The sequence below is a fragment of the Toxorhynchites rutilus genome, chromosome 2, assembly GCF_029784135.1.
Source record: "Toxorhynchites rutilus septentrionalis strain SRP chromosome 2, ASM2978413v1, whole genome shotgun sequence".
In the NCBI taxonomy this organism is placed as follows: domain Eukaryota; kingdom Metazoa; phylum Arthropoda; class Insecta; order Diptera; family Culicidae; genus Toxorhynchites; species Toxorhynchites rutilus.
The window spans coordinates 275,050,047-275,171,942 of NC_073745.1; the positions used below are offsets into that span (position 1 = coordinate 275,050,047).

The window sequence follows — 121,896 nt, forward strand, 5'->3', positions numbered from 1 at the left end:
TGCAAAAACAAAAGTAAATGGTTTTTTTTCCCTGTTGGGTGTGAACCACTGCGTCCATTATTTTGAACTATTGTGGTATACCCCTTTTTTATACTTCACTTCAAGCTTATCTACTACTTATTGATGAAGGAGTAGACTGAAAGCTATAGCGTGATAGGTGCCAATCAGGAATACTCTGTTTGATAAAATTTATAATCCTGATCGGCGACGCAGACCAAATTTCCTTGTGCTCCAGAATAGCTTTATCAAGGTATAGAGGTCTGCGTCTAGTTAGAGCTCCGCAGTTACAGAGCAAATGTTCCGAGGATTCGCTTTCGGCATTACAAAAGCGACATATATCATCTTGTGCTAAACCTATGTTCTTAAGATGGTATTTACTCGGTGTCCTGTTACAAGACCAGTGAATGTGCTTAAGTCTTTCTTATTAAGGCTTAGCAGCTGTTGAGTAATTTTAATGCTCGGCGTAATAAATTTTTTCGCCTGTTTAAGGTTTGCAGCTATCCAATTGGCTGTCACTTCCCGGTCTTCCCATTTTTTCAGCTCGCTTTTCAACACACAGTCGGAGAGTCTACAGAATGGTTCTGGACCAGTGAATGGTGAGTTTGAGCCGTTCCTGGCAAGTTCATCTGCTCGCTCGTTGCCCTCTATACCGCAATGGCCAGGAATCCAGTACAATTGTACCGAACTTATCTGACTTAATTGCCGTAAAAGGGAAATGCATTCCCAGACATTTTTTGAAGAGCACTTGAAGGCATTTAGAGCTTTAAGTGCCGCTTGACCGCTTGACTTTCTTTTGAAGCAGACATTTAGACATTCTATTATTGCAGCTATTTCTGCCTGAAAAACTGTTGGCCAGTTTCCCATAGCCACAGAGATTTTTGTTCCGGGACCATACACTCCAGCACCTGTTCTGATTCCCATTTTCGACCCATCAGTGTAGAACATGATTGAACCATTACGAACGTTGGGGCCACCTTCATTCCATACTGAGCGAGAATGTTCGATCACTCTGTATTGTATTCTAGGTTCCATCCAATTATTGTTCATCTCTGAGGCTGGTCCAATGGGTAAAAGATTCAAGATGCTCAAGTGACCAGTTTTGTCCCCGTCTAGTATTTTTTTCCATCTTTCAAGCTTTAGAGCGCTTTTTTTTTAGCCTCTAGCTGAACATATTGGTTCAAAGGTACCAGGTGAAGGATAGCCTCCAATGCCTTTGAGGGTGTACTTCGCATTGCTCCAGTAATTGCAACGCATGCTAGTCGTTGGAGTTTGTTTAACTTTTTTGTAGCTACAGTCTCCTTAGTCTTTGGCCACCATACAAGTGAGGCATAGGTTATCCTAGGCCGCTCAATTGCAGTGTAAACCCACATAACCATTTTTGGTTTAAGGCCCCATGTTCTTCCTATCATTTTAGAGCTTCCCCATACAGTTGGCCTTGCTTATTATTGAATCTAAGTGTGCGTTCCAGTTTAATTTAGCATCTAAGATTACACCTAGATATCCTTCTTCGAATCCTTTAACCTCTAAACTTATCAGAAGGTCGTCAACTACAAGCGACCAGAGGAGGGGTGATAAAACCCCTTCTTGTGGGCAACCTTTCGTTGCAATCACATATGTTGACGAACCACCCAACTCCGAGGTGATTCGTCTATGTGCGAGCATGCCCTGGATCCATTTGACGAAGCGTCTTTTTCTCATCGCTTGTGCCATTGATAGATAAGAAGCATTATCGAAGCCACCTTCGATGCCAAGAAACGCGCATAGAGCGGTTTCTTTTGACAAGAGAGATTTTTCAATTTTTGTTATAAGCGTGTGAAGCGCTGTTACTGTGGATTTTCCTGATTGGTAGGCAAACTGGTATTTAGATAATGGGCATAGTTTTCAGCACTATTGATGATAAACTAATTGGTCTGAAAGCCTTTGGGAGTGATTTGTCACGATTCCCCGCTTTTGGAATGAAAACTACTTTAACAAGTCTCCATATCGAAGGAATGTGCTCTAGTATCAGGCTTGCCTTAAAAATCTCGATTAGAGGTGGAATTAGTTTTGATTCTCCATTTTGAATCAGGGCTGGAAAACTTCTAGCTGCACCTGGTTATCCTGGTAATGGTAAAAGTAAATGGTTCTGAAGTACCCCACTGCACTATATATTAGGCTGTCAAAAAAGTCCTGCGGTATTTCCGCGAGGTGTCGTTGTAAGCGCGTAGTTCTAGTTGTATTCATTGTATCGAGTCATACTATAGCTTGTTGGAAAGGTATTTTTGCGCGCTATAATATAGTCCATGACAGTGTTTCGTTTGGTTAATTCGTTCGTGAGTTATAGTGTCGCAAATATGGAGCAAAATAAAGAGAAAATCCGACATATTTTACAGTACTACTAAGACAAAGGCAAAAATGCATCTCAAGTTGCCAATAAAATTTGTGCAGTTTATGGACCCGATACAGTTTCCATTTCCACCGCACAACGATGGTTTCAACGTTTTCGTTCTGGTGTAGAGGACGTCAAAGATGCGCCACGCTCCGGAAGGCCTGTCGTCGAAAATTGCGACCAAATCGCTGAATTAGCCGAGAAAGACCGGCATAGTAGCAGCCGTAGCATCGGCCAAGAGCTGGGGATAAGTCATCAAACCGTTATTAACCATTTGAAGAAGCTTGGATTCACAAAGAAGCTGGATGTATGGGTGCCACACACGTTGACACAAAAAAAACATCTTTGACCGTATCGACGCATGTGAATCGCTGCTGAATCGCAACAAAATCGACCCGTTTCTGAAGCGGATGGTGACTGGCGATGAAAAGTGGATCACTTACGACAACGTGAAGCGCAAACGGTCGTGGTCGAAGCCCGCTGAAGCGGCTCAGACGGTGGCCAAGCCCTCATTAACGGCCAGGAAGGTTCTGCTGTGTGTTTGGTGGGATTGTCAAGGAATAATCTATTATGAGCTGCTTCCCTATGGCCAAACGCTCAATTCGGACCTGTACTGCCAACAACTGGACCGCTTGAAGGTAGCACTCATGAAGAAGAGGCCATCTTTGATAAACAGAGGCCGCATTGTCTTCCATCAGGACAACGCCAGGCCACACACTTCTTTGGTGACGCGCCAGAAGCTCCGGGAGGTCGGATGAGAGCAGGACTTTTTTGACAGCCTAATATTACGTGTACGGGTAAGTTTCTTCAGTTCTTCAGTCTTAAGGTTTTAGTAGTATTCCAGTGAGTCAAATTTCCGGGCATTCGTTGGAAAGTCATTGCGCGTCTTTTTTAGTATATGTCAAAAAGTTGAAGCGTAAACAACATAGTTTTTTGCCACTTCGAATATGTCGAATTTATGGTGTTTATGGTGACCATGCTCCAACTGAGCGAACGTGTCAGACGTGGTTTGCACGGTTTAAAAGGGGTAATTTTGACTTGGAAGATGAAAACGTTCCGGACCGCCAAAAAAGTTTGAAGATGAAGAATTTCTAGGCTTTACTCGATCAAGATCCGCTACAAACGCAACAAGAACTTGTAGATACACTTGGAGTAGCTCAGCAAACCATATCCGATCGTTTAAATGCAATGAAAATGATCCGAAAGATAGGACGTTGGGTGCCGTATGAATTGAAGTCACGAGACGTCGAACGCCGTTTTTTCACGTGAAAACAACTGCCTCAATGGCATAAAAGAAAGGGCTTTTTTGCATCGAACCGTTACTGGCGATAAAAAGTAGGTTCATTACGACAATCCCAAACGTCGGCAACGCGGCGCGGAATATTCATGGCCAGAAGGTTATGCTGTCTATTTGGTGGGACCAATTGATGCGTTTGAGCCGTGCACTGAAGGAAAATCGGCCACAATACGAGCAGACACGATAAAGTTATTTTGCAGCACGACAATGCTCGACTACATGTCGCGAAACTGGTCAAAACATACTTGGAAACGCTGAAATGGGAGGTCCTATCTCACCTGCCGTATTCTCAAGACATTGCTCCATCCGATTACTACCTTTTTTGATCGATGCAGCATGGTTGACCAGCACTTCTCCAATTTTGATGTAGTCGAAAATTGGATCGATTCATGGTTAGCCGACAAACCGGCCGATTATTCCCACAAAGGGATCCGTGAGTTGTCAGAAAGATGGCAAAAAATTGTGACTAGCGATGGGCAATACTTTGAATATTAAGTTTGTAACCATTTTTGCAGAATAAAGCATTAATCTTTGAAAAAAAAACAAAGAAACTTACCGGTACTCCTATTATTTCAGTTCAACCGACTTCTTACATATCTCTGGAAACTGAAAAATGGAGTGGTTTTATAGTTATGAAACGCAATGTATATAGGCTAACCGACGCACACTGTGTCAACATGCTGTCATTTGTTGTTTGTTAACCGCGCACGATGAAGGAGTACCGCGACCTCGTAGTAAAGTTGTTTGAAGTTCCACGAGGTGAAGCGGAATTTCATCTATATCACCATCCGTCGGTACCGGGAGACGGGCTCGGCCAAGGACCGTGAGAGATCCAGGCAGCCGCGTTCGGCGACGACGCCAGTAGCCATCAAGGGAGCGGGTTCGTCGAGAAATGAACCGCTCGATCCGGAAGGCCGCAGCTGATCTGGATGTGTCGATCAGGATAGCCCACAACATCATGGCGAAGGACCAGGGATACAAACCGTACAAGAAACGCAAAGTTCACGGGGTAAAGAAGACTACAACGAAGAAGAGGCTGGACAGAGTCAAACTCACGGCACGCAGGTTAGGAATTCGTGTTTTCTGATGAGACACTCTTTGTCTTGCAACAGTCGCACAATGTCCAAAATGATCGGCTGGGTTCGCCGACGTTGGCCAGCATCTCCCCATGCCACATAAACATCCCGTGGTTTTAGAGCGCCGCATTGGCGATTGATACCAGCTCTCACTGGTATTTATCGAGAAAAACGTGAAAATCAACGCCGCGTGCTCTAAGACCGAGATCCAGGAGTAGGTTGTGGCCCTGGTACTTCGGGATCTCTACGGGAAGGATCATTGCGTCTTTCCCACACGGCGAATGTCGTCCAAGCGTGGCCTCGGGAGAATTTGACTGATTCTCTCGATAAGACTTTGTGCCCTCCCAGCTCCTCGGGCCTTAATCCCCTGGACTTTTATGTATGGTCATTAGAGTGCCAATGAAAATGGGCATCTCGAATTTTCAAAGCGAACTTGATTAAAAATGTTGATTCCCACGAAAAACTACCCTATGTAAAATATAAGCTCAATCGGACTTCATTTACTAGTGTCGCACAGCGGTCAAAGTTTGAGTTTTTTGAAAACCGAAAAATCACCCAAGGAGTAAAGGAAATCGGGGTTTTCGAAAAAAAAATTGTTGATGCCAAATGTCTTCAAATTGCATGAAACGTCGTGATCTAGTGTCATCTCGAAAAAAATTTTTTGTCAAAAATCGACACTTTGGGATTTTTTTTCGGAATACGAGACGAAACGTATGGTTTTAAGCAGTCTTCAGAAAACAAACGCAGTGCTGCGCTTGAGTTTAATTTTCATCTGCGCGCGCTCAAAGAAAACACGTGTTCTATCTTGGTGCGAAGAGCACAAAATTCATAAGCACGACAGCGCAAAATGTACCCGGCTCAGAACTCAGATACTAAACATTTCTTCTCACTTGTGTGATGTGCGTCTCATTCTATACACACACACACACACATACACATCAAATTCTAGCGCCCGCTTTGTCTTCGTTCGTTCTAAGCAAAGCATAAAAACAACAGCGCGCCCCCATTTGAACCGTATACGCTTATGTGAAGAAAAATATCTCAACAGTGAGAGCAATCCAGTCTCAAGCGTGCAGTATAGAAATACGGTGCAAGCACGGCGTAAAACTCAGCTTAACACTGGGCGCAAATATCTGCGTAAGAACGGCGCTGACAACCAAACATTTCATCTGTGTTTCGGAGCGTGCTCATTCGCCAGAGCGCATATTCACAAGGGATGGGAGCTCAACTGGGTAACAAAAATCTTGTTACGCATCAGCACCGAGTTGCATTCTGAAGATTAGTTTCAAGTGCTAATAAAAATAATTATCTCGATTTTTCATTCGGAACTTGCTGCGAAATGTTGATTTGCACGATAAAATACCCTCTGCAAAATATTTACTATTGTCGCAGATCTCAAAATTTTAGTTCTCTGAAAATCGAAAAATCACCCAAGAATAAAGTGACCAGATGGTCAGAGGTCTAACGCGGGACACAAGAAACAAAACGTTATGTATATAGGTTATGTGAACATAAACCTTGTGTCCTTGCAATTAAACCTGATCTGTATTATTTCTTTATAAGTATCGGCACTCAGTTGTGATTTTTCGGTGGTTTAGATTTTGTTTACGCCTGAAAATCACTCACTCAGTCAGAGCATTGAGGTCTGGCAAGCACGATTCAGATTCTACTATTTTCTTCCAATTATCGAATGGAATGCTCGAAAATTCCAATCCATTTTTCATCGATTTTAGTGTTAACGTATGCATTAAAAAAATGGACTAATTTCGGATGGCGATGAAAAAAAAACTACAAGAGATAATTCAACGGAACAAACTTTCCTTAAATCTTAAGTTTACTAAGACTACAACAAAAATGATTCAAGGCTGTTGATTCGCAGTAGCAGCACTGTCAAGCAACTTGATGATTTTTTCAAACTGCCAGCTCCACCCCACAGCGAAGTAGTTGGACATCCTGTGTCCTTGTGTCCTCCAGATATAGCCAATCTAGTTTTTACAACATCCTCTCCCTGTGGCTCCTTAAGCCGGGAGATCGAAGCAATCGACCAAATGGAGCTGGAGAATCTGGCCAAAATGGACATTTCATCCAGAAAGAGTATCTTCAGGTGCTGGTGGAAAACTTCTTTCCGGCGAAAGAAGTGAAAAACTTCTTTTTCACTGGTGAAAAATTTCTTTTCGTGCTCATAATGAAATACAAGACATACTTGATCCTAGAACTCAACGAATGGCAGGGGACCGGATACTTTACGTTCCCCAGGTAAGCGATGGCCACGAATATATCACCCACGTCAAGTTCTCGAGGAAGGTCATTTTCTGACAAACGAGAAGGGAATGCCCAAGCCGCTCTTCTTTCGAGTCATATGGTGAACAGGTATATATATATAGTACGAAGTGCCTGCCGGAAGTTGCGAAGGTGATGTGGTCTTTATACTGAACCTGTGATCAGTCCATTATGCCAAAAGATCACTGAAGGATGGATCGGCTGGAGATAAACATTGTCGCGAAGACCGTCAACCTTCCCAACATCCCCCAGATGCGATCGATAGAAAACTTTTGGGCGAATGGCCAAAATGGAGAGACAGTCGACCACCAAAGCCAGGAAAAGGTAAAAGAACACGCCAACATGCAACTTTTCATCGGCCATAGCTGAGGTTCCGGCCAACTTCCATAAGGCTGCCAAGTGCTTCATTTACGATACTTCATCAAACAACCTTGTCTCTTCCTGTCCCGTATACACTAGTTCTTCCGGCTTATTTAACACGTTAGCCCTGACCGAGCTAGGGGACCAAAGATTAACTTTGACTCACGTTGGTCCCTACGGATCAGTAGGGGACTTTAAAAATTTTTATTTTCTAATTTTGTTGCTGTCGTTTCCATTTGACACTCTCTTAACAAAAAGTTCACTGTCGGTGCGATGACACCAGCTCAACGTATTAATCTTTGGAAGCACTGGAAGCTCTTCTGAACAGTCTGCCAAATAAAAGTTTTTTTTTGAGGTTCATCCATTTAATAAAATCAATATGATCAAATTGTAATATTGAAATATATTGATATCGCGGGACATTTTCGTTTCTTTTGCCAAATGCGGGACGTTTCGCGGGACGGAATCTTGCGCGGGACATTTTGTTGAAATGCGGGACTGTCCCGCGTAACGCGGGATGTCTGGTCAGTTTACCCAAGGAGGGAGTAAAGGAAATCGGGATTTTCAAAAAAAGTTTGTTGATGCCAAATGTCTTAGAATTGCATGAAACGTCGAGATTTACTGCTATCACGAAAAAAAAATTTCATCAAAAATCGACCCCTTGGGTGATTTTTCGGTTTTCAAAAAAACTCAAACCTTGACCGCTGTGCGACACTAGTAAATGAAGTCCGATTGAGCTGATATTTTACATAGGGTAGTTTTTCGTAGGAATCAACATTTTTAATCAAGTTCACTTTGAAAATTCGAGGGGCACTTTTTTCCCATACAACAATTGGCACTCTAATGGTCATACATGCTGGCCAAGTAGAGCGAACATAAAGTGAGCAACATATGGACCAATTTAAGAAGCTAATCGCCAAGACCTGGGTCGAGATGCCGATGGACTAAGTGCGTGCCGCGTGCGATTCATTTTTCGTTTCTTTAACACATTTTTAAAGTGTATTCGATTTTTTTGAACATCCTGTATTTTCTTCCCTATCTGGCTCTGTCCGGCCAAATCCTTGATGACGTGGTGCTATTGGATCACACTAGTAGGCGCATCTCTCAAGTTGTGCGCTCCATGCGATCTGGCCTACCATAAACGTCTGATAAAGGGCCTTTGCAGTTCACAAGACTTCTTCCAGTGCACGAGTTCTCAGCGTAAATTGAAAACCGAATTCAGACACATCCATATCACAAGGATTGTTTCGCGACGAAATGATGCCGTTGATGCTGAAATTCCGAACAACCTCAAAGCTCTAAGGATCGTCCTGAGCATGTTCGACCTCTTTGAATCGGTAGTTGTTTTCGTAGTTCTAGTAAAAATGCAGATCCAGAACATCTGGGATCCGATGAGCGTGTGATTCAGTAGAAGCGGCGATTGAACCTGTTGCAACAACTTGGGTAAATTCAAATACTCCCTATCAGTAGCGTAGTGTGCGGGCGGCAAACCAGGCATTTGCTGGGGTCGCTGGCCTTTTGGGGCGCCAAGATTCAAGAATTTTCAATTGCAATTTTCCCCGTATTATATTTTATCTTTCAAATGAGTAAAATAACATCCATCATGAGTAGTTGCTTCCGTCCGTACATGAAAACAATAACCTCTCATAGATTTTCGCAAAATTAAAAAAAACACATTATATCAATATCCCTTCAAATACCCTAAGTATAGCTGGGCGCCCCTCCTTGCAATGCGTTGTTTTACAATTAGGCTATGTTCTTATTGCAGCGGGGCGTTTGACGCTTACGATTAAAGTGCGATTCACATACAACATCCACGTTAGTGCTCCCATGGTCGAGTGTTAGCGTCACACATTATCATGCCGGGGGTACGGGTTCGATTTCCGTTCTGGTAGGGGGAATTTTTCGTCAAAGAAATTTCCTCCGACTTGCACTGTGATCACGCATATTCTAGGGCTTGCCACTCCAGAATACATTCAAGGCGTATTATTCGGCATAGAAATCTCAACTAAGTACTACTAATAAAATTGACGCAAGTAATACCTACGTTGAGAATGCAAAAGTTCCACTGGGAACGTTAGTACCATCCAAGAAGAAGATCCACGTCACGTTCACGTTCCGTCACGTTACGTTGCGTCAATTATTCTTCCATGGAATTCCTATTGAAGCATTTACATACACCAGCAACGGCAAGTCGAAGTTCCCGTTGCCGGTGTATGTGGATGTTTGTATAAGAACTGCTTGGAAAAATAATTGACGCAACGTGACGGGACGGAACGTGAACGTGACGTGGATGTTGTATGTGAATCGCACTTAATCGTGTGTTTTCTTACCGATGTGTTCACACCAGGCTGATATGTCGTGTGCGAGGTTTTGGCGTGTTGCTGGCGAGCAAACGAAAACACTTCACGCCGGCGATATTTGTACTTCTCCGCTTCTCTCTTACATAAGTTTGTATGTCTTCTTCTTCTTCTTCAATGGCACTAACGTTCCTAGAGGAATTTCGCCGTCTCAACGTAGTATTACTTGCGTCATTTTTATTAGTACTTAGTTGAGATTTCTATGCCAAATAACACGCCTTGAATGCATTCTGAGTGGCAAGCTCTAGAATACGCGTGATCACAGTGCAAGTCGGAGGAAATTTCTTTGACGAAAAATTCCCCCGACCAGAACGGGAATCGAACCCGAACACCAGGCATGTTAGTTATGACGCTAACCACTCGGCCAAGGGAGCACAAGTTTGTATGTAGTAGTGACATAATTTATAACTGCGCGCATGTGAGAGGAGGGTTGCTAAATGTATATACATGCCTTAATTTTGATTTTATTTTATTTCCATTTTATTCATTATGAAGATATTTAATTTTGTGAAGACATTTCAAAATAAAGAACTAAGAAAAAAAGCAGTATCATGAAAGCTAATGCGAACAGTTTGCAGGAGTGTGGTAACTCTCATTTTGGTAGAAATTGGGGCTTGAAAAATCGAGGAAACATACATATTATATTCGGTCAATTGTTTATTCGTTTTGCTCTCTTCACTGTTTGTCTTTTGAGCGAATAAATTTCCCGTCAAATGATATCTATATAATAACATATATCGCAATTACGATTTTGCGTAATATACTATGAAATCTTCCCTATTTTTGTTACATATCTCACTTTATGTTCTGTAAACTTACCTAAACCCCAGTTTTTTAAATCAAAGTCTTGATATTACGGCAATAAATCAGAATAAATATTGTATGAAAGTTGTTGAAAAATTAAATTATGATTTTCTTATTTTTATTCACATTTTTCATATTGTGTGAAAAAAATCACTTGGCACCCCTGTGATTTTATTTTTGTCAAATTGTCAAATTAGTTTGTTATTGTTTTGATTCATTCTGATGTGGCATATGCACAATACATGAATTAATAATTCATATTTCAAGTTGCAATTATGTAATTATGTAATCATGTTTGACAACATGATGCGAGGACGCCTAATGCATGTCCTGACACCTTTTTTTCTTGGCCCAGACACTAATAGTGAATTCGTTTTTAAAACTGAGTTAGTTCCAAACTGACTCTGTAATGAAAAAGAACGTTTTCAGGTTCACGAATGCGGCGGTTTGTTGGTATAGTCTGATTAGTTTATATTTGCGATGGCAAATGTACAATTTCGAAATAAAACCTACTATTTCATCACATAAAATAAATATTCGATACGTTAAAGAAAATTTTCATTCATAATTTTGATTTTGAAAGCATGTTTATTCCACCTGAATATTCATCATTATTTTCGCCTCCCAATGAAAGCAAACGAAGCTTGATGCCGTCTACGCGAATATACTCTTCAAAACCAGAATCCGAATTTGATTACGATTCAAATAATACAATTGTAAAAGCAGGTTTTCCATTTTCATAGTCTTTATTTTTAGATTTTCCAAAACAATGCTCGGAACTTGACAGTTCAGTATAGTTGTATTGGTGAACCCGAGTGCGAACCCGTGAAACATCTCAGTGCGAACCCAACAGCTTTAGGGTTGAACCTAGTGCGCAACGAGGTTGAAACCAGGGGTTAGACATCAACTGAATATAGGCCACCCAAAATCAAAATCAAGATGGTGTCATTTGTTTACCAACATATCATTTGCGAGGATTGAAATCGTTGAAATCACAGAGATAGTAAAAATAAAGAAAAATGCACTGCTTTATTTCTAAATGCATGAGCGATTTTCATAGTTCGGTTTCACATGGAGGTGTTCACATTTAACATGGAGTTTAAAGTTAGCCACTATTCGACTATATAACCGGACCGAGTTGTAAACAACAGTATATGACAGAACGAAAATGTCAGTGAACCGCAGCAATATTGGGTACATTGGCAATATGAGGGATTTGACGTTTTAGTCAAATCCCTCATATTGAATAAAAGAACGTTTTGACAGCAGTTAGTTTGGCACTAGGGTTGAAACTGAACAAAAACGAATTCGCTATAATTGAAAATACTTTTCTCGTTGTCGAGGTTACGTTTGTGGGGCAGGAATATTTCAAAAGAAAACTAAATTTCGTTTTGTCATACACGCATACATCTACAATTTTCATAAAACACGCCGAAGACACGCTGCTGGCACGGTGCAATGGGAGTGAATTGAAATATCGTGGCGAGACACGCCCACGCTCCGCTCAAGCCATGTTGACGCTCCGCTGCAGTGAGAACATGACCTTACAGGATAACTTCGACATAACGTACATTTCACTTCAAAAATTGTACGTTGTACGAATTGTACGTTCTATCGAAGCATAATAAAGGAAGTAGCTTATATTACTTTATTGTTATTTTTCATGAAAAATGGGTGTTTGAAAGCTCATAAAAAACTCTAAAAAAATGAAATATCATAAAATGGCTATGTAACGCTTCAGATAATCCATTTTTACATGCTCAAAACAAATTTCAGTTAAATCGGTCGAGTAAATCCTGAGGCATCGGTACACCCTGAAAAAAACATGGTTTTCAGAAAAAGACGCGTTTAAAAACTCGTACAGCAATACTATATCCCTTGAAGTGACCTCATCTTTTTGGCTGTAACTTTCCAACGAAATCAAATATCTAAAAATCATTTCAGTGCAACATTTGTGAGGGCATAAGCTTCCAAAAAATCGTTTTTTCGACCTTCCAGACCGGATACTCCCCTTAACCGTTTGAGTGCCGAGCAAAATTCGAATGAGTTTGGGTATTTTTATAAACGCTTTAGCTTTTCAAGTGCCATTTTTTAAATCAATCGAAAAATTGATGAACGAAAAGCGATAGAATCTAGACTTCATCAATCTGTACCTCCAATATGTTCTCGAAAGACAAAATCCTGTATTAAAAGGTGCTCCCCGCAGTAACAGTAGAAGCGCTATCGCGCTCCTCCGCACTCAAAGGGTTAAGCTGCATTATAAGAACACATACTGTACATACAGTTGGAACAGCGTGGAGAAGCTATAGCGCAGGAGTGGCCAAAGCGTAGACCGCGGGCGATCGGCGGTCCGTGTAGCTTTTCCTAGTCGTCCGCCTGTCTGATATTTACACGTTACTAAAATCCGTCATGCACATGTTGAAATAAAAATAAACTATCGTTGGCTCCAAATGAATGTTTTGCCGAGTTTGTTTTCTCGAGTTTTCTCGAGATCGAATTCGAAGTCGAAAATAGCCACAATTGCATCATTTGAAATAAATGAAATTTTTTTAAAGCAAAAGAAGCCTTTTGAAGACGGCGAAAGGAGTTTTATTGCATCAGAAGAATCATTGTTTGATAATTTTAACAATGAATCTGAAATAATTGCTTTGATTAATAAAAAGGCGCTGTCAAGAAACACAGTTAAGTGCGATTCACATACAACACCCACGTCACGTTCACGTTCCGTCCAGTCACGTTGCGTCAATTATTCTTCCATGCAGTTTTTATGCAAACATTCACATTCACCGGCAACTTCGACTTGCCGTTGCTGGTGTATGTGAATGCTTCTATAGGAATTGCATGGAAGAATAATTGACGCAACGTGACGTGACGGTACGTGAACGTGACGTGGATGTTGTATGTGAATCGCACTTTATACGTAGAACAGAAGCTAAAAGTTAAAATTTAGATGAGATGCTGATAGAAAGTATTGATGATTTCCGGTTCTTACAACTTGACGAATCAACTGATACCATTATCCAAAAGGATGTGTTTGCAGGATATAAAAATGTATTTTTAACAAATTTTTATCAATGAAGGAACAAACGACATATACAACTCGTTCAAATCCTTCATCAAGCATGATTTACAATACAAAAATTGGTATCGATAACGACTCATGGAGTCATAATTTTTGAATCATGGCAATATTGATGATAATATTCCAAATTCCATTAAAAACCATTGTATCCATCAGCAAATACTGTGCGCAAAAATATAGAAATCCGATGATATGAGGAACTTGGCACTCAAAATAGTCAATATAGTTAGCTAAAATAGTTAACTACGTATAAAAAGCAGTTTGCGGAACACAAATTCAGGGCAAGAGAATTGTGGATCAGATATCGGAGAATTATTATTACACCCCGAGGTGCCAGGTTTATTTTTCAAAAAGAATTAATGGCAACTGCCAATAAATCATATCCTCAATAAGTGGGTGCATGATCTCATTTTTCATTGTGTCATCATAGCGAATTAAAATAAATTAAATTTGAAACATCGAGGGAAATGAAACATTGTTACGAAATGAGTTCGACAGAAGATTTGAAGATATTTCAAAAATAATATAATTCATGTCATTTCCATTCAATGATGGAATCAACATAGAAGAAATGTCAATGAAATCAAAAAGCATTGATTGAAAATGAAATCTTCAATTTTCATGGCGATATATTTTTAAAATCAAGAGAGATGAAGCTCTTGATTTCAAAAGTATTTCAATTTCAAAGATATATTTACTGTACTTATTGGAATTTACTTTGCGAGGGAATGTGTTATTGATAACTTTTCTCGGATATACAGGGTTTTCCATTTCGGGCTTCCGAAAGTATACAGCCCTACGCTGACAACCGTTTGACATAGCTGTCAACCAAAGCGTCATATCGTTAGTTGAATGTCTGCCATTTTACAATATGGATCGGTTTAGCATCGCACAACGTGTTAATTTTGTTAAATTATACTATAAAAACCGGCAAATGTTTTTCGATCATTACGGACGGATTTTGGTAGTCATGGACGGCCTATAGAGCACACAATCGCTAATGTAGTGCGTAAATTCGAACAAACTGGATCCGTAGCGGATATTGTAAAACCTTAGCATCATCGTAATGTGCGTTCGGCCGAAAATATTGCTGCTGTTGCTGCCAGTGTGGAGGATGACCCGAATGTTTCGATTCCACGGTGTGCTCAGCAATTGGGCTTGTCAAACACATCATTGTGGCGAATTTTGCATTTGGACTTGCACCAATATCCAAGTAAAGTCCAACTGGTACAAAAATTAGAGCGTGGTGACCATGGAATGCGTCGGGCATACGTCGATTGGGTGAACGAACAACAGCAGCAAAATGCTGAATTTTCGCATCAAATTTTCTTCAGCGATGAGGAACATTTCGAGCTCGGTGGCTGTGTGAACACCCAAAATTTCCGTATATGGGGCTCAGAAAATCCACACGTGATTGTTGAGAGGCCTTTGCATCCGCCAAAAGTCACTGTTTGGTGCGCATTATGGTCTGGTGGAGTCATCGGGCCGTATTTCTTTGAAAATAAGGACGGCGAGACGGTAACTGTGAATGGTGAGCGCTATGGCCGCATGTTAACCGATTTTGACGTGGGACTACGTCTAACCGGAATATATGGAGGGTAAAATGAAAACCTAAACACAGAACATGCAGGAAAAAATGAAAGATTTCGAATGCTTATAGCTCGAACATTTCGTACTGGATAGGAGAGATGTTTGCATCAATTGATAGGGAATATTTCTACACATCTATCGCAACTAACAAAATGTTGTTTTTCATTAGATAAACAATTGAATAACTGTAAAATATTAGGCGTTATCTAAACGCCCTAACTGCATCGTTTTGATTGGCCCGATTTACGGTTTCCCTAACACAGCCATCAAAACCAAGCAGCCTTGGGGAAATCGGCATTGCAAATACATGAAAGTAGGGGGACTTTTGTTCTCATCGAAAAATGTTCCCTAACACAGACTTTAAAACCAAGCAGCGAAATCGGCATTGCAAACACACGAAAGTAGGGGGAGTTTTTGTTCCCACTGAAATGTGTTCCCTAATAGAGATTTCTAAACCAAGGTGCCTGGAGAAATCGGTATTTCAAATTCATGCAAGTCGGGGGTATTTTTGTTCCAACTGGAATGTGTTTCCCTAACACAGACTTCAAATCCATGGAGCGTGGGGAAATCGGCATTGCGAATTCATACAAATCGGGGGTATTTTTGTTCCGATTGAAATGTGTTTCCCTAACACAGACTTCAAAGCCGAGGTTTCTGGGGAAATCGGCTCTGCAAATAAATGCAAACTGCGAGTACTTTTGTCCTCGCTTGCCTTTGTGCAGAGTGGAATATGTCTGTCCTAACATGATCTTCTAAACTTAGGAACCTGGGAAAATCGTGCATCGACACTAGAAGCGAATGAACTTCCCAGTTTCAAGCAAATTCGAGATTCGAGAAGTATGTACACTTTTGGGATGTAAACTTCAGAGGGAAATGTAAAATAAAATAATCGTTTGATAATTATTTTTTTTGTCTTTATTGGAAAGATTTTCAGCCTTAGGCTGGTTCATCAAACGTTTGATAATTCTTCCGTACATATATTTTGTTCTAGTCATCATACCAAACGTAAAAGGTCCGTCATTAAATTTACTTGTAACGAAGAACAATCAATCACAATAAATGAATTGACTTTACATGGCATTTGTTCATTTTTTTCACTCACAGAGCAAATATATTGAACTCAATTGAATTTGGAAACTGTTTCATTCAATCAAGAATTTAGTCAATACAAACGAATGATTGCTAAGCTAAGGTAGTTTCACGTCAACCTTGCGGTTATATCATAGATATAACCCACCCATTTTTTTTGCCACAAATTGAAGATATGGATACGGATGACATGTGGTTTCAGCAGGACGGCGCCACGTGCCACACAACACGACCGAACATGGCCATATTGCGAACGAAATTTGAGGGACGCATAATTTCGCGTTTTGGTGATGCCAATTGGCCGTCCAGATCATGAGATTTGATCCCGCTAGACTTTTTTTTGTGGGGTTATGCGAAAGACCGTGTCTATGCCAACTCTCCGCAAACTCTTGAACATTTGAAAGACAACATTCGTGAAGTTATGACCGAGACACCGCCCCATATGTGTCGAAAAGTAATCGAAAATTACCTGTTCCGTATCAAGGTGTACGAGGAAGCCCTAGGTGGACATTTGAATGTTGTTGTATTTCACACATAATGGCATAAACCAAACTTTAATTTGAAATAAAAGTTTCATCGAAATTCGAATTCTAAGTGTGTTTTATTTCAATTTACTTTCGGAATTTAAAGTTGGAAAACCCTGTACTTCTATCCGAAAACAATATTTTCTACTATAAATACAATCGAAATAAAACATCGCTCTCCTTTGACTGATTACTATTTGGCAGCCTGTTTGCAAAAAAATTTGAGTACATTTGAACAAAAATATGAAAAACATGTAGAAAATATACAACGTTTTCAGTATACAATGCTTCCAGCGCTTTATCAGATACAAAACAAAGATTCAGGAAAAATGTGTTTAAAATAAAATTGTTCGCAATAAAAATAAAACCATGAAAAATAAAGCCTATTGTTATTATAACTAACTAGTTTTTGAGATGAAATCATTATTATTATTATCATTATTATCATTATCACTACCTAAAACAACATTTTACAATCAAAGTACTACTTGTAAACGATGACTTAAAAATATATTGTATTGATAGGAAGAGGTGGTGAGAAGTTTGGCGGATATATATATATATATATATATATATATATATATATATATATATATATATATATATATATATATATATATATATAAGTTAACTACGAGACCAACCTTAACCCCCGAAGTGTCAACCCTGGGATGAACACGACTCCAAATTTACCTGAAGATAAGCAGTGCCCGCTCGAACAACTCAGAGCCCTACAACAGATACAACAACAACAAGCAGTTGCTCTCGAACTTTTAGAAAATAAGGAAACGATCCTAAATAAACAATGACAATGTTTGCCACACCGTAGTTAGACAGTAAAGATAAGCAACGAACAATAAGGACCGAAATAGCAATAAACGATTTAGATCATTAGCAGTATCTCACATTCAGGGAAAACACAACACAATGCCGATAATAGCAGCAATAAAAAGGATCGAAGGATCGATAGGGAAATATAGAACAAACAGGTAGAAATAGGAAGTTAGGAGTAAAATGTAATGATGAATAAAAATCAGTTGGTATTTTAGCTTCAAGAGAACAACATCTCTTTTATTTCAAATATATCACCTCCCGAACGTAAGTTATGTAACTGGCGCAGTCGAAAGCCCGGGGAGAGCGATAAATCGGTAAAAGTGTTAGTGCATCGGAAAATCGAAGTGTGTGGTTCGCGACTCAGTGCAAATCGGAAGAATTTCGCCGCGAGTGAAGTGAACAAACGCAGCGATCAGGACGGAGCAACGTCGGACGAGAGATTTATTGCCACACCCGGAGCGAGCAACCTACCTGGACGCACCCGCTCGTAAGCACCACTGGCGGAACACCAGTTGGTTCGAGGTGAGTCACCCAAAGGGTTTTCTTACAAATCTTTCGCTTCCCTCTTTTCTATCCAGCTACCTGGCAAAGGTACGCCATCCGCTATAGATAATAATTTCATTCCAACTAACACTAGGATAAGAAACAAAAAGTTGAATTCCGACCATAAATAAGAGTAACAAGAGAAGAAAGAGTGATTCTCTCTAGCTAAATTGAATACCGGTCGTGAATAAGTGCGTAAAAACGTAATTAGTGCCAACCAATTAGTTTATGATTACAAGAAAAATGGCCGACGAAATCCAGAAAAGGATTGACGAGCTTCTAGCTCAACTGGAACTTCAGAGAACAAAAATCGCCGGGTTGGAGGCAATCACTGCTTCAACTAGCGGAAATAATGGCCAATCGCCCCCTACTAGCTCATTAGGGATGATTATGGCAACAAAATTTGATGGATCCCGAGTACCGGACGCGATCAAGATGATCCCCTCCTACAACGGCGATCCTAAAACCCTTTCATCCTGGCTCAATTCAGTAGATAGCAAACTCGAATTTGCTAAAAAACTGTGTCCCACGCCAGAAGAGCAGAATAAAGCTTTACCCTTATGGTACAGCATTATTCGAGATAAAGTCGTTGATAAAGCCAATGACGTGTTGGTGCAGAACCACACATCCACCGATTGGCTTGAAATAAAACAAACACTCGAAGAATACTTTGGAGATAAAAGGGACTTAAGCACCTTAATCACCAAAATAAATTATTTGCAACAAAACTCAAAAACTATAGAGGAATTTTATAATGAATGTCGAGAGCTACTAGCCGACATCACTGCAAAAATATTGTTGCATCAAGAAATGCGCATTTGCGCTAGAACCCTGACAGAAAATTACGAATGTATGATAACTAATGCATTCATGGACGGGTTAAGAGAACCGTATTCGACACTCGTTAGAGTGTCGCGTCCAGGAAATTTGAACGAGGCACGTCAAAGTGCTACCGAACAATTTAACGCGGCTCAACGAAAAAAGGAAAGGAACAATAAAACAGTAGTAGCACCACAAAAAACAGCTTTTAGACCATCAATGCCGCAGTATAACACTTGGCAAAATAATAAATACCCAGCTCCACTCCACTTTTCCCAACCATCATTCAAAAGGCAACCCTCTCAGAATCTACAATACCAGAAACCTTCTTTTCAAAACACACAATTCCAAAGGCCATTCTATCCAAATCCCCAGCTTCAAAAACAAACAATTCCATATATTAAATCTGATCCATCAGGACAGCCCAAACAACAAGTACCTTTTCAAAAGTGGGGAGCTCAATTAAACAATTGCGAAACTACGCAATATAAAAATTACGAACAGCGTCATGAGCACTCGCAAGAGCACTGTGCTTCAGAACAAAATTACGAAACAATTGTGATGCCAATCAATACAAATGAATACGAGAACACTCCAGAAAACATAGAACCAGATATGACGGAAGAATTAAATTTTCATTCAGCCTTCGACCACCAGACAGGAAACTAGCAAACAATTTTCTTCCTTTTCTTGAGATAAGTCTTAAGAATCGGAAACCGCTCCGATTACTGATTGATACGGGAGCAAATCAAAACTATATCACCCCAAATATTGTCCCAAAACCAGCAATAGATCGAGGCCCTAGACATAAAATTAAAAATATCAACGGAACTCATGACGTCGAGGAATTTACGCTTTTCAATCCATTTGCTAAATTTTCAGAGGATATTCCGTCTCAAAAGTTTTTTCTATTCAAATTTCATAACTATTTCGATGGATTGATCGGTTTTGAAACCCTTCGGTCATTAAATGCAATTATTGATACCGCGTCAAATTCATTACAGATAGGAAGCTTTACTATACCCTTACACAAAAAATTTCCTGACACAATCACACTTAACGCTAATGAAACACAAGTAGTTACCATTCCTACCAAAACCAAACGGCGATTTCTTGATTGAACATGAAGTAGCAATAGCCCCTATGATTGGTATACTAGCTGGACTATACCACTATCATGATCAGAAGGCTTATGTCATGATACACAACTACGATTCAGACAATAAACAAATAAATATTTGTGACCTAATAGAAGTTGAAATTAATAACTTCGAAACGCAGTCATCCTTCTATCCACTCGTGCCCCAAAACGAGCACAAGAACCTTTTTAACAAAATACGACACGAAAATTTGAATAATGAAGAAAGGCAAAGGCTTTTCAAACTTCTCCACCAATTTCAAGACGTATTTTATAATGATGGAGAAAAACTAACATTAACAAACGCTACTCGACATCACATTAACACTGTGGATGAACTTCCCGTCTATTCGAAAACATATCGCTACCCATTTTGCCAGAAGGAGGAGGTTCAGCAGCAGGTAAATCAAATGCTAGAACAAGGTATTATTCGAGCTTCAGATAGCCCTTATAATTCGCCCGTCTGGATTGTACCTAAGAAGCTTGATGCTTCCGGACAACGGAAATGGAGATTGGTGATCGATTATCGCAAGCTTAATAGCAAAACGGTAGACGATCGATACCCGATCCCAAATATCACCGATATACTAGATAAACTGGGAAAATGTCAGTATTTTTCCACCCTTGATTTAACATCAGGATTCCACCAAATCGAAGTCGACTCAAAAGACATTCGTAAAACAGCATTTAGTGTTGATGGAGGACACTACGAGTTTATTCGGATGCCTTTCGGCTTGAAGAATGCACCCGCTACCTTTCAAAGGGTAATGGATAACATTCTTAGAAAGCACATTGGAACACGATGCTTAGTTTACATGGATGATATAATCATCTTCGCAACTAGCCTACAAGAGCACTTGTTAAACCTGAAATTAATTCTATAAACCCTCAGAGAGTTCAATATGAAGATACAAGTTGATAAGTGCGAGTTTCTTCAGAAAGAAGTTGCGTTTCTAGGACATGTAATAACCTCTGAAGGAGTGAAACCCAATCCCGGAAAAATCAACGTAATTAAACAATGGCCAATACCAAAAAACGAGAAGGAACTAAAAGGGTTCCTTGGAGTAATCGGATACTATAGAAAATTTATCAGAGATTTTGCGAAAATTGCAAAACCTCTTACGCAACGGCTTCGTAAGGGCGAGAAGATCAAACACACAAGTGAGTTCATCTCAGCCTTCAACCGTTGTAAGGACATTTTAACAAGTAGCCATGTCCTCCAATACCCTGACTTTTCCAAACGCTTTATACTTACCACTGATGCATCGAATTATGCATTAGGTGCAGTTTTATCCCAAGGCCCTATCGGTAAAGACAAACCCATTGCCTTCGGATCCTGGTATACAACACAGACAGGGGACAGATAGTGAAGAATATCTCGGCGGGAGTTCCACAAGGCTCCATCCTAGGTCCTACGCTTTGGAACACGATGTACGACGGTGTTCTAAGGCTGAAGCTACCCAGAGGTGTGGAGATCGTGGGCTTCGCGGACGACATCGTAACAACGGTAATCGGCGAGACGCTTCAGGAGGTGGAAATGTTGGCGACTGAGGCTGTAGACATGATCGGTAGTTGGATGGACAGCGTAAAGCTCCAGATGGCACATCACAAAACCGAGGTGCTGTTAGTGAGCAATTGTAAGGCAGTGCTGCGGGCAGAGGTATCGGTCGGAGGACATACCATCGTTTCGAAGCGGGCGGTGAAGTACCTCGGAGTCATGATCGACGACCGGCTGAACTTCAACCAGCACGTCGACTATGCATGTGGGAAGGCGTCAAAGGCCATCAACGTGGTGGCGAGGATCATGCCAAATAGCTTTGGCCCAAGCAGCAGCAAGAGGCGTCTCTTGGCAAGTGTATCTTCGTCGATACTGAGGTATGGTGGCCCTGCCTGGTTGGCGGCTCTGGAAACCCACCGAAATCGGAGGAAGCTGAACAGCACATTCCGACTCATGGCCATGCGAGTCGTAAGTGCTTATAGGACCATTTCGACAGAAGCTGTGTGTGTAATCGCCGGAATGATTCCCATCTGCATCACTCTGGCGGAAGATAGCGAGTGCTACAAGCGACGGGAAAGCAGAGGTATCCGGAAATTGATGAGAGCGGAGTCGTTGGACAAATGGCAGTATGAATGGGATACGGCAGAAAATGGTAGATGGACGTACAGGCTGATACCGGTACTTTCGACCTGGTTGAACAGGAAACACGGTGAAGTTAACTTTTACTTGACGCAGTTTCTGTCTGGGCATGGCTGTTTCAGGCAATATCTACACCGGTTCGGGCACGCAGTTTCACCCCTCTGTCCGGAGTGTGGAGATATGGAGGAAACACCGGAGCACGTCGTTTTTGTCTGTCCCAGGTTCATCGAAAGGCGCGAGGGGCTGCCTGCACTTCATGTCGAGAATATTGTGGAGGAGATGTGTCGCGACGAGATGATCTGGAATGCCGTGAGCAGTGCAATCACACAAATCATGTCGGAGCTGCAGCGAAGGTGGAGGGCTGACCAAAGTGCTGACAACGTCCGACGGTGAAAGGTGAACAACGGCGACGGCTGTTGCAAGAGATGGTACCTCACGAGAGTAGCTGTGACGGGGTGCGCGTTGTGTTGGAGGGCACCACCTAATCGGCTCTCCGCTGGGAAGAGAAATCCTGCGAGGGTGACTGTGACGGGGCGCGCGTCAAGTTGGAGGGCGCTTCCTAATCGGTGCACGTCTCGACAGGTAAACGGATACTGCCGCGGAGAACAGCAAAAGGCCTACCTGACAACGCCTGATCGTGGCCTGGATGGAGGAACACCGCGAACATTTCGAAGGAACGAGCATCAAGGATGAAGCCACGATCAAAATGGTGAATACCCCACGAGAGTAGCTGTGACGGAGTGCGCGTCAGGTTGGAGGGCACTGCCTAATCGGCGCTCCGTTGGGAAGAGAAATCCTGCGAGGGTGACTGTGACGGGGCGCGCGTCAAGTTGGAGGGCGCTTCCTAATCGGTTCACGTCTCGACAGGTGAGAAACCCCGCGAGGGTGGCTGTGACGGGTTGCGCGTCAAGTTGGAGGGCAATTCCTAATCGGTTCACGTCTCGACGGGTAAATTCAAAATGCCTGCGAAGAGGACATCAGCGCAGTGGAATTAATAACGAATGGAAAGAAAAAAATATTGAGAAAAAGGGAAGGACAACGCTAGTTTGCGTTGAAAACTCGAGAAGTGCATGAGCACAGCCGCCCCCTGAAGTAGTCGCCTAGATGTGGTCCCAGGGGGAATAAGGCAACGAGTAGAGGGCTTGGTTTTTGTGGGTGCGATCCCCACTCGACGTCTGGGTTAACCCTTCCCAGGTAAGGCTGGTAGAGCGTTCCTCACCTCTTTAAAAAAAAAAAAAAAAAAAAAAAAAACCCATTGCCTTCGCATCACGCACCCTAAGCAAAACCGAAGAAAAATATTCAGCCATTGAAAAAGAACTCCTCGCCATTGATTGGGCATGTAAATATTTCAGGCCATACTTATACGGTCGGAAGTTCACGTTATATACCGACCACAAACCATTGACATACGCACTCAATTTAAAAACTCCAAACGACAGACTCATACGCATGAAACTGCGTCTGGAAGAATTCGACTACGAGATTCAATACCGTTCCGGCAAACAAAATGTAGTAGCCGACGGGTTATCGCGAGTCACTCAAGAGTTAAATTCAAATGAAACAGAATCGTTACCGGATGCATCAACCGCACGTTCCACAGATTCTGACAATGACATCCCTATAAGAATGACCGAATCTCCACTTAACTTTTTCAAACATAAAATTCTTATCAAGAAGGGAGATAGAAATACTGAAACATTAGAACAAATTTTCCCAGGAGTCCAAAGACGCACTTTGATGAGAGCAACATTTGGTGTCTCTATAGCTATAAAGATATTTCGGGACTATATGCATTCTTCAAGAGTTAACTGCATTCTTTGCCCGGAAGAATGGGTAAATACCCTACAGGCAACATATAGGAACCACTTCTCTCGTGCAAAATCATTTAAAATTGTATTAACACAATCCATATTGCAGGACCTTACCACTATAGAAGAACAAGATAGAGTTATAGAAGCCACACACGGCAGAGCCCACCGAGGAATAGAAGAAAACCAATCAGCAATTGCGAGAAATTTCTACTTCCCTCGAATGAGAGACAGGATACAGAAATTTATCAACTTTTGTGTCACCTGTCTTGAATGTAAGTACGAAAGAAATCCCTACAAAATAACCTTTTCAGATACCCCAATTCCACAAAAACCTTTAGACATCCTTCATGTTAATATCTACATTTCCTCTCCGAATCTTTTTATAACAGCCATTGACAAATTGTCAAGATACGCTATCCTTATACCTCTAAAATCCCGCTCTATACCCGATGTTAAAAAAGGCATTACCAAACTTCTCACTACTTACGGAACCCCTAAAATGATAGTCTATGATAATGAGGTTGCTTTCAAATCCCCAGAAATTCAAGGACTTCTCCAAAGACTGAATGTTGAATCATATTTTACACCTTCTGGACATAGTGAGGTGAATGGTATCGTAGAACGATTTCATTCAACTCTTACCGAAATCTTTTTATGCATGAAACAAAAATATACCGATATGTCAGCAAAAGATTTGTACAAAATAGCAACTGCATTATACAATAGCACGATTCATTCAGCAACAAAGTTGAAACCAATCGAGATCTTTTTTGGTATCAAAGATGGCGATGAACGCCCATTGAACATAGATAGAATCTTAGAAAACAGAAATCAAATTTTCGACGAAGTCATAAATAAAATTAAACAATATCAAGAAAAAACAAGAGAAAGACACAATTTAAAAAGAGAGGAAGAACCTGTCCTAAACGAAAATGAAATAGTTTACCAAAAAGCACAAGGCATAAAATCTAAACGAAAACCAAAATATAGAAAACAAAAGGTCAAGCGAAATTATAGAAAAACATTCACAGACTATAGAAACATTAAAATTCATAAAAGTAAAATTAAAAGAAGAAGAAAACCCTTTCCAGAAAATGTGGTACTACATTTTGATGTTTCTTGTAACAGTCAACGCACATCATCTGGCGATCGAAAACTTGCGAGACAACCCCCTGTTATTAATAAAAGAGAGAGAATGTAAGGTCCAAGTAGGAATAATCAAGATCATCCATCCAATTAATTTAACTACAATCGAAAATACGATTGATACATTAAGTAGTACTTCATATCAAAGATTAACCAATACAAATCCACTTGCAAACATCATCAAGTACAAAGTTCAGCAACTGTACACAACGTTCTACGGATTGAAATCCAGAAAACCTCGAAACAGACGTTGGGACATCATTGGCACAGTATTCAAATTCATCGCAGGAACACCTGATGCAGAGGATCTGAGAATAATTAATTGTACAATGAACGAACTGATCAACCAAAACAATGAACAGCTCAAGATTAATTTTCAAATAAGCGAAAGAGTTTCACAAATTACCAACACTATCAATAAAATCGTGGAGAATTCTTTCACAAACAAACTTATATTGGACGAAATTGAAACGATAACAACAATATTAAACATCGATAACATCAGACATCATTAGAATTTACCCATTGGTAAACAACAACCGTATCTTACACCAGAATCCAACCTACATAATTAAAAGGAACAACAATCTTTACACAACAACAAAACCCGAAGATTTTGTCCAGAAATCATCATTCCTGAACGAGTTACGCGATGAATGCGTAGCTTCGTTGATTCACGGAAGACAGGCTACATGTAGCTATGTAATGCAAAACAAGACGACCCAGAAACTTATCACGGAAAATTCGATCCTGATTTCTAACGCAAAAAAACAAATCCTACAAACGACATGTAGACCAGATAATAGAACCCTGAATGGAAACTTCCTCATTTCATTTGGAAACTGCACGATATTGTTTAACAATCAACGTTTCAAGAATGCCGAGATAATAAGCGAAGCAAACGTCATCCAAAGAGCGTTTCACAATCTCAAAATCAACTGGAAACACCATAAAAACTACGAATTAGAAAAAATCAACAATGAAACTATCAACAACAGAAATAAACTGGAGCATGTTTACCTCAAGCAAGTTCACATTAATTTTAAACTCTGGAGTCTTTTCGGCGGATTTTCTCTCATGCAAATTACATGCCTCATTGTAATCAGTTTCATTCTTTACAACAAGTTGTCGCCCACAAGAACTTATTCAAAAGCATCAGATATCGAAACGGGACGTTCCTCACTCGAAGGGGGAGTAGTTAACTACGAGACCAACCTTAACCCCCGAAGTGTCAACCCTGGGATGAACACGACTCCAAATTTACCTGAAGATAAGCAGTGCCCGCTCGAACAACTCAGAGCCCTACAACAGATACAACAACAAGCAGTTGCTCTCGAACTTTTAGAAAATAAGGAAACGATCCTAAATAAACAATGACAATGTTTGCCACACCGTAGTTAGACAGTAAAGATAAGCAACGAACAATAAGGACCGAAATAGCAATAAACGATTTAGATCATTAGCAGTATCTCACATTCAGGGAAAACACAACACAATGCCGATAATAGCAGCAATAAAAAGGATCGAAGGATCGATAGGGAAATATAGAACAAACAGGTAGAAATAGGAAGTTGGGAGTAAAATGTAATGATGAATAAAAATCAGTTGGTATTTTAGCTTCAAGAGAACAACATCTCTTTTATTTCAAATATATCACCTCCCGAACGTAAGTTATGTAACTTATATATATATATATATATATATATATATATATATATATATATATATATATATATATATAGCGGATACAGCATCAGATTGTTCATTTATTACGAGAGACTGACAATTGGATCTGGATCATGGATCAGATGTTCAAACAGAGGAATTTGTATCAGAGGTGAAAGTATTTAAGACGCAGATGAAGGATCAATTCTCTGACCTAATCTCTTCGATGCCTTTAGGCAGCTTGAACATTATTCTTAGATATTCTCTCGATGCATTTTATCCTAGCATCGAAACGGTGCTACGAATTTCACTGACGCTTCCAGTTACAGTGGCATCGTGCGAACGCAGTTTCAGCAAGCTTCAATTGATTGAAAATTATCTGCATTCTACAGTAAGCCAAGGCCGATTCGGCATGGCAATTTATTCGAAAAATTCGCTAAGACTTTGACTTTGATGCAATTTTGAACCATATTCTCTCCAGCTAAAGCACGCAAGGTAAATATTTGGCTAGAGAATAAGAGAAGCTGGAAATGATATTTCCAGCCTTCTAAATCGAATAAACTGCTCAAAGTGAACACTAGTATAAGTGAGTAGTTTTCCTCATATTTATACAAAATATCACCATCTCAAAACTCACTATGCTGCTGCTCCCTGTTACTTACCAGGAAGTTCAAGTTAAGCTTATCCTATGCTTGAGCTGCATATTCTCGTGGATTCCAGTGAAGAGGCTTTAGCGGTTGTACAATGTTTCTGTTTCAATCATGCAAAATAGTCTTCCCTAGTTGCATATGGGAGAGATTCAGGTTATTGATTAATGGTTTCAAGTTACTGAACAAACTCACAACTAACTAAATAGTGAATATTAAATCGAGTCATGCATCAAACATTTTATTCACTTACCGTATGGAGATTTAAAATTACACTATTACTATGTCGGACGGAATTGATTTTAGTGTCAAATCAGTTGCATTTCTACATTTATTGATCAACTTCAAGCAGATATGGTTACATAACATACACAGCGACCGATCATAGTGCATTGTGGAAAAAATTTAATAATCTCCAATTTAGCCAACGTTCGCAGGTGACATTTCATGTTGAACTGTAACATCACTCCATTGAACGTATCGGCTACACCAGTATCATATATTTTTTCATATATTTATATTTCTACATCATGGACATTTAATATGTATGGTGATTACCTCAACGTGATTCAATAAAAATCTTGTAAATATATGCTTGCACAACATGTTTGTTTGAAAATTTCAAAATACACTTCGAGAACACCGTTCGATAGATACGAATTGAACTGATATCGATATAACCATAGTTTTTATTTCGTGAAGATGGACATGGGTTTAACGCCAGCAGGGAAGTCTTGCCTTCTTGTTTCTATTCTTGTTGCCATCTGTTTACGAATAATGTTTCCCAAGTTTTTTTTTGCAAACTTTTCCGATAACTCCTAATCACCTAATTTCGCAAATGTTACATTCTAGTTATTGTCAATACACATAAACGATTCAGCAGTTACTGTGAGTATAGAGTTTTTTTTTCTTGTAAACTAAGTTCTCCTTAATATATTTCTCTAATTGACAGCTCGCTCGGTACCTATTAAAAATTCACTTTGGAGTGCGAGTTCAGGACATATCCGGTGGTTATTCCGAGAGGAATGGTATATGGAGTGCAGAGATTGATATTGTGGTCGAGGTTTTGTGTGATGGATTCATTTTGTATGTACGAGGAATACGATAAAAAAGGGGGAAAGGAGAATCAAAAAGCAAAAGAACACAAAAAAGTGATACTGTATTTCAAACAGAAAGAATAGCGACTAATCAACATGATTAAAGATTTTATTTTTAGTGTCATTAACATGACAATAAATATACCTTCATGTAGCGCGTTGCAGTTTTTTTTGCTTAGCAACATGGTATTAATAATTATAAATGTCCCTAATCCAAAAATGAGAAGTGCTGATTGTACGTAAATAACGACTACAATCATTGTAGTTTGTAACAGTAAAATATGAAATGGAATTTTATTCATCATTACTATGCATTTGTTTAGCGTCTAATGATAATACAATTCTGTTCTTAAGTAACCATAAAACTATGTTATAGAATATGAGGATTTCAACTGAATAATAGTATCATGCACGGAACATACAACGGGTACTGATTGAATGTGATTTTTTGTAAATAAAAACAAGAGAAAATCAACAAAGGAATATCAATAGATCTGTTTCTTTTTCATCTATCTTGAGTTCATTATGAACCGACTGGACGTATCGATTTGATTTGCTGTTACTGCAGACCTGCTACTTTTTTTTATCTTCTGTTGGATCTGTCTCTGAGGGTAGCGAAACTACTCATATTTTCTCATATTTTCAACGAAACTTTGCTTACAGCCTACAAGATATTTATATCACTTTAGAAAGATCTTGTTGGATCAATAACACCTCCCGGACCGGGCAGTTGACTTAGGGTATTCATCAGATAGGTGTCAATTTGGCGAGCAGCCTGTCTTCCCTCGGAAATAGCCCATACAACGAGCGATTGTCCACGTCGACAATCACCTGCAGCAAATACTTTCGGATTAGCGGTACCATAAGTTCCGACGGTAGTCTTGATGTTGCCTCTGCCATCCAGCTCAAGTTCTGAAAACAGATTGAGAATGGTTTAGCAAACTCGTTCACTCACTTTGCGCCATAATCATACTCATTTCTGTGGGCGCTGCTTTTTCGGGTCCCAAAAAGCCCATTGCCAGCAGAATAAGATCGGCAGGGAAATACTTTTCGGATCCAGCAACTTCTTTCATACTCCACTGTCCCGTTGGACTTTGGGTCCACTCAACCTGGATTGTATTGACACCTTGAATGTTTCCGTTGCCGTCGCTAACAAATTCTTTCGTGGTCGTAGAGTACTGACGTGGATCGTTGCCCCATTTTACGCGAACCTCCTCGTGTCCGTAATCAACACTGAAAGTAAAATCATTCATTTATGGTCTTCGCGTCTATATAGTACAATTCCAAATGAAATCGAACTAATAGTGTCTTGCAGATTTTAAAAACTTGTATTTTTGATTCAAACGAAAGTTTGTATTCCGTTTGGGTTGGAGAAAATATGAGTTTTCCACAGCATTTGGGGATTTCTGACTCAAATGTAACTTTTGAAAAGGGCCTATCGATTTTAGTAAGAGAAATCTTTGACAATTTTTATCTCAAAAATTATGAGTCCTACCGAAATAGTGTCTTATAAAGAGTTATAGAGTATTGATGTTGAAACGTGAAAAAAATATACACTGAGAAAAAAATTAGTACTGTTTTTCCTATTTACAAAAAAAAACTTTAATTTGCAATATCTAAAATATATATTTTTATTTTTTTTAAATGTTTCCATATAAAAGAGAAGTTATGTAGAAAATTAAAAAAATGAGTCCGAGATGATCAAACTATTTTTGACGAACTTTGTGAAACATCGAATTTTTATGAATTTTCGAATTTTTGTATATTAACAATCATTTTTGGTCACAAATTATGAATCCTGATGTGATTTAAAACAAAAAGAAGCTATTTCTCAATCTCCTTCTAAACGCAGCCATTCTCGAGATATTTGAAAAAACATTTCTTATTTAATGTCTTTTTCAATTTTTTTTTGAATTTATATATATATATATATATATATTTTTTTAATTCATACAATGGGAAGCCATTGTTTGAAGTGGTCGCGTTTTATACATCTGGAGTGTTTGCCATTTCTAAGTTTATTTTCTTTAATTAAGATATTCAACTTAGCGGACGAAAGGGAAAAGAAGTGCTGAGAAAGCGTTTTGCGGTTAATTGAAGTAAAGCTTGAAGTCAAAACAAGAAATTTCTAGCTTGAAGTCAAAACAAGAATACGAGGACGCCGTATAGGGAAGGAGAGAAGGAAACATAACCTAAAAATGAGCGGAGCGAAAAACCACCGAACAAGTTCAAGTCAAATTTTCCTTCGGATGATGACATGGATCTGAATTACGATTGTGCTGGAGCAGCCAGCTTAGAGGCTCAGCAGGAAACTCTGTCCCAGCAGAACAAAACATTTACAAATGTGTTGTATTCGGATGTGGACTATACATGGAGCTACGGAATAATGATGATGGACAAAAAGTAAACAAATTTGCGGTTGGATCAACACTAAGAAAAATGGATCAGTTCAAGCAGTATATAACGGATATGAAACAGGTAGGACGAAACCGTATTTTCGTCTTCATCAGCAGCTACACGAAAGCGTCAATTCTTTAGTAGAGTTGATAAACAAAAGATCGACATGCTGCTATAGAGCATATGTACCCCAACACCTGGTCTGTATGACGGGTATACTGCCGTTCTATGCATAGTTGTCCCATGTTCCAAAATCAGCAACTGAGAAAAACGCAATCAATGTTTTCAATCATATTTGTCTACCAGAAGCTTTGAGCATTTCAGTTCAGCAATACACCGGGTTTTCAACTATTTTCTAATAAAATGTGAAACGTTACCCTCACTTGAATCAATCAAGCTTGATTAAGATTCAGAGCGAAAACACTACCGGATCGAATACGTCTTTTTTTGCTGCTGCAGCAGAGTGTGGTCGGACAGAAACTAATAGCTTGCGACAAATGCCTCAGACTTAACCATAGTGAGGAACGATGCAAAGGAGCACGTAGGTGCAAGAAGTGTGCCGGTCAACACGACACGAAAAAGGAGTTTAAACTGTGTAAAAATAGGCCATAGTGTGCGCACTGCAGATCACTCTATGCAAGACGAAAATTGTCCGGAGAAGCTTAGGCCAAGACGCCTAGAAGTATAACCTAAAGTGAGGCCGTTTCGTCACAAAGTTGGTTAGGGGAGCGGTATATGAAAACAGTACGGAAGAAAGCAGAAGAGGAATTATTTGCTTGAGGCGTGAAAAAGACAGACTGATCACGAGCGAGCTTGGGCACAAGCGTATTGTGTTTTGTGTACAAACAAAACACAGTAGACTTCCAAGATGGCTGAAGAGTGGTTTTAGCCAAGACGGGTCTATGGTACTAGGTGAGGCCGTTTCGTCACTAAGTTGGTTAGGGGAGCGGTATATGAAAACAGCAGGAAGAAAGCAGAAGGGGAATTGTTTGCTTGAAGCGTGAAAGAGACAGACTGATCAGGAACGAGCTTCGGCACTAGCGTATTGTGTTTTGTTTACAAACAAAACACAGTAGACTTCCAAGATGGCTGAAGATTGGTTTTAGCAAGTTGGCCCACCATAGGATATACTTCTACGCGCCTTGTTTTTAGCAAGTTGGCCCACCTGAGGATATACTTTTAGGCGCCTTGGCTTAGACAAAAGAACACCAAATTTCTAAAGGCGAAAACAGCAAGTACTTTTGCTGAAGACAGAGAATGTTTTACTCTACGGACGCAAAACGCGTATGCACCTCTAGAGAACCTTAACGATTCTCCAGTATTGGGTGAGTTGTACGCATCGACACAATACGGTGGAACTTTGAGAGACAATTATGCTAAAAAAGGAACACAGCATAATTGATGTTGCAAAATTGTAAATAATAATATTTGATGTGAAAAATCCGATACAGCTGATAAACGGCTTGCCGTCATGTAAACACCGCGGAGATAACTGTTTGACTGGCCATATAGTCTGTGATACTGGGCCAAAACACAGGAGGTGACCTCTGTCAGTTTTTACCAGAAGAAAAGAAAGAAAGATTTTTTTAAAATTTTTCATATAAAATAGAAGTTATGTATAAAATTAAAAAAATTAGTCCAAGATGGCAAAACTGTTTTTGATAAATATTGAGTAACATAAAATTTTTATGAATTGTCGAAACATAGAATTTTTGTATGTTTGTATTTTTAGCCACAAATTATGAATCCTGGTGTGATTTCAAATAAAAAAGCACTTCATCAATCTCCTTCTAAACGCAGCCATTCTCGAGATATTTTAAAAAAATATTTCTAATTTATTGACTTTTTTATGGTAAATAAGCTCTTTTAATGGGCATGATCACGAACGTCACTTCACGATGAAAACGAAATGATTTGTATGCAAGGTTATATGCACTTCATATCGTTTTCACCGTGAAGTGACGTTCGTGATTAGGCTCAATATGTTTGTCGTGTTATACTGCCATGTTCATGAAATTTTTTGGATTTGCTTATAATTTTCAACAACTTTTCCAAGCACATCATTATAGTGAAACTATATGTTTAGGAATTACGTTGAAAAACATTATCGCTACGCTTTGTATTAACCCACATGTCTTCAAATGTTTCCCAACTTAACTCCTAAACATATATTATTACCAATGAGGTACATATAGAGGTGGAGCAGTAGGCGAAGTGTATCTGTATTAGCGAGCCAAATATCGTGTCGTAATTATTTGCATTCAATATGGAATGTATATGGAAGAAACAAAACAATGTTGAAAGTACTCACGGTTGCATGATAATTTGAGCTTGAGCTTGAGCTTGGGTAGACTGTACAATTCGTAGTTGCTCTCCGTGATTGACCTGAACTAACCAAATAGCACAAAGAACACGCAGAATGACGCTTGGGACTAACAAATCATTCTCGTTGTGCAATTTTCGGCGATTCAAGCTTTAAATGGTCAATAACGACGCCGGCCTCGTCCTTACAGTCACCAGGGGAAGGGAAGGAATGTTAGTATGAAATTCGCCGCCCGAAGGCCAGAATGGTCGCCTCTATAGCGTGGTTCCCTAGCGTTTATCAAGGAAGGGATAATTGTTAGTGGGAATGGTTAAGAAAAATCAGGATTCACTGCGGTAAGTGATATGATTTTAAAAACGTTAACTCTCAACTATTCGGCGAAATGAGATTTGAAGAAAATATACATTCTTATCGAATCGGTCATGCATTTCATTGTTCATCGTGCGTAGTACATAGATATTTTTCCTGACCTGAGAAGGTCATAAAAAACTCCTTTAATAACTCTCGATCTGTATATTTTCATTTAATCTATAATCTAAAATCCTAATCCTCAATTTGAAATCTGGAATGAAATTCTGATGTTTGAAATTTACATTATAAAATCAGGAATTAAATTCAGAATCTGCAGCCTCACTCGGAATTTAATATTATGGGAAGGATAGTACCAAACAAATTCCCCAAATTGTAGAAATTGTAGTACCTAAAATTTTATCTGATCGGTCCAGGACCACCTTCTCATAAATATTGCACAACTTTTAAAGATACGCACACATAGGGCCTGATTACGAACGTCATCTCACGATGAAAATGAAATTAAGTACATATAAACTTGCATACAATTCCTTTCGTCCCCACCGCGAAGCGACGTTCGTGATCAGACCAATAAACACATGAAAAGCAATTAACCTTTTGGCCATCTAGTCTCTACTATACCGATTACAAAACAAGAAAAAACAGGTATCACTAGATGTCATCAAATATTTACATACACATAAATATTGAGTAAAATAAAACTACTAAAGACAAAAAATAAATCGCTAGTTGCGGCTCTTCATCCATTCAGTGCAACATGGCAAAACATAGCAGAAAACTTTCAGTTTATGTACAGCTAAAAACAATCATTAGAATAAACTTCTCAACACCCCAACACCATAGAAAGTAAAGGTCAAACCTATTTTTCCACATTTTCTGGCCATATTACACAACAGCTGCTGGTACGCCATAGTGGTACAGTTAGAGCCTCAATGAATTCAACTTCTCAGTATTTCCCTAGAATCCCTTCATTTTAAAGCACCGCGAGCGCAAAACCCCATGTGATATCCGAAATGGAAAACGAAATACCATTGTGTATTTTGGCTAGCTTTTCATATTTTTGTTCAAATGTACTGAATTGTTAAAATAGAACTACAAACTTATTGCCGACGAGAACAAACCTTAAAGAAAATAATAAAACTTTTTGAAACAAATATTTGATACCAATGGCAACGGTCGTGAATGAATGATTTCACTGAGCGTAAAATATGTAAAATCAATTGGATCAGTTATATACTCTTTTATTTATTGAATGTACTCTTCTTGAAATCAAATCCTGACGGCGGAGAGTTAACTGTGGGAAACCTGAGAAGGTAACCAATAAACTTCTCTAAAATCAATTAAACCGGTGATTTATTTTGTTATTCAACTACGCGCGTTTATTCAACTCCAATCGCCAACAGACAATTATCTTTGGGAAACCTGAGAAGGTAACCAAGGGAACTCATCTAAAACTAATCAAACCAGCAATACATTACATTATTCATCGCGCATACTCTGAACATTAATCCTGACGTGATTATTCGTCCCAGAGATATATTCTGCTGTTCTTATGCGTAAAGAAAACAACCCGGTCATATAATTCATTTCCTTACACGCCTACACAAGTACTCACACAAAAGCACACATAGCTACGAACGATAAACAAACACTATAATAAAATAATCTGTTACTGAAAATAATCAGTTACTGAAAAGTGATGAAAAACATTTTCTCAATAAAAACCATAGACATCCATTTATGTGCACTCGAGCCCATAGTCCGTAAAAGTTCCAGCATCACGCGACGCGAATTTAGTAGCGTTGAATCCAAAAATAACCGTCAACTTTAAACGCTTACTATATTGGCTCATTCGTTCTTCACATTGTACACGCACACAATTACAGAGCGGCTTCTCTAGTATTGCATTTCAGTTCCTCCACAAGAATGAAATTCATTATCTTCGTTCATCTTTTTCACACCATAGACCCTCTCCTGTCCTGCACACTATTTTAGCATGTTGTCACTGTTTCAATACAACACACACATCTATTCGGTGCATCATTTTTGAAAAAAAACGCCTTTCTCGATCAAACATCACTAAATTGCATCGTAGCGATCCAAATTCCCATTTCTCATTATCACTTTTATTTCCCATTTGTTGCGCCTTCAAAAAAATACACACGAAAACAGCCAAAAATAGACCCATAGCGTAGGAAATCAAACGGGCAACAGATTAACACAGTAAGGCAACATAGTAACCGGAAAATTCCCAGGAGCCTACAAAATATTGCTCAACACTGCGACTGAAAGCCAAAAACAAATTTTCATTTTCACACTTCCCGTACTATTCGCGATCACAATTCAAAAATTGCACATAAAAATAACGATCGAGAACGGAACGTAACATGTTTGTTCGACGCACACAAACAAGCAAACTCAAATCAAATCACGCGCGGAGTAGCAGAGAATGCGTCCGCACCCGATGACTGCTCGATTGAAACTCTACTCACGGTTGCATGATAATTTGAGCCAAAATTCTCATGAAATCATTCTACTGGTTGTTTTTTAACAGATGAAAATTATATCGTGGCTTATTTCGATTAGTCATGTGGTAAAAAGGTCCAGAAAGCAGTCGTATGCTTAGTTCTCGAAAGCAGTAACATTTTCGGTGAAATTTTGATTAATTGGCTATTGTTATCTCACAACATACACACCGACATTGAAAGCCTTCGAAACATCAACTTCATAACGGTAAAATAATGAAACTTCGTTTGTTTCTATGAACGTGGGGGTGTGAAAATGGCACATGGAAATATCACTTTTATCCGTCTTTTTCGACGTCATTTCACAAATATTCACTTCACGCTATCACATTAGCCTCATATTCAGCGGGAGCTCTACAAAAATGTACGTTTTAATTGATAAATTATTTCCTGAAAATAGCATTTTTACATGGATGCGGTGGGCAATAAAAGATAAACACAACGACTGACGTCACAATTTGCGAAATAGTTATGGCAGCGCATGCTATATCGCTCGAAACTCGACCATCTTCATTACCTTTTTTCCAGGACATTGTATTATTACAATAAAGATATTTATTTTATTACAACATAAGTATTTAGAGAAGTTGTTGAAAATTATAAGCAAATTCATAAAATTCCATGAAAATGGCGATATAACACGACAAATATTTTAAAAGAGCCTATTTACTATAAAAAAGACAACGTATTATTTTAAATATCTCGAGAATGGCTGCATTTAGAAGGAGATTGATGGAAAGCTTTTTTATTTCAAATCACATCAGAATTCAAAATTCGTGGCTAAAAATGATTGTTAACATACAAAAAATCCAAGTTTAGAAAATTCATAAAAATATGATGTTCCACAAAATTCGTCAAAAATAGTTTTACCACTTATTTTACTAAATTTCTACATGACTTCTTTTTTATATGAAAAAAAAAATTAAAAATACATACATAAATTAAAAAAAAAATCGGTACGCCCTTTTCAAAAGTTACATTTCAGTCAAAAAATTACCAAATGCTGTGGAAAACTCATATTCCTCAAACCCAAACGGTATACAAACTTTCATTCGAATCAAAACTACTCATGTTTTGCATTTATCGATTTCATTTGGAATTGCTCGATAGTATTACTTACCGGAAAATCTTGGGCCACTGTGGCCAAGGATTATCGTGTGCACGTTTTTCCGGGGGTGTTGGAAGAATTTCGAAGGTGGTTATCGTTTTGGCACCCTGGCGCAAGGAAGTTGCAATACAATCGCATCCGGTATCTCCGCCTCCAATCACAATCACATGTTTTCCTTCGGCCGAAATCCATTTTTCACGAGTTCCGAGCAGTTTCTTTTGACTTGCTTCCAAAAATTCCATAGCAAAATGAATACCATTCAGATCTCGGTTTGGTAGGTTCAGATCACGTGGCCATGTGGCACCCGTTGTGAACAGGACAGCATCGTATTCCTGTTCCAGTTGGGAAGCCATTAAATCTTTTCCAATATGTACATTACATTTGAATTCAATGCCTTCGGCAACCATTAGATCCAGACGACGTTTGACAACTTCTTTGGACAGTTTCATGGTAGGAATACCGTACTGCAACAGTCCTCCTGGACGATCGTTCCGTTCGTACACAGTAACCGAATGACCAGCTTTATTCAATTGCTGCGCTGCGGCCAGACCAGCTGGACCAGATCCAATGATGGCAACACGTTTACCGGTACGGTTCTCAGGAATTTCAGGAGTAATCCAGCCTTGCTCGAAAGCATGGTCAATGATAGCGCATTCGATATTTTTTATTGTCACTGCTGGTTCAGAAATTCCCAAAACACAAGCACCCTCACACGGGGCCGGACATACTCGTCCGGTGAACTCAGGGAAATTGTTCGTTTGCAAAAGTTGATTAATGGCTTCCTTCCAACTACCATGGAACACCAGATCGTTCCATTTAGGAATGATATTTCCTAACGGACAACCATGGGAATTGGATTGACAGAATGGAACGCCACATTCCATACACCGGGCTGCCTGCATCTTAAGATTTTTGCGAACATGGGGGAAGTTGAACACTTCTTTCCAATCCTTCTGACGTTCCTCTGCATTACGGTAAACCGAAGTTTCGCGTTTGTACTTGATGAAGCCACGGGTTTTATCCAAAATCTGATCAAGTTTTTTCTTGGCAAGAGCAGCATCTTGGATGGACTCCTCAATGTCTTTTATCTTTGGTTCGTTCTTCTGTACCCCATTAGTAATTGTTTTTATACTATCCTGAATCGCTTGTTCCTCCTTCAGTGCTTTGAGGGCTCGCTGATATTCATAGGGGAATACTTTCACAAACTGCTGACATGGTTCGGGCCATGTGGACAACAATTCTTTCGCAATAGCCGAATCAGTTTTCTCCACAAACTCGGTCAATAAATCCTTGACAGTTAGACGATCTTCATCCAATTCTAATCCTAAAAGTTCAACCATACCAGGATTGACTTTCGAACGGAATGTACCGTCAACATCCAACACGTAGGCGATACCTCCGGACATACCGGCGGCGAAGTTACGGCCGGTGAGCCCTAGAATCAGAACCAATCCACCTGTCATATACTCACAGCCGTGATCACCGACACCTTCCACCACTGCCGTAACTCCAGAATTACGCACACAGAAACGTTCGGCAGCGATGCCCCGGAAGTAGGCTCTTCCAGAAGTGGCACCATAAAGACAAACGTTACCAACAATCACGTTCAAATGCGACTCAAATGGTGATTCCTTGGGCGGACAAATGGTGATGGTGCCACCAGACAAGCTCTTACCAACATAATCGTTGGCGTCACCGACCAGATTCAGATTGACACCTTTCGCCAAAAAGGCACCGAAACTCTGTCCAGCAGAACCGGTCAAATTGATGTTGATCGATCGACCTTCTGGTAGTCCATCGTCCCCGTATTTACGGGCTATCTTGTAGCTCAAAGTGCTAGTGAACGCACGCTCTTCATTGCGAATGTTCATGTCCAGTGTGATCGATTGCTGTGTTCCGTCGATAACGGCTTGGGTTTTCTCAATCAACAGATTGTCGGCACGTTTTTCCAGATTGAAGTCCTGCTTCAACGAACCGCCGATTATGTTAGTGCCGGGTCTTAGATCCAGGGCATTCTTCAGAAGCATCTGAAGATCCAGAAGAGACGCCTTGTTGGGAAGGTTTTCGCGTAACTGTAGCAGGTCAGTGCGACCGATTAAATCCTGGAATTTCCGCAAACCCAAGCTCGCCATAATTTCACGAATCTGAAGACATAAAAAATATAAAAAACAAGTCAATATGAAGTTTCAGAATAGAGGAATTCTCCACCAATCAGTACGAACTTCCGAAGAATTTTTCAAATTCATATTAAGGTATTAGATTTTGAATACGATCGCGATTAGTAGGGTTCTAGAAAAACTACACATTGAAGAAAACATTTTTTTTACCGAAAAAAATTGAAAATAAAGTTTAAAAACGGGATATTTTTTTATAGATGATGATGGTCCCACCTCATTCCCCTACAAAGGTTTGAGCAGGACGAGTTATCTTATTGATAATAATTGAGTTACTGTATTTCTTTATTACATCATACTAACCAGTGAGCACATCAAATTGAAAAGAAAACGGACTGGTTATCCCGCAGACATATATTATTAATCGAAAGAACAATTCAAGCCTTTATCTAAAGTATTCATTCCATGGCATGTCGAGAGAATTTCCGACCCGGAAGACCCCAGACCGATCGGGAATTGAACCCAATGCCTATGTCAGTATTAGCCATGAATTTACAAGGGAAATCCCGCTTTATCGGATCCCCGGACACGGCCTGCAATTGCGATCGTTTCCGAGTTCTAGTAGCTGAGCAAACTCAAGCCTAATTCTAGCCGATACTTCAGGCCCATTACTTCACATATCCCAAGGAATGTCAAGAAAATTTCCAACCCGAAAAACCCTTGACCGATCACGAATTGAACCCAATACCTATGTTAGAATTAGCCTTGAATTTACAAAGGCTACACTGAATTTACACTGGATACCCGACAACGGTCTGTTAATTGTTTTCGAGGCCAGACAGCAGAGCAAACCTAAGCCTAATTCCAGCCGATACTTCAGGCCCTACATTCAACTTGGGGTGCAAACGTGTCAACCTGAATATGCAATGAGATCCGCCACAACACAGAAAAGGCTTGATATAATTATCTGTTGAGAAGATGAATTTACAAGTATTCCGATTGAGCTATCCCTAGCTTACCTCAGGCAAACATAGTGGTTCTCTCTCATTTGTGGTTCTTTCCACAGTTTGCCCATCGGTAGTTATACTGAGACTATCACTGTCAAGATTGCGTGTCGATACTACCATATACTTTGTTTTGCTAATGTTTAACTTAAGTTTTTTCCATCTCAACCATTCGTCTAGGTTTTGCAGTTCACGGTTCATCTTGACGAAGCAATCTTGCAATGTCTCAGCAACAATGAATATCACTGTGTCGTCAGCAAACAAGTTTACGTCACTGTCATTTAACACCTGTTTGATGTCATTAATATGAAGCAAGAAAAGTAGCGGCCCCAGAACACTTCCTTGAGGTACACCCCGATTCACTGGTCCCGCCGATGATTCACTGTCCCTGTAAATAGTGATTTGTGTTCGCTCGTTCAGGTAACTTTCAAACCAGTTCAATACCTCAAGAACTGCATTTTCAAAAATCTATTTTTTTTTACGAAATAAAAACCATATTGTCTTCAACATCTGTTAGAAACTTAATCCTGGGCAAATAAAAATGAAATTTTTTAACTCAAAAACTATAATACAGGTAAACTTCGATATAACGTACATTTTACTTTCAAAATTGTGCGTTGTATCGAATTGTACGTTATATCGAAGCATAATAAAGTACTCACAAACGTAGTCTATAATACATTATTGTGTTGCTGTTTTAGTAAAGTTAATGAATAACTTCAATCAGAAGACGAAGCCAGCCGTTCTCATGATGTTTCCCTTCGTACTGTTGATTAAAGCTTGATTCATTTAGAATCCGGAATCACAAAACCAGTTGTATTTCGGAATTGATTGAAGGCACAAAACTTGTTTTAGCATCACAATATGGATAATTCATTATTCTATCAGAAAAAAAGTATTGAAAAAAATTTTCCTTCACACTTTGAAAATGTGTACGTTATATCGAGGTAAAATGTACGTTATATCGAGTGACGTTATATCGAGGGTACGTTATATCGAAGTTTCCCTGTACCTACAAAATTTTCGTCAAAGGATAAAATCCATAAATTCAATAATGAAATTATTTTTTTTCATAAAAAATTCAATTAAAAAAATGTTCTTAGAAATACACTAAAAATTTTTTAACACTGACATTTAACATTTTTTAAACATTGAAATTAATTTTTGTCAAAAACTTATTTTTTTTAATCATGAAAAACATATATGAATAGCCCTCACAATTTCCAACATGTCATCCATACATCGGAAGATGGGCACTTTTACAGAGAAAAAGTTTTCTAACAATAAATTTTACTAATTTTATTTTGTTTAAAGTTGAGATAGCAATTCAGTTTATTCTGCAAAGTTTTAGATCTTATTAAAATGTGAACTTTTGTTGAATACTTCAACCTTTTCTCTTTTATAATTTCTGAAATATATGGCATTTTTGTATGGAGACTCCTGAAAACTGTTCGTAACCTCGATCTCGATCTGGCGTAGTGGTAACATCCATGCCTCTCACGCTAAAGGTCACGAGTTCAATTCTCACTCCCGACATTCTTCCAAAAATGGAAGTAAAAAGTGACGAACCAGCCAAATGAGTTGAAAATCACTGTAAAACAGATAAAAAAAAACTGTTCGTAACATTTTTGTATGTAAATTCTCGCGTTTGACATGTTCTTGACGTTATTATAAATAGAAAAAAAAATGCAGAATATGTCAATCGCTATAACACTAAAATGTTACCTTTTAAATATTAATGGTGATTTTTCAAAGAAAACATAAAAAGTTGTTGTTAGGAAAACTTTTTTCCTGTAGTGCCTTTCTTCCGATGTATGGATGACTTGATGGTAATTGTATAGACAATTCATATAATTTTTGTTCAGAATTTTTAAAATACACGTTTTTGAGAAAAATAATTATAATTTTTAAAATAACTTTGTTTCGATAGAAATTTCTTTTTTTATAATTTGTTTGATATTTTTGAGTGAAAAATAATTTGCTAAATTTCATTCTTAAATCAACATTTCGTCTATAGTTTTTGAGTTAAGATTCTTCGAAAAAAAAGTTGAAAAATACTCAAAATTTCGAAAAATTTATAGGAGGTTGTGTCCATGATACGACCGCATTGTTGACGTAGAACTACGCTGTTATTTTATATAAGTCGCTTGTTTATACCTTCGGATATTATTCTATAATGCTGTGAAACTTTAGTAACAACTGCTTAGTAGAATAATCTCTGAAATGGTTTTTTCATTGTAGAATCAGTTGACGATAATTGATTGATGATTCATTCTTACCCTCGCAAAACAATACAATAGCTGATCGAATGTTACAATTTATTTCATGTCAATGCATTGAAAGTTTACCTCGAACTCTATTCCGCAGGCCTTTTTCGAAATTGACATAGACTCGGCTACAGTCGATTATATACATGTTGCACCAGCACCATTATTACACATCTTATAACTACATCAATATATCTTTGGCACCGCATGGAAACAACAACAATGACAACACTTGCAAGTATGAAATATCATGTTACATGTTATTTAGTATTGCCTCAAAGGAATCGCACCTCTAGACATCGTTCGTACAATGTAAACCAAGCGCTAAACAAGCGTTCACCATAGCATGCATACAGAGCCATACATTGGTGGCTTGAAACTACTAGGAATATAAACACATCTCATCATTTTGCGCTATTCTCAAAAGAAACGCTTCTGTTAATATTACTGACCTCGAAAAGAGTGGCATTGCTTTCTCAAACTCGAGAGAAGCGCAGCTGTCACCCTTAGTGGAGGAAGTTTTGCTACTGGCAAGCGAAATCTAATCACATACAAAGTTCCAGAAAATTTACTTTCTTGGTGACTAAACAAGCGAAATAAACTCTTTTTGTCAATAACAACCTCGAAAACAGTAGCAATGCCTCATTATGATCAATATTAGCACAAATGCAATCCTAGTTGAAGGCAGTTTTACGACTGGCACGCGAACCCAAATAACCTATAACATTCCAGTAAGACATTCAAAATGTTTGGTATTCCCCAAATATTTTTTGGCGCACAACCTTAACGTCTGCTTCGCCATAACGTCAGTTTAATGCATTCTCAGAGGCACCAACAAAGCCCTTATGATGACTGAAAACAAACAATGTTAACTGCTTGGAAAAAGACTGAATTATGCCACACAGCTTGTACTCTGCTGTAACACTCATCGATGCGAATTCGCTGATGAGTTTGTCAAGAGCGACCGCCTTCACCACCAGCAGGGGAGCTTGATTTTGGTTGTTGCCTGGGTAACGGCGTTTACATTTTCGACGCGCCGAAATCGCCTACTTCGCTGTTGTTCGATGCGGTGTCACACTCGCGAAGGCTCGGTTCAGTGCAAGCGCTTTTTGCTGCACTAACATCGCGTGCATCATTAGATGACGCTTGCCTCGAAATTTTATTGCCCCTGGCAATGCGTTGCACGTATACGAATAACGCGAAAAACGAACAGAAAAATCAAACGACGATATCCAAGTTGGATTACCACTGGCGGGGTCCAATCTTAGATCGAAGCGCTGCGAAAGTAAAGTGAACTGGATTGCTCAACAGTCCGATGCCAAATGAAAGTTTGCCTCAGCGAGATCCACTGTTTATACTCTAGGCAAGTATTCCCCTTCATTCTTCTACTTTTCCTTTGTTCATGGACTTTTAATCCAACGATTTGCCCTCCGTTGATCGTCGGTAAGTTGCTCGTTATTGACAGCTCTGTTAGGGAAAGCACACAAATGGAAAGAACAAATGTATGGGAAAATGGAAACGCTTAAAGTTTTCATGAATTTTAACCATTTACAAACCAGGGGGTTCTAATGTATAGCATATAAAACAAATCTTACGGAATTTCCGATTCGTTTAGTATGTGAATCGTCAAAATCCGTTCGCGGCAAAAATAGATATTAACGTTTACTTTATTTCATAAAAACGTGACCTGTTTTCTGATTTGACACCCTTAATGAAAGACGTAGTTCTACGTCAAAAAAATTTACTTAAAACTACAATACCTGCAAAACGTTGGTTAAAAAATCTAATGTAGGAAATATTTTTTATATTTTCATTATTAAATATCAAACGATTTTAGAAAAATAATTGAAATAAAATATTTTGCAAATTAAAATTAATTTTTTTCAAAAATATGTTGTTTCTAAATTCGGAAAAAATATGTTTGAATTGGTCATACAATTTATTTTATACATTTATTTTAGATTTTACTAGTAAAACATTATTTTTTCTGGAGTCTTCATACAAAAACATATATTCCTGAAACTATAAAAGATAGAAAATTGACGTCTTCGACAAAAGTTCATATTTTAATAAGATCTAAAATATTTTCGAATTTATTATATCGCTATCTTGACGATAAAAAAAATAGGATACGTTGTATTTTTTTCAAAGAAAACATTAAAAAATTGTTTGTCGTTATAAAAACTTTTACTCTGTAAAAGTGTCCATCTTCCGATGTAACTTGTGGGAAATTGTAAGGACTAATATTTTTTGAGAATGTAAAAAAAATACGTTTTTGAAATAAATGAATTTCAATTTTAAAAAAAAAATTTTTTGAGTGTAATTTTGAAAGGTAATTTTTATGGAAATTTAATCAGTTTCCCAGATTACATTACTTTAGGGAGGGTATGGGGTAAAAAAATGTCGTGGACACGAAGAACACTTTTTTTTTTAAATACAATCACACATACACTCAACAAAAAATTAGAGGAACAGAGTGCGAAGTCGGAAATTTTAAGTGATTCAGGTATTAGAATGTCAGCAGCAAATCAAATTGACCGTATCCACCAGCTTTCATTTGGTTCCTAGAACGTTTCTGTAGGACCTTCCCATACAGACATATTTCAGTTTGAATGAAAAATTATCCCATAATCTAGTAATAAGTTTTTGAAAAAAGATATTTTTGTGAAAAAAGGGAAAAATGATTTTTTGGACCATCGGGTAACTTTGAAAAATCGTAACTCAAAAACGAAAAAAACTCCTTCCTGCTTTCGAGATATGTTATGTGAAAAATCTTCAACTTTCCATAAAAAATATAAAAAAATATAGCGCCCTTGGTCCATGAAAACTATAAAAAACAAATACAATCAATAATGACAAAATCAAAACCTGGAATTTTTGCAAGCGCATTTTTCCAAGAATAACTAGCTAGTTAGCTTTAATTTAATATGTCGACCGTCTAAATCGGTTCTGTAGTTTACAAGTTATTTTTGAAAAACGTCATTTTTGGAAAAAAGGGGAAAAATTCGATATTTCGGATCACCCTAAAATGAAAGTGGGCACCATAACAAAAAAATTAAAAAAAATATGGGTCTAATGGTTTGCCATAAAGAACGAAAATACCACTTTTTACGAAAATTTTAGAACTACTATATCGGTTTGACATGGAATGGCTGTATATTTTTATCTCATATCATTGAACATCTTCACTGAAATCTGTATTTCAAAAATAACTCACGTAAACTGTGAACGACCGAACTGTTTCCTATAATCGAACATTTAACTCTATGTGGTCGTTTGTCTGCTCTCAGCCACCATACCTTTTTTACCGTTTTGGTCGTTTGTCTGCTCTCAGCCACCATAGCAAGAAATCATGCTAATCTAATATTTTACTCAATTAAGTATCAGTTTATGCTTTTCCTAAACGAAGCTTGATGTCTAGTGAACCTGTTCACGAATCAACACGGTGCTTCTATGAGTATTTAATAGATAACCCACACAAGACAACACACAGTGTGTTGGATGCATAGGAATGTGGGACAAAAATTATAACAGCAGAAATTAGCCATTGTAACACTTTGGTGTGATGAAATAGATTGTTCATAAGTATCAGAACTACTGTTTACATAAATGTCTCATATTATTTAAATAATCGCATGAATGTCTCAAGCGATAATCTTTGTTCATCTAAAGTGAAAAGTTCTGATCATTTTGGACACACAGAAATCATTATTTGAGAAACTACTGGTTAAAATTATGTTGAAGTAGTTATTTTCAAAGAACAGAATAATTGTTTGCATAAATTCAACGGATGATTAAATTGAAATTATGTATCGATTATACATTATATGATTTACTCTTGGAGATTTCACAGGGAGACGAATTATATAATTTATTTTTTTATATAGAAACATCACATTAAAATATATTGTTAAGTTAATACATAAAAAATAGTTCACAAAAAAATGTTTATTTTTCATAATCTTGCATGTATCACTGCTTTTCCAAAGAAAAATAATTCCGACCAGTACGATTCCCATGCCCAAAGGGCCTGGCCGGGTAAGGAAGTAAAAAGTGCCCCCAAACCAAATCACTAGCCGTATGGCAAATATTGTAAAGGATATTAAATAAGAAATTTTGGCGGTTTATTTGAACCCCTATCTGGTTTGACGTAGGATCTATAGTGAAAAACGTACTTTTCGTTAATTTCACGCCATCCTCAAAAGATCCGAGATAAAAATTTGAAAAAAATACTGAATGTGCATCTTACTACGATGTATCAAAAAAAATTATCAAAAAAAAATTTCATCAAAAATTTTAGTACTAAAAAAAATAATGAAATCTTGAAAATTTTTTTTTTGGGATTTAGAGATTCAGTACTACTCTAATTCATATTTTAATGTGTTTCTACGGCTTTTCTAGATATGTGTGATTTTTTTCAGATTTTTTTCAGTGTTGCGCGGTATCAAAAAATTTTTTTTTTATGTTTCCAAAGAGTGGTTAGGTAAGGGAGTAAAAAGTGCCCCCAAACCAAATCACTAGCTGTATGGCAAATATTGTAAAGGATATTAAATAAGAAATTTTGGCGGTTTATTTGAACCCCTATGTGGTTTGACGTAGGATCTATAGTGACAAACGTACTTTTTCGTGCATTTCACGCCATCCTCAATAGATCCGAGATAAAAATTTGAAAAAAATACTGAATGTGCATCTTACCACGGTGTATCAAGAAAAATTATCAAAAAAATAATTCATCAAAAATTTTAGTATTAAAAAAAAATTATGAAAATTTGAAAATTTTTTTTTGGGATTTAGAGATTCAATACTACTCTAATTCATATTTAAATGTGCTCTTACGGCTTTTCTAGATTGATAAATATCGTCAAGCTGTTTTTTTTTAAATATCTAATAATAAAAATAAAATAATAAAAAAGAAAAATACACAGTACAAAAAAATGTTATAGATTTTCTGGCATTTCGAAATTTTGAAAAAAAATATAACTTTGAGACCACAAATTCGATTTGTTTTTTTATTTTAATCTTTCAATTGAAAACCACGAATACAATAAAATAATCGATTTCAAAAAAATAAAAATAATAATGCAGACGATGAAGAAAATTATTTTGTGTCACACAATGCTCTTAAAAATTCAGGAAAAATTACGCCACATGTAGAAAAAAGACACATACGAACGCATTTAAATAAAAATTTGAGCAGGAGTGGGTCTCAAAGTTATATTTTTTTTTTCAAAATTTCGAAATGCCAGAAAATCTATAACATTTTTTTGTACTGTGTATTTTTTTTCATTTTATTTTTAGTATTAGATATTTGAAAAAAAAAACAGTTTGAAGATATTTATAAATCTAGAAAAGCCGTAAGAGTACATTTGAATATGAATTAGAGTAGTACTGAATCTCTAAATCCAAAAAAAAAATTTTCAAAATTTTAATATTTTTTTAGTACAAAAATTTTTGATGAAATTTTTTTTGATAATTTTTCTTGATACACCATGGTAGGATGTACATTCAGTATTTTTTTCAAATTTTTATCTCAGATCTATTGAGGATGGCGTGAAATAAACGAAAAAGTACGTTTTTCACTATAGATCCTACGTCAAACCACATAGGGGTTCAAATAAACCACCAAAATTTCTTATTTAACATCCTTTACAATATTTGCCATACAGCTAGTGATTTGGTTTGGGGGCACTTTTTACTCCCTTACCTAACCACTCTTTGGAAACATAAAAAAAAAATTTTTTGATACCGCGCAACACTGAAAAAAATCTGAAAAAAATCACACATATCTAGAAAAGCCGTAGAAACACATTAAAATATGAATTAGAGTAGTACTGAATCTCTAAATCCCAAAAAAAAAATTTTCAAGATTTCATTATTTTTTTTAGTACTAAAATTTTTGATGAAATTTTTTTTTGATAATTTTTTTTGATACATCGTAGTAAGATGCACATTCAGTATTTTTTTCAAATTTTTATCTCGGATCTTTTGAGGATGGCGTGAAATTAACGAAAAGTACGTTTTTCACTATAGATCCTACGTCAAACCACATAGGGGTTCAAATAAACCACCAAAATTTCTTATTTAATATCCTTTACTATATTTGCCATACAGCTAGTGATTTGGTTTGGGGGCACTTTTTACTCCCTTACCCGGCCAGGCCCTTTAATACGACCGCAAAGGGTTAATAGTTACAGGGTATGCATGGACGCTCATAGTCCAAAACTATAAAAATTAAAGGATTCCATAATGGTTCAGATTCCATGAAATGCGTAAATTGTCTTTTTTATCAAATATAATTTTCTAAAGATTTTGTTATATCTAGAAAACATTGAGTAATATCAGTATAGTTTGTCATACAGAATTGCGTGTAAATTCAATTTGTTTAGCTTTTATCGAAAAACTACAAGTTTTCAACTACAAGTGGTCTCAAGAAACGAATTCTTTCATAAGAAATAATTCTTTCATAATTAAGAATTTCTCATAACCGTGGAAGATTTTTTGAAACAATGAAACAAAAAAATGAAAAAAAAATTGAAAAAATGAAACACAAATTTCTGCATTACTCGAGAATCAATCAAGAAAATGAAACCAGATTAGGCATATAGAGTTTTAAGGGTGCAATAAATGTTTTTATGGAGGTGAGACTCTCCACCCCCCTCTCTTAGAGGGGGCTGCCATACAAATAAAAAACAAATTTCTGCATCACGCGAGAAATCATGAAGCAAATGAAACCAAATTTGGCATGTGAAGGTTTTTTGTGTGCAATAAATGTTTCTATGGTGGTTAAATACTCCTCCCCTTTCTCTTGGGGGGGAGGGACTTTCATACAAATGAAACACAAATTTCTGCATTACTCGAGAATTAATTAAGCTAATGAAACCAAATTTTGCAGGTGGAGGTTTTAGGGTGCTATCAATATATTTACAGTGGATAGACACTCCATCCCTTCTCTAAGGGGGAGCTGCCATACAAAATTAAACGGGGTCGAGTAGAAGATCAATTAATGAACAGTTCTGCGATTGGACCCATGAACTTGCTCATAGTAAGAAAACGTGAATGTTTGAAGGTATTGATAACAAAAAACAAATTTTGGGCGGGACGAAGTTTGCCGGGTCAGCTAGTATACATATAAAATTGTTCTGTTCATTTGTGTGCTCGAAAAGTTCGAAACCGATGGAGCTCATACTATGACACAATACACAATCCACTTCAAGAATCGTTGTTGCTACTGTCAACACCTCAGATAGCTCAAGATTTCCAGATGGAATAAGCACACTTCTGAAATGAAGCTGTGAACATAAAATAACTTTCTTGTATTCAATATGTATTCTACGTGATAGCAACCCTTTTTTGAAATCTTAAAAATCGTGAACTAAAATTGTATCTGATAATGATTTCAAGTCCAATTATGTTTATTCGATTAACGTTTGCAATCACAATCAGTCAAAAAATGTTGCATACCCACAAGTATTTCAAAATAAATTTATATGAAACATATGCTTTGTTTTGCTACTCGTTTCTCTACCATACAACTTCGATGTGCCTCAGTGGCACGATACAGCTAGTAAAATTTAAAATAAAATAAACTTAAACGGAATTAAGATTTAACGCATTTCAGTTATTTCCTTAACCATTCTAATAAAACAAGGAAAATGTCCACGTGGACCATGGGGGGGGGGGGGGTGGTACGAAAATGTCCACGCTTGTCCACGAAGGGGGAGGGGAGATTCTAAAATCGTGCTTTTCCTGTCCACGTGGTATGTGGACAACCCCTTTTGACGGAAATTTTGTTGGTAATATAGCTTTTGAATTACCATTACCATTGAGTTACCTAAGATACCATTTCGATCAAATAACCCGTTTTGGCGTTATAGTGCATTTTTTGAAATGATACTATTTTTGCATAAGCCCTTTTCAAAAATTAGTCGTGATCGTATTTGAAAAACTAAAACCGTAAAATAGTATCATATCTAATGCCGAACAAGTTGGTAAAACTTGCAGCTAAATCAAAGACATGAAATTAAAATAGTTTCGTGTGGACTGGTGGAATGTCTCAATACTATACCTCTTCGGCTAACATGAAGAAATAATTGATGACGTGTTCAGGTTTTCCGGCAAACTTTGCACGAAGTACCGGATCTTGAGTGGCTATCCCGACTGGGCACGTATTCAAGTGACATTTGCGCATCATAGTGCAACCCATCACTATCAATGGTGCAGTACTGAATCCAAACTCATCAGCACCAAGAATAGCAGCCACCGCAACGTCAAATCCTGTACGTAGCTGACCGTCAGCTTGGACTACAACTCTGAAATTTTATAGTTAACATTAACGCACTATAATGGCGATACCTCGTGCGGAATACTCACCTAGATCTCAAATCGTTGAGAACCAACACCTGATGAGTTTCAGCGATGCCCAACTCCCATGGCAGTCCAGCTGATTTAATACCGGTCCATGAGCTGGCACCAGTACCACCGTCATGACCAGAAATGACAACATGTTCGGCCTTTCCCTTTGCAACTCCGGACGCAACGACGCCGACTCCCACTTCTGACACAAGTTTAACGCTTATACGAGCCATCGGGTTGGCACATTTCAAATCATATATCAATTCCGCCAAATCTTCGATGGAATAGATATCGTGATGTGGAGGAGGAGAAATGAGACCTACCCCAGCGACGGAATGACGCGTCTTGGCAATGTCGTGCGTAACTTTGTAACCAGGTAGCTCGCCACCCTCGCCTGGTTTGGCACCTTGAGCCATTTTAATTTGCAGATCATCTGCATTGGCAATGTAAGCCGCTGTGACGCCGAAGCGACCCGAAGCTACTTGCTTGATGGCTGATCGTCTGTTGTGATGCGGATCTTGATTCAGATATCGATCGGCATCTTCACCACCCTCGCCTGTGTTACTTTTTCCGCCAATACGGTTCATAGTAATAGCAAGAGTAGAATGAGCTTCCAAGGAAATACTTCCAAAACTCATCGCACCAGTGGCAAAGCGTTTCACGATCTCACTAGCTGGTTCAACTTCGGATATATTGACCTTTGGGCGACCTTTCACAAACTCCAGCTGACCCCTCAGAGTGCATTGCTGCACGCTCCTGTGGGTTGTATCTCGAAAACGGGCATAGGCGTCTTTGTTTTCATTCATCGAGGCCTCTTGAAGAGCTGCTATAGCCGCAGGTTCATTGATATGACTTTCGCCGCCAGCTCTCCAATGATACTGTCCAGGGTTGCGGAGAATCTTCGCGTCTGCGTTGTGATGTCCATAAACCAGATCATGTCGCTCCAGACCCTCTAAGGCAAGCACCTCCAAATTTACACCACCAATGCGGGATTGCGTTCCCCGGAAACAAAAATCAATCACATCCGCACCCACACCAACGGCTTCGAATATCTGAGCACCCTTGTAAGACTGCAGAGTTGAGATACCCATCTTTGCCATAACTTTCAGAATACCGGTTTCAACAGCGTCCGCATATGCCTTGTAGATCGCATCGTTACTCATAGATGGATCAATAACGGTTTCATCACGTAGTGCTTCCGCCAGCTCGAACACAAGATACGGACAAATAGCATCGGCACCGTATCCCAACAGTACACAAATGTGGTGTACCTCTCGTGCTTCAGCCGTTTCGACGATCAATCCCACCTTCATACGTAGACGGGTTTCGATGAGATAATGATGTACGGCCCCCAGAGCAAGCAGTGCCGATATCGGAGCCCGATCCTTGTTGGCAGTGCGATCGGACAGTACCAGCAACTGATATCCACCATTGGCCGCATTTTGGGCCTCGGTGCAAGCGCGTCGCAACCCAGTGAGAAAACCTTCCGCTCCATCCTTCATTGGGAACGTAATGTCGATAACCTTGGTCTTCCATCCGCGGTGTTGATTTTGTTTGAGAATCTCCGTGTCGGGAATACTCAAGATAGGATTGTCCAACCAAATACGATGCACCTGGGCAGGAGAGGCGTACAGCAGATTTGCCTGCGGTCCGATCGGGCATTGCAAGGACATGATATTTTTTTCACTGTTACGAATACATAAAAAGATTGAGAATACTCCGTTTTAAGAACACTGTTTTCAATTACTCTAATTAAAAAAACATTACAAACATATAAATTCGACATTCATTAAAACATTTTTTTCTAATATTCAACGGATTTTTGGTGATACCCATAAGTGATGTACATAATACACTGGAAACGCAGAATGGACTTTACATTTTCGGGGTGGTCAAAACTATTCGTAACGCAGATTGAACTGTTGTTAACTGTTGCGATTACATAAGCTGTGTATCATCTAATCATTCATATTTGCACTAAAATGTAATTGAACCCTACTCTTATACACTTTTATGTACTTTCTACAATATATATTTCTGTTTCAAAAAGGACTAGCGTTTCCTTACTACATATTTTCGCTCCAACTTGCATTAAAAAAGCACAAGTTTTACCAATTTTTAATACGTTCATCTTAACACCTGGTGATGAGAACACTTGTACATAGTCAATCATAGTAACCCATGAGTCTTCAAACAAAATTTTTTTGACAGCGCTATCAGTTGAACTGCGGATGTTTTGACGAAAACAGTAAAGGAAATGCGCTTCATGGCTTGTGCACACTGGAAGCTCTATTTCGTTGTGAAGAAAGTGGACATCGTTAAGTACTTTGAATCCGCCGGATACGCCCGTTCCGGTATCTATAGTATCGTTACACTTCTGGAGAAGAATGAGAACATTAAACGGAAGCCAGATCCAGATTCTCCGACGGTGTTACACGATCATAAACTGCAGCTGAAGCTAAAGCAGATTATAAAACTTAATGTTCCCAATGATGAAGTACCTACATTTGGGTGGCAATGGATGTATGGAAAAAATTTCATCGTCGACCAAAATTTTTTTCTCGAGATGACCTCAGATCTCGACGTTTTATACATTTTTAAGCCATTTGGCATCGAAAAAAAATTTCGTTTTTTCAAATTTCTATTTTTATGATAGAGAATTTTTTCGTAGGAATCAATATTTTGCAAGAAATCCCGTTTGAAAATTCAAAGATTACTTTTTCCCCATACATTCCGTCGCACTCTAGTATAAACCAAGGTTGAGAAACTTTTTTCCGTAGATTTTCAAAATAATGCGGATTTTAAAAATAAAGCGGATTTTCGAACTAACACGGTCTCCAAAAAAAAAAAATCCAAAACAATACTAAATCTCTCCCTCAAAGTTTTTCGAACATTTCAACATTTCGAAAAAAATTTAGTGTTTTTGACGCCGCACCCTATCACGATACTCACGTTTTTTACGAGGTATGTACTGCCGTTCTACGCATAGTTGTCCCATGTTCCAAAATCAGCAACTAATAAAAACGCAATCAAAGTTTTCTCGCATATTTGTCTACCAAAAGTTTTAAGCATTTCAATTTAGCAGTACACCGGGTTTTTTATAAGCACTATACTATTGTTCAATGAAATGTGATGAGATCCCCTCACTGAATCAATTAAGCTTGATTACGGGATTAAAAAATCATGGTGGGACTGTTATGCCTAGAATATCAACATGGGACAATTGAACTTGATGTTGTTTTTTGGTATACTGGGAACAAATAATAATTTTTTTGGTGTTTTTTCGAAAGATTATGCTTAGAAACATCGTTTTATGAATAAATGAGTGAACTGCAACACCTTCGCAGAATATAAATCTCATTGTTATTAGGCATTCGCTAGCTACACGTGTTCTGTTAAACTTTTTCTTATTCGTTTGAGAATTAATTCGTTCTTCCAACCCAAAAAATTAAGCCTACTGAAAGCGTGACATGAAATTCTTGTACTTGAACCGACTTATTCGATATGGATCTACAAAAAATACATGGTGGGACAGTTATGAATAGATTATCAACATGGGACAATTGAACTTGATGTTGTTTTTTGAAAAGTTGGGAATAAACTATATGTTTTTTTTGTATTTTTCCGTAAGATTATGCATAAAAACAACGTTTTATGAAGAAAAGTGAAAATCGTCATAAAGTAACATGGGACAACTATGCGTAGAACGGCAGTGTATCTCTCGCGTAAAAAACTAAAAAAAAAAAAATATATGCGCAAAATAAACACATCGCAAAATTCACATACTAAAAATGGCTTCTCACTTGTGTGATGCCCACCTCATTTTATACACATACATCAAATTCTAGCTCCTCTTTTGTCTTCGCTCGTTCAAAGCTAAGCATAAAAACAACAACGCGCATCCATACCAACCGTATACGCTTGTGTGATGAAAAATAACCCAACAGAGAAAGCAAAGCAGACAAACCAGATTGAAGCGCGGTTTAAAACTGGGTGTATAAACCGGTGTAAAGATATGGTCCAGTAAGGAAGATCGAACCTTAAAGCGAACGGCGTTGACAACAAAACATTTCTACTTTGTTGAAGACTGCTTTTTTGAGCGGTTGTTTTCTTGGCGTTTTTTCCGGTCACGGTTTCATTGAACTATTTTTTGTAGTTTCCTTCCATTACAATTCGAAACAGTCCATTAGTCATTTTTTAATACATACGTTATGTTGAACCACTTGCGTAGCTGGTATTTTCACGGGAATCAGGGGTGGTCCACTTTTGTAATCTCTCATTATTTAATCTTACTAGTTCAACTAGTTTTGCAGCCATTTATCTTCGCTATTTACTTTTTTTTTAGAACTAAAGTAACTATTTTCAGTTCTACTCACCGAAATGGATCGATTGGTGGATTGGTAACTTGGGCGAACAACTGCTTGAAGTAATCGTACGGTAACGGTTGGAATGCAGACAGGCAGGCAAGTGGGGCATCATTGCCCATCGAGCCGAGCGCTTCCTTCTTGGTCTTGATCATTGGCAGTAGCAGCATGTGGATCGTTTCAGTGGTATATCCATACAGCTGCAAGCGTGGATCCATCATGCCACGGCTATTTTCGCTCGGCAAAACACCGCTCAGATCAATACTGAAGTTCTTTTCGGCAGCTTCACGTCGGATGTCATCCATGGTTATCTATAATCAGGACGGACACCGGTTTTAGATTATGATCATAACACGAGAAAGCAGGAACACGATAAAAATGTAGTGGTACAAAAGAATGGGGGAATCATGCACAAAAATTTTAACATCAATAGCTACACAAAATGTACATATGAATGTACGGGATGATGCCATGAATAAGCCAACTCATCTCGTTAGAAAAACCAAAAGAAGCCACGCTAATAGAAAAATTTGGTCTTATTTTGAAACTTACCATCTTCATAGTTTAGATTGAATCAAATAGATTTCGATATTTAGAATAGTTTTGATTTTGATGAACATGAGGATTGAAACAGAGAGAATACAGAAATGATTAATAAATTTAAAGTCACTGTGTACAAAATGTAGTGTGATGATATTGTCGTGCAATGTCTGGTTGATGATGTGAACGCCTCCGAGTGTGTCATGGGTTGTTGGTGAAGAGTTTTGTTAGTTGTGGCCTCAACGTATAGCACTCACATAAGGGTAACGGATCGCTGAAATATGATACTACTTTCGGTTATTTGAATACAAATTCGAACCTTACCTGTTGCTGCAGCCATTCGGAGTGCGGACGTGACTTAGCAATATGGGACTTTAGTTCGATGTCCTGGATCAACGACTTTTGCTCGGTGTCAACCAACAGCATACGGCCTGGCTTGAGACGGCTCTATTTTTTTATAATTCGCAATCAAACCAAAACGATTCGATTCCAAAAGAGAATTGAAATGTACAAATTAGAATCGTTTTTGAGTTTGTTTTGTGATGAACAGTTCGGAACAGCATTTGTGTTTTAGGAAGAGCCTTAACAAAAAAAGAGCAAACATGAAAATTCACTTAACTCTACCAGAGCTAAAAATTACCGCTTAACCTTTGACGCCGGTTGCGCCTTTCGGGCCTATCAAATGTGATGATACGATTTGTGTGAATGAGTTTTAAGAATCTACAAAAAATAAAATCATATAAGTCAAATTCCTATTATTCTACCTTTAGCGTAACGTCTTTAGGATCAACGTCATATACACCAACTTCCGATGCCATTATCAGCAGGTTGTCACGCGTCACGTAGAACCGAGAGGGTCGCAGTCCGTTCCGGTCGAGAATTGCTCCAATGTATCGTCCATCGGTGAATGAAATCAATGCTGGTCCGTCCCAGGGCTCCATGACGCACGCTGACCAGTGATAGAAATCGCGCTTCTCCTGCGACATGGTACGATCGTTCTGCCATGCTTCCGGTACCATGGTCATAACGGCCTTTGAAGATTGAGGATAATTATGTTCTCTTGATCTATTTAAACTCGTCAATAGTTTACCTCTGGAAGCGATCGGTTGCCAACTTCAGCCAAAAACTCAAGCACGCAATCAGCCGAGCCCGAGTCGGACAAATTCGGCTCGACAACGGGATACAACTTCTTCAGTTCATCCCCAAATAGTTCGCTCTTCATAACACCTTCACGAGCCTTCATCAGGTTAACATTTCCACGGAGTGTATTGATTTCTCCATTGTGGGCCAGCACTCGCAGTGGATGAGCACGTTCCCACGAGGGGAAGGTGTTTGTACTGAAGCGAGTGTGCACCAGTGCCAAGTATGTCAAAAACTCCGGATTCTGTAGGTCCAGATAATATTCCCATAGTTGGTCCGAGGTGAAGAGACCCTTGTACACGATTGTTTTCGTCGAAAGTGAACAGATGTAGAAACGACGTCCAGGACGTTGCAGTTCATGGGTCGCACGTTTGCGCAGCACAAATATTTGCCGCTTGAACGTATCGTAATCGACATCGGCCTTAATGAAGACCTGCCGGGAAAGCGGCTCACTCTTACGGGCGACCGCGCCGACGGCGTCCTGATTGGTAGGAACATCTCGCCAGCAGATAACCTGTATTCCGAGACTTTCAGCCAATGAATTGAAGTCGTTCTCGGCCTCTTCGTGGGTATTTTTATCCAAATAGAAAATACCGGTCGCATAGCGACCTAGCTCCGGTAACTTTATGCCGAGTGATGCCCTGAAACGAAACATAAGTGTAGCGAGATAAGCAACTTTGTCCAAAAAGACATTGTCGAATCACGTGCTGTCCCAAAATAGACGTTGTTTTATTTATGATATGCAACAGTAAAACATGAAAAGATGATAACAAATATTTTCTATTCGAAAGCATTTGCGTGGTATGTGTGCTATCTATGACGTTATTCAGTGATCTTTGGAACAGTTATTTGCAGAACAACATCCATAGAAGACTTGTTTACTAAACATATGTCACGTCCCAGTTGCATTTGCACTGATTTTCTAATATGATACTATTACAAATGTTGTTACCGTAACGTGAAGATTTTTTCTTTGGGATCCGGCTTAATAATCTCAAATATTTTGTACACTGAATGATTCACTCCAGACAGCTCCGTATTCTTTTTACGCATTCCGCGATAAGGACTGTGGAACTTTCCTCTCGAGTGGAACGGTTTTTGCACTGTCCAAATAAAAGGTATTTTCGTAGTGCAAAACAATCAGACCGGTCTGCCTTATCATCTCGCGCTTACGGGCAATGAATGATTTACTCCAGTTGAATGGAAATGTTTGGGTTGATCTTTGTTGTTCTCGCATTAACCCGATGACATTCAATCAACAGGTACCAGCAGACTTTTGGAAGCCGCCATTTAGCTTGCAAAATCCGGTTACGAAAATGACCCATTTTTGGCCAATTGGATTGGATTGCAGCGTACAGCAGCGTTATCGAGAATGGCAAATCATGATATGCAAGCGTGCAATACGAGTGATTGTTGAATGACTGTCGCGTGTTTTGGTGCTACACGGCGAGCGAGTTGTAAAAAGTCGGATTGCTGATAAAATTATATCTAGCAATCAACTTTTTTTTCGGGTGAAATTTAGGGTTCGCCCTCAAGGTCTTAAAAGTATGTGAGGAATCAATGATTTGCTTAAATGAGTTCTTCAAATTGATTTTTTTCGAACTGTCATGCTAATTAACGGCAATAACAGCTAAAAGGGCAGTGATGTTATCTTACAAAACAACATTCCTTGTCCTTTATCTCATTAACATGTTAAAGGTAAATTAGTTCAATTATCACCTAATATATAATCATTTCTCGTATAATGGAAAAAAACATTGACTTACATCGTAGACTAGTTTATCACCTGCGCATTGCCATAGTCTAATTCTTGCAACCCTTATTAGTTACATAGAGATTCAGCTTCCTGGGAGGCTTACTTTCCGCTAAAGCAGCCGTGGATGTCAGACCTAAAATAATCCTCCAGAATCATTGGAAACTGGCAGAGAAATCCGACAGCTCTACAAATTATAGCCCTTCCGAATTCTACATCAAACATGAACATATAAGTCGTAATCAAAATCACAACAGGAATCCAATGGAAGAAACATGACACTCTAGAAAAACAGGAGCAGAAGCGATATAATAATTCTATATACAGTGCTATATCCTAGAATTCAGCATACGATGAAGTATTTCATAACGAATTGCATCGCGTCAACAAATTCACATTTGTGCTTATGTTTTCGTTTATGCTGATTAACACCAGAGCATGTCGCCACCGTGTTTTTTGTTTCGTCTGTTTCGGAACACTGATTAACGTCTGTTTCGTCAGAAAGCTGATGTTTAATGAAGCTCTTCCGAGTAAAGATAGTTATCTATATTTTGTTATGTCTTACGACACATACCAGTGTCGGTACCAATGAGTATAGGAAAAGAGCTTAGATTTTTCGAACGGAACTCGCTGCAAAATGTTGATTACCGCGAAAAAAAATCCATATGCAAAATTTCAGCTCAACCGGACTTCATATACTAGTGTCACAAAAACGACACTAGTAAATACGGTTTTCGAAAACCATAAAATCACCCAAGGGGGGAGTACATGAAATAGGGGGTTAAAAACAATTATACCAAATCGGATCGAACCTCATTTACTAGTGTCGCAAAGCCGTTTGAGTTTTCTGAAAACCGTAAAATTACCCACGAATGAAGTACATGAAATCGGAGTTTTAAAAAAAAAGGGATATCAAATCGTTTTTAAGATTTTTTTCCAGAATTTCTCATTCGCTATTTTCAAGGTCTTAGCAGCCCATAGTGAATCACACCCTTTTGATCCCACCAAATACAGATAATTATTTTGGCATAGTGGATCTTCGGTTCCGGCGTTGATATTGCGTTTTGGATCCATTTTTCGTTTCCGGTAACGGCTCGATGCAAAAAACACTTCCTTCTGTGCCGTTCAAACAAAATTAGGACATGTAGGGAGTTATTCCGGGAGTCGCTTTACGACGTGACCGTCATTTCACACATTCTGAAAATGTAAGTGAAAAAAATTCAGGAGCAATGAACTCTATTTATTATACCCCCGAGTCGTAAGACTCTTAGTATTGGGAGAATTGTCATATAACCTCGAAGGGAAAAATCTCACTTATACCAACTTGAATAACCCCCAGTATTCTAAAGGAGGAATGTCTGGAAAGAATGGCGGGTTAGGTAGAGCCTCCCAGTTTACTCTTTCCAGATGATTCCTGACAAGTTCTGGAACATGTGGTATAGTGTTGTCATGTTGTAAAAGGATCTTGTCGCGTTTATTCTACCATTCTTGTCGTTTTCCTTCAGAGCTCTCTTCAAAAGTATCAATTGTAGTCGGTACCGTTTCCTTGCAAATCAACTCTTTCGCCTTCACTCGACGCCACTGATTATATAATAGCGAATTGGTTTTTGGACCTGGTTTACTTCCTAACTGATTCTGTAATAAAAAAGACGGGTGGGTAATGTCGGGGACATAACCGGAGTGACGTAGGACTATACAAAGGGGACAGCTTTTGTTAAATATATATTTTAAATATATTGCTTTATTTTCTTCTCCTACGTGAATACCTACCTATCTACCTGAAAAATTGATTAGTTTACTGTTTACTCTTTATGAATATGTTGATGGTTCTGAAAAGAACCTTTGGTGTTGTGTTTTTGTTATCACTCGATATTCCCATCTTGTTCGGTTAAACCTTCCTGTTTAGCTATTGCGTTTGCCACTCGCCACAGCTTTCACAGTTGGAAAATTTCTTCCCATCCAGCTTGTGACATGTTGTTCAGTAAATTACATTTCATGCGACGTGCCGGAGAAACACTTTGCCACTCACTGAAACTAATTGTTGCCTTGATGAGCGCCGAACCGAAGCTGCTCTGTTCTTGATGCGGGTTTTCTGATTGTCGTGAGCAGCTTTGCAAGCCAACTCGAGCACTCCGACGGCCGAAACTCTATAATCGCTGTTAGGTATACTGGTGCTCCGGCACCAATCCGTTCGGCCTAGTTACCCTTGCGGAGCAATCAGTGAATGCGACCAACAGGGAACTGGAGACCTGCACGGTTTGAGTGGGACTTTGCCTTTCCCTTAACTTGTCCTCCTTTGTTACGTCCACGATGCCGATGCCGTACAACCACACGGGTTTACGGTTTGAAAGAAAATAAGATATTTTTTTGGGGTCCGCGTGTTTTATACTCTAGCGGTACACACTCACAGGATAGAGACAAATCGGCAGATTCAGCCAGAGGGGCGAGTCCAACGAGACGAACGAATGAGCGTTAAAAGGGAGCGATGGCAAAAAAATACATTCATTACGATTTGTTCGCTCGTTGGATTCACAGGCAGGCTAAAAAGGGTCCTTTTCAGGATCACAAAATTATCTTCAATCTAAAGAGTTTATTGTTTTGTTATCACTCGACTAAACCTTTCTGTTTAGCGATTGCATTTGCCACTCGCCACAGTTGGAAAATTTCTTCCCATCCAGCTTGTGACATATTTTACAGTAAATTACAGTAAATTACAATCAATGGCACATCGCATTACCACCACTCAGTATCGGATTGGAGGTAATTTTAACCTGTAATTGAACATTTGCGATGACAGTGGTACAGTGTCGACTTTCAATGTGGGGTCATAATTTGGATCTCTATGTTTACAAAAATGTCCAACTAAATATGTCGCATTGCAGGTCCGTCCAATTAGCTAAATGTCGAGCTAAGTGTAAATTACTGTACTTTCAATCTAGAAGCAATTTAAGAATTGGTGAAAATCAATAAGCTCAGAACAACTGCCAAATTCACATACTCATCATATCCTGGCAAACAAATTATGAAAAAATCAATTTGTGTTTTATTATTATTTTGGATATTGTTTTAGAAAGCATTGAACTGTATTTCCTAAACTATTTTTTGGAAGGTTTAATGGCCCTGAAAAGCGCCTTGTTTTATGGAATGGTTCCAATTTAGAAAACTTAGTACTCGTGGTTTTGAAAAAAACCATTTCGAACGCCCTCGATGCCGACTTGTTCTGGATTTGCCACCAAAGCAGTTTGTATAAAGAACAAACTTTTTTCTTCTGCTACCTGATGCCGTTTTGCGATTGCGTTTGCCACTCGCCACTCGCTGCAACTGCCTGTTGTCTTGATGTCCACAGAACCGAATGTGTTCTGTTCTGAATGCGGGTTTTCTTATCGTCGCGAGCAGCTTTGCCAGCTAACTCGATCACTTCGGCGGCCGAAACTATATAACGCCGGCTAGGTGGACTGGTACTAACGCGCTCGGCCTAGCTACCCTTGCGGGGAACTCCAGATCAACACGGTTCGAGCGGGATTTTGCCTTTCCCTTCACTTTTCCTCCTTTACCATGTCCAGACATGGCTGCTTGTGTTGGTTTGTTGATGTGTTGTGATGCGAACCGATGTGGTGTACGGTTTGAATGAGAATGATCGTTACGGCAGCGGAGCGGGGAGTTTTAAGCTGACTGGCTGGCTCGAGAATTACGCATGTGTGAGACTGCGACCAATGTTTCGTTCATTTTTTTCTTTTTCCTTTCCAATCGTGCTTCATTCTATTTTTTTTTTTTTTTTTTTTTTTTAACTGTATTATAGTGACTTTCAACTCATTTGGCTGGTTCGTCACTTTTACTTCCATTTTTGGAAGAATGTCGGGAGTGAGAATTGAACTCGTGACCTTTAGCGTGAGAGGCATGGATGTTACCACTACGCCAGATCGCCTCCTTCATTCTATTTCACTGCTGCTCTGGTTGCCCGTTTTGGTCGGTACGATTTGAGGAGCACAAAATGGACCAATCAAAAATGGGCACATAGTGCATTTTGACAATGCTTGATATTTCACAATTATTCAATTATTTATCTCAAGAAAAATGAAATGTTATTCGTTATGATAGATGCGTAGATATATTTCCTATCAATTGATGGAAAAACCTTTGCGATCTATTGAGAAATGCTCGAGTTTTAAGCGTTCCAAATCTTGCATTTTTGCCTACTTGTTCAGTGCCTAGATTTCCATTTCACCCCCTATATCTTCCGGTTAGACGTAGTCCTACGTCAAAATTAAAAATCATAGGAGGTTGTGTTCAAGACACGACCGCATTGTTGACGTAGAACTACTCTGTAGTTTAATTCAAGTCGCTTGTTTATAACTGCAGATATTATTTTATAATGCTACGAAAATTTTGAAATAACCATTCTAGAATCATTTGACGATAATTGTTTGATGATTTATTCTTGTGCTCGCAGAACAATACATGCTCGAGATAAGCGCGATAAGCGATAATCCTTAGTGGAGAAAGTTTTGCTACTGGCAAGCGAAACCAAATCACATACAACATTTCAGAACGACATTTACTTTCTTGGTGACTAAATAAACGAAATAAACTCTATCTGTTAATCTCAACAACCTCGAAAAGAGTAGCACTGCTTCATTATGATCAAGATTAGCGCAAATGCAATACTAGTTGAATGCAGTTTTGCGACTGGCACGCGACCCCAAATAAATTAATCTATATATATAAAAATGGAGTGATGTCTGTCTGTCTGTCTGATTCTTATAGACCCGGAAACTACTGAACCGATCGACATGAAAATTGGTATGTAGGGTTTTTGGGGCCGGGGAAGGTTTTCGTGATATTTTGAGACCCCTCCCCCCTCTCTAAGGGGGGGCTGCCATACAAATGAAACACAAATTTCTGCATTACTCGGAAATTAACCAAGCAAACGAAACCAAAGTTGGCATGTGAAAGTTTTAGGGTGCAATAAATGTTTCTATGATGGTTAGACAATCCTTCCCCCGCTCAAAGGGGGGGCTGCCATACAAATGAAACACAAATTTCTGCATTACTCGAGAATTAATCAAGCAAATGAAACCAAATTTGGCATGTGGAGGTTTGAGGATGCAATAAATGTTTCTATGGTGATAAGATACTCCTTCCCTCTCTCTTAGAGGGGGCTGCCATACAAATGAAACACAATTTTTTGCATTACTCGGAAATTAATCAATCAAACGAAACCAAAGTTGGCATGTGAAAGTTTTAGGGTGCAATAAATGTTTCTATGATGGTTAGACAATCCTTCCCCCACTCAAAGGGGGGGCTGTCATACAAATGAAACACAAATTTCTGCATTACTCGAGAATTAATCAAGCAAATGAAACCAAATTTGGCATGTGGAGGTTTGAGGATGCAATAAATGTTTCTATGGTGATAAGATACTCCTTCCCTCTCTCTTAGAGGGGGCTGCCATACAAATGAAACACAAATTTCTGCATTACTCGGAAATTAACCAAGCAAACGAAACCAAAGTTGGCATGTGAAAGTTTTAGGGTGCAATAAATGTTTCTATGATGGTTAGACAATCCTTCCCACACTCAAAGGGGGGGCTGCCGTACAAATGAAACACAAATTTCTGCATTACTCGAGAATTAATCAAGCAAATGAAACCAAATTTGGCATGTGGAGGTTTGAGGATGCAATAAATGTTTCTATGGTGATAAGATACTCCTTCCCTCTCTCTTAGAGGGGGCTGCCATACAAATGAAACACAAATTTCTGCATTACTCGGAAATTAACCAAGCAAACGAAACCAAAGTTGGCATGTGAAAGTTTTAGGGTGCAATAAATGTTTCTATGATGGTTAGACAATCCTTCCCACACTCAAAGGGGGGGCTGCCATACAAATGAAACACAAATTTCTGCATTACTCGAGAATTAATCAAGCAAATGAAACCAAATTTGGCATGTGGAGGTTTGAGGATGCAATAAATGTTTCTATGGTGATAAGATACTCCTTCCCTCTCTCTTAGAGGGGGCTGCCATACAAATGAAACACAATTTTTTGCATTACTCGGAAATTAATCAATCAAACGAAACCAAAGTTGGCATGTGAAAGTTTTAGGGTGCAATAAATGTTTCTATGATGGTTAGACAGTCCTTCCCCCACTCAAAGGGGGGGCTACCATACAAATGAAACACAAATTTCTGCATTACTCGAGAATTAATCAAGCAAATGAAACTAAATTTGGCATGTGGAGGTTTTAGGATGCAATAAATGTTTCTATGGTGTTAAGATGCTCCTTCCCCCTCTCTTAGAGGGGGCTGCCGTACAAATGAAACACAAATTTTTGCATTACCCGAGAATTATCAAGCAAATTAAACCAAATTAGGCATATGGAAACTCTAGGGTGCAATGAATGTTTCTATGGTGGTTAGATACCCCTCCCCCCTCTCTTAGGGGTGGCTGCCATACAAATAAAACACAAATTTCTGCATTACTCGAGAATTAATCAAGTAAATGGGCGGGACGAAGTTTGCCGGGTTAGCTAGTAACTTAATATAACTTATTGAATAACTTGGTTTCCCCAAAAAAAAATTTAACGCAGCCTTAACACCTGCTTCACCATAGCGTCAGTTCAATGCATTGATGACAGAAAACAAACAATGTTAACTGCTTGTAAAAAGGCTGAATATTTGTCTCAGCAAAGATTCCTTACCAATACCCTAGCGTAAATATTTCCCTCCCGCTATCTCCTCTCCTTGTTTATATTTATCATTACGACTGCATAATTTGCAACACCAAACAATCATCAATCATAGCATAAAAAAATTAGGCGATTGTTGCATCGTTACAGGCCGTTATCGTTACGGGAGCAGATGCAAATGGGGTTTCAGCGTAGCGAAGAAGCACTATTTTTACGTACGGGCTATGAAGCACGCACGTACGCATACAAATGTCCATATACGATGGCTTGAAGCAACTAAATATACACACACTTATCTCCGTTTTGCGCTCTACTCAACACAAGCCGTTTCTGTTAATATTGCCAGTCTAGATTAGCTTAGCTGTCATCCTTCGTGGAGAGAGTTTTCCTACCGTCATGCGGAACCAAATCACTGACAAAATTCCAGAACATTTATTTTCTTGGTGAGCTGACGATAGCCTAGCTTGATGATTCTCCATACAATTATGTAGCTCAGAACCTTAATGCAATGGCGTCAGTTTGATGCAATGATTGCAATGCCAGAGACATCAGCGAGTGAAAAATTTAGTCGCGTCCACAGCTCAATCCGAAACGAAGACATGTGATGACGCAAAACAAGGAAGAACAAGCGATAATCATTGCTTTGAATACAGAGCGATACTGAAAGTTTGCCTCTCCTTCCTTTGCTTGTTGAATTAAAGAGACTTTAAACTTTTTCTTTAAGTCCATCATATTACTCCTCCCCCCTGTGAGTTTCCAGAATATAGCTTCTTTAGGGAATCACCCAGCGTAGCTGTTTTAACGGAGAAACGTCTTACCTCGTGCTCGTTTATGATGGAAGTGATGTCAAGGATCAATGATTACTAAGCAACGGTTTATGCGGTGTCGGTTACTTTCACACTGACGTTATGACGTTACAGCTAAGAGTACGCCTGTTGGGATTGTATGTTTGTGAGAACACATGTTCAAATCGGTCGTACTACTATTGTGTACCACACACCCCCCATTGCCTTGAGAAAGGCTTCGATCCCTCGCCGTCCAGCTCGCCCAACGATGTTGTTCAGTCGATTTCCTTACGAAGAATGAAAGTTTGCATCAGCGAGATCCACTGTTTATACTCTAAGCAAATATTCCCCTTAGTTTTTCTTCTTTTACTTTGTTCATGGAGACTTTACATCTTACGATTTCCCCTTCGTTGCTCGTCGATAAGTTGCTCGTTATTGACAGCTGTTCGGGAAAGCACACAAACGGACATAATAAATGTATGAGGAAATGGGAATGCTTCCAATTTTCATTAATTTAAACCATATACAGACTATGGGTTTATAATGTATGGCATATCTTAGGGAATTTCCGATTCGTTTGGTATGTAAATCGCCAAAATCCGTTCGCGGCAAAAATAGTTATTAACGTTAACTTTATTTCATAAAAACGTGGCCTGTTTTCTGATTTGACACTCCCTTAACCATTTTTCGATGCATTTCCTGTTTGTTCGACAAATAATTACTATTATAATATAAAATCATCATCAGACATTGCTTCAGTTTAAAATGTTTTCGCAATTTCGAAAAAGAAACCTCTTACTTCATCATATAGAATAAATATACGTAAAAGCAAATTTTCATACATAATTTTTATTTTGATAGCATGTTTATTCCACCTGAAAACCCATAAGTGCAATTCCAAATGAGATCTAACTAAAAATGCAGATTTCAAAAACTTGTATTTTTGATTCGAACGAAAGTTTGTATTCCGTTTGGGTTGGAGGAAATATGAGTTTTTCACACCTTTTGGAAATTTTTTGACTCAAGTGTGTGTTTTGAAAAGGGCGTATCGATTTTAGTAAGAGAAATATTTGAGAATTTATATCTCAAAAACTATGAGTCGTACCGAAATATGTTATGTTATGTTATGTTATGTTATGTTATGTTATGTTATGTTATGTTATGTTATGTTATGTTATGTTATGTTATGTTATGTTATGTTATGTTATGTTATGTTTTGTTATGTTATTACTATTACAGTGCACTGTAATAGTAATAACATATTTTTAACAGGATAACGTAGATGGAGGCCTTCCTTTAAATTAAGTGTAACTTTTGAGGATACAGGTGGATAAAGACACTTGAAGTGTGGTTTTGCAGCATTTTGCTTGTACTTTAATTTGTAATCGGTTTGGTCTGCCCCAAAAAGCCCCTAGTTCAAAAATAGGTCAATTTTAACATAAAAACTCCAACGTGCGTAAAAAATGTGCGTTTTAACTAGGCACAAAAGTTCTCTAAACATTGTAAAATTGTAAAAAATCAAGAGGAAAAGTTAGGACGAAAATATGATTTTTTGGTGCTTTTCGCCAAAAATGTCCCATAACTTTTTTACCTGAATAGATAGAAAGTTGATGTTTTCAGCAAAATTGTTTGTTTTGATAAGAGCTATAATTTTTATGAAGACACCAACTTCCTATCTCTTAAGCTGAAAAAAATTGATTTTGGATCTCACTTTTAGGGGGATTCATTTCAAAATGGCAGCCCTCAAAAGGTGGCCCTCGTATTACTTTAAAACTTCTCCGAAGACATCATATACGTAAAATTAACCGTTTTGGAGAAATTCCTCACGATCACGTTTTTGCACTTTTGGACCACTGTGCGTTGCTTTTTTTTTTTTTTATCCCTTTTGTTTATTCTAGGCTCATTAGCATTTCAGCTGTAACAGAGCCGATTTTTTTAATTGTGTACATGTCACATGTTTATCATATCTATAATAATTAGCACCATGCCATTTTCGGCGTTAGAGTATTCCCTTCTATACCATTGCATATGGTACACATTCACACAGTAGCCATTTAGGCGTAAGAGTTTTCTATCTGTTCTTCCATTATCCAGTTAGACCCGGACAGCGGAGACACTTGTTGATCATTGTTGAGTTATTTATAGAACAGCAGCCCGATGTTTCTTGCAGAGCAGAGCAGTTGTATGGATGAATCGATCTTATTTCGACCGTGGATCGATCTCCATCGCTGATGATTGTTGCGTGGACATAGTTATTCTGTAACAACACAAAGATGGTCAATGAGGGCCCTGAGTTTTGAACTCACGATCGATCGCTTACTAAGCGAACGCGCAACCAATGTGGCTACGGAGACCCCCCATGTGCGTTGCTTTGATTTAATAGTTTTTTTTTACATATTTTCATTGCAAATTTGATCGGCTATCATAAATATGGCTAGAACAAGGACATCCACTTGTTTTTTAATCCTCTCAACAGATTTCATTTGCTATATTGCGATGAGTAAAGCAAATGCCGGTCAGAAACGTATACGATATGATAAGTCGAAAATAGTAAACGCTGTGGAAATGATGAGAACCGGATGTCCCGTTCAAAATGCGGTCATGGAATTTAGTATTCAACACTGCGCGAGAAGGTATTAGGAAAGTATTCCAGACCATGTCCTGGAAAAGCAACCGTTCTCAATGCCACTGAAGAAGGACGAATAGTTGATTTGCTGCCACCCAAAGCAAAGGTGGATTTTCCGTGGACACAAACATATTAGTGTCAGGCAAAGTATCATGTGCAAAAATCAGCTCACACCAATCCATTCAAAAACGTTAAATACCCGGTCGTAAATGGGTCAATATATTCCACGCGGCCGTTTGTGAGCCACAAATCAGAAACTGGGCAAAAGCTAAAGAAACATTGGTTGAAAAATCTATTCCATAAGCTGATCACTTCAGTCACTATTCTACGGATTCGATGACATATCTCAGGAGGTAATTGTAAAATTTATGTAAGTATTAAAGTGTTTCATTCTTAAATTTATATAACGTTTGTTGTCGCCGGCAATAATTCCGTAGTCCTACGTTAACAATGCGGTCGTGTCTTGGACACCACCCTTCTTCTTTTCCTTGAGAATGTAACGCCTGAAGTGATGCTTTTGCCTGTTTTGTGTATTTTAATTTTTCTTCATCCATTAGTCATGCAAATAAGCCGACAAACTCAAATGCGACTCAAATGTTAATAAGTTTGTGCAAAATATACCAAGCTGTTAACCTTCCTATACTCGCGTATAGGTCTGACAGACCGACCATCAGTGAGGCGGCTGAATCAAATGACTATTAAGACTTAATGAAGTTATAGAAAAAGTATTTTCTGAAGTTTTTTTTCACTCAATTAGAACTTGTTCTTTGAATAAATACCAATAACGCCTAAAAATATACAATAGCTATATCACAGAGACGTGTACAGTCCAGAATACACAAATTACGATTTTTTGCGCGAGTATAGGAGTGTTAAACGATCATCTCTTTGGGAAACTCAAACCACTTTTCGATCACCCCAATAGTTTATGAGTATGCATTCCATATCAGTCAATAATTTGCATATTCTGCACAGTTAAAAAAAATTAAAACGAACTAACTAGAAATTCAGCGTTACTTTTATAATATGAGATAACATTTTCATCATTTCCGATCGTGATCGTCTCCATTCATCATATATTTTTAAACAAGCATTTCATCCTACTGATTCTAATTTAATTAACAATTTATCTCAATCAAGTGAATATATATTTATTCAGTAATCGATACCCGCTCATCCTTCAATATCACATTGCGGAAACAATATACATAGCATAATACGTCGCAATCGCTTGCGCGGTAGCGCGGTATTTCCGTTGCGCTTACAAGAGAAGGTGGCGGTATCGATGACCACCAACAGTGAGGGTTTATTTATTCTGCCATGAATATGACAGCTAGAGCTCTTTCGGATTGAATGTGCGATATACTCTAGTGCAACTCAGAACTGTAGCGCAAGATTTTCGTAATCTGAGCATGAATAAGTGTATATTCCGGTAGAAGAAAAGACTTGGATGAAGGTAATGTATGTTGCTCTACAGAGAATCTATCAGTGAACTGATTTGACGAAACGTATCCCGGTGATTTTTGATGAATAGATTGAAGCAATACAAGGGACAGCTGATAACCAGAGATACTTTTCGTTATTATGTTTTCTACGGGTCATCAGCTAAGCGACATCTACCCACCATAATAGCGATATTTCCCATCGTTGGTGTCATTATGGCTTGAGTAATAGACAAATGAACATCAACATATTGAACAATTCAAAAGGATTCTACTGACTTACAGGAACGAGTATCCGAAGATGACAAAAAGATGCATCAACCGTAGATGTTCACTTTTAAGTCAAAGAGGCTTTTTCAGGGGTCACAAATGAGCGAATTTTAATACTCAATGCTCAGGTGATATCGGGTGCCTACCCAGCTGCATCGTAAGTTATTTACAACTCTGTTCGACAGATTAAACTGATCTAATGATAACCCGTATTGGACCAACACAGTGAAGAAAATATAATATATATTATTATAAACAATCGAGCAGTCTTTTTCTGTTTATATTCCCAATAAAAATAATAACAAGAATAAGTGCAGAGGATTGCGTATCAGTTTTCATTGAGTTTAGACGCGTATGAGTTACGATCTAAGGTTTTTGTTTTGACTACTGAAAGAAAGGCATAATTGCAAATGAAAGTTTCACGGTAACGTCAGCAGTTGCTTTTAAATGTCGCTCTATTTATGTTCTAAGAATCCGTCAATCTGTTTGACAGCTGTGAAAACAGTGTTTTTCCTAATTCAATATATTCTCTCACATCCTGAATTTTGAAGGTAATACAACTACGAGTATTTGAGCGTGTAATTGATTTCATGCAGAAAAAAAACCGCTAGGGTAATAATTTATTTATATCATTCAACACGGTACCGACCATGGGTTTTTACATTCTTAGTCACGGGATAACGAAAATGAAAGAAAAATTACAACGTAAGCGAGAGTCAATGTCACTTGGTGGGTTATTTTCGAACACGTGCTCCGTGGGTGATTATCTCGTTTTCGACGATGAAGATGATTTTTTTTTTGTCCTCCGCATTCGTTCATAATTCATCTTTGTGAAGCTGTTCATTAACTAGCTTCTTATCCGTCTTCACTTCTTGACAGAGTTGTCCAAACCTGTAGTATTTTTCATTATATGCATCGATACATGACCGGGTGGCGCAGCGAAATCAACAAATTGAACGACTATCCCCTGAGAGTTGCTATTTCAGATGGCATTTGGAAGATATTGGAAAAATAGAAGCAAACGAATATTGTAGCTCATTTATCACAGAACAACAGGAATTAGAAATTTTCAACTATACGACGTTTTTTAAAATCAGAGTATAATTATATCAAAACTAGTGGTGCTATTTACACTTCAGGCTGTTGAATAACATTCATATGTCATCGAAATATAAATAATCCAATGAAATTTTTGCGCATCTTCCTCATAGTAAGCAGCAGTTATTTGAAAGATTTTCTTTATTTGGCTGTTTTCCATAATTCTTAGTTTTAAGCCTCATAGTTCAACAGAGCCGAATTTTAATTCATACATTAATATTTTATGAATCGATGAATCGATGAGGTTACCTCTTATTTCTGAGACTGCAGAAACATCTGTATGTTGTAATGTCGTAAAATACAACAAATTGTAATTTTCATTCCTCCGCATCTCAGAGAAAATTGTAGAATAATGCGTTCATAAAGCTCATTTTATCACGCCCTAATAAGATCTTCTCAGTTTCATGGCTGTCATGAAACATTCCTCATAATATCAATCAATCTTGTTCAATAGTGCGGATCTAACTGAGCCTGTAAAAATAAACGAATTAATAAAAAAAAAAAATAGTGCGGAATAATTTGTGACCTAGAACCAGGGTCCAACTATTTCGAAAACGGAACATGAAAATCGGCTCTCCTCTCAGTCGCTTCGCTTCGAGCAGGACTACTTCCATAAACGTTTTTCTCTCTGTAACTACTGAGTCACAACGAACGCATCCGCCATCAAACATGCTTCGTTGATCACTTATCTTCACTCTTAACGCTCGGCAATTCATTTCTAATTAAGGCGAAAGGGCATGGCGGATGAATACAAATGTGCCTCTCCATCCAACTTGTCTTCATTCTATCGCTACTACTCCACCCCGCGTTGCCCACTTTCACAATCCTATTTTAACGTCCATATAAAGTGAAACGAAAGCTTGATTTTTAATGCAAAAAAGGAGTTACACCTTTAATGGATGGCTCCATGGATATCTACCGTGAATTCATCCACAGTTTGCAAATGAGAAAGAGAGAGAGAAACGAATTCAGTCTGGGGGGTCATTCCAATATGCTGTGAAGATCATTTGACGGTGAAAAACGGAATGAACACAGACCATCGTAGAGCAGATAGCAATAGATAGCAATCCTGCAGCCGTATGCCTCGTGCTTAATGCTGTTATGCTTCCTAAGTTATAGATAATAGTAATATTTTCTGTAACATAGAAAGCAGTTTATAAAATTAGAATGGAGGTATCCAAAACACGACCGCATTTTTAACGTAGGACAACGAAATTATTATCGGCGGATATGAACATAGAAATTTATGAATGAACTCTTTAGTACTAATTACTCGGCGGTCAGCAGAATTACATCGCTCCCAAAACACAATTTCCCCGGAAAATAATCTACAAATTCTGCCATGCAGCTCCTTTCGCATAACGGCAGCAGAAAATCCGAACCAATCCGCTTGTGTGTTGGCGACAGCAAATGCTGCGGAACTATTTTTCACCTACAGTTTTCCACCGAAGAATATAGCACTCACCGCTGGGAAATACCTTTCATACATCTAGTTTGGAATGCGCATCTAGTTTGAAATGTCAAAGCTATTGCGGTGGTATTTGTCGCAGCTGACACACATTCGGTCACAGGTGATTATATTTAATCCCACCTGCACAATGTGTGCGTGTGATGCAAAAATACAGCATTCTTCACCAGATGGCATGGAAATCGTTGCTTTCACCGAAAAAAAATACACTGTTTTGTGAAAGACCGTTGCAATTTATGTGGAGATCCATCACAAAAATAAATGTATGGAAGAAAACAAATGCACAATGCAATCATTGCGGCGAATGTCACACCAATGTCCTAAGATTCTGCTAGCATAAGAACCACAACTAACACGGATAACTGTACCAGTCTTCGCGTCTATTTAGCTTACCACTGCGGCTAAATCAGAATAGTAAAACTATCAACCCGCATAGAAAACAATTCAATCTAATTTTGGATACGTATAGAAACAACAAGTTAAGTATGATTGCAAAAACACAGACATACTCTTCATCAGATAGTATGAAAATCGATGTGCGGTTCCACTGAACAAAATTCCACTGCTGTTGTTTGTGACACCTTCCATTCTGTTGACGTAGGACTACGTCTTTGATTTCTATCTAGGGGGTCACCCTACGAAGAATGTAACGTTTATTAAATGTTTTCAAATGCATATTACGCCGAATCGTTCTTAGTATATATGTTATAATATATACCAATTGACGGCAAATTTATCCAGCCAGCAAATTTTTTCGCCTGAGACATCAACAGTGGAAATAATAAAACAAGTGAGCAACTTAACAAATTAAAGATGTATGTTTTGCGAGCGGTGCGCAGGTAAATAATGTATTATGCCTTCTTTCTTTCAACTTCCACCCTGTTATGTGTCACACTGATATTCATCAATCATTTTTAGTTAGACAGTAGAAGCTTCCTGCCAGAAGCTTATTTTCTTTTTTTGTTCGTTGCAAACCGATTGACGGTTATGAGTACATATAACAAACGGTCCTTCTGAGGGCTACTATTTGGAGTTTCAAAAGAGTTAAACTGATAGATTTCTGAACAATGAAAATAATTTCATTTCAAGACAAATTTTCTGAACAATCACGTCAAACTTCCGTCCTACTTTTTTGTATCGAACAAAACCTCTGTGTGTTTCATCAGCATCAAGAAAGAATGATGTCTGCTCGCTAGCTGGATTGAGAATGTGATTTGAAATCGCAAATGGTTAATTTATACCCAAACGGAATGGCGGGTGGAGTCGATGCATTAGTTGTTTGTTATTGACAGTATGGGTAGAAAAGCATGCAAATGGTCAGAACAAATTTATGAGAATAAGATTATGGATTATGGAATGGTAATGTATAGCAAGTCAAACAAATCTTAGAGAATTTCCGATTTGATTGCTATACATATCATCAAAATCCGTTCGTAGCGAAAATAGTTATTAACGCTAACATTATTTCATTAAAATCTTGACCTATTTTTCTATGTAGCACCCTTACTGGAAGTGCTCCCGTGGCCGAGTGGTTAGCGTCCCACATTATCATGCCGGGGGTTCGGGTTCGATTCCCGTTCGGGTCGGGCGATTTTCAAAGTAATTTTTCCGACTTGCACTGTGCTCATGCGTATTCTAGAGCTTGCCACTCCAGAATACATTCAAGGCGTGTTATCCGGCATAGAAATCTCAATTTAGTACTACTAATAAAAATGACGCAAGTTATTCTATGTTGAGAAGACAAAAGTTCCACTGGGAACGTTAGTGCCATTCAAGAATAAGAAGACCCTTACTGGAAGACGTAGTTCTAGGAAAAAAAAGAAAAAATTACTAAAACTCCATACTTTCGCTTCAGTTGACAGTCGGGGAAGGATATCAGACAACTTATCGTAGCTTTCTTTCAGCTTACATAAACATATCTGCCAAATACCAGCAAAAATAGCTCAACTAAGAAACATCGACATGCAAAAGCAAACAACATACTGAAGAACCTACAGAGAGCCAAACTGTTCAAATACCATTTTCTGGTATTATTAACTTTCTAGTTACCGCCAGATTCAAAATTATAATTGCCAGAATTGCATTTTACCCTGATTGGTGACGAAATTCCCTGATATTCCGTGACATTGTTTGAATTCCCTCGATATTCCCCGTTTTTCAAGGTTTTTCCAGGTACACGACACCCTGTTAAATAATTTAAATCAAAAAGAAAACTATTTACAATACTCACAAATCGTTCCGATACAGATCGTGCGGAATTGAAGTGCATACACCAGCGCCATCACCGGTATCATTATCACAGGCGCAAGCACCGCGATGGTTCATGCGAATTGCGAGCGTTTGGGCATCACGCAAGATCTATTATAGGCAACAGGAAAAAAAACATAGGCATATAGTCATCCGATCCATCTTTGATCCCATCCAAACTTCATACCTTGTGATTAGCCTTTCCTTCGATCGACACGATGAAGCCTACGCCGCAGGCCTCGTGTTCGTTCTGCGGATCATAAAGACCTTGGGCTCCAGGTGTCTCCCAATCCATAGCCAGTTTCCCAGATTGTTGCTGTTGTTGAACGGTTTCATCCTGCTTCGTAGCTTCACGTGGCACAATCACTTCAGATGAGAATTCATTGTTCGGTGGGGCCATTCTACAGGAAACGATTCACCACTTTTCTTTTTTCCGGTTGTCACTTAAAGTTCAACTTTTTTCTTCAAGCCCTTTGCACAAGAAAAATACCGGTTGCTTGGATTTATATTGTTTCTCACAATAGCCGAATCACAAACCTCGGTTGTTCAGTTTATTTTTTCGATCACTCAATCACTTTTCCGAGAATAGAACATACAGTTTATATTTTTCAATAGCCAGATATAACAACGGAAGACGATGGTTTTCTGTTGAGAATACCTGAAATTGTAAATGAAACGAAACGATTGTATTTGAAGCACTTGCACAGTTTTTGATGGCTATTTGATCTTCCCATCTAAACGATATCTATAAAACTTCAGAATTCACAAGTTAGGATACGAAACAAAACTGATCCGAATATATTGAATATAATAATCAAACAGAGCTCCTTGTTCAATAACCATTTCCTTTCCACTCAATTAACTGTGTAATAATTGTTCAGTTATCAGCATTCCACAGTAAACGATAGGCGCTTTCCCCGCCAGTAGCCATAGCCATAAATAACAATTAGCAAGACCAAATAACTCTATTTTCAGCTACTGACAATGTGAAAGGCGCCTCAAATCAAGTTCTGCCGACACTACACCATTTTTACTTCACCCTTCTTATTCCCTGGGGATCCTCTTCCAAATTCGGAAAAATTTTCACTTACTAGATCGCGTTACCCGCTTTGAAACGTCCGAACCCAACTGAGGCTGCGAAGAGACTGAGCTGGTTGCTTCAGACGAGTGTCGAATCTGCTAAATATTCTCGCCGGTTCAAGAGGAGAGTGAGAGCACACAACACATCTCACTTGCAAGAGATGATGAGAAAGGACGTGAACAGCTTAGCGGATGATTCTGCGATGAACATATATCAATTGGTCATGAATGTGTTTTTAGTGTAAAGTGACATTCTTAATTAAATACAATTAGCAACGTATCAGTGAAATGGATGAAACTTTGTTTTAGAGTCGGTTCCGTATGTTCAAAAACCAACTATGTAACAACCATCAATCTTGTCTTAATATTCCTGCTGATCCTTACATTTTTTGCGCAGAATGAATAAAAACCCTAATAAAAAGTGCCGGCAGAGTGAACATAACGTTGTCGAAGGTGAATGTACGGATGGACGAAAGGAACGATTAGAAAAAAGGTGTCTATTAACGGTCTTTATAGCCGGTTTGTAGAAAGTTTGCATCGTCCTGCATTTCATCTTTTCTTTCGCCGTAAATTTGCAATTTGCAGGGAATGCTTTCTATTTTTGCAGATGGATCGCAAATCGATTGAAATCCGAAATCAATTACTATTGATTGCCTGTTTAAAGTAATGAGTCACTAAACAATGGAAAGTTACAGCCTCAAAGTACACAATTAAACAAATAATCGAGTATTGGAACTTGTTTGTTCTACTATCGTTGTATGAACAATGAGAATAAATAAATCTCGAGTTGTTCAATATCTGAGCGTGTTAAGAACAATTAGAAACATCCAACTCAGGGCTGTCGGATTATGATTATGCGCCAAGGAATTGATACCGTCAGAAGGATTCGTCTGCGAGAGGGATTTCGATCTTTTCAGGCCAGTGAGTAACCAAACAGGACACTGATCTAGAATATAATGAGTAAAGACGTGCTTGGAACGTGTACAATGAGTACGAGGTACGAAGGATGCACCCTCATGACGAAACGTACGTGGAGATGGATTATGGTCAGCTTCCCGAACAAATGTTTTATGAAGCCACTGATCGAGGTAATGCCCCTAGCAAGCTCAAATTCGGTTTTGTCGATAAATTCTCAAAAAGTGTTCATGATCTGGAAAGTGTTAAACGTTCAGGATACTCCGCCCAAATGAAAAATATCAGGCAATTGTCAAACAGAAGTTGAAGTAGAGGGGAAATGTGACTCGGGGTGCGACAGAGAAAAAATGGTGGAATAAAATGGCCACTGAGGTTAAATGATTCAAGCTTTATATGTCTTTTCAAACAACTCAGGGTGTTTCGAGGTTTGAATTTAAGGAAGATAACCTCATTTAACATTGATTGATTCTATTTGATAAGCAAAACAAAAAAAAAAGACTTGTAGCAAAAAGGGAACGAGCAAGTCTGCCTATAGAAGGTGTTGCGATCACAATTTGGTCGACTTTAACATTTGAAAAAAAAGTGTGCGTGCAGAATGATTCATATATTCCAAAATGGAGTCAACACCAAGTACGTAAATCTAACACTGTGAAGAGAGGAAATGTTTTAATTTAAGCTCCGCTCGATGGCAACTTGCTACTACGATCACAGCGTAAAAGCAGAATATTTGTAATTTCTTTTAACCAGTCTTGCTTTTGCAAGTGTCTGCGATATTGTTCGCAGCCTCCCATTCAAGGTTGAACTCGATGAAATGATACAAAACGTCGGTTTTCTAGCCGTCTGGATGAGAGCACTTGTGTATTTTTGCATCAAACACGTACACATTTTCATTGGTTTGCATTTTTGTTTGTTCGATTTTCACGGAAGTATGTAAAACCAATAAATTACAATGAAAGTACAATTGGATTTAAACAAATATGGATTTTTGTTTCCAGTGTATGTTGTTTTGTTTCGTTTCAGAACCAAAGTACGACAGATTTTGAAAGCAGCAAACTAGAACAGAAAATTGTGAAATACACTCCTACACTGATACCAGTTTGTCGTGTCACTCGTCAATTTTAACTGTTTTCGTTGCGATCTTTCAGCAATAGTGCCAAATCAGAAAACATATCACGTTTTATGAGATAGTTTTAACGTTAATGTCTATACTTGAAGCGAACGGATTTTGATGATTTGCATACCAATCAAAACGGGAATTCTCTGAGATTTGTTCGATATATTATAAATTACAATTCCCTAGTTTGCAAATGGTTTAAAGTGATGAAAAATGAAAGCATTTCCATATACAAACATTTGTTTTGCGGATTCATGTTTATTCCTATCCGTGCTGTTAACACATTGCGGACCGTTCACGAGTTTTCTCGTGTTTCGCGTTCCGTCTGTTACGGATGGATCACGAAATAACCCGTGTTTTCTACACTTGATGGTTAAATCTTTGGTTACCATGCAAAACTTCCGATTTGTTTCATCTCAACTCGAGTAAACTTCTAAATGTATCTGAATGATGATGATGATGTTGGATTAAAGAGGCTTTAAACTTTTCAGTTCATTCGCCTCTAAGCATGTATCTGGAAGACGTTTCAATCTATCACATTGAATATGACGCGAATGACGGCTTCATTTTTCAGGACAATGCAATGACCCACGTTTCGAAGCAATTACATTACCAGATATCTGCTATGAAATCACTTAGGATTCTAAAATCTTTTTATTTTTCGTAGTTTTTCCAATTTTGTTATAAAAATTTTAGAATACTTTATACTAAAATACTATATAAACTATATATTTTTACAGAAATCAGTAATGAACTGTGTTGTAATTTAAAATAACTTAGGAAAATGGGATCCAGATAACCGAAAGTGTGCCATTGTAAATTACAAATTTATTGATTGATTATGAGTTGAGTTCCTGTAGTCTAAGCCAACTGATCCTTCCGATGCCCTTATTATTTTTTTTTTAAATGGAAACAAAACCGCAACAAGTACGTGAAAAATTACGAGCATAACAGCGATATATATCCGCCTATATCGAATCACAACATAGCGAATAGACAACTTCTAGCTTTAAGCGGAATGCAGTACTATGAAAGATGAAGAAAATCCCAAACCTTCCTGTTTGGGATGTGGCTAAAGAAGTTAAAAATTATGATGTAACATCTAAAAAGTGAAGAAATCAGCAGGTTATAAATAGTTTAAGATAGTTGAAACCCTGAACGGAAACGATAAGCAGGAAACTAGTCCAAAAACAAGAGTACGAAAGCTGTATGACAAATTGCTCACGAAATTTGACTGTGGTGTTATGGAGGATGAATAAACATCAAAGTTGACTCTAATCAACTTTCGCGGGTCTTGAATTTCACACTACGATTTTTTTAAGATCAAAAAGTTAACGAAGGGCGCTAAAATTGTATGGATTAGCAGGCCATATGTAGTTGAGGACTAAAGAGCTAAAACTTTATTATTTCAAGCACGATGAACGGACAAGTTTACTTCAAATTATACCTACAGCAACGAGTACTGCCTTTTATCCAAAAGAACACATCTTCTGGGTTGTTACGGCCTGATTTGGCGTCTTGCCAATTCGAAAAAGATGCGGAAAATTATATCACAATATAGCATTGTGTCGAAAGGCTACAATCCTTCAGACACCCCTTCAAGCGAAGCCTGAGAAAAAGAACATGCGAAAAATGAGTATAATTTTGCCAAAATGTTGGAAAAATCCGAAACAAGTGACTGAGGATATGCAGAGCCTTATGGATAAAACGAAAAGCTCGAGCATTTTGATAAAAAAATGACGAACTAAGAGGTTGTTGCTGTGAATTTAAAGTCAACTTAACCTTTATTATGATGAATCATCCCGAATGTGAATTCTTTTTTGTTCAAGTTTTTCTTTGGCTAAGATTCGATATGCATATAACATAGATTAACGGATTTCATTCCATGAATTCCTTCAAGTGAAAGGATTCACACAAAAAATCTGACATTCCTGTTGCTAAATCAAATCTCATCACTGATTATAATTCGATTCTGTGATTCTGGATTAAAATGTGCTATAGTTCACGACACAATTCTCGTAACAGCGAATACATTTTGAGCTTAAGTGGTCTAATAATCAAAATAAGTATATTCTTACATATCCTAACGAATCATTTTTTGGCATTTTACACGATACCTGCTACACACAATATCTGCTTCCAGTGTATTCCAGTGTAAGTCAGAAAATAAATCCTTTGACGAAAAATTCCCCGACCAGAACGATAATCGAACTCGTAGCTCTCACAATGATCTCGGCCATGGGAACCACAAAATGTTTGTTATAAGTTGAACGTGAATGCGATGAATTTCTCTAAAATATTTGTTCTCGCCTTTTATACCTTGTTTGGTTACTTTAACTATGGTAAGAGAAGTCACCATTGATAAATGAACATAAGACACAGGATTGAATTGAATGCTACAAAATTGTTTCAAACCACGATCAGATCGTATTTGTTCCACACAATTTGGAGCATCGAACATTACAACTCTCTCCATTCACTGTATCTAATAACATGTGCTTTTCGGACGGATCTGGTTCACATCTCATTCCCACATTCACCCACCCGCAAACCCCAGACAAAAATCACGCCAAATCAGCTTGTGACGAATTTTGTCGGTGGCCAAAGTCCGAAATTCCAACCAGGTCGAAACACACAAGTCTCACAGGTCACGATAAAGGGAAAATTACACTCCTCCCTCGTCTAGTTTGTGCCAGTGTGTGTATGTGTGATTTTCGCGAAGCTCATAACTTATGCAGTCGTCTAGCGGTCGGACTCTTCCTTTCTTCCTTCCTTCTTTTCATTTCCATCCTTGTTGGTTTGATTCACAAACGACGACACGCATGTTTGAATGCACATTCCACACCACCTATCGCGGCCAGCACAGTACGTGAGTTCCTAGGTATAAATGCACTTAGGTCCCCTTTGTGAGATTGCACAACTGCACTGGAATTCTATTCTTGTACGACGCAATTTATCGGAAACGAATGCGCAGCCCCAGCACCGAGTGGATAAACAGAAGCTCGAGTATCGCTGCTATACCTTGAACGTCAGCAAAAGTTTGATTCTGGGAGAGAAAAATTCTCAAGCTTGAAACGGGACACACCGCTGTTTTCAGGAAACACAACCGCCGGGAACGAGCGCCAAGAAGAAACTGAAACAGAAACGGCGCTTCCTCGATACGAGCGCGCGCACGCCTGAGGAAGCGCCTGGAGGGCGGCGTCGCGTGTAGACACGGAGGGTTGCGGCTCAAAAAAAATACATGCACACCACACGCGTCTTGTGCTGACGGCGGGGTTTTGAACTAGCGGCGTTCTCAATGAAGGGTTGGCGAGAGCGGTTTGAATTGCGCTTCGCTAGAGTGCAAAAAAACCAGCGAAGTGTTCGGTAATGGTTATAATGGATTTTCTGTGAAATGTCGAAGTAAAGTCATTTGTACTCCAGTTTACGAAAAAATACTTCAAATTATCATTTGCATGAATAATAACAGTAATTCCCAAATCACATATTTACATATACGTGGCATAATAGCTATAATATTAATAAACGATAAACCACATTTACACGTTGAGCCTCGGATTGTTCTTGCTGCGCTTTCAATTCAGTCCGCAACAGAAGCATTTGCACAATATCAAACGCTTCTAAAGATGTTTATTATATGAACAAAAAATAGTCAGAGATTCGTTTATGACAAATGTTCATCATGCTAAATTGCTATCGTGTATGTTAGAAGTTCATAGTTTGAGAATTGATTCGGATAATTTCGAATTTAACTGAAGGCCTTAATTCGCTTTACCAGATAAGATTGCTATTTCTGTAGTACGAAACGTGTAAGTCTTCGAAAAATTCCTCAGTGTCACTCTGCAGACTGCCTATTGGGCTCAGGAGTTTGGTAATGGATCCACGTTTCACCCATTGTCACAAAACGTTGAATGAAGTCCGCTCAATTACGCTTCAACAACAGCAATCCGGCTGTTGAATCATCAACGCGCCGCTGTTTTTGGTCGGCGGTCAGCAAACGTGGCACTCATCGCGCGGATAGCTTTTTCATGTCCGAAATGTTGTGCAAAATGTATCCCACTCGTTCTTTTGTCGTGTCTACGTGCTCAGCTAACTCGCGTAACCTCACTTAACGATCGTTAAAAACGTTTCGATGCACTTGTTTTACGATTTCTGGATTCTTAGCCTCTTTTGGCCTTTCAGAGCGAGGTGTATTCATCTATGTGGTGTTGGTAGAATATACCCATGACTCCTGAGGGCGAGCATTGTTCGTAATGGATCGCAAAGTCCGCGGGAGTGGAGACGAGTACCCAGTATTCTGCAGTGAGGCCAACTACTGATGAGTGGCTCGAGTTTGTAATCGAGGAGAGTTATCGAGTTCAACGTGTTTAAAGCCCCAGGCAGTTTCATCTAGAAACCTAGAAACGTCTAATTTATACAAATCATTACTTCTATCTGTCACACAACCCAGGAATTCCTTCCCAAAAACCAAAAAAACCATGTTTTTCATTCAAACATTGTCATTTTTGCAAATTTTCATGAGATCAGAACGCTCCTCAGCAAGTGCGGGTGCCATCGATGAAAACAAATGGTAATCAAAAGGAGCCAAGTCTTGTGAGTAAGCCACATAAGGTAATTGATCTCAATTGAGCAGCTCAACCGTTTCCCTGGCCGATCTTGCTCGATGCGACAGGACATCAAGAAAAACCATTTTGTATTGCCATTTCCGTTATGCTCGTTATTTTTGGAGCTTTTAGCTTTCAACAGTTTCATCTGTTTTCGGTGTCTTCAAACACTTCCGGTGGCTTTATACATTCCTCGTTCCTCACAACAAAGACCTTAATTTTTCCAGCAACATTCTATGCGAACCACTTTTAATCTAAAAAAAAGTGTTTTTTTAGTTTAAACCAAAAAGTCAGCAATGTTTGCAGGTCGTAGTTCGTAGTTCGTATATCGTATTTGTAAATGAATAACTGTGTCCTACGTATGAACACACACAAAAATCCAAACACGAGATTGCGTGTCTTTGTGATAATTACTAGATGACGAGCGTAAGACGAGATAGGTACTACTTTCTCAACAACGATTGGCTCGTTTTCAAAAGATTTAAACTGGTTTGTAACTGTGGATGAGACTTTGTTCACGATGATCCTGAATAGCGACAGCAAGTTGCCGAGTGAACTGAATCCGATTGTTCAGATCTGTAGCAAACAAACGAACCGAGAAAAACTCCAAGAAGGTGAAGGTTTTTGAAAGTGATCTGTCTTTGCGACGTAAACTGAAGATCTTTCGGAAAATCACTACAGCGACGGGTTACATGAATCGTAACAGTATGAACCATCGTGCTTGTTCTCAACTCGAGTTCTCGATGCGCTTCAGCCACCATTCTCTTCAAATGAGAGAAGAAATTCCCGCAAATGACGATAATTTGGCATAAAATGATATATTTTCACTCAACCAATAGTATACGCAACCAAAACAAAATCACTAATATATCGAAGCGTTTATGCGTTTACCATATGTCTAAGTTTGGTTCACGACATTTTAAATACGTCGAAATCGACCAGCACTTACTGCTTACTGTATCTATTGATAAGCAGAACATAGTGGCAAGCCAAATACTTTCTAAAAGTGTTATTTCAGTTCAAAACATGCGCGTGTGTCACATTTTTGGTTCATCGGAGTAGCGCATATCTCATACATTTTCTTGTAGGGACGCTCTCATTCCGGGAAAACGGAGATAATGGAAGTCATCGTTCAAATTCGGTCAGGTATATGAGTAGCCCAGAACTAAAATATCAGGTCCATTAGCAACCGACTACACCGGGGTACACTTGTGTTCAAATTGTCAAAATTTCAAACCGTGCTACAATTTCCAAATGCTCCGAATCCACTTTTTTTTCAAATAAATTCTACTCACATACCACCGTCATCAGCGTGCATTTATATTTGGCGTAGGGGAAGTGGGGGCATAGTGGTCACCCTAAGGAAGACGCCCATTTCCAGCGTCTACAAACCGCTTCAATTCCCGTTTCTCGAAAAATATTATAGTACAACTAATTGTTGTTCAAGATAGCAAACGGCTTTTACTATAAAATCCAAAATAGTACATTTTTCGTCATTAGAAAAAAAGATGAAAAATCGAACTTTTTTTTACTTGGAGGTAAAGTGGTTAAGATGATGATGATGGTCCCGCCTCCTTCCCCTACAGAGGTTTGAGCAAGACGAGTTATCTAAAAGATAATTTATTTATTTTTTCTCAACATTGAAATCAGTTTAGCAAACACAAAAAAAACGCACTGATTTTATTCACAGATATAAGTTCAAAAAAATTGCAATTTCCAAAGACAAGCCAATACTCAGTCATGTCCGCCACAGAGCCGATACGGTCCCGACGAGGCCCTTGCAGCCAAAGGGTCCACCAGAGCACAAGTCCAACCGCCAGCCTTGCTTTGGATTGACAATGAATATCCTCATTCAGAGAAATCGAGAAAATTTCCTTTACGAAAATTTCCTAGACCGGCACTTAAAAATCTTTCAATTTAATATCCTTTATATCTGTGGCACGCGCGCGACGCTCAAACTTTTGTAGACTACTTTTATTTTTTTTTTCAACTAATACAACTATAAAAACAACAAAATAAAAATAAAAATAGTCCATCATCACCAGTCCATCATGACAGACATAATAGAGATCAATACTAATTAAAAAAAAGATAATTTAAAAAAATTTTAGATAGTCTACATAATATAATCCGTTCAAAAAACTTCGTCAGGTTACTCAAAAACATTGAAAAACAAACTACCAAAAATTGTCCACATTAATTATCCGTTCGTATAAAACTTCGTCAATAAAAATCTTCGTCATAAAATTAAAAAAAAAATCGTTCGACTGTTAATAAAACACAGTTTTCACGTGTGAAATACAGTGCCTCTTAAATTCTGTAAGTGTTGTTGCGCATTTAATATGTCTTGGCATCGAATTGAAAACATTTATTCCTTTGAAGTACAACGAATTTTGTGAAGCACATGACAAGAAATTAGGTGTTCTTAATTCATTCGCGTTTCTAGTGTTATATCTATGGAAATCACTTCCTCTTTCAACTCGATCACACAAATATCGAGGCAGCAAACCGTGAACTACTTTAAAAATGAACACCATAGTTAAATAAACAATTCTTTGCTTCACGGATAACCATTTTAGAGCGTCCAGCATCAAAGATGAGGAAGTGAATCTATTACATTTTAGAATCAACCGCATTATTTTATTCTGCAAACGCTGTAATCTCGATATTTGTGTATCATTGGCTAAAAATAATATGGAAGAACAAAAGTCTAAATGAGGAGAGATGATTGATTTGTATAGCTGTATTTTACTGCACATAGTTAAATCGTTTTTCAATCGGCATAAGATTCCATACTTCTTGGCAATTTTCCTGATGACATTGTCAATGTGAGTATTGAACTTGAGTTTGTCATCAATAATCACGCCAAGATATTTAATCTCCCGAACGCGATCAATGGTCTCATCATCAATTATAATAGAGACGTTTTCATTAGAACGATTTCGCGAGATTACCATAAATTTAGTTTTATTTATATTCAACTTCAATTGCTTATACTTCAACCATCTACTTAAAGAACGCAAATCTCCATTCAAATATAAAACGACCTGATTCAAATCATTAGCTGCAATGAATAACACAGTATCATCTGCAAAAAGGTTAATATCACAAAATCGTAAAACTCGTCGCATGTCGTTGATGTACATAATAAACAGAAGTCACCCGTACATATCAAGCTGAATGGGATAGATTTATGCGTTTTTTCGTCCAAATTTGTTCGAATCATATTTGAGATAGTAGGTAACAAGCTTGGCGTGTTCACCTATAATCTCAATTTAAATTTTCTCATGCATACTCTCTCTTCAAGAGCAGAATGTGATGAGGTATATCAACTTTAGTAAACAGAACATTGTAAGTCGTTTTTCACCTATGGCCACTTTGCCCCAAATCATCAAAGTTTTGTCTATGATAATTAATCGTTGAAATTAAACAAAATATCTGTTCACCTCTCCTAGAATATGTGAAGAGGCGTCCAAACTGATGATTTGTCCAACATATCAAATTAAACTAAATTTCACGAGAAATTCCTTAGATACCATGCGGACAGAACTACGGCCGAATGGCTAACGAGAGCAATTTCTGCTTTTATTTATATTTTGACATGCGACAGCTCTACTGAAGTACAGGGTGACTCAAAAGTCATTAAATGCTTCAAACATAAGGTGATTATCAATACGGCATCTATGGTCAATAGCTATACTACCAAACAAGCAGGTGACCACTTTGCCTCCCATGACCAATTTGCCCCCACTACCCCTATGTATGCCTTCACCATACAGCAGGCAAAACTAAGATCATCAGTAAATGGTAAACTATTTAGTCGACATTTTTTGTCATTCATTCCATTCTGTTCAATTAACTGACTGCTCCAAAAATAGATTTTTGCTTTTCTTTGCCAACCGATGTGCATGTGGTTTGCAATGTTGTGTACACCACCGTGAGTCGGGATTGACACAGTAGCGAAACTTCAGAGCGCTTAATGAACTGAACGAGGCGATTATTTCAGAGCCTGGACAGATAACTATCAATTGAGGCTCGCTGTGTGGCTTGAATTCAATTACGTTTTGATCGTGGATAGAACTTGTCGCAGGCCTTCCTCGACATTGACCCTCTAACTACTACTGCTGAAATCCATGAACGTGTAGTTGTTCAACTACATGTCAATAAATTATCCGCAGGGATGTTTAGCAAAGCTATTGAACTTGCCCAGACTGGTCAGCTAATGGTTCGAAGCCAATAATAAGGTAGCGTGCCGTGCACGAGAGCTATTACACACGACCGGACCGTCTACTTCTACTGCCAACTAGCGTTTAAATAGATTGTATTTTTAGTGCGACGCCAGCCGATTCGCAAGTTCTCCCGGCCGGTAAATTCTACAGGTCGCCCACACCCGAGTGTCTATTGTCGATTTCATTCTTCCTCTTAATGCGTAAATATTTACCACTACCCTCCTTGTGTGAAGGACTTCCTATGGGCGGTTAGAAAAGTGACGATTTGAAAGTGAAAACTGAAAATATTTCCGAGCTACATCCACAACAACAAAGTCCATTGAATTGCAAAATATTATTCGCGTGTTGGCAGCGATCCAAGAATTGCACGAAGTTTATAGCATTATTCATCACAATATGGGTTGAATTGGATGCATATATGTAGATTAACTTGTTGAGGGGTTATTTTTCTCAAATCGTGCCGGACCAACAATCTCCCAATCATCCCAATCTGTGACAATGTTCGCTGCGTCCGGCGCTCTGCTGTCCCTGCGTCACTAGTCGTCGCTGGTCGAAATCGGCCAATTTTGAAAAACAACCGTCAGCACAATACCACATCGAATTTGCTTCTCCAAGTGGAAAATTCCACTGCGATTTCTTCAGCGTTCTTGTTTGTTTTTTCGTCGATTCACGTTCGCCTTTACGTCCATTACGTTAAACGATGTCCGAACCAGAGATGGATGCGATTGGGGGAATTGCTGTTTCTCATCAAACTCATATCAATGTCGTATAGTTTCCACGAAATTCAGTTAACATTTAGTTTGGATGATACTGCGATAACTGCGAAAAATAACGTGAAATATGTACGATTGGATATCTGCAATTTAAATTGAAATAACAATGTCGTGGTCTATACGTTGCTATTGATTGAACGTCGAACTTGCCAAGAATTTTGTAATCTACGGAAAATCACATCATAAATTCAATTATATATCATGGAAAAAACTCCTATAACAAGTCTTTACAACGTAGATTACTTGATATGTGTATAAATTAATATATTAAAAATTGAATGCTATGTTTATATTGAATAATTGACTGGCAAATATATGGATATGCGCAAACCCTCGTGGACCACAGCCTCGTGTAGGTAATCTTCGTACACGGTATCAACAGGTATCCTTCGGGATGATCAGTGAGAAACTACCCTCAATGAATTCATATTTATCGAATACCTTTTTTTACCATATAGTGAGCACGGGGGTGCTATAACTGGTTGTGTCCCATTCACCCGAAAAACGTTTACCCGAAGCACATTTACCCGAATGTAACAAATACCCTAATGCAATATATACCCGAATGGACATTTACCCGAATGAACATTTACCCGAATGCAACGTTTACCCGAATGCGACATTTACCCGAATGGGATGTTGACCTGAATGAAGAACGAAAAACTCCGACAAATCAGTTTATAAGTTTTGTCGAATCTGCTGTTAGGAAGTTACGAAGTAAACTGAGAAATTGTAATGAGGAAATTCGAAAAAGATGTTGAAGACTTCGCTTTGTCATTTTTAGAAATTAGTGTAGGCAGAATTGACATGCTTCTTTCCTTCCCGTATTGCTCTTTAAGACCAAGAGATCATTCAGAAATTAACATGAGTTATGAAATATTCCGAAAATTAAACAGGTAACTTTAACATAAATTTTTTTAATGAAAATGTGAAAAGAATAGATATGAAAAAATGGTACTTACGTATTTGCCGCCGCAGCGCAATTTTTATCATGAGTTTATTATTTCGTGATGAAATTTATTTTGAGATCAATGTAATGGGGGCGAAGTCCGCATTTAACGAGGATAAGGAGTCGAGGCGGCACCAAGCCGCCGAGGTGACGCAATCCGAGTAGGCCGCCGACCCGCCATCGGAAGCGGCGTCATCTCGCAAACAAACCTGTGTTCCACCGATTGCCCGGTTTGTTTGAAACATAGGAGACGATCCTTTAGTCAGGTCCGACCGAGCGTCGGACTGCATACGTTTACCTGGTGCATTACGTTTGCCCGGTTAATTATGCATGTCATGCATTTTGATTGCCTGGTTGCAAACGTGATGCACCAGATAAACGTATGGCGTCCGACGCTCGTAAACGGGCTGCGTCATCCATAAGAATGGATGGACTTAATAATACGTTATAAAACTGCATTCTTTCACTTTTCATTATTTTGAAAAGGATTTTATTCAATGCCAGTATTTCTCGAATTGTACTTCCCACGAAAAATACTTTTTGAATGGAAATGAAAGTATGAGACAAATATGATCTTTATATAGCACTGATCAGAATTAAATATACAAATACAAATACAAATATAGTAAAATTTGTGTATTATTTGAATATATCCTTCTCTTGGGTAAGTGTCGCTTTCGGTAGATGTTACATTCGGGTAATTGTTACATTAGGGTAACTGTCGCATTCGGGTAAATGTTACATTCGGGTAAGTGGCACTCTCTCAAGGTCGTAAGACCTTGCCAGTTTATGCTTGGTCGTACTTTATATACACTATTGGCTATTAGTAATTATCCTTATTAACTGGAGTGCCACTGTACCTTTTCAAAATCACGTTTCATGATACAAGTTCGGTGTCGATACTTGAGAGATATGCCGATGAATCGATTTGTTTGTTCCAATCAAGTTTCTGAATTCATTCGAATGTCTCTAATCTGCAAAGCCAATTTGAATTTTAAGCAAATCAAATAAATCATTCGTGAAGGATCTTGTAGAATTGATTCTAACAACTTTGCTGGTTGAAACGAGACTATCAACAATTTCCGTTTTTCGTTCTGCGGTGTACTTGTCAGTCATTAGTCACATAACAACATTGGCAATAATTTATTGTGGTCTTGATAAACAAGCGAACATTAGTTTGCTGCTCCAAAAATAAAACGGTAGTACGGATTGCGGTGGTTGTTGGATGCCGTTTGACCACTATTTCTCGCATCAACAAATTTTCTCGGTATTCAGCCCCGAAAGCCCGGAAGTGGACGTCCGCGATCTACGCGTATACAAAAGGAGATTCGATTGGTTTTTGAGAAAGTTGTGGCCCCAGCCCTTTGAGACCTCTACCAGAAGGTTCATTACGTCTTTCAGCAGGACAGTGCTCACCACACCACACGGCGAATATCGTCCAAGCATGATGCCCGAAGAATTAGACAGATTTTCTCGATAAGATTTTGTGCCCTACCAGCTCTCCGGACCTCAATCCCCGGGACATTTATGTATGGTCCTACATGCCGCAGAGCAAAAATAAAGTGAGCACTATGAACCAATTTAAGAAGCTCATTTCCAAGATCTGGGACGCGATGCCGACGGACCAGATTCTTTTGAGAAACGTCCCAAGCTCGTCATACGTCATGTTGTAAAAGTTTTCAATGAAAATTGACACTGAAAAGAATAGTCTTGTCTTTTAATTTTTTCAACGCATTTTCAAAGTGTATTCGATCTTATTGAACAACCTGGATATGAAAAGAGATGTCAGATGTGGAGTAATTTTTTCGACGCAGGGTTACGTCTTTCGGGAACATATTGCAAGAACAATTTACAAGAACGTGTATTTTTAGTGAAATCGTATTACTCGAGCAAACGAAGCCTTAATGAAATTTTGTCCTCTTATGGTAAGATTTTCAACATTTCTCGTCGTCGATTACTGTCGATTAATGTCCTAAAATAAGCCTTATTTTCGTTTTTTTTAAAATAAAAATCGGTTCACTTTTGTAGAAGTTATTAAAATTTGTTGTGTAAGCGTTTGATCTGAAAGACCATGTAGATAATTGTATGTTCCACGAAACTAACTATCGGATAATTGAAACAAGTCAAACATTATCTAAACGAGAATCCCGCGCTCTGATTGGTCGATTGCTACAATTTGCTCATTTCATACGAATATGGAACTGTGCAATGTACAGTAAAACCTGTTTTTGTGCGGTTTTTCTTGTGCGGTTTTTCTTGTGCGATTTTCTCTTCTTGTACGTTTTTTTTGTGCGGTGTATGAAAAGAAGCATATTTGACGAAGTTATCGTCCATTTAGTTTTTTTCGATGGTTTATATGCATTTCAGTGCGGAAAAAGCATATTTGCGTCTCAATTATCCACTTCTGAAATCATTCCCCTCCTCTCATCAAATGCATGACAAGATTTGACATTTTTGCATGACAAGATTTCTAACAGCAACACGTTTCGACATGCAACTAAAAGCACAAAACAGCAACGCGAAACCAAAAAGGCAAAGTGTCCCGTCGCAAAGCAGGGAAACAAAAGGAAATTGAACGGTGAATAGTGTGGAGTTGAGTTATTTTCTTGAGGGAACTTTTTGTATGCGGTCCCTATCTACCGCACAAAAAAAGTTTTTTTCAAAATGTGCACCGAACACGATTTTTTAAAGCTGCTGGTGAAGTTTTGCACGATTTTTTTTATGCGGTCTCTATCCCACGCACAAAAAAAGGTTTGCCTGTATTATGCGTTTGATTTTAATTTCTGCTGCGCCAAACCCACGTTTCGATTGGTTCAATTTACTCTCTAACAGTTTTGTCATCTAAAAGGAGCAAGCAGCGATTAATTTTACTCATGCATAATTATTCCAGTGTTTCAGGTTCATTCGGTGTCTGTCGTTCGCATCGAAAACACGTGGTTTTACCGCTCTCGCTTAAGTCAGGTAAATTTCAGGCAACTTTTGGTGTATTTCCATTTACGTCACACGTTCCGGCGTGCTTGGTGGATATCGCAAAGAAAAAGAATATGGGGCGTCAGCAGTGGCGTAGTGTGACCGGGTGACACCCGGAACGGGCTTCTAGGGATCATTGATTGTTTCCATTTTGGAATGAGAAGTCAAATTTATCGAAACAAGAAACGTATTTGTTATAATATTTGATAGGACGAACAAGAAATCACGAGTTGGTTTATTTTTGGATGTCAAGATGTTACTTGAAACGAAGCTGATATTGTAGGAGCGTTTCCCGGTAATTGTGCTTTCGCTCGCTTGTTGGTGGCTCGATGGAGTGCGCAAAAATAAAGGTACGAGGCTCAACGTGTTAAGCATGTCTGACCCTTCGTTGACAAAGCAAATTTTTAATTAAACTTAAAACAGCTTCAAATTTAAATTCTGCTTCCAGGTAATATTTGGAAGCGTTTCTTGGAAGCCCTCTTCATGATGAACTGTAACACATCCTATGCAATCTAATGATTGGCATCATTGAGTTTAAGTTTGTCAAATCCACTCTTTCAGTGTTTGTCAGATACTCATAACGTTTGCATTAAAAAAATGGACAAAAATTGTCGATTTTTCATGAGTTTACCTTCACACGCACTGACGAAACTACCCATGCAGCATCAATCATAGTAACCCATGAATCAGTAGAAAAAAATTGACAGATCTATCATTCGAACTCTAACCGTGATGGCAAAAGCAGTGAAGCTGCTCCGTTCAGAAGTGTGCGCGTTCAAAGAACGGTACCCCGCCGCTTCGAAAACGGACATTGTGCGGCACTTTGTGGACGCCGGATACGCCCGTTCCGCCATCTACAACATCTTGGCACTATTGGGCAACAATCAGAGCCTCGAAAGAAAGCCCGGTTCCTGACGGCCGACGACCTTGAGCGACAAGAAGTTCCAAAGGATTGAGGGAAAAGTGGCTACATCGGTGAGTACGCTTGGTCGTCAACCGACCAAACAGAGAAAAATTACCTGGCGAACATGGACATACATGTCAGGAAGCGGAAGTCCCGTCCACTGGTCCCGGAGCTGCAGGCAATGGCGCAGCGGAAGCGGCTGAATAAGATGGACATGATTTCAAGATTATCGAAGAGTAAGGGTTAATTTACAGGGCTTTCAAGAACCATGTGGTGGTAAAAAATGCACATATGATACTCATATACATTGACAATGCTGATATTAGGATCACAAACATTCAGAATGCTGATATCAGTATTTTAGCATTAGAGATGCTGAATTAGTGACACAATATGGTTATAAATTAATGTTTATGTTGAAAATGTTTTCACTTGCACAGCGCACATTGCACAATTCTATTTCAAATGTCTTCACACGACACAAAAAAATGTCTTCGCAATGATTAGAAAATATTCAGTTTTCTGATAATCGACACAAAAAAAACTTCAGCGGACATTCACCGATAACTACACAAGATAACCACGATTTGTTCAGAAGCAATGATAGCAAACATAGTTCGAAATATCTCCAAAATGTCTTCACCAAATTAGATTTTTTTACAGTATGACATATCTGAGTTGGGTATCAGCAATGGGTCCGCTTTTTCATTACTAAACGTCAGAACGATCATTTCTTTTTGTAACTTGGATTAGATTAAGGTTCGCTTTGAGAAGAATTTTGGGTTCGCACCGGTTGAACCTGAATAATGAACAAAAATGGTATAAGATGCTTTGGCTTCAATTATAGTTTTGAGAAATTTTGGCAGAATTTGTGTAATATGTGAGAAGTTGTACCAAGGCTTGGTTATAACGTTCAATCACTCGTTGTGAAGACAATGTTGCTTACGAAGCAACTGTGAATATAGTCAAGGCAAAGTCATTAGTATTTCTTATTAGTATTTCTTCTGTATTTTTTTATTGCGAAGAATATATTTTATTGTTTGCAAATACTACTACTAGAGACTAATAATAGTGACTACTGCGAACTGAAATAAATAGAATAAGTTTAAGTCAATGACTAGTTCATTTTTTTTACAATTGATGACTTGGATGATTTCACCCTAAATGTTTTGTACAGGCGAGTTGACAGTGATAGGAACTCATCTAACAAGCCTTACCGAGAATGTATCGGTGAAAAAGGCAAGGTCAACACCAAACCTTACTAAAACCAAACCTTCTCAAAGCTAACATCTAAGTTCAGTAACTCCACCGATGTCCACACGTAACCATGCATTTATCGAGAAAACTTGCGTGTCTGAGAATGCCGGTTGCTATGTACACGAAAAAGACATTCCGAAAAAAAATGTCATGCTCCACTGCCGTTGTTGATTGCATTGATTGTGACTGCTACTGCGCTGTTGCTCTCACTGCTCAATGCGATCATTGCTGAGGACAAACTTTGAATGGCAAAGTAATAACTCTAATAAAGTCAGCAGATAGCGTGTATGTGCAAAAATAAAAACTTGTCCGCGCTCGGCGCCCTTGATTGCCCTTGACAAAAGTTTGTGCATATACACGCGTATAAGAAACTGGATATTAATTTGTAAAATAAATAAGTTCATCAGAAAATAAATCTTTCGTACTTTCTGTTATGTAATGCAAACACCACATCACGTTTGTGCAGCGCAGATGGGGAGCGATTTTGAATTGCAATTAGCTGAATTCATTTCGTCGACTTGTCAGACTCATATGCAAATGCTGCAACGCCTGGCAGTTGTTTCACGTGGAACGTGAGTGACAATATGTTACTCTTTTAGAAGAAGACGCAAAAATAAACTTGGGGGCTATTCGGGGACGCCTAATTCTCGTTCTCACCACAAACCTTTGGTTGTGATTCACATCAAATTGAAAACAAATTGAAAGTTCTCTCCAGAGGATTTGGAGTGATTTGCTGCCGCCCGACGTTAGCTGTCATACCAGATTGCATTTCAATTGCGGAGGACAAACACGCGCCCTTCCATAATGTAACGCGTAATTATGTGTTTATTTATTGCACGGCTTTGCCTAACTGGGCTGGGGTAATCCTCAATGTGTACACGGTGATATGTATAAAATGCACGTAGCTTATCAGAACTTCGTTGGTGTTGCGAGTGTGGAAGGATGTGGGTGTTGTGAATCACACTAATCACGACATGCCGTCACTGCATATAGTTACCTGCAGATAGATAAAATAGATTGCAAAACGTTTTGTTTAAAAACCCCATCATTGTGATAGGTCATACTTATTTTGTATATTTCACTGCACTTGAATACATTCCGTCGTTCTCAAACGAAGACGGTATATGCCAATATTAGTAACACTGGGATTTTCATAGGTTCTAGTTAGTTTCTGTCTTCAGTATCATAAGCAGCAAAACGATTGTGCAATGATGATTACCATTTTCACATCACGTGTCTCTCTCACGATCAATTTACACTGATAACGACCCCGTACCCGTTGCAGGGGCTGTATATTTTATTCAATTTTATAGTTCACCCGTCTGTCATTACGATTCGGTTAATAGTGAAATGACACAGCAGCTTTTACGGACAACATTCCTCCATTGTAATAATAGTGTCGCATCACGCTTTCATACCCATTCATATTCGAATAATCTAATGAGGCGTATTCCATTTTCCACTTTCCGCATCACGCTACCAACCATTTCAACGCTGGTCCTTATTATCCTTACATAACACTTTTTCGTTCACGTGATTCTGCGCTGTATTTACCACATTTTTGTATACATACTGAACGAAATTGCTGATCAATGACCCGTCACTGCTTGTTCAAGTAAAATAATTGTACTATCTGTTTTGGAACCTATATTTACTACACGAATAATGTCGCTAAATCTGGTCCAGTTGAACACTCTATCCTCATTTTATGGAATGAAATAATACGGAACAGGCAGTTAGTAGAACGAGTTGTTCAATTCTGAACTCTGACGAACATCTTTTACTTCAGCCCGGATATGGATACTCATTCATTTTTACAGATTTGTTCGACTAAAAATCAAAATCACAAATTTACACGGTATTTTATTCCGCTTGTTCCGCTCTTTTCTAGCTTATTTGCTCACCTATATTGCTTTATGATTCATTCCACAAAACTAAGAAGGCAGATAACTTTTAGGATACTTCTTCTTGAATGGCGTTAACGTTCCCTGTGGAACTTTTGTCTCAAGTTAATGCATACTAGCGTCATTCAATAATACTTAATTGAGATTTCTTAAGCCAAATAAAACGCCATGCATGTATTCCGAGGAGCAAGCTCTTGAATACGCGTGACCACAGTGCAAGTTGAAGGAAATTTCTTTGACGAAAAATCCCCCAGCCAGAACGGGAATCGAACCCGAACCCCGGCATGATAGTGTGAGACGCTAACCACTCGGCCACGGGTGCACAACTTTTAGGATACATGAAACATAAAACTATGCAATATGTATCATGATGTGAACTCGTCATTTTACAAAAATACATAGGGAAAGTGCGGGTTAGATGGACAGTGGGAGTGATATGGGTATATGATTGATTTGTAGTTACATTTAACAGGCATTCGACATAATTTCATACCATAAACTGCTTCGTATCGTATATTACAAACCTGTCCACCCTCGTTATATGTCCGTTTTAACCGCTTCACAAAAATGTTCTACGTTTCGGTCTGTTATAATTTCATTGTTTTTAACATTGGAAAACACTGTTTTTTGAAACATTCGATTAATTCGAAAAACAGTATATTGAATTGCAAGAAACTGCATGTTTTGAGGAACATGAGTTTTCAAAGATGAAATCGAAGTTCTTCTAAACATGTCCATACTCGGCCAATTCCGCTATTAGGTAGGATTTTATGTTAACGTGGGACTATGTCGTGGTGTTTGTTCACAATGGAAATCTAAACACTGAACATGCAGGAAAAATAAAAGATTTCTAGTGCTCATAACTCGAGCATTTCTTAATAGATCGTAAATATCGCATCAATTGATAGGAAATATTTCTACGCATCTATCACTATAAATAAAATTTTATTTTGACGTAGGACTACGTCTTTTATTTCTATATAGCGGAACCACTCAACGAGAAAAAGTAACGAAAAATTAATAGATTTCAAATACATATTTCTCAATTACGTTATTATGATATATGACATACTATATACGATTAGATAGGAAATTTATGCAACATTTTGTTTGATAATAACACAAACAGTGAAGATAGTAAAATAAACAAACAATTTAGCGAATAAAGTGAACATATTTTTTCAAGATTTTATTCGTTGCTTGCGCTGTGGGGAAAGAACAACAAACATGTTTGCAAACAATTCGGCCCTCCATGGCAGAGATGGAAGAAACGTTTGTAAACTGCACGAAAGAACTGATTCGCCAAATAGATTGAGCGAATGGTCATCCGCCACACGAATTGTTTCCGAATGAACTGACTAATATGACCTAACAAAACGCATGTAACGCTATGCTTATTTTATTAATGTATGCTCAATTTTGAATTTGAAATTAGGATTGATCCCATCATTGCAATTGAACTAGATTTCCGCTTTTAATTTTTTTTTCGATTAATGCTTTATTTTAATGCTTTTTTAATTCATGTGAAATAATTATATAATTTCTCTTTATCAGAATAAAAACTGGAGTCGAGACACTTGATAAATTGGATAACCAAATAATTTTATAGTGGGAAATCAAATTGAAAAAAGGTTCAAATTTGCTGATAGCAAGCATCTATCAGAATTAAAGGAGAGGAGATGACTTCATGGCGACATTCCTTCATCCTTAAAGCCTAGTTTAAAAGGTTGAAAGTTGAATGAATTTTATTAGACCGGTTGTTGTCTGATCATATCGCGCTCAATGAACGTTTCTCTCATGTAGGATATGATATTGGGTAATCTGGTAATGTCGAAAAATGCAGTGAAAGCTTGTTACTTGAGAGGTTATACTCACGCAATTCACGATATCATATCCAGAAGTACTAAAAACTATGGATGGGTTATACCTATGATATAACCGCAAGGTTGACGTAGGACTGCCGTTGGCTTAGTAATCATTTGTGTTTCTTCAATTAGTAATAATCGCATCTCGGATGTTCCTCATTGGGCACGATATCGCCACTGCGCAGAACTATCTTTTGTGTGTATTGATTAAACTAGTGATTGAATGAAACAATTTACGAATTCAATTGCAAACAGCTCCCAATTTAGGTCAAATCACGCATTATTGTAGTAGTTATCGCAGCGAACAGTTATCAACATTTTGCCTAATCATCGAACGGTATGCTTAGAAATTCAGTGAGCTGGCAACATGAAGGGATATCTTCCAATGCAGTCTTGAATAACTGAGCCAAAGCGTTGCATTTGTACCCGCTTTTGTATACCGTGTTAGCAATGCCGATTTATCCAGGCTCCATGGTTTTGAAATCTGTGTTAGGGAAACATTCCGATTTGCATAAACGCAAGCGAGTGCAAAAGTACCTGCAGCTTGCATCTATTTTGCCATGCCGATTTCCTCAGGCTCCATGGTTTCGAAGTCTGTGTTAGGGAAACATCCATTCATCCCTGCGATCGTACCTCTATCGTTGCGCAATCACAACTGAGTGGATTTCCGAGCGGTGCTCACTTATATACCGATTGGTGATTTCAATAGCCTGTTTTGAAAGCAATTTTAAGGCCAATTAAACAAGTTTTTGGATCAAAAATTAACAAGTATATAACGCGTAGACATTTTATCTTTCGAATGAAGTGTTTATCATACCATTTCGTTCAGTTGTTTAGGAGCTATTCACGCTCAAAATCTCGGTCTCCGGCGTAACACTTTCGTTTTCGAAACATTGATTTTACACCCCTGTATAAAAATAAAAAACGTAGTCCTACGTCAAAAATAGTAATTCATTTGGGCACCTACACTTACCCAAATTATCTTGTTTATTTCCCTTTCTCTTCCCTATAAAAATGCAGCTTCCGTTGGAATCAGTTCAATCCACACAAACTTCACTTGGCCTCTAGGCTCAGAGCCTTCTACTTTTTTGTTGAGATAAACAATTGAATAATGTTGAAATGTCAATCATTAACTAAACGGGATAAATCCAACGTTTTGATTGGCCCGATTTGTGCTTCTCACATTGTACCGACCAAAAGAAGCAAACAGGGTAACAGCGGATCACAACTTGAAAACAAGCATATATGGTCGGTGTTAAGTCGGACCGGACTATGTGAAATCTTTATGATCTCGAGACAAACGAACTTGATGTTTAGTGCTATAAACGGTTGTCTTTGACTAGTCAAAACAATTTCGATCCGTTATTCCTGCTTTACGCTTGATTTTCCAAATCTGATAAATGTGGTATGTAGCTTACAAAATACTAATCCTAATGCAATTAATAACTCGATGCTCTTTCAAAGGTATTACTCCAACTAACTCCGACCAGTACAACATCCATATCAAAATTTAATACGACCACCAAGGTTTAATTGACAGCCCTCGGTTTACTCCTACGTCGCTTCGGTTGTGACCAAAACATTACCCATCCGTCTTTTTGTTTACATTTCAAAAATACGAACTTTGCTTGAAATAGAAATACATCTATTAGAAACTCAACTCAGATTCTGCCCGCAAATGTTAGATGGTGCTGTAATGGTGCTATTGTGCGTATAAAGAATCTGAACAACTGTGCATCGAGCTTAAAAGCAATGGCCGAACTCTCGACGCTTAAGAAGGTAGTGGCAAATTGCGACAAGACGCCCTAAATACGATCCCGGCAGCTAAACATGACTATGCTAACGAAGTTCGATGGCTGACTCCAACTTTCGCGAAAGTTGATTAGACTTGTTCCTTGTTTCAATAGCCTTAAAATTGCTTTCAAAACAGGCTATTAAAATAGTCACCAAGAGCCTGTTTGTGCATCTTAGGCCAGAAGGGAATCCATCAGGAAGAGAGTGATGCCACTGAAAAGGCGACCAAGAATATCAGCATCGAAAAACGGTTCCGCTTAAGGTACTGGAGCAGCCGCCACACACACACATATACGTGCTTATACCAAACCATGCACATATACCAAACCTTCTCTCGATTCAATCACGGACAAAAAGCATACTTGAGCGATATTCTGGTGGTGAAACGCATTCATTTTTCGCGAGGACATCGACTGGACGAGCTGAACGAGTTGAACGGCGAGGGATCGAGTGATTCATTACCTGACCTGACCTGACCTGAAACGCATTCAGTTTGTTTCGAACTATGAGGGAGCGCAGAAAAGCCGATCCATCAGGAGGAGAAGTGAAGGCGACCAAGAGAGTATCAGCATCGAAAAACGGTTCCCCTTGAGGCATCGGAGCAGCCGCCACACACACACATACACGCGCGAAATTCTTTCCATTTGGTTGCTATCCAGCATCGAGAAGATTCCGAAAAGATGTCATCGTCACTGAAAAATAATCTTCCAGTTCTCCTTGGAATTGAAAAATACATTCAAGCGAAAGAGTTTATTTTAAAGTTTTATATCCATAAAACACACATAAACAACACAATCCCCGCTCTACGCGCACTGGCAAACGATGTTTACTCAACAATTTCTCAAACGAGAAATGGGTGTTGTGAGAAAGGATGAGCGGACGCAAAAATTATGTAGATTGATTTGATGCAACAGATATTTTGCCTGTTGGAAATGGAATACAAATCATATCGCAATACAAGCAATGTATTATGTATTATACAACTTTTGTGTGATTGTTTCTTTTGCTGAATATTGTGCCTCCAACGTAACGCTCTCGTTTTCGAAGTCCTCCAAATATTCATTTATTCATTCATTCAGAATTGATTCAGATGCAACTAAAAACAAATGATCAACGGTAGTCCTACGTCACCCTTGCGGTAATACCACAGATATAAACCACTTCCTGTTTTTTGTTCTATCTTTATTTTTCCGCGAAACTTATTTTTTGAACGACCCTCGTATAATTCTGCCAAGCTTGGTTGCAGTGTCAAAAATCATCGGATCTATTCGATTCTCAATATAGTTGAATTTCGTTTTGTAATATAACTGGTATCTTGGGATCTAAATCTAATAGGTGCTCTGCCAAAAACAGTGTTGACTACTCTCTTGTGGCAAATGTAATGATGTTCCCAGCCAACGCAACCAAATATTGGGTTCTGTACAACGATTGAAAGGCCTGTTACAATTTCTCATCCATATAACGAACATCTATTTTCATAAATTTACTGATTTAATTCTGCATTCGCTGTAGTATTTTAAAATTATAAGGAGTATATATTATTGTGTTCAATTAAGAATTTGAAAAGTCAATCAAAAGTTCAATAAGGTTGTCGTATCTATTGCACATTGTATTGATTATTTGGAAAGGGACAAAAACAGCAATACAATTTTAGTAAGAGAAGCAACCTATTAGATCTTTTCGTAGGGTCATAATCTGTAATTGGTAGAAAATCGTGAGAAGCCGGATAACATTATGATAATCTCTTCGATTATTATTTCAATTTGCGTATCACATTTACGGCATGTGCATTTCACATCACGTGATTTCACTTAACGATCTTGGGTTAGGTTAACACAACTGTGTGCACGAAAATAGGAATACAAATATCGCCACAGGCTTCTGATTTCCAGCTCCATCCTTTACGTACACAAGTTTCACAACTTCATAAATCATTCGAGGCGGCAGGATTCCATGCGTCTTTCCCTATTCCTATTACAACTCTGACCACGACATGGCAGAATGTTGAGAACGACCAAGTTATATAACAAAATCTTCATCTCTTGCCCTATTACAACACATCTCGTTTTTGTTCTTCGATTATTCGTTTGTAGGAAGGAAGACGTAGGAAGATGGACAGCATCGCCAATAGCTTACAGGAGAGTGAAAAATCGAATATGTGGTTGTCCTTGCTCTTTGTCCGGATCTTAACCTCTTTTTACTACCATCATTGCAGCTATAAACTTTTGATCAATATGATAGTACATTTATCAGTATTCACAAGATTTTCACTACACTAAGGTATAATTGCGTTCCAACGAAAATTGATGATGGGACAAGCGTTTCAGATGAAATCAATGGACATACGAGGCAGACTCCACACAGCTTTATTCTTTTTTATAGCTCGTGGTTACTAATTTATGAATAGAGTTCAACTAAAAAAGAAGTAACCAATAAAATTAGAAATTTCACTTCTTCACCGGAAAGCTATAGCCTAAATGGACAAAACTCCCTTCACTATGTATGCATAATTTTCACTATTTTTTCACCAACACGCTTCTCGTACCTCTCGAACGGAAAACTCGATCCAAATATAACTTTCCTGTACACCACGGAGTGCTTTCGTTTTACGGGAGTTGGCGAAAACGTGTCTGTTCTGCTTTTTTCCTGCCTCTTAACTCAGAATAAATTGCCGCCCTGGATACAGTATGGTATACTTGGTAAATGTATTTTCGGTTTTAGTTTTCACAATCACGAGTTAAATATACTTTTTAGTTCCAAGCAAGTCTGAACTCTTCCGATGACCGAATGAAACTGGCCCCTTCGAGTTGTCGAATATTCTCTTTTGCTATCCCGCACACAGTGGAAAACTCGTTCATTCAAGTCTCTCACTCTCTGTAGCTGCGCTCAAATGCGCGCTGCCGCATGAACTTTTACATTTTCAGGATATTGTTGGCATCAGGAAAGTGCAATGTTTTGGAGAATTGGCGATTTGGCGTCGTGCACAAATTACGTAACGCGATAAGGGTGGGGAGGGGGGTCGAGGTTGCGTTACTTTCTGTGTATTAGAGGTAGGAAATTGCGTTACGTAGGGGGGGAGGGGGTCCAAAATCCGGATTTTTAGCGTTACGTAATTTGTGCACGACGCCTTTTCTATTTTTCAATTAATATGAACTCTTATTCCTCGAGGTGTTTTTTGCTCACGTGAACCAGCAATTCCAGACGATTTTGGTTGAATTAGGAGAGCGCTTTTTATGTTCTTTAAAATAATTCATACTAAAAAACGGATGCGTTATATTTATGACAAACCGCAAGATTGACGTATGACTACCGTTGGTTTGGTAATCATTTGTTTGTATTGATTAAATTATTGATTGTATGAAACAATTTCTGAATTCAATTAAATTCAACATATTGACTTCGTAGGTAGGAGTTTGAACAAATCCCATGTTAGGTCAATGCGTTGTTCTTCACGTTCTTCATTACAAGTAAATTTAACGAATATGTCTTACCGTCCGTTATTATTTTACGTATGGCATGATGGCTAGGACTTTTCTTTCATTCATCGTGGACTTTCTAAATGTGTGAACGAAAGAATTGTCAAACGATCATTGTAAGTTTTACATTTCTCTCTGAAGTTATTGCATCTCCCAATTGTACGTAATTCTCGAACCGCAAATTTACTTGATTTGATGAACTTCAGGCGCTCAGTTTCGATTTTGTCCCCCCCCACCCCCGATGTAACAATAAATGACACAAGACGTGACGATCAAACCACTCGGCCTAATGTCGTGCTAATTGCCCTTCATCGATTTGGGATTTTGACGTGGGACTATGTCTAACCGGAATATATGGAGGGTAAAATGAAAACCTAAACGCAGAACATGCAGGAAAAAATGAAAGATTTCGAATGCTTATAGCTCGAACATTTCGTACTGGATAGGAGAGATGTTTGCATCACTTGATAGGGAATATTTCTACGCATCTATCGCAACTAACAAAATGTTGTTTTTCATTAGATAAACAATTGAATAACTGTAAAATATTAGGCGTTATCTGAACGCCCTAACTGCATCGTTTTGATTGGCCCGATTTACGGTTTCCCTAACACAGCCATCAAAACCAAGCAGCCTTGGGGAAATCGGCATTGCAAATACATGAAAGTATGGGGACTTTTGTTCTCATCGAAAAATGTTCCCTAACACAGACTTTAAAACCAAGCAGCGAAATCGGCATTGCAAACACACGAAAGAGCCTAGAGGCGAGTGAACTGAAAAGTTTAAACCCTCTTTAAGCCAAAAAGAAGAAGAAGAACACACGAAAGTAGGGGGAGCTTTTGTTCCCACCGAAATGTGTTCCCTAATAGAGATTTCTAAACCAAGGTGCCTGGAGAAATCGGTATTTCAAATTCATGCAAATCGGGGGTATTTTTGTTCCGACTGGAATGTGTTTCCCTAACACAGACTTCAAATCCATGGAGCGTGGGGAAATCGGCATTGCGAATTCATACAAATAGGGGGTATTTTTGTTCCGATTGAAATGTGTTTCCCTAACACAGACTTCAAAACCGATGTTTCTGGGGAAATCGGCTCTGCAAATAAATGCAAACTGCGAGTACTTTTGTCCTCGCTTGCCTTTGTGCAGAGTGGAATATGTCTGTCCTAACGTGATCTTCTAAACTTAGGAACCTGGGAAAATCGTGCAGACACTAGAAGCGAATGAACTTCCCAGTTTCAAGCAAATTCGAGATTCGAGAAGTATGTACACTTTTGGGATGTAAACTTCAGAGGGAAATGTAAAATAAAATAATCGTTTGATAATTTTTTTTGTCTTTATTGGAAAGATTTTCAGCCTTAGGCTGGTTCATCAAACGTTTGATAATTCTTCCGTACATATATTTTGTTCTAGTCATCATACCAAACGTAAAAGGTCCGTCATTAAATTTACTTGTAACGAAGAACAATCAATCACAATAAACGAATTGACTTTACACGGCATTTGTTCATTTTTTGACGTAGGACTACGTCTTTCATTTCTATACCGGGGTGTAAAATCAAAGTTTCGAAAACGAAAGCGTTACGCCGGAGACCGAGATTTTGAGCGTTAATAGCTCCTAAACAACTGAACGAAATGGTATGATAAACACTTCATTCGAAAGATAAAATGTCTACGCGTTATATACTTGTTACTTTTTGATCCAAAAACTTGTTTCAATAGTCTTAAAATTGCTTTCAAAACAGGCTATTGAAATCACCAATCGGTATATAAGCGAGCGGCGCTCGGAAATCCACTCAGTTCTAATTGAACAGCGATTGGAGCATGTTGTCGCTGTTGCGGTGAAGCTCTTTATTTATCATGAAAGCGCGGATGAACGGTGTCACCAAGAGCCTGTTTGTGCACCCTAGGCCAGAAGGGAATCTATCAGGAGGAGAGTGATGCCACAAACGGTTCCCTGGGAAGACATCGCTACACACACATACACGCGCGGCTATTAACAGGTGGTTATCGAGTTGACATTAACCACTGGTGGGCTTCCAGTATCGAGGAAAATGTGGAAATATCTAATCGTTACTGAAAATAATCTGCCAGTTCCTTTGGGAATTTTCAAAATATATTCATGTGAAAGAGTTTAATTGAATGTTTTCTATCCATGTAACACTGTGACCAAATATGTTTCAATCAAGTGCTATTAACAGGTGGTTATCGAGTTGGCATTAACCACTGGTGGGCTTCCAGTATCGAGGAAAATGTGGAAATAACTAATCGTTACTGAAAATAATCTGCCAGTTCCTTTGGGAATTTTCAAAATATATTCATGTGAAAGAGTTTAATTGAATGTTTTCTATCAATGTAACACTGTGACCAAATACATTTGGTATTGTGGTTTTTCAAACAATCGCAATTAACAGGATAGCTTCAGAAGATTATTCTTCCCCATCAGTAGGATATTTCCGTATCCAATATTGTATGCGCCCGCAATCGATTATTGCTCAGTCGCCGAAAGTTCCGAGCTCAGAGAGTTCATTCCCCTCTAGTTTGCCTTCCAAATTGCCATCGTAAACCACACCTTCTCTCGATTCAATCACACACAAAAAGCATACTTAAGCGATATTCTGGTGGTGAGACACATTCATTTTTCGTGAGGACATCGACAAGACAACATCGTTGCCTAACGTGCTGGAGGAGGTGGACGGCGAAGGATCGACACATACACGCGCAGAACTCTTTCCGTTAGGATGCCATTCAGCATCGGGAAAGTTCCGGAAAGATCTAATCATTGCTGGAAAATAATCTGCCAGTTCCTCTGGGAATTTTCAAAATATATTCATGTGAAAGAGTTTAATTGAATGTTTTCTATCCATGTTACACTGTGACCAAATATGTTTCAATCAAGTGCTATTAACAGGTGGTTATCGAGTTGGCATTAACCACTGGTGGGCTTCCAGTATCGAGGAAAATGTGGAAATATCTAATCGTTACTGAAAATAATCTGCCAGTTCCTTTGGGAATTTTCAAAATATATTCATGTGAAAGAGTTTAATTGAATGTTTTCTATCCATGTAACACTGTGACCAAATACATTTGGTTTTGTGGTTTTTCAATCAATCGCAATTAACAGGATAGCTTCAGAAGATTATTCTTCCCCATCAGTAGGATATTTCCGTATCCAATATTGTATGCGCCCGCAATCGATTATTGCTCAGTCGCCGAAAGTTCCGAGCTCAGAGAGTTCATTCCCCTCTAGTTTGCCTTCCAAATTGCCATCGTAAACCACACCTTCTCTCGATTCAATCACACACAAAAAGCATACTTAAGCGATATTCTGGTGGTGAGACACATTCATTTTTCGTGAGGACATCGACAAGACAACATCGTTGCCTAACGTGCTGGAGGAGGTGGACGGTGAAGGATCGCCACATACACGCGCAGAACTCTTTCCGTTAGGATGCCATTCAGCATCGGGAAAGTTCCGGAAAGATCTAATCATTGCTGGAAAATAATCTGCCAGTTCCTCTGGGAATTTTCAAAATATATTCATGTGAAAGAGTTTAATTGAATGTTTTCTATCCATGTTACACTGTGACCAAATATGTTTCAATCAAGTGCTATTAACAGGTGGTTATCGAGTTGGCATTAACCACTGGTGGGCTTCCAGTATCGAGGAAAATGTGGAAATATCTAATCGTTACTGAAAATAATCTGCCAGTTCCTTTGGGAATTTTCAAAATATATTCATGTGAAAGAGTTTAATTGAATGTTTTCTATCCATGTAACACTGTGACCAAATACATTTGGTTTTGTGGTTTTTCAATCAATCGCAATTAACAGGATAGCTTCAGAAGATTATTCTTCCCCATCAGTAGGATATTTCCGTATCCAATATTGTATGCGCCCGCAATCGATTATTGCTCAGTCGCCGAAAGTTCCGAGCTCAGAGAGTTCATTCCCCTCTAGTTTGCCTTCCAAATTGCCATCGTAAACCACACCTTCTCTCGATTCAATCACACACAAAAAGCATACTTAAGCGATATTCTGGTGGTGAGACACATTCATTTTTCGTGAGGACATCGACAAGACAACATCGTTGCCTAACGTGCTGGAGGAGGTGGACGGCGAAGGATCGACACATACACGCGCAGAACTCTTTCCGTTAGGATGCCATTCAGCATCGGGAAAGTTCCGGAAAGATCTAATCATTGCTGGAAAATAATCTGCCAGTTCCTCTGGGAATTTTCAAAATATATTCATGTGAAAGAGTTTAATTGAATGTTTTCTATCCATGTTACACTGTGACCAAATATGTTTCAATCAAGTGCTATTAACAGGTGGTTATCGAGTTGGCATTAACCACTGGTGGGCTTCCAGTATCGAGGAAAATGTGGAAATATCTAATCGTTACTGAAAATAATCTGCCAGTTCCTTTGGGAATTTTCAAAATATATTCATGTGAAAGAGTTTAATTGAATGTTTTCTATCCATGTAACACTGTGACCAAATACATTTGGTTTTGTGGTTTTTCAATCAATCGCAATTAACAGGATAGCTTCAGAAGATTATTCTTCCCCATCAGTAGGATATTTCCGTATCCAATATTGTATGCGCCCGCAATCGATTATTGCTCAGTCGCCGAAAGTTCCGAGCTCAGAGAGTTCATTCCCCTCTAGTTTGCCTTCCAAATTGCCATCGTAAACCACACCTTCTCTCGATTCAATCACACACAAAAAGCATACTTAAGCGATATTCTGGTGGTGAGACACATTCATTTTTCGTGAGGACATCGACAAGACAACATCGTTGCCTAACGTGCTGGAGGAGGTGGACGGCGAAGGATCGACACATACACGCGCAGAACTCTTTCCGTTAGGATGCCATTCAGCATCGGGAAAGTTCCGGAAAGATCTAATCATTGCTGGAAAATAATCTGCCAGTTCCTCTGGGAATTTTCAAAATATATTCATGTGAAAGAGTTTAATTGAATGTTTTCTATCCATGTTACACTGTGACCAAATATGTTTCAATCAAGTGCTATTAACAGGTGGTTATCGAGTTGGCATTAACCACTGGTGGGCTTCCAGTATCGAGGAAAATGTGGAAATATCTAATCGTTACTGAAAATAATCTGCCAGTTCCTTTGGGAATTTTCAAAATATATTCATGTGAAAGAGTTTAATTGAATGTTTTCTATCCATGTAACACTGTGACCAAATACATTTGGTTTTGTGGTTTTTCAATCAATCGCAATTAACAGGATAGCTTCAGAAGATTATTCTTCCCCATCAGTAGGATATTTCCGTATCCAATATTGTATGCGCCCGCAATCGATTATTGCTCAGTCGCCGAAAGTTCCGAGCTCAGAGAGTTCATTCCCCTCTAGTTTGCCTTCCAAATTGCCATCGTAAACCACACCTTCTCTCGATTCAATCACACACAAAAAGCATACTTAAGCGATATTCTGGTGGTGAGACACATTCATTTTTCGTGAGGACATCGACAAGACAACATCGTTGCCTAACGTGCTGGAGGAGGTGGACGGTGAAGGATCGACACATACACGCGCAGAACTCTTTCCGTTAGGATGCCATTCAGCATCGGGAAAGTTCCGGAAAGATCTAATCATTGCTGGAAAATACTCTGCCAGTTCCTCTGGGAATTTTCAAAATATATTCATGTGAAAGAGTTTAATTGAATGTTTTCTATCCATGTTACACTGTGACCAAATATGTTTCAATCAAGTGCTATTAACAGGTGGTTATCGAGTTGGCATTAACCACTGGTGGGCTTCCAGTATCGAGGAAAATGTGGAAATATCTAATCGTTACTGAAAATAATCTGCCAGTTCCTTTGGGAATTTTCAAAATATATTCATGTGAAAGAGTTTAATTGAATGTTTTCTATCCATGTAACACTGTGACCAAATACATTTGGTTTTGTGGTTTTTCAATCAATCGCAATTAACAGGATAGCTTCAGAAGATTATTCTTCCCCATCAGTAGGATATTTCCGTATCCAATATTGTATGCGCCCGCAATCGATTATTGCTCAGTCGCCGAAAGTTCCGAGCTCAGAGAGTTCATTCCCCTCTAGTTTGCCTTCCAAATTGCCATCGTAAACCACGCCTTCTCTCTATTCAATCACACACAAAAAGCATACTTAAGCGATATGCTGGTGGTGAGACACATTCATTTTTCGTGAGGACATCGACAAGACAACATCGTTGCCTAACGTGCTGGAGGAGGTGGACGGCGAAGCATCGACACATACACGCGCAGAACTCTTTCCGTTAGGATGCCATTCAGCATCGGGAAAGTTCCGGAAAGATCTAATCATTGCTGGAAAATAATCTGCCAGTTCCTCTGGGAATTTTCAAAATATATTCATGTGAAAGAGTTTAATTGAATGTTTTCTATCCATGTAACACTGTGACCAAATATATTTCAATCATGTGCTATTAACAGGTGGTTATCGAGTTGGCATTAACCACTGGTGGGCTTCCAGTATCGAGGAAAATGTGGAAATAACTAATCGCTACTGAAAATAATCTGCCAGTTCCTCTGGGAATTTTCAAAATATATTCATGTGAAAGAGTTTAATTGAATGTTTTCTATCCATGTAACACTGTGACCAAATATGTTTCAATCAAGTGCTATTAACAGATGGTTATCGAGTTAGCATTAACCACTGGTGGGCTTCCAGTATCGAGGAAAATGTGGAAATATCTAATCGTTACTGAAAATAATCTGCCAGTTCCTCTGGGAATTTAAAATTACATTCATGTGAAAGAGTTTATTTTAATGTTTTCTATCCATGAAACACTGTGACCAAATACATTTGGTTTTGTGATTTTTCAATCAATCGCAATTAACAGGATAGCTTCTGAAGATTATTCTTCCCCATCAGTAGGATATTTCCGTATCCAATATTGGATGCATAAAACCTTGTGGCTCCAACGTAACGCTCTCGTTTTCGAAGTTCTCCAAATATTCATTCATTCATAATGAATTCAGATTCAACTTCAAACAAATGATCTCTAAATCAACGATAGTCCTACGTCACCCTTGCGGTTATACCATAGATATAACCCACTTCCTGTTTTTTACTCACAGAGCAAATATATTGAACTCAATTGAATTTGGAAACTGTTTCATTCAATCAAGAATTTAATCAATACAAACGAATGATTGCTAATCTAAGGTAGTTCCACGTCAACCTTGCGGTTATATCATAGATATAACCCACTCATTTTTTTTAAACTTAATATATACAGCTTTGATGGGATATCCATCAATCGCTAGGGTGTTCCAAACATCATCTAACGATTCCCCTGCATACTCAAAATGTTTTGTTTTCAGTTCAGGGTTCCTTGTTTCAAGTTTTTCATCTAAGTGAGATCCCTCATGATCATGAGAAGGATTGAGCTTGCTAACTCCCAGAAAAGAAGAGACATCCGCCATTCAACTCGTTTGAAAGCACTGCGTCCTGGATAGCAACGAACATAGCATCAAGATTCAATTGATCATAATGATACATCGTATCGAACCCATGAGAAAATACGTTCAAAGAACAGTGCTTTCCTGAACGAACTCCCCCTCCTCGCGTTACGTATTTCGTGCACGACGCCTTATCGCAGCAAATGAGTATCAACATTTCACCTAATAATCAAACGTATGCGTAGAAGGTTAGTGAGCTGAAGGTATGAAGGAATATCTTGCAATGCCGTCTGGAATAACCGAGTCAAAGCGTTGTGTTCGTACCCGCTTTTGAAGTCCATGCCAGGAAAACACATTCCGGAGTGCAAACATGCATGCGGGTACAAATGCGGACCCGGCTTGCATGAATCAATAACTTCAACTTTTTATACTATAGAGTCTTAAACTTGAAAGTTCATTCGCCTCTAGTTTTACTGATTTCTCCAGGTTCTTTGGTTTTGATTTCCATGTGGGGGAGACACTTCCGGTCTGCAAGAAGTCCATGTGGGGGAAGCACTTCCGGTCTGTACCCGCAGCTTGCATGTATTTTCAATGATATTTTCCCCAAGCTCCTTGGTTTTGAAGTACGTGTTAGGGAAACAAATTCTGTTCTGCATATACTGCCATTTCATGCCAAACCGATGTAGTGGTTCTCAGATTTTCGTAAACAGTGGTAATTTTGCTCTTTATCTCGAAATGTCAGAACCGTATTTTTTTCAATAGGGTGCACATTTCCATTTTAGGGTGATTTAGGACGGTAATTTTTGTTGATATTTGTTTTTGTTTGCAAAACAAACAAACATATGAAACAGAGTGAGCAGGGAACTTGCGTATTTGAATCGTGTGCGAAGTCGAAAGCCATGCGTTTGAGACTAAGAAAGCACATTTTTTGACGTAGGATTACGTTTTTCGGGAACATATTGGGGAACAAATTTAAAATCGAGAATCGAGCACATCGTGAAAATTGTCGAATTTCAAACGCTTATTGCTCAGTCATTTCAGGATGGATTGATTAAATTTTTGCGTCAAAGAAAAAAAAAGTCACAGGAATGTTGTGTCCGAGACACGACCGCATAGTTGACGTAGGATTCCGTTAGGCTATCTGTTGATTTTGGATATGCTTGAAGAATTACATCGTTAAACTCTTTGATAATGATTTGGTGACCCTGAAAAAGATGCCGAATGAGACATGATGATAACCGCCCTCTGTAACCCTAGACGAGATGTCTCCTGTGTTATATATGGATGAAATAAAGAAAAAAAAACTCGCCAATGTAATATAAGATAATTATCAATACCGAACACAATTATCAATTTTTGTCATCAGTAAAAACATGTTACTCGATTATCCGCGAAAGTGAGTTCACTTGTAATTCTATAGAACTTATCGGAATTTGCCAGTGAGTGGTAGGGTCTTGTTCTTTTGTTTTGTTCATGTCCTTCACATTATCTTATCACTGGTGTAAACGACCTTACAGATGGATAGTTTAATGATTTCTGTATTGAGTAAACATAGTTTTCATGCTTAAAGATCTCTTTTTTTGTGTCTGCACCTAATTTTAAGCCCTTTATTGCGTTATCCGCGATTTTCGTAATCCGCGGTGAGCTAGCCCGACTATTCCGCGGATAATCGGGGTTCTACTGCATAGAGAAAACATATTCGAAATAGAAAAGGTAATTTTCTTTTATAATATTTATTTTCTGGGATTTTGTTCAACCTTTTATTCAACCCAATGCGAATTTTAATTGGACTAACAACACCTTATATTAAATGTAGAGCATATGGGAAATCACTTTTTCGTATATTTCTTCACTTTTCCAATTTTTCTCACCGTATGAACATTCCTTGGGTGGAAATGAACACAAAAAACAGACAGCTGAAACCGAACCACCCGTTCTCGACTGGGAACACACCTTGATTTTAATTTATGAACATTTCAATGACTCGTTTCTAATTTCAAGTTATTTTAACACAACTGCTACTATATACAATTTTACACTTACACTTGTGCTAAATTTTTCACAATACACTATCAATCATCGATATGAACTTTCACGAAGCAACCAATATTAAAGTTCCAAATTTGAATTTCATTTGCTAGAATTAATCGTATCACTCACCTTACATGCAATATAAAAATGCCCCCGACTTGCATACATTTGGAATGCCGATTTCCCCAGGGCACCTTGGTTTTGATGCCTCTGTTAGGGGACACATTTCGGTAGGAACAAAAGTTCCCCCTACTTTCATGTATTTTCAATGCCGATTTTCCCCAGGCAGCTAGGTTTTGATGTCTCTGTTAGGGAATCGCCGCATGTGTCGTCAATTTAGACCAATCAGAAGCGGATATTTCCGTTAGGATAGGGGTTGAGATTTTTCAATTGTTCGATGTTAGTTTCATGACATATATTATTTTATTCAATGTACAAAATTGTTATGGAGTGCTGGAATCGATTGACGCAAAAATTTCATCAAACCATCATGAAATGACTGAGCAATAAGCGTTTGAAATTGGACAATTTTCACGATGTGCTCGATTTTCGATTTTCAATTTGTACCCCAATATGTTCCCGAAAGACGTAATCCTACGTCAAAAATATATGTCATGAAACTAACTCTCGAACAATTGAAAAATCTCAACCCCTATCCCAACGGAAATACTCATTTCTGATTGGTCGAAATTGACGACACATGCGACGCACAGTGGTCCCTCAGAAATTCTAGGTGGTATTAAATAGAAAATTGAATGGAAATGCCTTGAAATTTGGTGTACGGGGGTTTTCGAAGGTGCTGAATCTATTTTTGAGTCATTTTGATTACGAACTCCTAAGCAAGGGCTGGGGGAGGGGGTAAAATTCAAAATTTTCGGAAAAAACACGTGTCTAAATAAATGTTTTCAAACTTCCTGAAAACGTTCTCAATATTCTTTTTACCCAAAAACCAGAAGGGGGTGCAGGGCTAGGGGATAAAATTAAAAAAAAAATTGAGAAACACGTGTGGGGTATCAAAATATTATAAAAAATAAAATCGTCACGGACACTGTTGCCACCATGTACCATTCATTCGGTCAGGCATTGTTGTTCATTTTTCTATTTATTGCCACTAGAATTTCTGAGGGACCACTGTGCGACGGGTCCCTAACATAGACATCAAAACCTAGCTGCCTGGGGGAAATTGGCATTGCAAATACATGAAAGTAGGGGAAACTTTTGTTCCTACCGAAATGTGTTCCCTAACAGAGACCCCAGGCAGGGAAATAGGCATTGCAAATTCATGAAAGTAGGAGGAGCTTTTGTTCCTTCTTCGTCTTCTTCTTAAATGGCTCTAACGTTCCTAGAGGAACCTGGCCGTCTCAACGTAGTATTACTTCCGTAATTTTTTTTATTACACCCATACCTCGCTATACGGCCTCTCTTTATACGACATTTCGCTATAACGGCCCTCTTCAATTATTTAATAATTTCATTATTTTTCAGACAAAATGCCACCGAAATGATTATCGACTACGGAGACTGATAAAAAGAGTTGCTGATAATCAGTCATGCTGGGAACTAAACTAGAACTATACATTGAGCTGAAATTTTGCACAGGGTTAGTTGAGTTGATTCTCTACATATAGTATTGGGTTTTGTTAGTCCAATTAAAATTCGCATTGGGTTGGATAAACACTCAGAAAGTAAAAATTATAAAAGAAAACTATCTTTTCCATTTCAAATATGTTTTCTCTATATCAAAGTAACGTGTTTTTACTGATGAGAAAAATTTATAATTGTGTTCGGTATAGGTAATTATTTTATATTACATTGGTGAGTTTTTTTTCTTTATTTCATCCATACATAACACAGGAGGCATTTCGTCTAGGATCACAAAAGGCGATTTTCATCATATCTCGTTCCACTTCGGTATCTTTTATCTGATACGCACCATCCAAAGACTGTTTACCATCCTTCTGTCATCATCACCCGGTAAACACTGGTAGAGTGAACAAACAATACCCAACAACCAAACAAAACGGCCTTTCAGGGCCACCAAATCATTATCAAAGAGTTTAACGATGTGATTCTTCAAACATATCCAATCAACAGGTAGCCTAACGGAATCCTACGTCAACTATGTGGTCGTGTCTCGGACACAACCCTCCTGTGACTTTTATTACGTTGAGTTCAGCGTACTTGCGTACTTTTCTAACGGTGTTAATGACCGCGGCGCTAGATACAGGGTAATTTTTTTGAGTGTTCGTTTATCAAACTAATATTTCTGTGAGCTGACGCGGTGTTCGGGACTAGTGTCAAAGTGAAAATTGTTCTGTTTGTATTGCCCCCGAACCCAAACAACGTTAACAATTCATATAATTTTCGTGCTCTGTGGAAAATATGTTTTTACTAAAAATTGCATTTAACGACGAAACATCAACAAAAAAAATGAAGATAATTAATGAAGATGTACATCACGTTACTGTCGATGGAATCTGTAATCCGTCCATAAACTTGTTTTTTTGTTTCAAACGAAACATTGAATCTGGTCGATATGTTGTTTCAATAAACTGGCCCTACTTGCCAACAGCACGCGAAACCATGGACCTGTTGAAAGGCGAGTATGCTTTCTTTATTTTGACATGTAAATTGGTCATCTATATCGTACAATTTGACACCTATAGACTTATTTTTGTGTAGTTATATAAAGCCTCTCATTTATAAGAATAAATCGAAAACGCTTGAGGTCTAACTAAATAAGACCACCTTAAGCGTAGTCGTGACTAGTATTAATCATGAAAAAATGTCTGCTCAGCCTGTGAGGCGAATCGCTAAATCTGTTCGTTTGATTATCACATATCGATCGTTTACAAAAAAAAATCATATCCGACCATATTTTAGAAAGAGTTCATAGAACCATCGTCCATCAAATCAATCTATTCACAATATGCGACGTGACGTTGGAACCATGCAAATATAATTAAAATGATTCCGTCGTTTTAATATTTAATACATTTATTTTTAATCAATTATACGTAGCGCGGCACGTGTCTTTAAATATAAATCCGTCCAATGTTGATCATTTTATATTAAAAAATGAGACCAATAAACTGCAACGGTAAATGTGTTTTTGTTATTTTCACAAAAAAAATCACCCAGTTTCACGCACAGCACTTTTGTTGATATTTTCGCTGCTTTGCTTCAATTTATCCGATCTTTACTCTTTTGTAGTCTATTTTTGTGAATCTTGATCGAAACTGCCCGTGTTCGGATTGAACTAGATCTCGACGATGGTTAAAAATATTAATGTTCGCGGAAATATTATTACCCATTGTCTTTCACGTGATTTATTACTATCTTCATGATATGACATGATGTAAAGCAGTCAATTGAAAATAGTATGAATGATGTTCAGATTGATATATTCGAAAGTAGTAACACAACTGAATTGACAAACAGCAGCCAAACTGTCAATTCAGTTCAATATGATTAATATGACGAGAAGTTAAATTCAAGTGGATTCTGACTTGTTGCATCGGGTGTAAAAATGAGTATCAAGGAATTCACGTCAACCAAAAATAATGCTAGACTCAGAGTATCGCGTTTGCATCACGTCACATTAGTTGTCAACACTTGTTATAACACTCGGCTGACACAGTTTGTCAATTTGTAATCACATTCAAGCGCAAACGCTTTTTTCAAACGAAAATTAAGCCAACCGTAGCTCTGCGATTGCATGTAATTTCAATTCCGTGACCGGAAAAAATCTCTTCAAGGAATAACTCCAACAGAAACAACCGCTCCTAAAAAAGACGGGTGGGTAATGTCGGGGACATAACCGGAGTGACGTAGGACTATACAAAGGGGACAGCTTTTGTTAAATATATATTTTAAATATATTGTTTTATTTTCTTCTCCTACGTGAATACCTACCTATCTACCTGAAAAATGGATTAGTTTACTGTTTACTCTTTATGAATATGTTGATGGTTCTGAAAAGAACCTTTGGTGTTGTGTTTTTGTTATCACTCGATATTCCCATCTTGTTCGGTTAAACCTTCCTGTTTAGCTATTGCGTTTGCCACTCGCCACAGCTTTCACAGTTGGAAAATTAATTCCCATCCAGTTTGTGACATGTTGTTCAGTAAATTACATTTAATGCGACGTGCCGGAGAAACACTTTGCCACTTACTGAAACTAATTGTTGCCTTGATGAGCGCCGAACCGAAGCACTCCGACGGCCGAAACTCTATAATCGCTGTTAGGTATACTGGTGCTCCGGCACCAATCCGTTCGGCTTAGTTACCCTTGCGGAGCAATCAGTGAATGCGACCAACAGGGAACTGGAGACCTGCACGGTTCGAGTGAGACTTTGCCTTTCCCTTAAATTGTTCTCCTTTGTTACGTCCACGATGCCGATGCCGTACAACCACACGGGTTTACGGTTTGAAAGATATTTTTTGGGATCCGCGCGTTTTATACACTAACGGTACACGCTCACAGGATAGAGACAAATCGGCAGACTCAGCCAAAGGGGCGAGTCCAACGAGACGAACGAATGAGCGTTAAAAGGCAGCGATGGCAAAAAAATACATCTAGAGGCGAGTGAACTGCAAAGTTTAAAGCCTCTTAAAAACAAAGAAGAAGAAGAAGAAAAATACATTCATTACGATTTGTTCGCTCGTTGGATTCACATGCAGGCTAAAAAGGGTCCTTTTCAGGATCACAAAATTATCTTCAATCTAAAGAGTTAATTGTTTTGTTATCACTCGATATCCCCATCTTGTTCGGCTAAACCTTCCTGTCTAGCGATTTGTTGCCACTCGCCACAGCTTTCACAGTTGGAAATTTTTTTTCCATCCAGCTTTGTGACATGTTGTACAGTAAATTACATTAAATGCGACGTGCCGGAGCACCACTCAGTGTCGTATTGGAGGCGATTTTAACCTGTAATTGAACATTTGCGATGACAGTGGTACAGTGTCGACTTTCAATGTGGGGTCATAATTTGGATTTCTATGTTTACAAAAATGTCCAACTAAATATGTCGCATTACATGTCCGTCCAATTAGCTAACTGTCGAACTAATTGTAAATTACTGTACTTTCAATCTGGAAACAATTTAAGAATTGGTGAAAATTGAATAATCAGGAAAGTCCCCAACTATCAATAAGCTCAGAACAACTGCCAAATTCACATACTCATCAGATCCTGGCAAACAAATTATGAAAAAATCAATTTGTGTTTTATTATTATTTTGGATATTATTTTAGAAAGCATTGAACTGTATTTCGTAAACTCTTTTTTGAAAGGTTTAATGGCCCTGATAAGCGCCTTGTTTTATGGAATGGTTCCAATTTAGAAAACTTTTTATACTCGTGGTTTTGAAAAAAACCATTTCGAACGCCCTCGATGCCGCCTTGTTCTGGATTTGCCACCAAAGCAGATTGTATACAGAACAAACTTTTTTTTTCTGCTACCAGCTGCCGTTTTGCGATTGCGTTTGCCACTCGCCACTCGCTGCAACTGCCTGTTGTCTTGATGTCCACCGAACCGAATGTGTTCTGTTCTGAATGCGAGTTTTCTTATCGTCGCGAGCAGCTTTGCCAGCTAACTCGATCACTTCGGCGGCCGAAACTATATAACGCCGGCTAGGTGGACTGGTGCACTGGTACTAACGCGCTCGGCCTAGCTACCCATGCGGGGAACTCCAGATCAACACGGTTCGAGCGGGATTTTGCCTTTCCCTTCACTTTTCCTCCTTTACCATGTCTGGACATGGCTGCTTGGGTTGGTTTGTTGATGTGTTGTGATGCGAACCAATGTGGTGTACGGTTTGGATGAGAATGATCGTTACGGAAGGAAGGAAGGTATTGTATTATAGAGACTTTAAACTTTTGCAGTTCATTCGTCTCTAGCCTTGAGAAAGGCCCTTTGAAAACTCTACTCTACTCTATTACTCTACTCCAGCGCTACCACCTCCGCCCTCTTGCCTTGAGAAAGGCACTCAATCCCTCGCCGTCCAGCTCGTCCAGCAACGATGTTGTCCAGTCGGTGTCCACACAAAGAATGATCGTTACGGAAGGAAGGAAGGTCTTGAATTATAGAGACTTTAAACTTTTGCAGTTCATTCGTCTCTAGCCTTGAGAAAGGCCCTTTGAAAACTCTACTCTATTCTACTCCAGCGCTACCACCTCCGCCCTCTTGCCTTGAGAAAGGCACTCGATCTCTCGCCGTCCAGCCCATGCAGCAACGATGTTGTCCAGTCGGTGTCCACAAAAAGAATGTGATCGTTACGGCAGCGGAGTGGGGATTTTTAAGCTGACTGGCTGGCTCGAGAATTACGCATGTGTGAGACTGCGATCAATGTTTCGTTCATTTTTTTCTTGTTCCTTTCCAATCGTGCTTCATTCTATTTCACTGCTGCTCTGGTTGCCCGTTTTGGTCGGTACGATTTGAGGAGCACAAAATGGACCAATCAAAAATGGGCACATAGTGCATTTTAACAATGCTTGATATTTCACAATTATTCAATTATTTATCTCAAGAAAAATGAAATGTTATTCGTTATTATAGATGCGTAGATATATTTCCTATCAATTGATGCAAAAACCTTTGCGATCTATTGAGAAATGATCGTGTTATAAGCGTTCCAAATCTTGCATTTTTTCCTACTTGTTCAGTGCCTAGATTTCCATTTCACCCCCTATATCTTCCGGTTAGACGTAGTCCTACGTCAAAATGTGATGTCACAAGTAGGAAATATTGTGGCGTAGGAAAAACATCATGGGTATGAATACCTCACAAAAAAACGTAATCTATATATATAAAAATGGAGTGATGTCTGTCTGTCTGTCTGATTCTTATAGACTCGGAAACTACTGAACCGATCGACATGAAAATAGGTATGTAGGGGTTTTTGGGGCCGGGGAAGGTTTTCGTGATATTTTGAGACCCCTCCCCCCTCTCTAAGGGGGGGCTGCCATACAAATGAAACACAAATTTCTGCATTACTCGGAAATTAACCAAGCAAACGAAACAAAGCAAAGTTGGCATGTGAAAGTTTTAGGGTGCAATAAATGTTTCTATGATGGTTAGACAGTCCTTCCCCCACTCAAAGGGGGGGCTGCCATACAAATGAAACACAAATTTCTGCATTACTCGAGAATTAATCAAGCAAATGAAACCAAATTTGGCATGTGGAGGTTTTAGGATGCAATAAATGTTTCTATGGTGTTAAGATACTCCTTCCCCCTCTCTTAGAGGGGGCTGCCGTACAAATGAAACACAAATTTTTGCATTACCCGAGAATTAATCAAGCAAATTAAACCAAATAAGGCATATGGAAACTTTAGGGTGCAATGAATGTTTCTATGGTTGTTAGATACTCCTCCCCCCTCTCTTAGGGGTGGCTGCCATACAAATAAAACACAAATTTCTGCATTACTCGAGAATTAATCAAGTAAATGGGCGGGACGAAGTTTGCCGGGTTAGCTAGTTTCTATTATAAATTCCGTTTCCGTTTTCGTTCTTAGAAATTTATTCTGAGATCAATGTAATGGGAGCGAAGTCCCCATTGAACGATGATAAGAAATCGAGGCGCAATGGGAAGCGGCGCAAACTTGTGTTCTACCGATGGCCCGGTTAGTTTGAAACATAGGATACGATTCTTTAGCAAGGTCCGACCGAGCTTTAGCAAGCGTCGGATGGCTTACGATTGTATGACGCATTACGTGCATATATCATTCATTGCTATTCAAAACTATTGCATCACGATCAAAGGAAATTTCCACAATTACAGGAATTTTTATTTCGGCACTTAGCGCGCAAAATTATTTCTTTTCTACTCGCGCACGGTACCACGGACCGTCTTATAACCGTCAAAATATTACTAGCCTACTTGTGACCTTATACCATGGACAGACATACAGCTGTACTAGCGTTGAACGTGTACAGCTTTTTTTCATACGCGGTAAAATAACGCGGCTTTTTTTACGCGGTTTTTTTACGTGGATTTCGGAATTTACGCGGTTTTTTTACGCGGATTTCAAAATTTACGCGGTTTTTTTTTAACGCGGCTCGCATTAACCGCGTAAAAATTCAATATGCTAGTTGATGTGACATTTCACGAAATAAGTTTGTATTGTATCACTGATTAGTAGCTGAGAATTAAAAGAAGATACAGATAGCATGATTGTAGCATGCAAGAAAATTGAGGTAATCAATTGTTAGAGTATGGGTTGCATTTTAAACTACTAATTCACTGTTTGTTAGATTTTTACACGGATTTTGAAAATTACACAATTTATTTTTACGCGGATTTTGGAATTTACGCGGTTTTTGGAATTTACGCGGTTTTTGTTTACGCGGCACGTATCCCCCGCGTAAAAAGCGATTCCAGTGTACTTTGGTTCTACATGGTACCGCATGTTAAACTGACAATCAGACCAATTTTTACCACATATTTCAATGAAAAGGGTTTTGATTTGCCGTCTGAACTATCAAATACAACAAACAAGCTTCCAATCTGAGTACTTAACTCAAGAGAAAGCCAATGAAAAGAGTGTTCATCAAGTGTTTTGATTCGGTTTGATCATGCTACCCACCACTAACCGTCTATGGCGCTGCGCACAGTACAACTGTAGCCATGTACAACGGTGAAACAGGTCGGTACAGATACAGCGATTGTACCGAGTTGCTTGCATGATTCTAGCGCTGTACATGATGGCAGACATACATTTTTCGAAGTACGGTATTTCAGCTGTATGTCTGTCATAAGTATTACTCTTCTTCTGAGTGATTGTTTCTGTTGCAGTTGTTTTCCGATTCGATTCTTAAAAACAAAGTTTAGTATCTATTGAAGCAAACGACGCCATCAATGGCTCGCACAAGCCTCGCTCCTCGAGCGGCGCTCACTACCGAGGGAACGTTATTAGAAACTTTTGATTAACTCTATGTATGCACCGCGTGTATTTGATTGACAACAAGCCAATAACTATAAAATATTCACCTCACCATGGAATGGATCGTATTCTTTTCGTGATGTGACATTAACTTCTTGACACAGTTGATACTCTTCTATTTGTGTACCGATCTTAACCAAATTTTGTTGACCCTCATTGTTTGCTAT

At 38.5% G+C, this 121,896-nt stretch overlaps 1 protein-coding gene and 1 long non-coding RNA gene across 6 annotated transcripts; one reads left to right on the top strand and one right to left on the bottom strand.

Annotated features, from left to right (window-relative positions):
• Positions 1-28,755: 28,755 nt before the first annotated feature.
• LOC129770731 (uncharacterized) lies at positions 28,756-102,645 on the bottom strand. 5 transcript variants are annotated; one of them, XM_055773752.1, is made up of 12 exons: positions 102,392-102,644; positions 75,676-76,146; positions 75,472-75,599; positions 57,064-57,754; positions 56,738-57,004; positions 56,298-56,420; positions 55,446-55,744; positions 51,088-52,755; positions 50,783-51,026; positions 37,345-39,476; positions 29,641-29,900; positions 28,756-29,579 (listed from the first exon to the last, which is right to left on the bottom strand). In XM_055773752.1, exons 2-12 carry the CDS (start codon positions 75,886-75,888, stop codon positions 29,353-29,355), a joined length of 6,252 nt encoding a protein of 2,083 aa, XP_055629727.1. In that variant the 5' UTR covers positions 75,889-76,146; positions 102,392-102,644; the 3' UTR covers positions 28,756-29,352. The 5 variants fall into 5 exon arrangements, with proteins under 5 accessions (XP_055629727.1, XP_055629731.1, XP_055629728.1 ...); XM_055773756.1 differs by lacking the exon at positions 102,392-102,644 and adding an exon at positions 81,683-81,729; XM_055773753.1 differs by lacking the exon at positions 102,392-102,644 and adding an exon at positions 81,619-81,724.
• LOC129770741 (uncharacterized) lies at positions 76,780-77,826 on the top strand. Its single transcript, XR_008742186.1, has 3 exons — positions 76,780-76,908; positions 76,966-77,061; positions 77,176-77,826. It is a non-coding gene; the product is annotated as an uncharacterized LOC129770741 (long non-coding RNA).
• Positions 102,646-121,896: the final 19,251 nt, after the last annotated feature.

Excerpts from the sequence above, each read along its gene's own strand:
- LOC129770731 (XM_055773752.1), bottom strand. The coding sequence starts at position 75,888 with ATGGCCCCACCGAACAATGAATTCTCATCTGAAGTGATTGTGCCACGT. Across the intron at positions 55,745-56,297 it reads CCGAATGGCTGCAGCAACAG|ATAACCATGGATGACATCCG; the intron begins GTAAGGTTCGAA and ends TCCTGATTATAG. Across the intron at positions 29,901-37,344 it reads CAGTGGCCCAAGATTTTCCG|TGTTGATTACGGACACGAGG; the intron begins GTAAGTAATACT and ends TTTTACTTTCAG.